The 144,179-nt window shown below is 43.4% G+C and overlaps 2 protein-coding genes and 1 pseudogene across 10 annotated transcripts; all 3 read right to left on the bottom strand.

Moving 5' to 3' along the window:
* Positions 1 to 2,505: 2,505 nt before the first annotated feature.
* On the bottom strand, positions 2,506 to 26,506 carry SORBS3 (sorbin and SH3 domain containing 3). Of its 6 annotated transcripts, none has more exons than XM_030816956.1 (21): positions 25,976 to 26,506; positions 23,333 to 23,489; positions 22,961 to 23,078; positions 21,038 to 21,231; positions 19,771 to 19,834; positions 16,617 to 16,655; positions 16,062 to 16,128; positions 13,923 to 14,013; positions 13,631 to 13,717; positions 13,479 to 13,532; positions 12,643 to 12,729; positions 12,110 to 12,171; positions 11,499 to 11,638; positions 11,259 to 11,311; positions 11,104 to 11,150; positions 10,797 to 10,911; positions 8,729 to 8,854; positions 6,780 to 7,091; positions 6,181 to 6,284; positions 5,556 to 5,662; positions 2,506 to 3,334 (listed from the first exon to the last, which is right to left on the bottom strand). In XM_030816956.1, exons 2-21 carry the CDS (start codon positions 23,432 to 23,434, stop codon positions 3,273 to 3,275), a joined length of 2,031 nt encoding a protein of 676 aa, XP_030672816.1. In that variant the 5' UTR covers positions 23,435 to 23,489; positions 25,976 to 26,506; the 3' UTR covers positions 2,506 to 3,272. The 6 variants fall into 6 exon arrangements, with proteins under 6 accessions (XP_030672816.1, XP_030672817.1, XP_030672818.1 ...); XM_030816957.1 differs by having other exon boundaries at positions 22,961 to 23,033; XM_030816958.1 differs by lacking the exon at positions 25,976 to 26,506 and having other exon boundaries at positions 21,093 to 21,231.
* An 8,259-nt stretch (positions 26,507 to 34,765) lies between these two features.
* On the bottom strand, positions 34,766 to 143,069 carry PPP3CC (protein phosphatase 3 catalytic subunit gamma). Of its 3 annotated transcripts, none has more exons than XM_030816952.1 (14): positions 142,579 to 143,069; positions 107,400 to 107,597; positions 106,926 to 107,050; positions 81,783 to 81,894; positions 68,904 to 69,049; positions 64,897 to 65,036; positions 55,646 to 55,723; positions 55,465 to 55,559; positions 50,696 to 50,821; positions 49,644 to 49,715; positions 45,608 to 45,689; positions 44,889 to 44,986; positions 38,462 to 38,491; positions 34,766 to 37,345 (listed from the first exon to the last, which is right to left on the bottom strand). In XM_030816952.1, exons 1-14 carry the CDS (start codon positions 142,625 to 142,627, stop codon positions 37,161 to 37,163), a joined length of 1,536 nt encoding a protein of 511 aa, XP_030672812.1. In that variant the 5' UTR covers positions 142,628 to 143,069; the 3' UTR covers positions 34,766 to 37,160. The 3 variants fall into 3 exon arrangements, with proteins under 3 accessions (XP_030672812.1, XP_030672813.1, XP_030672814.1); XM_030816954.1 differs by lacking the exon at positions 142,579 to 143,069 and adding an exon at positions 113,485 to 113,994 and having other exon boundaries at positions 37,161 to 37,345; XM_030816953.1 differs by lacking the exon at positions 38,462 to 38,491.
* On the bottom strand, positions 85,823 to 86,929 carry LOC100598837 (annotated as a pseudogene). Its single transcript, XR_178604.3, has one exon. The product of XR_178604.3 is annotated as a transcription factor BTF3 pseudogene (transcript).
* Positions 143,070 to 144,179: the final 1,110 nt, after the last annotated feature.

The raw sequence follows: 144,179 nt of genomic DNA, 5'->3' as shown, positions 1-144,179 counted from the left end.
GGTCTCCGGCCTCCTGGCATGACCACCTGGCCTGATGCACCTGCTCTGCCTCCCTAACTAGACTGGAAGCCCCGTGAGGGGAGAGGCAACTACAGACAGGGTGAGCACAGCCCCGGGGGCACACAGACCTAGCCCCAAGTGCACAGCTGCATCTCACCGGCTGTGTGACCTTCAGCAACTTCCTCGGCTCCTCCGGGCCTCAGTTTCCCCATGTGGAAAATGGGGAAAATGTGCCACTTACCCTCTTGTTGTAAAAATTGCTTGGCCACAGGCAAAAGCCAAGGATGGCACAGAGGTGTCAAACAGAGTCCCTGCCTCAAATGGGGTGGGGACTCCTGGGAAGGGACCCAAAGGAAGGGAAGTTCATCCATTCAATTCTTCCACGCAATCATTCCAACAACATTCATTCAGTGAATACTGAGCGCCAGGCACTGTGCTTGCCTCTGGGAATGGAGAGTGAATCAAACAAAAGCCCATCATTTCCTCAGAGAGCCCCTCCTGCATGCCTTGGACAGACTATACAGATAGCCCCAGGTTCATCTGGCAGGGCTTTCTGATGGGTGGGTTGTGAATTCACAAAACCCACCACAAAGACAAGTCAGTGGACCCAGGCAGGGCACGACTCTATGGCATAGAAGGGGACATGTCCTGCTCATAGCCTCTCTGTGGCCCTAGGTAAGCCACGTCACTGCCCTCCCCTCCCTCATGGGTGAGCCATCCCCAGCAGCCTCTGATCCTCCCTTCACCTCCCCACTCAGGCCAGGTCGAGGCACAGAAGCATCTTTCAGGCAGGACCGTGGTGCAGGCAGCCCAGGGTCAGAGGGTTTGTTAGCTGCGGGAAGTGCCAGCGCTCCATCAAAGAGAGGGCGTGGAGTTGGTCTCTGTCCCAGGGAGGGGAGGCCTCAGCCCTGATATGTTTTATGAGGGAATCAGGGAGTTCATGAAAAAAGAGCTGGGATGAGGGAATGGCAACCAGGCCAGTGGGTTCTGAGGAACGGTCGTTTCCAGGCCAGGATGGGCTGGACCTGCCCATTTAGAACCAGACCAGGGTGAGGATGGAGGTGGATGGAGGACTCGTTCTTCCAGCTGCTGTTTAACCCCTGCTGGGTCAGGCCACACCCAGGTTCAAGAAACCAGCCAGGGCTAGGCCACTGCCCTGTCAACCACGAGCCCCTCCCCTCTGTCCTGACAGAACTGGGCACCACCACCTTTCACTCCAGCCACCAGCTCTTCACACCTGTCTTAGGTGACAGGCCTAGAAGACAGGATTGCCAGGAAGAACATAAAAGCAGCCCAACCTGGGCCGCCCTAGAAAAGTCCCTGACCTCACACATGACCTTCCTTCTCCAAGGGCCCCTGGACCAGGGCTGCCTGGGCATTTGGTAGATTTCAGGAAGTGAGGTGGACCTGACTTCAACATTTAATAATGATGTGACCTAGACAACTTAATTTCTCAGAGCCTGAGTCTCTCCCTCTGTAAAATGGAATCATAACCTGCTATCGTGAGGCTCACGTTAGGTAACACACGGAGAGGCCCTGGTGCCCTGCTCACCTCTCAGCAGCAGCCAAGAAACGGAGCTTCTTTTCTTGGCAGAGTGGCCATGCCTGGACTGTGCCACCACTGCCACCCCACAGGGACCTGCAAGCTCCAGGACTATAAAACCTTGTTCAAGGTTGGGCGCGGTGGCTCACGCTTATAATCCCAGCACTTTGGGAGGCCGAGGTGGGTGGAACACCTGAGGTCAGGAGTTCGAGACCAGCCTGGCCAACATGGCGAAACCCTGTCTCTACTAAAAATACAAAAATTAGCTGGGCATGGTGCCGCAACCCTGTAATCCTAGCTACTCAGGAGGCTGAGGTGGGAAAATTGCTTGAAGCCGGGAGGCAGAGACTGCAGTGAGCCGAGATCGGGCCACTGCACTCCAACCTGGGTGAAAGAATGAGACCCCATCTCACAAAAAAAAACAACAACAAACAAAAAAAAAAAAACCACCCATTGTTCAAGAGGAGTTTTGGCTGGCTATGCCTCACCACTCCCAGTTTCCCGTAAAGGATTGCTCAAAAGCCTGAGCCCAAAGAGGAGAATAAACATACACACACAAGGGCTTTGGTGTGGAAACAGAGCACACAGAAGGAAAACAGCAGAATAGTTAGAAATGTCATCTAGCCCAGCAACCCCACGGTGGCAGCTCCACAATCAAAACAGTCTGCAAACAAGGCCACATTCAGTCCCCCATCTCTGGTGTCTCCCTGCTACCAGGGCCTGGCACTGTTCATTCTCCCAGCACTTCTTGCCACACAGCTGCCCAATTGTGGGGGCTGCCCCAGCCTGCCTGACACCCAAGGGCAGAGATCTTTGGAGGTAATAATGGTGTTTTTCCATCCTCCTCTTATGCACACACCTGTCCCACCTGTCTCCCAGCACAGCCCTCCACAGAAGGAATTCCCATCTCCTAGACAGGAGGAGGCATCCCCTACCCCAAGGAAAAGGCCGCAGAGACAAGGTCCCTTGTGTCCAGGTTTATTTTACATTCTCTTCCAGAGGGGACGTGGGGCTGGGGGAGAGCCAGCAGGCAGGTGGGCAGCACACAGCAGTCTCCCTGGGGAATATCTGAGCCAGGCTAGTGATGCCCGGCCCCACAGTACAGGGTGATATGCCAGGGCCAGGCCCAGGACTCGGCAGCCCCTGGGAAGAGGTGGCCTTGGGTCCAGAGCTCTTGCCAGGCCTAGATTGCTAAGAAGGTGCTGCGTCTGTCCCCCGCCTTGCTCCGCTCCCCCACACCCAGCTGGAGGCCAGAAGGCAAAGAGGGCAGCCGGCAAGCTTGGGTGGTGGGAGGAACCCCAGCAGGCGGGGGCAGCCTTTGGTCTCTACAAGGCTAGGAAGCTGGTTCTGGTTAGAGGAACCCCGTGGGGGCAAAGCGGAGAGCTGGTCCCTGTTAGAGGAAACGCTGGAGCAGGATGGGGGTGGGGGACTTGGGGTCTGGTCTCAATAAGGCCTGGAAATGGTCTCCACTTCAAAGCAGACCTCTGTATTTGGGGAGTGGGGTGGGGAGGAAATGAAAGGGCTGTGGGAGGAATGCCTGTGAGTCGTGGGTGGGAATCAGTCCAGGGGGCTTCGAGGGGGTTCCGAGGGAAAGGCTGCCGGGGTCGTCTGCAGATGCTGGGAGCTCAGGTCCTGGGGAAGGAGAATGTGGGCGGGGGTCCTCTCCCTCCCACGAGTGCCACCGCTCCTCACCCCATCCTGGCTGGCTTCAAGTTGCCATGGAGACCACTCACACCGGGGCAACGTAATTTCCAGGGAACGTTCCGAATTTCTGGGTCCTCCGGGAGACACCTGAAAGAGGAAAGGCAGGAAGAGCGTTCCCCACTCCCTTCTTTAACAGGGATGCAGGGGTGAGGGCCTGCCCCCTGCCGGCAGTGCCCAGAACTGTAGGGGAGTTCTGTAGGGGAGCCCAGGGAGGGAATTGGATTTGCTCTCCTCCTTCCTGCCCCCTAGCGGCAGAAGCTTAGATGGGCAAAGCTACACTTCCCACACTCAACCACCAAAGAATCTGAGCAAGCAACAAATGTGCATCACACTGTACACAGCACGGAGTCACTCCCCCCTTCCTCCGCAAAGTGGGGACGCAGGAGGAGGAATCACAGAACTGAAATCGGGAGAAACGTCCCTGGTCTAATAGGGCACCCTCACTTAGAGATGGGTGGGAAGGCCTAAGGGAAGGCTGAATGCATTGCCCGAGAGCACCCCAACGCTTAGGAGTAAGCTTGGGACTCCGATCCAGGCCTGTCAGCCCCACAGAAACTCGTGTCTTGAAGAGGAGGAGGGGGAACCCCAGCGGGCAAAGCATCTGGGCGGCCTGGCACCCGATGCTTCCCCAAAGCCAGCACTTCTGTTGGCTGCTTTCCCTCGTGCCCTGAAGAGAATGACGCCCTAGAGGAAACTGGCACCAGCCCAGGGTTACTGATGGAGTCACTGGGGACCCAGACCAGGGTTGCCGACATTCAGAGCCCTGCCCCTTTCCCCTGCACACCCCTGCCTCTGGAGCAGCCCTTGGGGAGAGCTCCTGGTGGAAAGGACCAGGTTCACACCTGTGTATCCCCACACCCCCCAGCTGGTTCCTCCAGCCTGGGAGGAAGAGGAAATGGAGAAATATAGAAATACAGAAATGTCACAAATAGTATTATATTCCTATATATAGAAAAATAGGAATATAAACTGAAATGAACATCACTCCTGACCTTGGGTGAATGGATGATCCTGGGCCTCCCCTTCCAGGCTGGCACCCTGACTTCCTTGGGGGCAGCCCGTGCTCATCCCACCCCCATCCTCGTCCTCTGCCCCGAGTACCTCCCTTTCCTCTTGGCCTCCCCAAATCCTTCCTCTGCCCTTCTAGGCCCAGCTCCCTCATTTCCTCCAGGAAGCCTTCCCTGACCTGCACTAACTAAAATGGTCACCACTCGCCACATGTGGCTGTTGGGCACTTGAGATGTGCCTGTGCAACTGAGGAACTGGATTTTTAATTTATTTCATTTGAGCTACATTTCAACAGCTGAATGCAGCTGGTGGCTGCCATACTGGAGAGGGCACAGGTCTCGCCCATTCCTCTTAAAGCACTTGTGGCTCCTAACACAAAAGTGGTACTTTTTCTTCTTGTCTGCATAGGTTTGCAAAACTTTATTAGTAGTTGTAAAAAAATTCCAAAGCAAAAGTGTATCCAGTACATTTGAATGCATCTCCAAGCACTGCCTCCCTCCCTCCCCCACCAGAAGGTAGGGGCCATTCACAGGCTAGTGCTTAATGGTCCTGGGTGGGTCAGGAGATTGGCTGGCAGCTGTACTGGGATCAGATCAGGAAGGGTGGGCTGCCAGGTCAAGGGGCTGCCCAAACAGCCCCCCAACTCCTCAGGCTTCAAAGCCTGCTTGGGGTGGGGCAGGGGCTTCTGGCCACTCTCTTCTCTCTGAAGACGGCCCATCCTTTGAAGATGAGACCTGCACAGGGCCCGCCCACTCTGGGGAAAGAGGCCATGTGAAGCCTGGTAGGTTAGTCACCTTGATTCAGGCTGAGGCCAGCCTGAGGCTTCCTGCATTTGTCCTTGGTCAGAGCTGCCCTTGGGCCAGCCCTGAGGGGCTGGGACCTTTCTCCATCCCCTCCTCCTCCCAGGCTGGAGGAGTCAGCTAGGTCAAGTGTGAGCCCGGTCCTTTCCACCAGGAGCTCTCCCCGAGGGCTGCTCCAGAGGCAGGGGAGTGCAGGAGGAAAAGGCAGAGCTCTGGAGGTCGGGAACCCTGGCCTGGGTCCCCAGTGACTCCATCAGTGACCCTGGACTGGTTCCAGTTTCCTCCTGGGCATTGGCCTCTTCAGGGAATGAAGGAAGGCAGCCAACAGAAGTGCTGGCTTTGGGGAAGCATCGGGTGCCAGGCCCCTCCAGTAGCCCCGTCGGAAGCTGGGTGGGGGGTGGTCGACCATGAATCTTTGCTGAAGCAGCACTGGCAGGCAGCAGCACCCCACCCACATCCCCTGGGGCCCTGGGATGCCCCCTCCCGGCCTGCCCACATACCCACGAACCAGCCATCGTCACACTGCTGCATGACGTCCACCCTGTCCCCCTCGCGCAGCTCCAGCTCGTCTTCGTTCTGGGGCCTGTACTGGTACATCGCCCGGTACCTGCGAGAAGCGTCGTCATGGCAACCAGAGAATGGGCCCAGAGGCTCTAACCCAAGTGTTGCCACTTCCTGTGAATGCCCCAGGGTCCCTTCATGCTCTCACTAGCCCCTGATCCAGCTCCTCAGAGCAACTCTGCCTGTGCTCAGTGCGGTCTTTCCCAGGCCTGCCTCCTACCCTCTGGGCCCTAAGCACTGAACCCTCGCCTCCTCTGAGCACCTGGTGCCTTCCTGTCCATTCTACCAGTTCCACACTTCAATTATACATGCACCGACCTCAGGGCTAGAAACCCAATGAAGAGACCAAGGCCACAAGGCCACGTAGCAGCCAGGAGGGATTGGGAACATCACAGACCAGTGCCTCCTCCCTGCCCCCAATCACCATAAGCTCTTCGAGGACAACAGCTACCTGGTAAAAGTTTCCCAAATCCACAGGTGGGGACTTGGGGGAGGGTAGAATATGGGGCATTGCCTGCCAGTGACCCCCCCATGTCTGATCAAGCACCCTCAGATGGTACTCACGGGGTCCAGTGTATCTGAGAGGTGTTAGGAGAGGAGGTCCCCAGGTCCAAGGGATGGCTGGGACCTCGAGGGTGGGATAGAGCTGGACCAGCGGTGCCAAGATTCTGGAGATTGACAGGAAGAAAGGGATGTCAGAGGGAGGAAGATGATGGGTACATGTAAGCCTGAGGGAGGAGGCCCAAAATGGGCATTCCCAGTCCACCTGCCAGGGCGCCTTACACACAGCTTCATCTTAGTCTCCAAACCCCCAGGGCACAGGGACACCTGCTGTGACTGTTTCATTTCACAGGGGCCAGAAAACTGAGGCCCAAGTAAGGTGAGTGCCTGGGTTTCTGGATGCCAGCATGGATGAACCAAGAACACCCAGGGTCAGGAGCCTGGGCCGGCTTTGGGATTCCATGTAGAGCTCCCGGGGCTAGAGCTCGGTAGGTTGAGGTCCCCCAGGCCAGGGTGGGGCTGCCATACTAGCTTCTGCCCTGTCACCCCACTCCTCTGTCCCAGGGCTGTCTGGGAAGGATTCCCAAGTGTGGACAAGTCACGGGGGTGGGGGATGGGGGTGGGGAGGAGGTCGGCTCTCTGGTGGAGGCAGGCTACCTCACCTGGGTCTGGGGTCTAGACTCCTGGGTGGGGAAGGAGAAGCCAGTGCGATGGAGGGAGGTCTGCCCCCCCCAGTCGGTGGGGTCAGCTGGGCTGCGCGGGGCTGAGGGGGAGCTGGGGTGATGGGCTGAATGGGTGGCAGCAGTCAGGCGGGGAGACATGGGGAGCTGGGGGCTGTCGTCACAGAGCCGGAGCCGGGGTTCACGAGACACCTGCACGTAGCTGGCAGGGAATATGCCTTGGCGCCCCGTGCCCGTGATACGCCCCTCGTACCAGTTCTCGTTCACCTTGCGGATCAGGCAGATGTGCTCTCCCTGAGGGGGGAAAAGTCAGTGTCTGTGGGGCCTTCCTGGTGCCGTGGACCCACGGCTGCCTCATCTGGGCTGTCTCATTCAACCCTAACGCCTTGGACACACGAGGGATTGGAATCGCAGGGGGCCAGCAGGTTACCCGAGTCACACAGTAAGAGCATGAGCCAGGAGCCAAGCCCAGGCTTCCCGGGTGAGGCTGAGGCTGATACTGGGTCCTGCCTCTTGGGAAGCTCAACAGGGGTGCATCCCCCCTCAGTGTTCATAGCAGGGTCCCTCCCCAGAGTTCCGATCACAGGTGAGCCCGTGGCTAATAATGCAGATCCAAACCCAGCTCCACCAGGCCAAGCTGTGTGGCCTCAGGCAGGCTGCTCTGTCTCCCTGAGCCTTGTTTTCTCCTATGTTAAGAGAATAACCATACTGTCACTATGAGGTGTGAACGAGATCAACAGTCCACTCCTTAGACACGCTGGACAGGCGCTACCACTACTGCCCTGCCTGGGTCCTGTTCCTGCCTCGCACTGGGGGACCCTGTCATGAGTGTGTCAAAAACACACTCCCCAGGACAGGCAGGGAGTCCTCAAGGCCACAGGCTGGCTGACATTAGGTAGAACCACCCCCTGGGAGGGTGGCCTCCAGCCCTTGCCTTCCCCTGCCCTCTCCTGCCCCCATCTCTCTCCAACCAGCCACCTTCTTCCCCCTCTGTCCCTGGCAGAGAGGCATTCACTATGGTCTGTCTTTGGCTGATTTTGGGAGCATGATCACTGCTCCCAAAATCAACCAGAGGCAGACCACTTCCCTGCTTTCTAGAACAGCATTTTTCAAACTTGTTTCACCACAATCTACAGTTAAAAATGTTTTAATAACAGCCCAGAATACATATATATGTGCGTACACAGAACTGCCTGCAGTATGATAAAGCACTTTCTGTCCGCAACGCATGCTAACATTTCTGTCTATACCTTTAAAAATGCTGAGTATGATCCCCTGCAACCTGCAGTTGAAAAAATATATATATAACTCTAGAAGTTTATGATGATCTTTTAAAAATGGACCAAAATTACTTGGGAGGCTGGGGCAGGGACAGGGGGATCTCTTGAGCCCAGGAGTTCAAGGCCAGCCCGGGCAACATAGTGAGATGCTGTCTCAAAAAAAAGCAAAAAAAAAAAAAAAAGACTACACTAAAGGAAGCATAATGAAAGAGACTGGGGAAAACTTTGAAATCCTGGGTGAAGCTAGGTACATCGGACTCTTTTTTAAAGAAGTGTTTTTAGGCCGGGCGCGGTGGCTCACGCCTGTAATCCCAACACTTTAGGAGGCCGAGGCGGGTGGATTATGAGGTCAAGAAATTGAGACCATCCTGGCCAACACCATGAAACCCCGTCTCTACTAAAAATACAAAAATTAGCTGGGTGTGGTGGCGCACGCCTGTAGTCCCAGCTACTCGGGAAGCTGAGGCGGGAGAATTGCTTGAACCCGGGAGGCAGAGGTTGCAGTGAGCCGAGATGGCACCACTGCACTACAGCCTGGCGATAGAGTGAGACTCTGTCTCAAAAAAAAAAAAAAAAAAGTGTTTTTAGTGCACATATTTACCTACATCTTTGCCTGCCCCCACCCACCCCTCCATCTCCTGCCTGGCCCACCTTGCGGAAGGACAGCTCCACCTCCAGGTCACCCTTGAAGGTGTACTGGGCCACAGCCTCTCCATACTCCAGCACCTGGTAGGTGGGGGGCTTGATAGGCTTAGGGATCTCATCTGCAGGCAGCACCTGGGTGAAGAAAGGTCATGAGAAAGATTTGGTCTGCGCATCAACATAGCACAGACTGGGAGTTCCTGTGAGACCGCAAAGAGAAGGTGGGCCTGCCCTTAGGCAGAGAAAAGATATAAACCCCAGACACAAGGCCTGGGCACAGCCAGGCATGAGCACAGCCAAGGGGAGCTGGAGGATAGGGAGGAGTCTGGGAAGGCTCCCTGGAAGAAGAATTTTCCATAGGGGTATGTGGAGCGGGCATTACTGAAATGAAAAACTCCAAGAGAAAAGATGGAAGCCAGTCTGATTGGAGAGTTTAAGTTGGACCACAAAAGAAAATGAGGCATTCCAAGCAGCAAGGGGAACTTGGGGAACTGTTCCAAAACTGAGGATTCACCCTTTTCTCACTGCCGAGAACTGGGTGTCCCTGGGTTCCAGTGTCTTGGTTCCTCCTCCCCATCTACCCCAGCTGGAGCCCAGAATCCTCATGTTCTCTTTGCTTCACTCTGCCCATAAAAATCAAGCAGCCAATAAACTATTTCACACAAAGATAGAAACGACTGGCGGAGTGAAATACTGTATATACTTTGTGAAATTTCAGGACCAAGTGGATCATCGTGCAAGCAAGGGAGGCCTAATGATACCTATCAAATCAAGAGCCTGAATTAAACAACAACCCAACCCATGGGTCAAGGAGGAAGTCACAAAGGAGATGAGAAAACAGAGTTGATGAAAAATCAAAATGTGTGAGATGCAGCTAAAGCAGCATTCCAGGGAAAAAGAAGTTTCAAATGAATAGTCTAAACTTTCACCCTAAGAAACTTAGAAAAATAACAAATTAAACCTAAAGCAAACAGCAACAAGGAAATAATAAAGCAGAAATCAATGAAATCAAAAACAAAAACGAGAGAAAAATATCAATAAAATCCAAAGATCAAGTAAATTAATAAAGCTCTAGCCAGAATAAGAGAAGACACAAATTGCCAACATCAGGAATGAAAGAGAACATATCAGCCGGGCGCGATGGCTCACGCCTGTAATCCCAGCACTTTGGGAGGCTGAGGCAGGTGGATCACCTGAGGTCAGGAGTTCGAGACCAGCCTGGCTAACATGTAGTGAAACCTCGTCTCTACTAAAAAATTACAAAAATTATCTGGGCGTGGTGGCGCACGCCTGTAGTCCCAGCTACTTAGGAAGCTGAGGCAGGAGAATCGCTTGAATCCGGGAGGTGGAGGTTGCAGTGCTCCAGCCTGGGTGACAGAGCAAGACTCTGTCTCTCAAAAAAATAAAGAGAGAGAAGACATCACTACATATTTTACTGACATCAAAAGGATAGTAAGAGACTATAATGAACACCTTTATGCCAGTAATTTGGATAACTTGACATATCTTAACAGTCACAAACAGCAAAGATAACCTATTGCCCTTTATCTGTCAAGCCCAGAACCTGTCTCTGGAATCAAAAGACCTGGATTCAGATTCTGGATCTTTTACTTAATAACTTTTCACTGAACCTTGGCATCCCCATGTGTAAAACAGAGATAATCTATCACTCTCTGGGCAGTGAGAGGAACCAGGGCGGTAATACACCTGAAAGAGGTTATGTGTGTATATGTGATTTATAAACTGTTGCACTTCCCACTCTCGCTAGTTGCCATTAGGATGATTCCCAAAGACAGCTTTAGAAAGATGGATCTGAATGGTGAAAGTCTGGGACACGAATGGTTGAGGAGCTGGCTGCTGGATCCTCCCCTGGGCTGGGCTCCACCCTCTTTAGCAAACATTTCCTGGGGTCATGCACAGCATTGGGCCAGGCCCTGTGGGGGCCAAGGACAATTCTGAGACACGCCCCAGCCCCTCACAGTTTTTTGCCTTAGGAAACCCAAGGTTTGCACTAAGTCTCTCCCAATCCCTGCGCCCTCCCAGCCTAGCCCCACCTGCTCTTGTCTCTCCTGCTCACCTCCACATAATTAGCAGGGAAGATGCCCAGGCGGCCGTGGTGCTCTCCCTCCAGCCAGTTCTTGTCCACCTCCTTGTGGATGTAAACAATGTCACCCTTCTGCAGAGTCAGCTCCCTGCAGGCGAGGAAGAGGACCGCAGGGTAAGCTGAAGCCTTCCCAAGCCTCCTTCCCTTCAGACCCTGCCCAATACACCCCAGTCCTCTCACCCCTTGGGGATGCCCACTGCAGCCCAGTCCCCCTCCCCATCCCCCTCTGGGATGGCAGAGATTGCCTTGGATGGAAGGGGAGGGGGAGGAGGGTGCTTACTTGGGGGACTGTGCCTGGAAGTCAAACTTGAGCCTGGCGGCCTTCCTCTAGGCAGGAGAAAGGACAGAGTGGGCTATCTCAGTTGGGTGGGTGGCAGATCCAGGATGGCAGCCTTGGGACCACTCCAGGTCCCCGACACCTGGTCCCTTCCTTACCTTCTTCTCTTCCCTCCTGGCTGGGCTGCGCCCTCCGTTAGAGGCACTAGGGTCTGTGGAGAAGCACAACCTCAGCTTGGGGAGGCCATACCTGGGGGATGGGGTTGGGATGAGGTTGCACCCCCACCTAGGGCAGGCACTGGCAGAAGCAAGGGGCTCTGTGACCTGCCACCCCTGGGGCACCAGCATGCCTGGTGGGTGGGCATCTCCGTGAGAAAGAGAGCAGGGCTGGGTCCTTACCTCGGGTTGAGGAAGGGTAGACAAAGTCCCTCCGACCTAGGAAGGGGCTTCCTCCATCAGCCATTCTGTGGGGGCTCAGGGACCGGGCGGAACCCAGGTAAGGTGCATGCGGGGAGCTGGAGCTCCAGGCTGAGGCCGGGCTGCACAGGGCACAGAGACTGAGCCTCCAGCCTAGGGCTCCGCGCCCCACCCTGGTCACCCCTAGACCGCTCTGACCCCCATCGCCCCCATCCCTGCCACCTCCTCCCAGGGCGTCTCCCGGGTCCTGGGCTCTCCACAGGATGTCCTACTTCCCAAGTCGCTGCGCCGGGAAGGGTGAGGCCCGGCAGGGCCCAGCGGGAGTGCCTGGGCCGTGGCGGGGCCGCCCTAACCGCGCTGCGCCCCCGGCGGCCGCGACCCCCGTCCTCTGCTCGGAGTTAGCTGCCCTCGGTGGCGCGGGAACGGCGCCCCGCAGAGTGGCGCTGCGGTCCCTCCCGGACACTGGGCTCTGCGGTTCCCTCCTTCCCCGGCTGGGCCCCGCGATCGCCCCCGTCCGCCCCGCCCGGCCGCGCCACGTTCCCTCCCGCCCGGCCTGGGACAGCCCCCTTCCTCCTCCCGCGTCTCCCACTCACCCGGCCGGGGGCCGCTGCTCCGGGGCCCCTCGCTCCGGGGCCCGTCGGGGCGCCAGCGAGCTCTGCGCGGGGAAACGGCGCAATCAGGGCCCGCGACCCCGGGACCCAGCGGCAGCGGAGGCCGCCGCCTCCGGAAAAGTTCGCGGCTCGGGAGGGGAGGAGAGCGGGCGGGACGCGGGGTCCTAGAGGCGCCCGCGCGGCCGATCCCGGGAGCGGGGCGGGAACTAGGGGAAGGGGCGGGGGTCCCCGAGGCTGCGGCCCGGGGGCGGGACGGGGCGGGCGCCCGGGCGTCGGGCTGACGTGTAGTCCGCTTAGGAAGGCTCCTCGGGGTCACTTGCGAAAGTCGACGCCCTGTATTTTATTTATGGAGGAGCGAGCCCGCCAGCGCCCGGGAGGGCCTGAGGCCGGTGCGCGCCGCTGGAGGCCGGACCACGGCTGCCTGTCCTCCGCCCAGCCCAGCCGCCGAGGCTCCCAGCTCGCCCCGACCCTGCGGTCGCCGGCGTGCCCCGCGGGTGAACCCTGGGAGCTGGTACCTTGGGGGACGGCAGTCGGGTCTCAATTGCCCGCAGGTCCTTGTCCAGCTCGGCGCTCAGCTTGGCCAGCTCTCTCTCCAGCAGCACCTGGGGGGCGGGGAGAGGCTGGGCAGTGAGGGGCAGCGCACGGTGGGGGTGGGAGGCAGCGGTCAAAGATCAACTGTGAAAAGCAAGGCCAGCGCACCGGGCCGGCTTAAGGGCAGGCCTCAGCGCACGGGCCGGGCTCCTGCCAGGAGGTGTGGCCCAGGGTGCCAAGAGGGCATCCCCGCCACGGCCTCTCAACTGCCCTGCACGCCCCGGGAGTGCCTACACGCTTCCTGATCCCGCGATTCCGCAGTCCTACCAGTTTCTGCCAAGTTATGTCTCTGTTCCAGCACCAATGGGGCTCCCCATTTCCTCTCCCATCTTCTCCCGCCCTCCAAGGCCTGGCTTCACTGTGTCCATCCAGGTCCCCCCGCCACCCCAGGGACCGGAGCCCCCACCCCCACGCTGCTTCCTGCCAGCCTCTGCTATGGGTCTCCGCCGGATCAGGCCCTCGGAGCTTCTCAAGGGTCCAGCTCCACCTCCAAGAATATTTCCTGATAAGCCCAGTGCACACTGTGACCACTCCCTTCTCTGCTCCTGCTTTGGCCAACACATATTTATTTAACACATGTTTACTGAGCGCCTCCTGTATGCCAGGCACTGTCCTGAGTGCTGGCATTACAGAAATAAACCATGCGGGACTGGAGAGAGACCTCTTAGTTCGTGGCCTATGCCCATGGTCACTGGGCCCCCCCAAACCCTAATATCCCTGGTTTATCAGGCTGCTGTCCCCAGCACCCTGCAGCACTCACCTCAATGGGCTGGGAGGGCTTCTCACCAGGGTCGTCCACCAGTGGTTTCTTGGGCTGAAGGATAGGAAGGGTGTGTCAGAGCGGTTGAACTCACTTTCCAAAATACATCAGCTGAGGGTGCATGCACACCCTGAGAGCCAGCCAGCACTCACCCTCTGCCCAGTCTCTAGTTCCTGCAGAAACTGGTTCCAGGACTCTTCCGTCCAGACATTGTCTACTTTTTCTCGGCGTCTGAGCACCTGCGTGGAGGTGGGTGGGTGTCAGCTTGTGAAGAGGGCTACTGGGACACTGGCCAGGCTCAAAATACAGGCTTGCAGGCCCCTGCCCTTCCCCTGGGCCCACGGTGTCCTCCAAGGGATTCAAGCTGAAAGGACATCGTGGCACAGGGTCTTGGCCATACAGCAGACAGCTGGGGCTGACCAGGGAATATGCTGGGTGGGCTACCTGATTTGGTGGCTGCAGCACAGTGGAGAATGCTCCAGGTCTGTAGCTGAAGGTGCTTCTAGGTAACCCTTCAGAGTGGTCCCAGCTTCTTCTGAAGAAAGGGAAGGACATCTCTTCAGCTTCCTTTTAGGGAGACTGAGGCAGAAGCCAGCACACAGCCCTCTCGCCCTGCCCTTGTCCCTGCTGTGGGGTCTACTCCGCCTCTGACTGCCCTGCCCTTACTCTGGAAGCAAGGTTAAACTGTGGAAGTGTGTGAACTCCAAGCTTAAATTCGAGCTCCACTGTTTAGTGGATGTGTGACCTTTGAACAAGTTACTGATCCCTCAGAGCCCCAGGCTCAGAACCTGTAATATAGAAATGATTTGGTGAGAGAACACATGTGAGGTGCCCGGGAGAAGGCCTCACACATATATTTGCTCCAGGTGTGGCCCAACCCTCTCCTGCGGGCCTTTTTGCTAAAGTGTCCTATATGTGTGTTTGGTCTGGCCCCATGACTGTGGCTATGTGCGTCTGTGCAGCTTTGAAGAAGCTGGTCTTTCTGGGTGCTGTGGCTGAGTGATCATACACCCATGGGCGAGGAAAGCCAGAGGCAGCCCTGCCCTGCAGCTCTGGCCAAGTTATTTCTGCTCCCTGGGCCTAGTTCCATGAGGGTGCTGGATTCAGTGACTCCATCTGTGGGACCACCCCAACCACTGCAGTACAGCATGGTCACATCTGCCTTAGCTCCCCTCCAGGGCCCCTTCCTGGCTGGCTTACATGGAATGTTCCAGCCTCTCTTTGAAAGTTTCCACCGAGAGGAACCGCTGCATTGGGCTTATCAAATAATACAATGTCTGACCAAGGGTTGGGATTTGTTGGCTGTAATAATGACTCCATTCTGATTTTGGTAATAATAAAAGTGACTGTGAGAATGGAATATGTCATTCCTAACCTAAAGGAGTTTTTTTTTTTTTTTTGAGACAGAGTCTTGCTCTGTTGCCCAGGCTGGAGTGCAGCGGCGCGATCTCAGCTCACTGCAAGCTCCGCCTCCTGGGTTCACGCCATTCTCCTGCCTCAGCCTCCCGAGCAGCTGGGACTACAGGCACCCGCCACCACGTCCGGCTAATTTTTTGTATTGTTTTTAGTAGAGACGGGGTTTCACCATATTAGCCAGGATGGTCTCGATCTCCTGACCTCGTGATCTGCCCGCCTCGGCCTCCCAAAGTGCTGGGATTACAGGCGTGAGCCACCACGCCCGGCCTTGTAATCATAATTAAGCCTGTATATTACTAATGTTTGTGCAGGCTTGCTATGTGCAAAACATGATGCATGATACACACATGATCACACTGAACCCTCTGGGCATCACCACTTAAAAGATGGGGACACAGAGGCTCAGACTGGGTGAGGTACCCACGGTCACATGGCCAGAGGCAGTGCACAGGCTTAAACCGAGAACTCAGCGTCCAAATCTTGAGCCCTTTGCCTCTGAACCTTATCGGTGATGCCCAGAGCTACGGGCCAGTTTCAGCCATGCTAATGAGACAAGTCCTTCCCTGCAAGGGAATAAGAAACTCAAGGATTTAACTCTGAGAGCAAAGATCCTGATTCCCACGGTGGTGCTGACCCCGCCAGGGCCCCAGCAGCCGGGCGGGGCCTGTGGTTTGCACAGAGGAAAGGAATGTCATCCTTATCCCTCCAAGGGGCTCCTCTCTCCGTGCTATCAGGCGGGAACTTGGGTTCTTCCATATCCCTTGTTTTCTCTCAGGTTTCAAAGTAGACAGTGCCAGGTCCAAGTTCCCCTCAACAGTTCTGTCCACGGCTGTCTGGCCGCCCCACTCCCGGTCTCACAAGACCGGTGGGATCTTTGGGGCAGAGTTCCTGCTGCTGACCACAAACGCATCACAGGCGTTACTGGCCAGGAGCGGGTGCCAGGTCCACTCCTGCCCACCCTTCCCCTTTGACCCTGTAGGGAAGAGAGTCTATGGGGGTGGTGGAGACCCAGAGATGGGACAGAGCCCAGAGGGACAGGGAAGTCAGACCCCACTCCTGGCTGGGCTCCGAGGCTGTGCCGGCTGTGGTCACGAGGGGGCGCCCGTCCCATGGTGTCTCGCGGGCCGCGCCCCTCCGCAGCCCTCGGCCCCGCCCCACTGTGCTCACCCGCTGGAAGATGCTGCCGGGCCGGGCCTGTGGGCAGGTCTTTGCTGGGCTCCTAGATGCCTGGGATCTGCAGAAGAGGTACACGAGGAAACCATTGAAGGTGGGAGGAGACAGGCCGTGACTGGGGCTAAGGGTGCCTGGGTGATTTAGAGTTTCAGCACCACCCCTTGCTCCTGGGTGGATGGTGGGGACAGGGTGGTTGGTGCTCAGGGACACTGAACGTGGGCATTGCCCCCAGAGCTTTACGACGTTTACTAAATCTTCAAAACAACTCCGAGTAGGTGATGATCTCATCTTATAGATGAGGAAAGGGAGGCCCAGAGAAATCCCGGCCAGGGAGTGGCAGAGCGCGCATTCCCCGTGCAAGCTGAGGCTGTTAATTACCACCTACCAGAGGATTTGAAGTGCTCTGGAAATGAGCTATAAAAACCTCTCAGGTTGAACTGAGCCAACTGGAGAGCCCCAAAGCCAGGCGGGGCTGCAGGTGCCAGCCCCAGGGAGGGACGGACGCAGGTGCAGGGCTATGGCAGGCAGGTGGGCCCGCATCCCCCTCACCTCTGGGTGGCTCCTCGAAGGTCCAGTCCAGCTGCAGGTCTGCAGGAGCAGAAGGGACCAGGTCATGGGATGGGGCAGAAAGCAAGGGCAGGGTGCCCCGGGAGGCAACCTCAGCCGCTCCTAACATCCCTAGAGCAGGGGGCCGAGGGCTGAGTCAGGGCCTGAAGAATGTCCCAAGGGAGGGAAGGAATTAGGAGGGCAGCTCTCTGGAGGGCTTGAAATGCCTCTGGCAGGCTTGGGGCCTAAACGAGCCAAGCGGGCAGCCGCCTTGCCCAAGCCCTCCTGCTCCTCCCTCCCCGTTCCCACACACACCCTCTCCTGACCTTCGTGGACTTGCCCTCACCACTCAGGCTGGGGAAACTCGACTTGCACCCTCTTCCAAACGCTTTCCTTCCCGATTTGCCCAGACCCACTCCTAGCTCCTCAAGGTGCCTGGGAATTTCTGGGACTTCCTGGGAAGAGCTACTGACCCACTGCTCCCCACGGCGCACGCACACACACACACACACACACACGCATGCGCTACAATGGCACCTGCCTAAACGCCAGCCACATCAGCCCTCACTGGACCCCACACCCTCCTCCAACTCCTGGATTTGTCTGCTTTCCCCCATAGTAAACTGTAACCAGTAACCATAAAGACCTCACCATCTCCAATCCGCCTCCTCCCCGTCTCCCTAAACAGGCTTTTGCTCACCACTGCCCATCCACTCACTCTTATCAAGGATGCTGGTGACCTCCACGTTGCCAAATCTGACTGTCAATTCTAAGTCTTCATCTTAACCCATCAGCTGCATTTGTCACTGCTGGTCACATTCTTTTTTTGGAATTCCCTTTCCACTTGGCCCCAGGGAGATCTCTCCGTTTTCCTCCTACCTCCCTGGCTCTACCTTCTCAGTTGCCTTTTTGATTCCATCTCATCTCTCAAACTTCTAAGCATCCAGGTGCATGGGGGTTCAGTCCTGGGGTCTGTTTGTCTCACTATCTCCCTAGGTGATCTTGTCTAGTCTTACGGATTGTTGTTTTTCAGAGACGGGATCATGCTATGTTGCCCAAGCTGGACTTGAATTCCTGGGCTCCCAGGAATTGAATTGAACTCCTCAGCCTCCCAAATAGCTGAGACTGCAGGTGTGTGCCACCACACCCAGCTAGTCTTAAGTCTTTTAAAACACCATCTATTCCCATGATTCACAATCTTGGCTGCTAGTTAAAAGTTTAAAGTTTCCCCACTAGAATTACTGGGGAAACTTTAAATCAAAATCTCTCTCTCTCTTTTTTTTTTTTTTTTTTGAGACTGAGTCGCCCAGGCTGGAGTGCAGTGGAGTGATCTCAGCTCACTGCAACCTCTGCCTCCCAGGTTCAAGCAATTCTCCTGCCTCAGCCTCCAGAGTAGCTAGGATTACAGGTGCCCACCGTCACGCCCAGCTAATTTTGGTATTTTTGATAGAGACAGGGTTTCGCCATGTTGGCCAGGCTGGTCCCCAAATCTCTTTTGAATGAGTCCCAGGTATTTCCATCTGCAGTTTTAGACCTTGTCCGGTGAACTACAGACTTGGATATTCATCTGCTTACTCAACCTCTTCACTCAGAGGGAACATGTGTCTAAAACTGAACATCTCTTTTCTTTTTCTTTCTTTTTTAGGAGACAGAGTCTTGCTCTTGTTGCCCAGGCTGGAGTGCAGTGGCATGGTCTCAGCTCACTGCAACCTCTGCCTCCCAGGTTCAAGCAATTCTCCTGCCTCAGCTTCCTGAGTAGCTGGGATTACAGGTGCACGCCACCACACCCAGCTAATTTTTTTGTATTTTTTAGTAGAGATGGGGTTTCACCATGTTGCCCAGGCTGGTCTCGAACTCCTGAGCTCAGGCAATCCACCCACCTCGGCCTCCCAAAGTGCTAGGATTACAGGCGTGACCCACTGCACCCGGCCTGTGAATGCTACTCCTACAGTCTTTTCCGTTTTGACAAATGGCAACTCCAATCTTCAACTTGCTGAGGTTTAAAACCATCCTTGACTCTCTCTTCCAAGCCACGTCCAATCCATCAGCAAATTCCAATGACTGCAATGTATTCAGAGTCTCACCCTGTCCCACCAGGGCCACTGCTACCGCCCTGGTCTAACACACGATTATCTCTCCCCTGGATTGAAGCAAAGCTGTAAAGGTGGCCTTTTCTCCCTAGCCCTTACCAGGCAAGGGAACTGGTTCCACCATTCCTTCCCCACCCCGCAGCCAGGCACAATCTTTTCAGCCATTACTTGTCAGAGCATGGCACTCTTCCTCTCAGTGGCTCCTCCTTATTTGCACCGTAAAAGCTGAGGTCCTTATAATGGCCCACAAGGCCCCACATGCCCTGACACCACCACCTCTCTGACTCCATCTCCCACCACATGCTCCTCACTCCAGGCCAGGCTCTCCTTGCCCGTCCAGAACATGCTTCTACCTCTGGGTCTTCGGAGCTCCCTTTGCTGGAATGCTTCCTCCAGCTCTGCCAGGCCGACTCCTTCACTCCCTCCACGGTCTGATCAAATGCCGCTTACAAATGACCTTCCTGGCCCCTCCTGGGTGAAGTAGCAGCCTCCCTGCATGGGGCACTCTTCTAGTCTGGCTTTTTTTTTCCCTAGCCCTTTCCACCATCTGCCATGTCAAAGGTGTCTCTGTTTATTGTGTGACTTCCTTTGATCTTTGGCACCTAGGATAGTGCTCAGCACGTGGTACATGCTCAATAGATGGTCAAGGACTCACTGAATGGATGGGTGACCTCGGAGCCAGCTCATAGGCAGCCCCAGGGTTGGCTGCATTTTGAGTTGTGGAAGAAAGCAATGCCTCCAGTAAGGGAATGACCGCTAACAGTGGCATTCCAGCCTGGCAGGGAAATCAGAGAGGGACTTCAGGAAAGGAATGGCTTCTTAGTCCCCTCAGAGGACACTGGGGGACAGTGGCTGGTCAGTGTCCTTCTTGGGAATGCTCTAGAGACCGCTGCTGGCCCCGAGTACAGGGAGGGGATAGCCTGTTTTCAGGACTACTCATTAGAGCCGGGGAGGAGGTGGAGAAGAACGCCTTGAGCAGCTAAGTCCCCTTTTCTTTCCCTGTCTCTCCAAGCCCCAGGGGCCAGAATCCACTTTGGCAGGGAGAGGGCCCTGGAAGGGTATCTTACCTGGCATTTTCCGGTGAATCTGCTGGAACATTCTCCGGTACCAGTCTCTGGGTCTGTCAACACTCTGGGATCAGCAAATGCAAAGTCAGTCCTCCCTGCTTATTCACCTTCCCAATATCAAGCCACAAAAATTTTTCCCTAGTGAGTCCTTTCTCTGGCCATCCCTGAACCCCCCATAGGTGGGCTGGGGAATGCTTCTCTTGTGATCTCTTTAATAACAATAGCTTCATGTAACACGTCCTATATAAATAAGATATATGGCAAGATCTCCATCGAAGTGTATGCAATAATGTTATGAGATTTGGGGCAATTTACATTTTTTCTCTTTGCTTTTCTTTATGTCTAGTGTTTCTACAAAGAACATTTTTCTTTTTGGGGGAGACAGGGTCTCACTGTGTCACACAGGCTGGAGTGCAGTGGCATGATCATAGCTCACTGCAGCCTCCAATTCCTGGGCTCAAGCAATCGTCCTGCCTCAGCCTTCTGAGTAGCTGGAACTACAGGCGAGCACCACCTTGCCTAGCTAATTTTATTTTATTTTTTTTACAGGGTCTCACTATGTTGCCCAGGCTGGTCTGGAACTCTTGGTTTCAAGTGATCCTCCTGCCTTGATCTCCCAAAGTGCTGGGATTACAGGCATGAATCACTGCACCTGGGCCAAAAATGACAGCAACAATGTAGGAGTGAGATGCATGTTTCACATCACCTGCTTCATCCAAGCCTCAAAACAGCCCTGGGAGGCAGGAAGGGTATGTTACCAGCTCCAATTTCCAGAAGAGAAAATGGAGCTGGCTCAAGACACGAAGGTGGATGGAAAAGGGCAAGGTATCCCCAGTCCTAACTGGACCCCCGGATCCTTCCACGCTTGCCACAGTGAGAGACCTTCTCACACAAGACTCACTCACTCATTCGGCCATTCATTCAGCAACCATTTCGTGAGCGTGGTGACAGGCCCTGGGGGTATGAAACTGAGAGAGAGTCCCCTGCAGGCTCAGCCCTTACAGCAGCGGTTCTCTACCTTTGAGACACTGATGGGAGTTCTAGATCTGTACCCCGCACAAACCACTTGAGCAACTCAGGCACACAAGGGTGTCTGCAGCTTTATGAGGTTTACGGCCCCTGAACCCCACCACGGTTGAACCCCTGCTTAATCTGGGATGGTTTGGGCGTGGCCTTTATTATCCCACCCCCACTTTAATGCACAGAAGTGGAGCTCCCTGTAGATCTCTGGGCCCCATCTCTCCGTGGCCCCCAGCCCTGGACTCACAGATCGGGGGGCAATGGGCATGCCGCTCTCATCCACGGGCCCGATTCCCTCGTACTTGACCCAGCGCTTGTCCCGACGCTTGCTGTCCTTGGTCCATGTGGCTGACCAGTTCTGGGTGTGCTGGGAGGCAGGGATCTTTGTGCTTGCAGAGGGCTTGCTCCCGGGGCCTGGCCAGGTCTGATACCACTCAGGGTCTGTCGGGTGCGTGCAGGAGAGCATTAGTGAAAGGCAGGGGTCTCCACCTGAACCTGTGTGTCCCTTAGCTCCTCAGAGCATGGATCTCTGTGGGTTCAAAGTTTCAACATCGCCTTGTTTGTTTGAGTGGATGACTCAGAGCACCACGGGCCTCTGTTTGTTTAAGTGAATTTAAATGGATTTGATCTTGAGAATGCTGTGCCTGGCCCTACCCCCATCCTTCTTTCCTGGGACTATCCTAAGTGCTTTCAGAATAAGGTCTGGAAATCATTACTTGTAGAGAATGCAGGGGACATCCCAGCTGGGGTGTGGCAGTAAAGATGCTGGGCTTGGAGGGGACAGACTTGAATTCAGACCCCAGCTCTACCACCTATTGGCTGCCATGGCCTGGGTTACATCAGTCACCCTCTCAGTGTCTCAGTTTCCACTTCTGTAAAACAAGGGTCATTGTGACAAGGATTCAGTGACATCTAGTGTGTGTGACTGTACCCAGCACAGTGCCTGAGTCGAGAGGCTCTCAATTAAGGTCAGAGACCCATTCCCCAGATATGGTTGTGACTGAGTCCTCAACTTACCCATAACTGTTAGCCTCTAAGTAGCTAGGGCAGCAGAATAAGGGCTTTGAGGCCAGATGGACAAGGGTGTGAATTGCAGCTCAGCCTCTGTGGCTGAACATCTCTGCAAATGGGGCTCCTTATTGGGAAGCTGTCAGTCATCATCACCCCTACTTTGTCAGGATATCGAGGGGTTAAATGAGGTGAGCCTCATAAAGTGTTTTTACAGTGTCCAGCATGCTCTGGGTGTTCCATAATTGTGTGGGTGGTTTTTTGGTTTTGTTTTGTTTTTGTTTTTGTTTTGGGACAGAGTTTTGCTCTTGTTGCCCAGGCTGGAGTACAGTGGCACGATCTCAGCTCACTGCAACCTCCACCTCCCAGGTGCAAGTGATTCTCCCGCCTCAACCTCCCAAGTAGCTGGGATTTCAGGCACCCGCCACCACGTCCAGCTAATTTTTGTATTTTTATTAGAGACGGGGTTTCACCATGTTGGCCAGGCTGGTCTTGAACTCCTGACCTCAGGTGATCCACCCACCTCGGCCTCTCGGTGTGTGTGTGTTTTAAGTGACAGAGTCTTGCTGTGTCATCCAGGCTGATAGAGACAGGGTCTTGCTATGTTGCCCAGGCTGGATAATTGTTAAATGAATAAATTCCCTTACATGGCACCTGTCTTAGGGGAATGCTCGATAAAGGATGTCACTTTAGGAGAGACATATTCAGGGCTGGCCTGCACCCAGGAGTTCCCAGGACCTCTGGACTGGGATCTAGAACTGCCTCTCTAACCTCCTGCTGGGCAGCCTATTGGGCCTGAATGGGACAGTCTCCACTCCTTCCCAAGCCAACAGATACCCACATCACCTCCACCCTTCCATCCCCAGTCCCTGCAGGAGGTCCTCCTGTGCCCAGGGCTCCTGCACGCTTCCTTTCCCTGGCACCAGGCTGGAGGGCAGGGGAAGGGATGCATCAGCCTGCTCTCCCCAAGCGGGTGTCTCTTGCAGAGTCAGCAGGCTCCGCAGGGAGGGGCTCGTAGTGAGCCCAGAGGCCCCTGAGGAACCTCCTCATGGCCTTGAGAACCCCATCTCCAGCTGCTGCCCCTCCCGCTTGACACAGGGCAGTGCCAGATGGCAGGGCCCTGACCCTCCATCTCTGGCATGAGGCTCCTGAGCAGACCTACCCGGGTGCCAGGAAGCATCTCGTCTTGGTGTGTAGCCCCCATTGCACACAGTCCTGGGCGCTGGGTCGTGGAACTGGAAATTAAGGGTGTTGGAGCCACCATTCCGGATCACAGGCACCTGCGGGGAGGGGCCAGGAGCGGCAGCTCAGGGCCCAGCAGGGCGGGAGGGAGGGATGGCTACTAGGCACAGCCCACACCCCTCGGTGACGGTCCCAGTCCCACCTGACGATTTTGTGGGAAACCAGCGAGGCCCCCCAGAGCTCTCTTCAGCCCTCCCTCCATCCCTTTCATCCTCTTGCCCCCACCTGACCTGCTAGAGTCCCAACCAACTCCGGGCCCACGGGACACTCTCCTCCCTACTGACCCACTCACCCGTGTCCCCCGGGAGGAAGACCCTATGTGGGACTGGAGGTGGCCAGGGATGAAGTCGTCCAGGCTGAGCCCAGTGGGGAGGCTGCGGGGTGGGCCCTGCATGCTTGGGTCAGGGTCGGAGGACTCCAGGCAAGCCAGCTGCTCCTCTGCGTGTCCTCTGTGGGGAAGGAGGAAGGAAGGGAAAGCCCTGCTAGGCTGGGCTGCCCATGCCCTCTTGGCTCGACCCTGGGGTAGGGGAGGAGGGGCCGGCTGTGGGAGGGGGTCAGGACCAGCTGGGTACGAGCTCAAGGACCCAGGAAACAGGTCACGCCAGGCACCCGCCTGCAGGCTGCCCGTGCCTGCCGGCTCCCAGGGGCACAATGGGCCACTTGTTAGGCCCAGGGCAAGAGCTCCGGGTGGGAGTGGGGGAGGGGGAGCTTGGGTGAGGAGGAGGGGAGGGGCTGGCCAGGAGCCGATGGGGCGATGGGGCTCTCCGTGCACGGTGCAGCCGGCTTCCCCACTCCCCCGGAAGGAAGGTGCAGGGGAAGTGGGGCAGCTGGCAGAGAGGGGGCCTGGGCACACAGGACTTTGTTTTAGTTCCCTCTGCCTCTTCCCTCTGGCTGCTTCCATCTCTGCAAGAGATGCCCAGGCCGTGTGGGCATCTCTTGCCTGCGGGCACAAGGGATTACTCAGCCACCCGCCCACTGCCCTCCAGGAAGCAGCCAGCAGGGCCTTAAGCCCAGTAGGGCCAAGGGGAGCGTCGGGGGCATTTCCAGGCAGCAAGACCCACTCTTGCACGCTCACAGGGAGCATTGGGCCCTTCTTTGGCCTCCTTCACAGAATGAGGACTCAGAGGGCTCCGGGTGTGTGGAGACAGAATCGGTGGGTGAGGGCAAAGCTGAAGCTGCTCATGCCCATGGAGAGGTGGTGCTGGGTGCCCTGGGGTGTTCTGCATGTGGGCAAGTGTGCACGCACATACACGCGCACCCTGGCTCCACTTTCTCCCGCCCCTCCTGGCTGTTTTGTGAGTGGAGGGTCTTCCCTGGCAGCACCATGCCTGCCCGCAGCCAGCTGCTTCTGCCTCATCCCAAGGCTGGGGAAGGGGAAGGGAGCCCTAGGCACCCAGGGAGTGGAGGAGCAAGAGGGGAGCCCGGGGGGGTGGTGCAAGAGGACAAAAAGGGTCGGACAGTTTGGGGTGTCCAAGGTGGCTTTTTGGCCCAGAACACTGTGCTATGGCATCCATCCCTCTGCGTCTTGGCTGCTGGACTGGACCAGAAACAGCCAAGCTCTGCCACTGCCCAGGACTGGATGGAGTCAGGTTTGCCTGTGCCTGTGGGGTCCTTGGGGGCTCTCAGGGAGGGCTGCAAATGCATCGGGAGGAGCTGTGTATGTGTGTGTGGAATCTGGGTGCAGAGCTGTGAATATGACTTCTGGGGGGGTCACCGGGGGGACCACATGAGCTGCACGGGGGTTGTGGGTACAGAAGGGTGTCAGCTGAACAGTGGTGGGAGGTGCAGTCATATGAGCAGTGGAAGAGTGGGGGGCCGGGAGGGGATGAAGGTAGAATAAGGCTGGGATGACTCAGCCCCTGGACCCAGCTCCTGCCCAGGGCTGGCAAGGGTGCAGCCAAGGCTGGGGGCAGCTCCCTGTCTCTGGTTTGAGTCTGTGGGGACTCCTGACATTTGAGTTGCTGCGACACAGCTCTTCTGTGCCCATGCCTGACTGGGGGGAGTGGAGGGCTGAGGCTGGAGGAGGGACAGATCCCCAGCTGGGTCCAATTAGGACTCCCACCAAAGCAAAACAGGCAGACACACCCCAGTCCCCACACTCCACCTCCCCTTTCGGGGGGAAGTTGAGGCAGGGTGGGGTGGAAGATCAGGAGGCCTGGAGCAGGCCGGCTCCTCGCAGCGCCCCTCCCTGCCCAGCTGACTGCTTCCGGCCAAGGGGCCAAGTTGCCGCTCAGCAGCTGCCGCCTGGGCCATCAGCTGACAGCACCTTCCTTCCCTGACCTCCCCGCCCACCTCGTGCTCAGTGAGATCTGCTCTCTTGGAGGATGGGCAGGGCAGGAGGTCCCCCACGACCTGTAGTCAGAGGTTGCTGACCCTTGGTGCCCCCATCTGCCCCTTTTCAACCCTGCTCCCTGCGACGCCCCCCCAGGAACCTCCAGGGAAGGGTGGTCCGAGTTCTTCTCTTGGCAGCCAGGTCAGGAGACTTAGGGAGGACTTCCAAGGAAGAGGGCAGCATCTGGGGACTGGTCCCCCATGTAAAAGAGAGCGGAGGGGTCCTCCCAGAATTCAGGCCGCCCCTCCAGGCAGGCAGCCAGCCCCGGGAGCGGGAGCGGGGAGAGGTCCCGGGGGCGGGAGAGGGGAGGCGGCTCTGCTGGGGTGGGCACCGGCCTTCCTGCTCTGAACACTGCCCTGGCCTTGGGGGCCCGGCCCTAAGCGCTTTCCCAGGTATTTCTCAGCGACAAGGCCATGTGGACAAGGACAGCTTTTCTTGAATTTCGCTTTTTCTGGTATGAGGGCTGGTGGGTGGTACTTCCCACCTCTTCCCAGAGTTTGGGACCCGGACCCCGGGGAGGGGCTTGGTGCGGTCCCCTGGGGTTGGGCACGGATCCCTCCCGCCGTCCTCGCCTACTCCCCGCCCCTCCTTCCCCGGACCTACCTTCCCTGGCGAGCAGGTGGCTGGGCCCGAGGCCGCCCGGGAGCGCAGGAGCATCCCTGCCCGGCTGCTGCCTGGCGCGGGCGCTCGAGGAGGAAGGGCAAGGAGAAGCGCGGGCCGTCGCGGCCCTCGTGACCGGGTCAGGACGGGCCGGGCAGGGCCGGGCGCCCGAGGAGGAAGAGGGAGGCCGAAGGGGCGCGCGCCGGAGGCCGGACCGTGAGAGTCGCGCGGCGGGGCAGGCGGAGTTTGGGTCTCGGATCTGGACGGCGGGCCGGGGCTGGGCCGGAGAGGAGGGGCGTGCGAGTGCTCTCCGTCCGTCGGGGCGCGCGCGGGGACACTGGTGGCCCCCTGCCGAGGAGGCCGGGCCGGCGGGGAGGCGGCGCCGGGAGGGGCCGCGGAGGGTCCCCGGGGAGCCCTCTCTGGTTTCCCAGCTGCCATCCCGGCCCCTACCGCAGGGCTGGCGTCGGGGAGGGGTCGGGCGGCGCGACGCGGGCCACTCAGAGTTTCCAGCGACATTTCCAGAGTGTGGGAAGCGAGCGGCCTCGCAGCGGAGCCAGGACAGGGGCAGGAGTGGTGAACCGGGCGGAGCCAGGACAAGGGGGCAGGAGTGGTGAACTGGGCAAGCCGGGAGAGGCGGACAGGCCGGGAGCGAGATGAGGGCGCACCGCAGGTAGAGTGGCGGAGCGGACCAGGGGAAGGCCCCGCCGCCCCTCGGCGCTGGGGGAGAGGGTGTGCCTGCGGCGGCGCGCGGCCGGGCGTGTGCAAACAAACACGCGCGCGTGCACTGCAAACGTGGGGACGCTCACACACGTGCAAGCACAGGGAGGAAATCAGCCCAAGGGAGCGGCCCCCCTGGGCGTGCCGCGCCCCTGAAGAGGATAAGGGTGGGGTCCCTTTGGCGGGGATGGGATTAGGAGGGTCTTGGTGTTCCCAGACACTGTGTTTGCTTTGATCTGCCTGCTTTTCCGCTGTTCTCGCTGCTCTGAGCTAGGTCCCCAGAGCCCCTGCCCTCTGGCTCCCCATCCATTCTGGCCATCCCCTCTCCCTGTCTCTGCCCCAAGCCTCTGTATGGCACTTTAGAAAGTGGGAATGCTTAAGGAACATTGAAGGGCCGTGGAAACACTCTGGAATCCTTTCTAGCCCTTGAGTTGGCTCAGGGATCCCCAAGCCCCAAACCAACCAACCAACCAATAGTTACTGATCAACTTTAGATATGAGCTGGGAGTGATCAATGCTAAATTATGAAAACTAATGTCATCTCCTGCATTCCTACTGGGTGTCAGACTGGTGCCAGAGGCCACGAGGAGCTTTGGAGTGTTTTCCAAGCTCAACACTCAACTCAAAGTTTGGAGAGAAAGTGGAGAAAAGACTAAGTGATTTTCACCTACCACCATTACTGCTTTAGTCTTATCTTCTTCCGCATTCTGGTAAAGGAGCTCTCCCCATTGCCTTGAAACATTACATGTGAAAGCTGGAGGAGATATTTGGGTTGAGAAGCTTCAGATAGGCCTGCTGGCCTCTAGGGCCTGCGGGGCTGCCATGTGGACACAGACAGCTGCACCAGCAGCAGTGGGACCACTGGGGGACACATCATAGGGAAGCAGGTCCAAGGCTTCCCAGGAAAAACTTTTACATGATTCCAGGGGTTCTGAGTCTGCCAATCGTGGGGCATCTATGTAAAGGCAACTGTTGCACTGAGCGGGAAGCTGAACAAGATGACCTTGAAGACTCCTTCCAAGAACCTCTGACTCTCCAGGAAGGCGGAGAGATGGGGATGGCAGGGGCACTGCTGTGGAGGACAGCTGAGCAGTGGAGGAAACCTGGGACACTTCTTGAGGGAGGCAGCAGTGCACTGCCCCTCCCCTGAAGCTTAGAAACCTGCTTACCCACCCCAGGTAGCCTCTTCCCTCCCTCAGGGATAAAATAGGTGCCCATTTTCTTAGACACACATTTTTCCCACCTGTCAGGGTCCTTGGGACTAAGAAGGACCACATCGCTTTCACTTTCTTCCTTCTTCTCCCAAGATGGTGAAGCTGAAGCTCTTCCAAGGACTCCAGGAATCCTGGCCATACCCCCTCACCAGCAGCAAGCTTCTCTTATTCTCTAGGGCACTGACCTGGACTCCAAGATAAATATTTAGTGTAGAGGGTGCAGCTGAGCTGACAAAGTTCCCCACTTCCTGTTTCTCACAAAGGGAGGTGGCAGCCATGGGCAAGGAGCTGGGGACTGGCTACCAGTTTCATCTCTATGGGAATCAGGCATTGAGTAAACAGCTTTGTAGGAGGAGGCGGGGTAGGTCTACGGGAGACCTGAGCTTTCTTCCTGAGCCGCTTTGACTTCTGCCTGTCTACTTTGGCCTGGGCTCTGCCGGGTTTATCACCTCTCTCAGGTCAGAATCCACTGTGTTCCGTGGTGCCCATCTGGCCTCACAGCCGAGAAGATGGGAGACAGTGGGCCACAGGGCAGGGAAAACATAAGGAAATTTGACTGATTCCTCCCTTTCTGCCCTTATCTAAAGAGAAGAATTCCTTCTCTTTGAAAAGTAGATTAAGGGGGGAAAAGTAGCAGGGTTTGGAGACTGAGCCAGGAACCAGGTGTCTGATTTCCCGACGCCTCCCTCTAGCATCAGCTCCCCTTGCTGCCTCCACAGCTGGCACGGTTAGGGAGAGGCTGAGGCTGGGAAGATTGTCCTAGATAAGGCGGCTGGCCGGCTGGCTGTCAACAACAGAACAGATTCCTTTCCAAATCCCACTGCACTCTCTCCTTTGCACACACGATTCCCCTGTCTAAGAGGGGCTTCCTTCCCTGCAAGTCGCTGCTTCCCCACCTCTGGCACTGCCCTTTGTAAGGGGCTGCCTCTGCCTTCTTAGAGCCACCTGAGCCACAGTAAACACAGTTACATAACTGCCCTGTTTTCCCAGCTACCTGATCCCAGGCACCAGTATCCCCCGCTCAAGCCCTTGAGGCTGCACCTTTTGTTCTGTGGGTAGTCCCCAACATCACCATCAACAGGGGTCTGTCCACAACCCCTGCCCCCACCACAGGGGAGGATTAGCCACGGGACTACCAGTAAATGTGGCTCTTCACAGGGTGGGGGAGAAGGCGGTGGAATGCGGGTCACTCTGAAAAGCAACCTCTGTCACCAAGGATGACAAACGAGGGGAAAGAGCACTGAAGTGAAGGTGGGGTGAGTGGGGTGGGCAGAGCACCCAGTTTTGGTTCTCAAGTGGGAAAAGGGAAGCCAGGGGTCCCAGAAGACATGAACCCGGACTCAGTTCTTGAGGAGCGCCTTGCTCTGGTGCTGGGAATCGGCAATTCAGATGAGTCACCCTCTGAGATCTACCCTGGGCAGCTAGGGGGCCCTAGCTCTGTGCCTCAGTACCCCCATGGAGATACAGGGCATCTGCTCTTCCTTTCTTCTCCTCCCCAGGGATGAACTTCAGGTGCTTTGAGTAGATTTTTCGGGGGGTTTTGCTCTCAGAATTCTGAGTGTTTTCTTCCTTCCTCTAAGCTGAGCAGTCAGACCAGAAGGGGTTAGCGCAGAAAGCACTGCCCGTTTCCAGCAGTTTGGACTTCTCTAGAAGGCCACAGTGACACAATAGTGAGGAACTGAAACCAAGTCACATGGACATACCAGCAAGAATCTGGACTATGTTCCATCCCCTGGGCTCCATCCCTTCCTCCTGGGTCCTCTCTTGATTCCTGCTCCTACAAATGTTGCCAGCCAAATTCTACTGATGGCCCTTTCCATGCCAACCACTCATGGGAACAGGAGCAGGCAGAAGGGAGTGCAAATGACCCATTTTGGGGCTTAAAGGGCCTCCTATGCTGACAATGGCATGACGTGGCTCATCTGGAATTCAAGATTTCTGGTAGAGTCACTGTAGAGTGAGGGATCTGAGTGAAAAAATACCCAGTACAGGTCAAGTATGGTGGGTATTGGGGCCTGGCAGCCAGGATGGGTGCATGGAACCCCATAGGAATAGAGAATGAGGCTCTCAGGCTTGCCTGGCACAGACCTTTCCCACAGCACACGCATGATGTAATGGGCATCTATTCTGGGTTCTCAGGGCCAATCTCCCAAAGGCTGCGGGAGAACTCAGCCATTTGCCCAATTTATCCCGCCTGTCCTCAAGGAAGTTCTGATACTGACATCACATCCACAGCTGTTCTCTCTTCCTCTTTTCATGGATGAGCAAACAAGCACAATGCACAGATGGGGTGTCTTTGAGAAGAACTGAGCTGGGTGAACCTCTCTTAGTTCTCAGGAAAGATGAAACAAATAAGTGGCTGTCAGCTCTAGAAAGTAGATTTTATAAGGGAAGGATAAATAAGTGATGACCTCAGAGGGAAAACCAAGCCAAGTCAACTCAGCCACAAAGGAGGGCACGGACCCAGGAGCTGAGAAATTAGGTCTGCATCAGCCTTCTTTCCCAGCTCAGGTAGACTGCGATGGGTAGGATAAGAGGGCTGATCTGTTGGCCCAGTGGATAGCATAAGGTACGGCTCTGGCCTCCAAACAAAGGAGAACCTTGTCTTCTCATCTCCTTGAATTCTCTGATGAACCTTCTCCTTAATAGCATCAACATTAAAAAATCTGCTTCATTTACCATTAAATTATTCATCTACTGTATCAAAATTATATTTTCTTTCTAAAGCCTGAAAGTTGTGATAAAAAAGAAAAAAAAGCAAGACCATGCAATTACATGCAGCAGGCAACAAAGTGAGGAGCAGATCTAGATGGAACAACAGGTTAATATGAATTTGCATTGAAGTCCTTCATTTCCAGGCTATTAAAAATCCTTCCACAATTCCAGAAATATGCGCAAATCTTACCAAATTTTACTGAAGGTTTAGCTAAGGTGTAGGGACATTGCTACATCAGGATGCCACTGGGATAACAAAGAACCCAGTGCTACTCAGCTTATTGGAAATTAGAAACCTGGGCCCGTTTTCTGGCCTGTAAACTGCACTGTGGCCCTTAATGTGATTGTATTTAGTGTAAAAGTCACCTCACTTGGACCTGGCAGTGCTGGATTTAGCTTTTCTACCTCTACTGCCATAACCTGTAGAGTCCCCTCACTGACACACTTTCCTCTCCAGGGCCCCGGCTCTTTCCCTATCCCCAATTCCCCACTTGCCCAGGGGAGCTTGTTTTTCCTTGTGAATCCACAGCACCTCATGATATTTCTACTTTTCAGAGGCATGAAAAGGCTAGTCTGACACTTCCTGTTCTTGGTAGGCCAACTCCACATTCAAATCCTCTTTGGCTGCCTTGACTTCTCCAAGATGGAATTCATCGTTTCTATTATTAGGATCACATGCACAGTCATTAAATTACAAGAATACAAAATTATTTTTATCCTTGGTAAAGAATGTATGTTTTCTGGGATATCTTTCTTCCTTTTCTTCAAGTAGTGGCCTCTACTGGAGAAGCCGCAGAGGGGGCTGGGACTTGAGTAAGAAGGAGGCCAGGGTTGGGGAGTGGATTCTGAGTTGGGAGAAACAGAAACACATTGCGGCCACCATAGCTGCTTTAAAACGAAAGGGCTGGAGAGACGAAAGAAAGAGGTCCTTTTTATTGTGATGGGATTCCCTCCCTTGGGAGGGGAGTTCCTTGGTATCATCAGAGACCAGACCAGACATCCAAAGCCAGGCTTTCTCCTGGGCTCTGGAATTATTAAATGAGTAAAAGCCAAATATAAGTACCTCCACCAGGAAATACAGGAAATAAAGACACAGGGAGCCAATAAAGTTATCATTTAGGGGTGTTTTCTTTTTTTAAATCTTAAGATGACCTCTAATTTACAGTACAAAAGTCCTAAAAAATTAATTTCTTGTTCACAAAAAAGACATTAGATGATTTCGGCCAATAAGTAACATTTCCCTCACTTTCTTTAACATAACTGAAAGCAAGACAAAGTAGGCAATCTCTAAGCACAAGCAAATAATCCATCATTCAGAAGAACCTTGAAAAAATATCACACCACCAACTGGTCTGACGTCTTGACCACCTCGCCATTTAGGAAGGAATACTGGGACTCCTTCTTGGAAAATGCCTGCTGACAGACCTATCGGGAAAAACAGCTATTGGGGTCACCATGCACTGAGAAAAGAAAAGTTAGGGATTTACAATGTCATCCTCAAAAAGTTCTGTGACAAAAGCACATCTTTATTGCCCCAAATCGAGATCTATGATAGGCCTGCTCCTCATTACATGCATTTCATGTTAAGAGTATTTGGAGACATCTAGGTCAAGGGAGTGAAGGAATGTGGGCAAGAACTTACTGGAAGGCAGTGTGCTTGGCCCTACTTTAGAGCTGCTCAGAGGGACAGTCCGCCTCCATGTCCTCACTTCTTGATCTTAAGCCACCTAGACTTGTCATGAGGGCATAGAAGAGGAGATGATGCATAACCCTGTCTCAGACAAAGGTGTTATTTAGCAGGTCTTGCCAAGGTGGCAGAGGCATGAGGCCAAGGCCTCCCGGGAGGGAATATACTCTCCAGTATCATCTTTGCCTTTGTGACTGCATAGATGAAGGCAGCTAACACTGACCCCATTCATTCTCGCTGGCTAGATATAGGCAGATCAGGTCCCAAGCCCCAATGTAATATAGGCTCCCTCTTTCACACTCTGTCAATGGCACAAAGCCCTATTGTTAATACAGTTCTCTGCTCACACTCAAGATAAGAGTAAACAACACTGTCCTTCGACTACACAACTTTCTTCCTCTACACACATCTGCTCTTTCTGACAGCTTTCCTCCAGGCGTCTCATCACAGCAATACCGAAAGGGACTGTGGCAAGCCAGTTTTGGGACCCGTCCTCCAGGTAACCCGACCCTCCTCAATCCACTGCTGGGCCTTCCTAGGCTGTCCTTTACTCACCTTCTAGCAGATCTCAGAAAAGATGTGGACCCGGTGCCAGACAAGGTGGAAGCCATGGTTATAACCACAAACAATTTAGGAAATTGGAGCCTATACCCACAGATGGGCCCTGGGTTCACCCTCCCTCTGCCATCTTTTCTGCCTGGGCAAGGAAAGCTGGGTAATGCTTTAGGAGAAACTTGGGTTCCACTGTTACTATAACAACTAGAATAAATATTGGGGATTCTAGAATGATACCTCAACAAATCTTTATGGTTTAGGAAATAATTTTCAATGCAGAGATCAGAGAGAAAAACCCGATAATTAATAAAAAGAAAAATTATGAATCAACCAATCTAGGGCAAGCTCTTCCTAAACCAATTTAACTGATTGGTCACCCAGATTGGTCAGGATGAAAATTCTTTTTTTTGAGACGGAGTCTTGCTCTGTCTTCCAGGATGGAGTGTAATGGCACAATCTCAGCTCACTGCAACCTCCAACTCCCTTGTTCAAGCGATTCTCCTGCCTCAGCCTCCCCAGTAGCTGGGATTACACACATGCGCCACCACACCCAGCTAATTTTTGTATTTTTAGTAGAGATGGGGTTTCACCATGTTGGCCAGGATGGTCTCGATCTCCTGACGTCATGATCTGCCAGCTTCAGCCTCCCAAAGTGCTGGGATTATAGGCGTGAGCCACCGTGCCCAGCTTGGATGAACATTCTTAAGAGGTTAAACTTTATAGATATGGTACAGTCGAAAATTTTGGAGATCAGCTACCATATTTACATAAAATAGGGCAGGGTAGAGGGAACAGATTTTAGCCTTACTCATTCTGAGGCTGGAGAGACTCTTGAGTAATGACCATGAACAGCAAAGCCCAGCTGTGTCTCATGCAGGCATGGCTTATAATATTTTTCCTATAGAGATCAGCTGTGCCTCAAACCGTGTGTTTTTAAAGCACTCGGAGAGAAGAAGATCTAAGGGACAATGCCAAAAAGGCTAAAAAGGCCCCGAAGTTATCCAATTTTTAAAAATCTTACCCTTGCTCCTTAATGACATTCAATAATAGTCTATTGACAAAACAAATAAGGGTTTCTCTCTTCCTATTTTGAACAATGTCAGTCAGGAAGTCATCCCTAAGTTATCAGGATGGCAAAGAAAGCTAATCTTAAGAAGGCAAATCTTTGCTATTGAGAGAAACTTGCTTCATTGAATTGTTCATGGAAGAACCAAAAAAGGCAATGAAAGATGTGAAAAATACTGATGTTCCTGGAGAGGCTGAGTCTTTTACTCCTAGGCAAGGAGCAGTATCAAGCTCATCAGAGTATGATAAGCAATTCCTACCTTGCCAGTCAATATCCAGTCAAAAAACACCAGCAAATCAGCAATGTCTCTACTTGTAACCAAAGTGTCACCTTGAGAGTTTAAGGAAAACGGAGGCTATTTTTATCATTCTATTAAAGACACACACACACACACACACACAACACATACACACACACACACCTTTGGCTTGTTGTTTTGCTTTTGCTCTAAACATTCAGAACACAGAAATAAAAAAGGGATATATGTTTTGAACTTATATGAGTTTTCAAATTTTTAAAAGAAATAATCATCTGATCGATTTAAATGTCCTGTGATATGTATGTCACCAAAAGTGAGAAAGCTGGTCCATGTGAAGCATCATTTTCAAAATGGCATTTCAGAAAAGTTTACAAAGGAGTCCTGACATGCCTGGGGAATTGTTTTGTTTTTGTTTTCCTAAATGGGAGAAGTTGCAGAAAAAGAAGGTCCCAGTGGGCCTTCCACAAGGAAGGTCCTGTGAAGGAGAACACAATAAAACTGTTTCCAGTATCTTTAGCACACACAGGGGGAAACATTCAATAAAACAGAAGAGACTTTGAAAACACCAAAACTGCAGAACTTTGACAGCAATTAAAATGTCTGTTTAATCATGGCCCTAGACAGGAAAAGCAGTCTTTGAGCAAACCCAGGGCAGGGATCCAGCCACCTTGGAAGCTGCTGTTTACATTAAAACAGCTACAGAACAGAAGGGATAACTTTATCTTTAGAATTCAACCGAATTTTCAAACCTAACCTCTTCTAAGAGTTAGTGCTGCTCTAAAACTTACTCAGGTTTTCTTGAACCAGGACCACTTACCTCTCTACTCTAGCTGATTCCTCGACAGCTCAGAGGGAACCAGTGAAATACTGTATATAATTTTGTGATGCTTCTGTCAAGGAAGCTTGCTTTATCATTCTGCTTTTTGAGACAATAGTGAAGCCATTCCTAAATAATCATCCCTAACAAAATATTATTTTTTGCTTATAAGGATTTACAGTAACTATTTCTACTACTGCCTGCTTATGGAGGCCCCGTAAGAGTGGTTTCTACCTGTGGATTGTATATGTGTAACAGCCTTAATGAAAAGGAGAAAGGGATAAGGTACTAGCAGCTCTGCAGTCTGTCACGTGGAATGACTTTCATCAGTGAAATTTCCAAAGACAGGATCTTTTCTAATCCTGGGATTGGAAGAGAAAGGAGCATAAGGATATCTAGGTGCTTAATACCTGATTTAAGTTCAATGACAATCAGGAAAAGACAGTTACTAGAGACTTTTTCCTCTTTCTTTCACAGGTTTTACTCACAACCCATTCAGAGATCCTTTATCTCCTTCCTATCTTTTTATTAACAGAGCAATCTATGCAGGCAGATTCCAGTCCCTAAGAGTGCCTTGATTTCTGCCATAAACAAATCAGGAACTGTTAGAAAAAAAGGTATAGGAAAACAGAGATAGATGGGCTGAGTCTTCATTCTTCTAAAGAGAAGTATGGTTTTTTGGGAAAAAACAAAACAAAACAAAACACCACCAAAATTATGTTGTTCTTTGTTTTTCTGGTTTCCTGGAAACTCCCAATACGAAATATTACTGTCTGAAATACTTGCTTTAGTGCTAGACTGCCGCATCACAAATGACACTAAGGAATGCCATAAATGTGCACGTTCCATGCTCTGATGTAATGTTCCCAGGCATGTACATTCACTGCAGAGCTGACCAATGACTATTATGACACGGCTCCTGCGATGAGGCTGGTCAAAATGGGAGCCCCAAAATTTCCTTCACTAGTTGGTTGTGACTTGAAAATCAAACTAAGGGAAGATAATTCACATACTACATCTGAACACTTGTTTTTTGCATTCCAAAATATGCTAATGGAGGCTGAAATACCATTCAACCTAAAGAGTAACTGATACAGAAGACAGGAAATCCTCAATTATCCAATGTTCTTTAGCAAGACCTTCAATTCGCAAGGGGACCATTGAACTCTTGTCAGTTTCTACTACCCCAGCTGGTTTCAGTAATACTGACAGAGAACAACAGAAGGATGATGGGAAGGCAGATGCGAGAGCTGATGCCAACAGCCTAGAAGGGCATATATACATCTTGCTGTAGAAGGTGCTGCTGAGGGCATTTATCAAATATTTAGAAAGTGACTTCCTTTACAGAAGTCACCTGGGGTTCAAAAATGAAAGTAAAATAATCTGGCAATTGTGAAAGCTTTCTGAAAATCTTTCTCCTCCAAAGTCCTAAGGAAATTTAAACCAATCATGCCCATGGTCAGATGAACAGATTTTAAGTAACTCTAAGAACATCCCTTATTATTTTTTATTTTATTTACTAGAACATATTTAAAGGAACTGAGAGTCCAGAGAAAGTAGGTTATTATGGAAAACATTTCCCTTCGCCCTTAAAATCACTGGATTTGGGTTATTCACTTTGAAGTTCTACCATGATCCAGTTTCCCATCAGAAGAGAAGCACTTTTAGCCACTGAAATCTAAGAGGACTTTCTTCAATGACACCCAGCAGAAAGGAAAAAAATGAAAAGGAAAAAAATCTTCTTGCATTTGAAAAGTTATTAGTCTTACATGAAAGACATTACCTTCCAAAAAACAATAATGAAGACTGACTAGTTCAAGTTAGAAACCCAGGTTTGCGGTTTCCAAGGCCCTTTTATTAGGGGAAGTTCCCCTTTATAGCACAAGACTTCACAAATGTGTTGCCAACAATCAGATTCATTTCTTAAAATTACGGAGAAAAAAGGGAAAAACAAAACAGATGCACTTTTTATATATATTGAACATAAATTAAAAGAATTTATAAAACTGTCACCTTTTTACAGAGTAAATGCAGATTGAATTATAAATGCACCTCCAGGTTGAAGTTGTTTGAGTTGCTTTTCATTTTCCAATAATAAATAAATAAAATTTGTTCTTGAGTTTTAGATCCACCTGAGCCACGGCATGACTCTAAGTCATTACTGGGCTTTCTTCCCTTGGTTGCTCCTGTGTGCAGCATGTGAGTGTGCTGAGGTTACGGATTTCGTTGGCCCATCAGCGTGTATGCTATCCTTTCGGGGTGGCATTCGCTCATTAATTCGGTCCAGACCTCGCGCTTCTTCAAAACTCCGGATCTTGTGCTGAAGCGAGAACCCTCTGATGGCTACAGAAAAACAGGAAGCAGGTGGAGAAAGCTCAATTAGGCAGCAAAGCAACAGGCTTAAAAAAAGTTTCTTAGCACACAGCAATCTCCTAGAGAAACACACAGAAAGGTGGCTATGGTGCACATGTCTAGTGAAAGTCATGGGCAATGTTTGACTGAATCAGTCTTGTCTGCAGCTACTGCTTCCTTAAAGCCCAAAGGGCAGCTGAAATTGTGAAAGTAATTTTCATAAAAGCTCTATATGCATAATCATGGTAGACATATATCTAACAAAAAGCTAACAAGTACTTACTGGGCCCCAATACCTTTAAGAAAGAGTGTCTTATGCACCAGAAACATACTCAATGCTAGAACAATGGCAACACTAGAATAATTGAACAAGTTAAACCCAGGGTAGTTGCTTTTAGCACAAAGACCACATAGACCACAAAAAAAAGTAACAAAAGAGCTAATCTTTTCGTTTAGGACAGCTTTTTATCTTGCACAACCAGGACCTGTACATAAGTTAAAAACTTAAAAATAGCTTCTAGATATTTTCCTTCTGATTCAACTTTTGTAACACCAAGGAAAGGCATTCCCATTTTGAACCATCTTACCTAATAAAATAATTACAAGTATAATACAAGTTTATCAATTCCAATGGTTTTCATAGAAACAAAGTTAATTTAACTTGCCTACCTTAGGGCAACCTCAGAAATGAATTGAACTAAATTCCAGTCTACTTCTGCCTCTGCTCTTGAAATCTTTTAGAATCGCTGAAAAGGCTGACCTATTTGGCTCTCTTTAGAATCAAATGGATGTCTCTTGTACATGGAAGGGATACAGAAGTAAACCACTTGACCTCTCATGACCAGTTGCTTAAGCTTCTGCCATTGCATTAAGGCTGATAGAGCCCAGAAAAAAAACTGTAGCTGTGGTGAAGGTTATTTAAAATTAATGCAAAGATAGGACACAAAGGAAACACCTGCTTCGTTAACATGCCTAGAAACAACTATTCCTTTTCTCACTGTTATAGTTCTGGTGATGCAATAATAAAATATTTGAAATGTTGATAAAGCTTCGAAAAACCAGTACACAGACACATGGATCACATCTATCAGAGTAATATGGCCATACCTTCCCGGGCCTCTACCGCTTCTACTGTGGCTGTAAGAGGGCAGGAGCAGTAGCATGCAAAAATGAAGACAGAAAAAGAGTGAGTAAACCAACAGCACTGATGGCAGCACAGCCATCCCAGGGGCCCATTTTTTAGCCTATCCCCATCCATAATGAAAGTCAACTAGTTAGAGAAGCAAGAAGATTATTGCGAGAGACTCAATTGGGGTGGGAGGAATATGGGGTGGGGAGAGTTTCCAATATTTTTAACATTTCGGGTGCCAGGGAACATTGCTCTTTTCATTTTAAGTAGCCAACTGCTACTTTATATCTTGATATCCACGTATCAAAACAACATGTAGAATCAAATAGTTTGACATTACAATAATCCTTAGTTTGTAAAATATCTCAGGTGATATTAAATGAGCTACTGCTGGGTCCTATTCAAAAAGCTTATTTACAACTACATCTTATTGCTCTCAAGTGACTTATTTGGAGTCCAACTGTCCTATTAATTACTTCATTAAAAAAAAAAGAGTGGCCTTTGAACAGTAGACTGGCATTTGGAAGGAGAGAAAAATAGGTTCCATGTGAAGGGTTATTTCTTGTCCAGGAGTGGAGTACAAAGCTAACAAAAGCATAGAACTACTGAATTCCTAATGTAAATGTGTGTACCCATCTGGGCTTAAAAATATAGCAGAGGCTGATGTTTCCAATCCATATGGCTTCCATACAGTGTTCAAGAGAGTAGACCAATAACTAAGAAAGCCCTCTTCTTTCTTAGCAATGGAAAAGGAAGCGACTTAAAAATTAGTACCAACAGGTAAACTTCCTTGCATCTCCTTTCTCAGACAGTAAAAACGCTAATATATGAAAAGGTACAGGGTGCCACAAGAAAGATCCTATTAGGAGAACCCTGTCAGTTACTCCAGTACCAATTTGCCAAAAGAAGGCAGTGAATAGTTTGAGCAGTAATAGTTTGCTGCTATTCCCAAGGCTTTATATATCAATATGAGAAGAGAAACTGAAAGAACTACAACATTAACTACCTAATGCAATGTGAAAAATGGATAATTGGAATCTACTTATGAAGTGCTTTCATTTGTCAACCATAGGCAGGCATGTATTAAATCACTGTCACACCCTCTCTAATCTCCTTAAGTAGAACAAATAACCTTGACAAGAAAGCTACAGTGCCTTCTAACAGCACATCACTGATGTAACTGTTAGGAAGTGGGAGAACAAAGCATTGCTGAAACTGTATACTGAGTGTTGGTCTAATTAGAGCTTAAAAGCTACATGGTAAAATGTGTATGATATTACCTTGTTTGGGGGCCCTCCCTGAATTGCTATTCGCATTGGGTATAAAGATAGCAGCCTGCAGTAAGGGCCATTATAAGAAACAGTCATATCAAACTACCTGAACTTTTGTTTTCCTTTTTAACATCTTAACTGAAATAGAATTCATATACCACAAAATTCACTTGTTTAAAGTATACAAGTCAATGGTTTTAATATAGTAGAGTTGTGCAACCATCACCACAATCTGTGCTTAGAATATTTTCATCACCCCAATGAGAAATCCCCCACTTATTAGCAGTCACTTCCCATTTCCTTCCCTCACCTCTTCCCCTTAATCCTAGCTGAACACGAATCTACTTTCTCTATAGATTGGTCTGTTCTGGACATTTCAAATGAGTGGCATCATATAATATGTGGTCTGTAGTGACTGACTTCTTTCACTTAGCATAATGTTTTCAAGGTTCAGTCATGTTGACATGTATACCTGCATTTCATTCCTTTTTATGGCTGAATAGTATTCCATTGTGTTTACCACCTTTTGTTTATCCAGTTTATGGACAATTGCTTTTTTCCACTTTTTGGCTATTATGTTGAATGCCATTTATGAACATTTGTGTACAAGGTTTTGCAAGGACATATTTTCATTTCTTTGTGGGGTATGTAGCTATGACTGGAATTGCTGAGTAATAAGTCAACTCTATGTTTAATCATTTGAAGAACTCTCAGAATGTTTTCCAAAGCAGCTGTACCATTTCACATTCCCACCAGCAGTGTTAAGAAGGTCCCAATTTCTCCACATTCTCATCAACACTTCTTATTAACTGCTGTCTTTTCACAGCCATCCTACTGACTGTGAAGTGGTATCCCATTGTGGTTTTGATTAGCATTTTCTGAATGTCTAATGATGTCAAACATCATTTCATGTGCCATTTGTATGTCTTCATGGGAAAAATGTCAATTCAATTCTTTACCCATTTTTAACTGCGTTGTCTTATTATTCAGTTGTAAGAGTATATTTTTTAGATACCAATCTCTTAGGAGATATATGATTTGAAAACATTTTCAACCATTCTGTGGGTTGTCTTGTCGTTTTCTTGATAGTACCATTTGCAGTACAAGAGTTTTTAATTTTGATGTAGTCCAATTTATAACTGATCTGTTTTAATCTGATGGTCTTTGTGAATCTTGTCCTGTCCTTGGCTTTCCCCACTATTTTGGCTACTGGGATGCTTAGAGTCAAATTTGTGGCTATTGGCTTTATTTTTGTTTACCTTTGTGCTTCAATTTCCAAGCATATTTATTTTACTCCACTGTGTTTCATGTATACTGTAACTCATGCCAATCCCTCTTAGATCAAGGTGAGACATACATGAATGTATGTTACATGGCCATATGGGATACTGTTGGTTGAAAGCTCTCCAAGTTAAGTTATATGAACAATAAAAGGTCTTTTTTAGTTAATGCTCCAGTTTGCCGATGAGCTGGTGGAACTGAGACTCCAATGCAAAAATAACAAAATAAACTCACTTCCCGTGAATCAGTAAGAAACTCTAAAAAGTTGGCTCCAACTTTACCTTTGTTCTCACACATTACTGAAGATTTCTATCAATTTTGGAAGTATCAATAAATGGTCCTATCTTGATTGAAACACTCATATTCAACTCATACATTAGGGTTGAGCTCAAAAGGTGACCAAGAATTAGAAACAAATTTCCAAATAACATAGCTATATAATTCTGTTGCTCAGCCCTGATTTGCAGATTTGCTTTCTCAAGGTTTAGACAAAGTTGGTTTCAATTAAAACAATTTTGTGGATCAAGAAATTTTCATAATGTTCACATAAGGATGCTATAGGACATTCCTTTTTTTCTCTTAACTCATGTTACTGCCTATTACTCTATCTTTGTTGTCAGAGTTGCTCTCGGAATATCTCAGATGACTAATTACCAAGCAAAGCAATGGTGGGAACATACTCTGCTCACAAAAAACTGCACATTTATTTGAGAAAAATATTCAATCGGAAATAGTTTACTGATACTTTCTGTGAAACTAAAGGAACTAGGAAAATAAACTATACTTCCAAAGAGAAAATGTTCAGACTTCCTTTTAAATAGCTGAACTCTAATATCTCAGTATTCTATTCGAAAGAGAAGGAGGAATACAATCTTATAAAAAGAAAAAAAGGGCTGGGCACGGTGGCTCATGCCTGTAATCCTAGCACTTTGGGAGGCTGAGGCGGGCGGACTGCCTGACCTCAGGAGTTCGAGACCAGCCTGGGCAACATGGTGAAACCCCGTCTCTACTAAAATACAAAAAATTGGCCAGGCGCAGTGGCTCATGCCTGTAATCCCAGCACTTTCGGAGGCCGAGGCGGGCAGATCACGAGGTCAGGAGATCGAGACCATCCTGGCTAACACTGTGAAACCCTGTCTCTACTAAAAAAAATACAAAAAATTAGCCGGGCATGGTGGTGGGCGCCTGTAGTCCCAGCTACTCGGGAGGCTGAGGCAGGAGAATGGTGTGAACCTGGGAGGTAGAGATTGCAGTGAGCCGAGATTGGCCACTGCACTCCAGCCTGGGTGACAGAGCAAGACTCTGTCTCAAAATAAATAAATAAATAAATAAAAATAAAATACAAAAAATTATCCGGGCGTGGCGGTGTGCGCCTGTAGTTCCAACTACTTGGGAGGCTGAGGCAAGAGAATTGCTTGAACCTGGGAGGCGGAGGTTGCAGTGGGGCGAGATTGTGCCACTGCACTCCAGCCTGGGCAACAGACCAAGATCCTGTCTCCAAGAAAAGAAAAAAAATGGGTTTGTCCCTCTTAGTCAATAGCAATGAAATTTCTACAAAAGAAAAAGGTCTCCTATAAATGGCAGGATGGTCAGGCACAGTGGCACATGACTGTAGTCCCAGCCACTGGAGTAGCTGAGGTAGGGGGATTGCTTGAGCCCTGCCGTGAGCTATGACAGTACCTGTAAATAGCCATTACATTCTAGCCTGGGCAACTCTGTCTCTTGGAAAAAAAAAAAAAAGAAAAAAGGCCAGATGAAGGATGAGGTGGGAAAAAAACTAAGTAGAAACAATTCAACAAAACAAGGGGAGCAAAAAAAGCAGTGAAACTTTAGTTTAAGATATTAATGCTTCAATACCAATTTTCATACCTAGTGTTAGTCACCCAGTAATACGATCTCCTGTCTCTTCCCCTTGTATGTTTATTCTCACAAACATCAATCTTTTCATTCCAGGATTCCAGAAAGCCCTTTCCTAAGAAGTCAGCTCCCAGGTAAATTTCAGAATTGGTACTCTGATTGAAGAGGTGATTTTGGCACTGGAATAGAATATGGCTGCAGGGAAAGAGGCAAACTCCCTCTCTGAATGAGAAACTGCAACCCCCTCAAACTGTTTTTCTTTAAGGTACAAAATATACACAAGGCACAGCAGGTGCACAAATCTGAAGTGTACAGCCCAATACATTCTTACATATGTATACACGTCTAACTACCACCATGATAATGATACAGAACATTCCTACTACTCTAGATGTTCCCTATGCCCTTCTGGGACAATATTCTCCCACCAGAGGAAGTGACATTCTGACTTTATTATCACTGGTTAGTCCAACGATTCTTAAATGTTATATAAATCAGACAGTCTGTGCTCTTTTTTGTCTGGCTTTTGAAGTTTACCATAACGTCTATGAGATTCAACCATGTTGTAGCATGTGTCCATAATGTGTTATTTTTTATTGCTGAATATTAGTCCATTGTATAAATAGAATACAGTTTATTTATTTATATTTTGGAATACAATTTATTTATGTAGTCTACTATTGATGGACATTTGGGTTGTTTCCAGCTTTGAGCTATTATGAATAAAGCTACAGTGAACATTCCCATGCATAACCTTTGGTGAACACATCTAGTTTCTCTTGGATATATACCAGGTGTGGAAATGCTGGGTTACAGGGTAGACATATGTTTACCTTTACTGCCCAATAGTTTTCTAAAGTGCTTGAATCAATTTACAAGCCCTTCAGCAACATACCTAGTTCTAGTTCTCCACAAACACACCAATACTTGGTATTGTCAGACTTTTTTTTTTTTTTGGAAACAAGGTCTCGCCCTGTTGCCCAGACTGGAGTGCAGTGGCACAATCATAGCTTACTACAGCCTTGAACTCCTGGCCTCAAGTGATCCTCCCACCTCAGCCTCCCAAAGTGCTGGGATAACAAGTGTGAGTCACCACGCCCAGGCCCAAACTTTTAATTTTTAGCCATTCTAGTGGGTATGTAATGGTACCTCATTGTGGTTTTTTTTTTGTTTTGTTTTTTGTTTTTTGAAACAGAGTCTCGGTCTGTGACCCAGGATGGAGTGCAGTGGCGTGATCTTGGCTCGCTGCAACCTCCACCTCCCGGGTTCCTCTGATTCTAGTGCCTCAGCCACCTGAGTAGCTAGGATTACAGGAGTATGCCACCACGCTCAGCTAATTTTTGTATTTTTAGTAGAGGTAGGGTTTTGCTGTATTGGCCAGGCTGTTCTTGAACTCCTGGCCTCAAGAGATCTGCCTGCCTCAGCCTCCCAAAGTGCTGGGATTACAGGCGTGAGCCACTGTGCCAGGCCTATTGGCCACTTTGATATCCTCTTTTGTGAAGTGTCTGTTTAAATCTTTTGACTATTTTTGAAATTTGTTTTTTTCCTATTGATTTATAGTTCTTTATATATTCTGGATACAAGGGCTTTGTGAGACATGTGTATTGCAAAAATTTTCTTCCATTTTGTGTCTTGACTTTTTCCTCTCTTAATCATGTATTTTTAAGAAGTTCTTTATTTTAATGAAATTCAACTGGCTTTTTGTTTTAAGGTTAGTACTTTTTGTGTCCTACTTAAGGACTCTGCCTACCCCAGTGTCTACTCTCCATACTTTCTTCTTGTTCTACTGTTTTGCTTTTTATATTGAAATTATAATAAGCCATTCTGATTTAGGTTTTCTGTATGGAGGGAAGTAGGGGTGAAGACTCATTTCCCCGCTTGTGGTATAACCAACTGCTCTCGTGGCATTTTCTGAGGAAAGCCCCCATTTGTAAGTGTGTGCTGACTGTTAGGTAATGGGAGCACACCTTCCATGGAGGAGCACTCTCATACTCACCTGTCTCGATAGTCTGCTTGCCTCCTGAGAGGACGCCCAGAGGGAGCGTGCCTGTGGGAGTCAGGCCCTTGAGAGTCAGCACACTCTCACTTTCTTGCCTGCAAAGGAAGACCAAAGCCCTGGGTTAATGCCAGGGAACCCTCTGTTCAGCAACTCAAAGATATTGAAAGAAGTGAAGAAAGAGAACAGAGATGGAAGATAGGTTCTCCTACCTCCTACGCCTTCCCTGACTCAAAGAAAGGGATGTTTTCTACAAATATTTTCATTTTAAACAATCAGCCAGTTCTTGTTTTTCAATTAGAAGCGCTTAACAGCCAGGCACTGTTCTAACATTTCCCATATTTTATCCCATTTAATACACCTAACAACCTGTGCGCTAGGGCCTATTATTATTTCTACTTTACAGGCAAGGAAACTAAGGCACAGAGATGACACCCAAGATCACACAGGTAAGAAGAGGTAGAGCCAGAATCTGAACACAGGCAATCAGGTTGGAAAGTCCACACTAAACCACTACATTCACTACATCTAAGCTACTAACAAATCAATGTTTGCTGGAACATTTTTAGTCCCTTTAACATGTTCACTGAATCTGCACTCAACCTAAAGACCTGCAGTTTCAATACTAAATTCCAATTCTAAAAAAACTGTTCTGAATTCGACATTTAATTTACTCTCAAAATGCCTTTAATCCACACTGTAATGACAGACATCCTTACCGAAGAATTGAAAAGACCCGTGCCATCTTCCCAATGGCTCTGATCTTATTCCTGATGATCTCCTTACGAACTGTAGTGCTTCCTTAGAAAATACAAAGAATAAGTAAGTTAAAGGGATGTGTTAATAGGCTGCCTTTAAAAAATTCAGGATGAAGTGTCTTAAGTTAAAGAAACAATTGTTTTTAAAAAAACAGAAATGAAGGCTTAAGTTTGTTTAAACAAACAAAAAAATCAGGAAGTTCTAAGGAGCAAGAGAAAAAATGACCCAGAAGATAAAAAGATGGAAGTAAAAAATGAGAGGCCACAAAAAAGACAGACTGGGTGGATCTATGAGAGGTAGGATCTTATTTGTGGTTGTGAAACGTAGAACACAGCAAAGAATAAAACACACACATACATAAACAAACCTCACAAAGAAAGCTGCTACAGCAAAGATGTCTTTTGATAATGCTGTGGGCCACCTTAGGGTGCAGGGTTTGGCCTGCCAAATGGCAAGTGATCATTCCAGTAGCTGTCTTCTGTATGTAAACACAATACCCAGCTAGCTCTCCTGAACTTAGGGCTGCTTTCATTCTATAATCTTCACTTACATTAGTCAGTTATTGCCTCACAATACTACCTACAACTGTGCACTATTTTAAAAAGCAACAACAGAAAAAGTTAATGCAAGACTTTATGGGTTTTTCTTATCTAAGATTCTGAAAATAGCCCACACATGAGAAGCCAAGGTCCGGCATGCACCAGGTGACTACAGTCAAAAGTCAGAAAAAGAAACATGGCCTCTCCTTCCTCACATCCAACCCTCAACACCCTGCCGGATCATGCAACAGGTCCAGAGAAAACATATACATTAAAACCGAAGGGGAGGATGGAGAGCCTTTCTGAAATTATTTAACTACCAATTTTAAAAGTCTAACCAATAGACTATGGTGGGACAGAGAGTAAGCATTAAGCTCTTAGCACGGTTTAGTCGGATACCTTTCTGATAGCTTGGAATGTAGTGATCTTCAGGGAGAAGAAACACCAAGAAACAAGGAGATGAAGACAGAAATATGAGAAGAGAAATTTATGTTTACATGGAAAAGAGAAAAAAAAATCAAAGTGAAATGCAATAGGAGAAACAGGCTATTATCTTTACCAGCTCATAAGAGATATCCTTGGAATCATGATACAACATTAAATTACACATTTATTTTGTCAGTAGTTTCTTCCATTTCTTAAAAGTTTATGGTTTTACATTAATTCACATCTATGAGCATCCAATATTTTCTACTCCCACAGATCATGAAAATAACACTAAACAAAGATATTATTTGCAGAATAAATGATGCCAAAAACAAAGAACAAAAACGGAGGACAGAACAGTTTACAAATCTCTTCATAGGAATAGTATGTTTTTTTGTTTAATGGATTCTATAGCTTCTCTTTCAGGGGATATAATCGTTCTTCCTTTTTTTTTTTTTTTGAGATGGATTCTTGCTCTGTCGCCAGCTGGAGTGCAGTAGTGTGATCTTGGCTCACTGCAACCTCCGCCTCTCAGGTTCAAGCAATTCTCCTGCCTCAGCCTCCCGAGTAGCTGGGACTACAGGTGCGCGCCACCACGCCCCAGCTAATTTTTGTATTTTTAGTAGAGATGGGGTTTCACCATGTTGGCCAGGATGGTCTCGATCTCCTGACCTCATGATCCGCCCGCCTTGGGCTCCCAAAGTGCTAGGATTACAGGCGTGAGCCACTGTGCCCGGCCCATTCTTCCTTTTTAAGTATTTATTTATTTTTATGTTTGTGGTGGGAAATAATAGGAAATATATGTGTTTTTGTTTGTTTGTTTGTCTGAGACAGGGTCTCCCTCTGTTGGCCAGGCTAGAGTGTAGTGGCAAGATCTCTGCTCACTGCAACCTCCACCTCCCAGGTTCAAGTAATCCTCCCACCTCAGGCCCCCAAGTAGCTGGGACCAGAGGCACTCGCCACCACATCTGGTTGATTTCTGCATTTTTAGTAGAGATGGGGTTTCGCCATGTTGCCCAGGGGGATATTCGGTTTTTCTTTTGTTTTTCACTTGGCTGCATTATTTCCTCAAGAAGAACTGGTTCCTTCTAGTGATCTCCTATACCATAAATAAAAACACTCACAAGCTATCTTTCATATGCTGTTGATCTTCAGTGCGGAACTTGAAGCATGAGAGTGTATGGTAATTTCCTCTAGATTCCCAAAGGGAGTTGCGTTTTCTCCACGATGGAGATGGTTTATCCTCACAGTTAAGGGGACCACCTTAGCACAGAGCCTGGATAGGATGAGGCTGGTTTGTGCTTGGGTGACCACCACTTTTCCAGAATCTCTTGCATTGTCAGACAAGTCAGGACCTACTTGTATAATCAAACCTCCCACAGCACACTAGGAAAAAAAATACTTGGCTACATATATAATAAAATGTTACTGTATAAAAAGACCCCTCACACACCAATAACAAAAAAACCAAAATGGGGCTGGGCGTGGTGGCTCATGCTTGTAATCCCAGCACTTTGGGAGACCGAGGCAGGCAGACCACTTTGAGCTCAGGAGTTCGAGACTAGCCTGGGCAACATGGCGAAACCCCATCTATACTAAAAATACAAAAATTAGCTGGTCATGGTGGCACACGCCTATAATCCCAGCTACTCGCAAGGCTAAGGCAGGAGAATCGCTTGAACCCGGGAGGTGAAGGTTGCAGTGAGCAGAGATCGCGCCACCGCACTCCAGCCTGGGTGACAGAACAACACTCTGTCTCAAAAAAAAAAGGATAGGAGATATGAATTGACAAGTCACAAAAGTGAGATAAACATGGCCAACAAACACAAGAAAAAATTGTCCATTAGTCTCATAAAAATATAAACTAAAAATTTAATTAAAAACTTAATAACACCAGACTATAACAAGTATCATAAACAGTATTGGAGACAGCACTGTGACTATGCATCCTGCAAAATGTAAACTGGTACAGCCTTTCTAGAGGCTGTATCAGAAATTTCTATCTGTATCAGAATTGAAATTTTAAGTACTAATTGACACAGATTTTCAATTTCTAGAAATTCATCCTATGGAAATAATCAAGAAGTGTTATTCTTGATTTTCTAATATTGCTTTACTTCCTTTCATCTGACATATTTATTTACTGTTTTTCCTCCCTACACTAGCAAATAAGCTTATTGAGAGCAAGGACCTAAACAATACAGTACTTGGTATATATCAAGCATGTAATAAACATTGGTTAAGAGAATGTGCACATTTTTATCTAAACAAATGCTCAAAACTATATGGGTTTTGTCAGCAAAAACTTGGGAAAAACTCCAATTTCCAACACCACCAGGATTAGTTAAAACACTGATCAACATGGACAACTACAGATCCATTAGAAACTAGTCGGCCGGGCGCGGTGGCTCATGCCTGTAATCCCAGCACTTTGGGAGGCCAAGGTGGGCAGATCACAAGGTCGGGAGATCGAGACCATCCTGGCTAACATGGTGAAACCCCGTCTCTACTAAAAAATACAAAAAATTAGCCGGGCGTCGTGGCAGGTGCCTGCGGTCCCAGCTACTCCGGAGGCTGAGGCAGGAGAATGGCGTGAGCCTGGGAGGCGGAGCTTGCAGTGAGCCGAGATCGTGCCACTGCACTCCAACATGGGCAACAGAGCGAGACTCCGTCTCAAAAAAAAAAAAAAAAAAAAGAAACTAGTCTACAAAGAAACTCCACAAAAATAGTGTACTAGATCTTATTACATGACCTCATTCTCATTAAAAAGAAAAAAAACAGAGGAAAGCTATGTGCAAAGATAAAAGACAATTAACACAGTATACATTAAGATGTTAACTGTGGATATCTATAAGATGATGGAATTATGGGTGACTTTTTTTCCTTATTTATGGTTTCTCGTATTTTTCAAATTTTATTTTTCTACAATGAACTAACTTTATTTTTAATAAGACAAAGAAAATCATTCTAAATAAACTAAAACCGAAACCAAACCTCTTCCTAGTTTTAGTTCAAAGGAGGAAAAGTTTACCTTCTGCTTCATCATCAGAAATCAGTTCGTCATCAGAGCATATGTTGAGCACATTTACCAGCATCTCTGTGACTAAGATAAAATAATCCAAAATTTACGCAATTAATGAGGTACTTTCTCTAAAATAATGTGGATATCTAAATAAACACATGTTAAGTAAGCATAAACAAAAATTATTTATCATTATGTTAGTAAGAATAGCTATAAAAAGTAGCATAAATGTAAACTTTCAGGTTTAAAAAGAATTTGGGTAGATTACTTGCTCCTGCAAAAGTCTGGAGTCTTTGAACATCTATTGCATAATTACTTGATTTTACTGGATTGCTGTTCAGAGCTTCTTCCCACACTGATACACACGTGAGAAAATTTTTTTCCCATTTTACAAAGTTAAGCCAACAGGCCTATGTCCAACAGGCTTAGCTAATTTGAGTAGTTGTACAAATACAATTGTAAGGACAATAAATTCTGTTTAAATCTCTTCAGTACTGAAGAAATCTGAGGGAATGACAAGTAACTGTTACTTTAACATCTTGATCATAGTAGGTCAGCTACTTTAAATTGATATTTACAATAAGAAAACCATAATATATTAAAATTTAAGAACCAATTACATGCCATTTACAAATCTATGTAGAGGCTGGGCACTGTGGCTCACACCTGTAATCCCAGCACTTTGGGAGGCTGAGGAGGGCGGATCACTTGAGGTCAGGAGTTTGAGACCAGCCTGGCCAATATGGTGAAACCCTGTCTCTACTAAAATACAAAAATTAGCCAGGTGCAGTGGCACGTGCCTATAATCTCAGCTCCTCAGAAGGCTGAGGCAGGAGAATTGCTTGAATCTGGGAGGTGGAGGTTGTAGTTAGCCGAGATCATGCCACTGCACTCCAGGCTGGGTGACAGAGCAAGACTCCATCTCAGAAAAAAAAAAAAAAAATCTATTTAGAGAACAAACAAAATTAGAAAACATTTCTGAACCATGGAGGGGCTCATGCAAATATAAGGGGTGCTCAGTCACCAAACAACTGATGAGACATGTGCTTTAATTCTCTTACCTTTTTCCCCAACAAAAGGCAAAGACCATGTGAAAACATCCATAAAGTTTGGAAGCCAGTAGGGATGTGGAGAACAGTTAAACTGCCTGATATTCATGACATTGTTTTCGTATTTCAACACAGCAGCTAAAAAGGAAAAAAGCAAGAAAATCTGGCACAGAGGAACATGGCATGGCAAGTGGTATGCTTTGTACAGCTGTGTACCTGCTATGCAGAATTCGAGAACTTTCCATTTGTAAAGTCAGGACTTGACTAGGTAAAGGGCAGACGGAAAATTTTAAAGCCTTTTATTTAGTTCATTCTCTTAAGAGTTATTCCAAGGAACAAAGTTACCTGAACAGCTCATATAATAAAACTACAAAAGAAACTGAAACTTTGGAGTCACTGCACAGTAACTATCTCTATAAACCTCAAGATCCACATGAGGAAAATTTCCCCATAATTTCCCTTTATAGGCCAAATGGTTATAATTACAACTCTCCTTTGAAGGCAAATATCACTCATTAAATGGACACAGCCTGTTTCGCTAGTCATTAGCCAGAGTCAAAGATTGTATACACTCTCTGGGAGTTTATATATTGCAGTTATCAACTCATACTGGAAGATACAAATGGCAAACTTGGAGCAATTTAGAATTACATGTTCAAAATTAGATTAAATCATCTCTGTATTCAATATAGTGGATTTTAAAATTGCCGATTTCTCCAATACACAGCAGTATATTGCCAGCATGCTATAAATGTTTAATATTAACCGTTCAGATACTCGCACACATACTTTGATGCCAAACTGATTTTCTTTATATTTTGAAAGTCTTAAAATCCAATTCGTTAGCCTTTATCACCAGCAATGTTGTTTGCACTATTCTCTTAATTATTCTGTGGTCATACAATAAAACAGGGTGTAACAGTTCTCTAGAAATGATAGATATAGGTCACGTCCTCATTCCTGTTTCTTTGCTATAGGATAATCTAGTGTTCTTAAAATTTAAGTTATTGAATGTCTAAAATGTACACCATACATTATTAAGAAAATAAATTATAGTTTCTAGCTCTTAAAAAGCCTAACACTGGCTATGATGTACATGTTCCATTATTTTCACGTGTATGTATTTTATTTAGTTTAGGTAAAATATGTCATATACCATTATTCAACAACTCCCTTAATTTCTACCCAGGAAAAAGAAGTGGGAGGTGAGTCTCAATAGTGAATGACTGGAAACAAGAGCTTATAAAACTGCTTTTGGGTGTGTTCCCAGTGGACAGAAGAAAACAAGAATAAGAATCTTTAAAAATCATGATTAAAGGTCTTTCATGTAACCAGTGGAACTAAGAAATACCTGTAGATACCAATAAGTCTAAAGAATATGAAAGAGCACTCCTAGCACTTTGGGAGGCCGAGGCGGGCGGATTGCCTGAGCTCAGGAGATCGAAACCAGCCTGGGCAACATGGTAAAACCCCGTCTCTACTAAAATACAAAAAATTAGCCAGGCGTGGCGATGTGCACCTGTAGTCCCAGCTACTCAGGAGGCTGAGGCGGGAGAATTGCTTGAACCCGGGAGGCAGAGGTTGTAGTGAGCCAAGACCGCACCACTGCACTCCAGCCTGGGCAACACAGTGAGACTCTGTCTCGGAAAAAAGAAAAAATATATGAAAGAGGCCAGGTGTGGTGGCACACACTTGTAATACCAGCACTTTGGGAGGCCAAGGCAGGAGGATTGCTTAAGCTCAGGAGTTTGAGACCAGCCTGGGCAACATAACGAGACCCTATCTCTATAAAAAATATTTTAAAATTAGCCAGGTGTGGTGGCATGCACCTGTGGTCCCAGCTAGTTGGGAGGCTGAGGTGGGAGGATCACTTGAGCCCAGAAGTCGAGGCTGCAGTGAATCAAGTTCGTGCCACTGCGCTCCAACCTAAGTGACAGAGACAAGAGAAAGAGAGAGAGAGAGAAAGAAAGAGAGAGAGAGAGGGAGGGAGGGAGGGAAAGAAAAGAAAGAGAGAGAGAGAGAGAGAAAGAAAGAGAGAGAGAAGGAGAAAGAAAGAAAGAAGGAAAGAAAGAGAAGGACAGAGAAAGAAAAAGAAAAGAAAAAAGAAAAAAGAAAAGAGAGAAAGAGAAGAGCAACAGTAGAAGGAAGAAGAAAAAGAATAATAGAGTTCCCTTTTTCAGAAAAGAAGGCACTTGTATGGGGAGTAATTGAGTACCCCCAGGGACTGTTTCAAATGCCACATTTTCTGCCTTTTTCCTTCTAAAATGCTTAAGAAACAACCAATGAAAATAAGACTGTTTTGAGATAAAAGTTACTAATTATGTCAAAGCTGACAGAAAACTCAGGTAGAATGAACTGTGGCTTTTACTTTTTTTTTTATTTTTTAGAGACAGGGTCTTGCTCTGTTGCTCAGCTGGAATGCAGTGGTGTGATCACAGCTCACTGCAGCCTTGAACTACTGGACTCAAAGGATCCTACTACCTCAGCCTCCTGAGTAGCTAGGACTATAGGCATGCTCCACCTTGCCTGGCTAACTTTTAAATTTTTCTTTGTAAAGATGGGGTCACATTTTGTTGCCCAGGCTGGTCTTGAATTCTAGGCCTCAAGTGATCCTGCCCTTGGCATCCCAAAGTGCTGAGATTACAGGCATGAGCCACTGTGCCTGGCCAGGACTGTGACGTTAAAAGTTTGCTAAAGAAATAATCAAGAACAAAACTAGGTTAGATTGACACAAAAAACAAGCTAGCAGTGAGTGAGCTGTATAGTGCCTGCTGACTTAGGTGGCATGTTTCAGCTTGGCACACTGATAAATCCATTGAGCAATCAATAGATACTCTTTTTGATGAAGTTAAAAAAGAAAGTGAGAAAGGAACACCTTCATTACAAATAGGAGATCTAGGGCCATAAGAGTCCTTGAAGACGTTTAACAACACCAACAGTCCACACCATTGATAAGAGAATAAATAAGAATAAAACCTAAATTGCTAATATACTGGAAATATCAGGAAAAAGGAAATAACAAATGAACTTAGGGAGAAGCAGAGCACTGTAGGACAGATAAGGCTCAGAGAAGAATGTTAAGTTAAATGAAAACATAAGACTAGGACAGAACTTAAGTCAAAGACATGCTTTTTAAAATAAACAAGTCACTGGAGGACAAACTAAAATGACTGACCCAAATCCGATTTAAATGAGATGTGCCATTCCATAGTTTACTTTTAAATAGAGTAAATATGAATTATATTTGGCCATCTTTGAAACTTATCTCCCCAACTGCATATACAAGGTATAACTATAAAGTAATGAGACTTAAGAAACCACCAGCTACAAACACACCAGACCTTTGCATCAGATGAGTGTGGTCCTTTGATATTATCACATCAGGTACAATAACAGTAAAATCTGTATTATTATAGTAATTTATATTTTGTACAACACTTTAATATCCATTTTCCTTATTCCAACTTATCTTCAACAACCCTATATAACAGATATTTTAAAGATGAGGCTCAGAGAAGTATCTTGTTAAATGTGACACACTTAAAAGTGAAGCAGGACTAGACTGACTCCTTGCTTTGTGTTCTTTTCAGCACAACTTGTTGCCTTACCATATAATTAATCCAGAGATGCTGCCATTACTCAAAACGTTTTTGGAACTCCTCTTTTGGAAGTGCCTCCAGAGCCATTGTATCAGCAACACGAGAAAAACCAGTCTCATTACCTTATAATCATACCTTGTTTCTGACCCCAAATGGTATCATCTAGCTTGATCACTCACCTTATTTATCAGTCTTGACTCCGAATGACTTTTGGCTGTCCAAAAATCAAATCCACCCTCAAAGGACGAAGATTTCCAATCATTGAGGATAATCAAAAGAATGTGTCGCAGACTCTGAAGGCAATGCCAAAAGAGGAGTTCCAAAAATGTTTTTGAACAAGGACAGCATTGTTGGAATAGGTGTGTAGCCTCCCAAGGTAACTACTTTGAAGGGACAATACTCATTTGGATATGTTTGTTCTGGCATGTTTATTTTCAAAGTCCTATTAATTTATAGTCATACTTTATAAACAACAAAATAGTTACAGAAATAAGAAGTTTTTAGTAGGACCACTGCCTTGATAGAAAACATAAACTATTAATCATAAAAGTTTTAAATTTAAAAAAAGACTTTAACAGGATAAAGTCTTAGAAGTAAAATTTCTGGAACAAAAGGCATGTATATACCCATTCTCCTTTTTTCATATGGGAAACTGAAGATTAGAAAGATAATGTGACTCACCCAAAGTCACAGTATTCGTTTCTGGCAGGGCTTAAACTAAAAATGAAGTTGTTTTTTTTTTTGTACACTAGGTCACTCTACCTAGACCATATCTCAAGAAAAACAAAAATAGTTTAATAATTCACAAAGATTAAAATACCAATGGTGACTTTGAGATACTGTTATAAACACATTAAATTCACCAAAACCAATAATTTATGCTAACTATTCTGACATGAGCCTGAAGCAATTTATTCTTCTTATACTTTGATTCTGTAGTATCAATCTGACCTATTATGATCATTATTTATACTCACAAAGAAGCCAGTAATACTTAGGAGATAAAGACCAAGCAGCAGCATAAATTCTGAATTTCTTGGCCTTTGTTTCAACTAAGACCTCTTTTTTTCTTATTTAAAATTTATATTTTAAAATGACACAAACACACATACATACATACAATTAAACCAGAGCTCACGTTTACTCATAAATTCAAACTCAAATATTGCTGGACTCCTTTACCTTTATTGTTATAGACATCTAGGTAATTGGGGGCAGAGAAAATTGTAATAAGTGATGGAAAGCCTGTTGCTTGACTCTTCCTGTACATTCGATATCTGAAAAAGAGATGAAAGTCCATCTGTCTTCATATTAAATGCAAAGGCTCTGCAGTGATATTTGGTACAATTTTAATGTAACTTACCCAGCATCTTGGGCTTCATGGGCTCTGATAATTGATAGTAAATTATTGTTCTGCAAAAATTCACAAACTGCAGGGTAACTGGAAAAGAAAATTAGAAAACATAAATCCAGAATTAAAACAATTTTTTTTAACAGGAAGATGGGGAAAAGTCAACATGATATTAGCTGATTTTGTTTCAAAATTACAAGTATTACACACTACTGAAATTTTATGAATAGCTTAGTACTCATCATTCTGTTTCTCTATTTCACTAATATACCTCACTACAGATCAAACATGAAAACAATAGATAATCCTACAATAGAAAGAGCTCCTCCATCCCATCTTTAATTTTTTTGTCTTAATCCATAATACAACACCAAAACTTTTATCAGTGTCTTGATATTACAAAGTACAACAGTAGTGTGTGTGTGTGTGTGTGTGTGTGTATATAGTAGGTGCTAAAAATTCAACACATACTTTTCTTCAATTGTCAAATTGTTGGAGAAATAAAAGAATATCCTTACAGCTTCACAGGTAATATCAACACCAAGATAATATTATGCAGGAATATATATATATGTGTGTATATATATATATATATATATACACACACACACACACATATATATATATATATATACACACATATATATATTTTTTTTTGAGACAGAGTCTTGCTCTGTCGCCCAGGCTGGAGTGCAGTGGCGCAATATCGGCTCACTGCAAGCTTATGCAGGAATATTTTAGGAGTAGATGTAAATATTTTAGCCAACCATATTCTAAAAAAAGATATAATATTCTCATATACTCCTAAAATATTCTTTTCATACTATTACCTCTCTGAATGACAAATACCTGATAGGAAGAACTGGAGTATACAAAATTAACCTGGAATTACTTAGACATTAATTATTTAGTTTATTTTTAAAATCTTTGTTTCTCATTATGCTCATTAGAAAAAATTTACTTTTAAAGTAGGTTGTAGGTGACGTCGGCAAGATAGCAAAAGAGAACGTCTCCAGCCCTGGTCCTCCTACAGAAACAATAGTTTGGAAGCCATCCATGGCCATAAGTGCCATTGTGAGAACCTTCAGATTGAGGTAGGTGGTTATGAAACCTTGGTGGAGCCCAAGACTAGGAAGGGCTGCTTTGAGAAGGTAGGCCCACTGACCTTTCAGCTACAGACCCAGAATCAGCCCGTCCCTTGTAAACCTGGCTCCAGTCCCACCTGTCTGCAGTCCTACCACCAGCCTCATCTATCCTGGGAAGGAACCATGTCTGTTGATGTCCCTAGTAACAGATCCACCAACCAGACCCAACTGCAGACTCAAAGCAGCACTCTGACCTGGCTCCAGCCCTGCTCTAATGTGGCCAAGAGGAAGTCCTGCCTTAACAGGGACCTTGTGGAAATCATGCCTGTCCATTCCTCTGGTAAAAGGGCTGCTGATTGGACCCAAACATAAACCCAAACCAGCCTGTGACCCGGCTTGGGTCCCACCCTATTGAGTTCCACAGACAGCTCTCCCCATCCATGGGACATACTTGTCCATGCCCCTAGTGGTAGGTCCACTGACTGTGAACCCTAGTGTAGCTCCATAATCTAGCTTCAGCCCTGCTTAATCACAATACCACAGGCAATCTCATCAACCCACGGACTCAACAGGAGAAGGTATTTACTTGACGAACTAGTCCATACTGGAAGGCCCCTGCTCCTTCAAATGCACAGACTCCATTGCAAGGCTATAAGAATTATAAAGAACCAGGTAAAAATGACACCACCAAAGGAAACTAATAAAGCTCTAGTAACTGGCCCTAAATAAATAGAGATGTATGAATTGCATGACAAAGAATCCAAAATAATCATCTTAAAGAAGCTCAATGAACTACAACTAAACAAAATCAGGAAAGCAATAAATGAATAAAGAGAGATGTTTAATAAAGAAACAGAAACCATAAAAAAGAAGCAAATAGAAATCCTGGAGCTGAAGAATACAATGACTCAACTGAAAAACTCAAGAGACAGCTTCAACAGCAGACTCAGGCAGAAGAAAAGAACTGGCAAACTTAAAAGATAGGTCATTTGAAATGATACCATTAGAGGGACAAAAAGAAAAAAGAATAAAAAAGAATGTGGAAAGTATACAGGACTTATGGGACAACATCAAGTGAAAATAATACAGGCATATGGGAGTTAAGGAGAAGAAAAAGGGGCAGAAAGCTTATTTTTAAAAACTAAAGGCTAACAGTTTAACAAATCTGGGGAGGAAAATCGACATTTCAATTCATGAAGCCCAAAGGTCTCCAAATAAGTTAAACACCGAGACGCATTATAATTAAGTTGTTAAAACTCAAAAAGAAAAAATCTGAAAGCAGCAAGAGAAAATCTGCTTGTCACGTAACATACAAGGAAGCTTCTATAAGACTATCAGTGAATTTCTCAGCTGAAACCTTGCAGGCCAGGAAAGCGGGAGATAATATATTCAAAGATGCACCGGGCCGCGGTGGCTCGTGCCTGTAATCCCAGCACCTGGGAGGCTGAGGAAGGCAGATCACTTGATGCCAGGAGTTAGAGACCAGCCTGGCCAACATGGTGAAACCCCATCTCTACTAAAAATATAAAAAATTAGCCAGGTGTGGTGGTGTGTGCCTGTAATCCCAGCTAGTCAGGAGGCTGAGGTAGGAGAATCACTTGAACCCGGGAGGCAGAGGCTGCAGTGAGCCAAGATCACACCACTGCACTCCAGCCTAGGTGACAGGGCAAGACCCTGTCTCAAAAATAGAGTAAAACCTGAGATTAATTACATTAGATGCGTGAACGGGGAGTAAAGTGTAGAGTTTGTATAAGTCATTGAAGGTAATTTCTTCTGAGCGTAAGACAGACTGCTATAACTATAAAATGTTTGATGCAAACCCTATGAATAAAAAAGCACAATAGATACACAAAAGATAAAAAGAACCGAAATACCCCACTACAAAAATAAAAATCAAATCACAAAGAGAAAAAGAGAGGAATAGTAGAACCATAAAACAGAAAGCAACCAACAAAATGGTAATAGTAAGTCCTTACCTATCAATCATTACTTTAACTCCCAAATCAAAAGATATAGTACGAGTGAATGGATGAAAACAAGACCCAACTACATGCTGTCTACAAAAGACTCACTTTAGATTTAAAGACACACATAAGCTGAAAGTAAAAGGGTAGAGAAAGGTATTCCATGCAAATAGTAACCAAAAGAGAACATGAGTGGCTAAACTTTTATCAGACAAAATAGACTTTAAGTCAGAAATCATCACAAGAGGGAACAAAAGTCATTATATAATGATAAAAGGGTCAATACAACAGAAAGATATAACAATTATAAATATATATGTACCCAACATCAAAGCACCTAAATATATAAAGCAACAACAGATCTGAAGGCAAACATTGACAGTAATAAAATAATAGCAAGTAGGACGGGCACGGTGGCTCACACCTGTAATCCCAGCACTTTGGGAGGCCGAGGTGGGTGGATCACCTGAGGTCAGGAGTTCAAGACCAGCCTGGCCAACATGGTGAAACTCTGTCTCTACCAAAAACACAAAAATTAGCTGGGCATGATGGTGCATGCCTGTAATCCCAGCTACTTGGGAGGCTGAGGCAGGAGAATTGCTTGAACCCAGGAAGCGGAGGTTGCAGTGAGCCGAGGTCACACCACTATACTCCAGCCTGGGCAACAGAGCGAGACTCTGTCTCAAAATAATAATAATAATAGCAAGTAACTTCAATACATCATTCTCTGTAATGGATAAATCATCCAGTCAGAAATCAATAAGCAAAAAACAGAACTGAAAAACACTATGGACCCAATGGACCTAATACGCATATACAAAACCTTTTGCCAAATAACAGAAGAATAGAATTCTTCCCAAGTGTAGACAGAATATTTTTTAGGCTATATGATCACAAAGAAGTATCAACAAACTTAAGAAGATGTAAATTGTCCTGAGTATCTTTTCCCACCACAATGGAATGAAACTAGAAATCAGTAACTTAAGAAAACAGGAAAATTCACAAATACGTAGAAACTACACACCACACTTTTGAACAACTATTGTGTCAAAGAGGAAATCAAAAAGGAATTTTAAAATTATCTCTAGATAGATCAGGATTTCGAGACCAGCCTAAGCAACACCACAAGACCTCGTCTCCTCTAAAAATTTTAAAAACAATTAGCTGGGCATGGTGGTACATCCTGTAGTCCCAGCTACTCAGGAGGCTGAGGCAGGAGGATTGCTTGAGCCCAGGAGTTCAAGGTTGCACTGAGGTATCATTGTGCCACTGCATTGAGCCTGGGTGACAGAGCAAAACATCCTATCTAAAAAAAAAAAAAAAAAAACCTCAAGATAAATGAAAACAAAAATATACATATCAAAATATATGGGATGCAGCAAAAGCAGTACTTACAGGAAAGTTTATAGTAATAAATGCCGATTTAAAAAATGAAAAAGATCTGAATTAAACAACCTTATTTTACACTTCAAGAAACTAGAAAAAGGAGAATCAAATAAGCCCAAAGTTAGCAGAAGAAAGGAAAGTTTAGGGCAGAAATGAATCAAACAGAGAATAGAAAAACAACAGAAAAAAGTCAACAAAACTAAGAGTTGGTTTTTGAAAAACTAAACAAAATTGACAGGCTGGGCGCGGTGGCTCACGCTTGTAATCCCAGCACTTTGGGAGGCCGAGGCGGGCGGATCACGAGGTCAGGAGATCGAGACCACTGTGAAACCCCGTCTCTATTAAAAATACAAAAAATTAGCCGGGCGTGGTGGCGGGCGCCTGTAGTCCCAGCTACTTGGAGAGGCTGAGGCAGGAGAATGGCGTGAACCCGGGAGGCGGAGCTTGCAGTGAGCCGAGATTGCGCCACTGCACTCCAGCCTGGGCGACACAGCAAGACTCCGTCTCAAAAAAAAAAAAATTGACAAACCCTTAGCAAGACTAAGAAAAAAAGAGATACTCAAATAAATAAAACAAAAAATGAAAGAGGAGACATTACAATAGATGCCTCAGAAATAAAAGGGATCATAAGGGACTATTACAAATAATCACACACCAAAACACTGGAAAACCTAGAAGAAATGGATAGAGTCCTGGAAATATACAACCTGCCAAAACTGAATCAAGAAGAAACAGAAAGCCCAAACAGATCAATAGCGAATATGGAGATTGAATCAGTAACCAAACAGTTCTCAACAAAGAAAAGCACAGGACCAGATGGTTTCATGGGTGAATTATATTAATCATTAAAAAAAGAATTAATACCAATCTTTCTTAAACCTTCCAAAAAATAGAAGAATTCTTCCAAACTCACATTATGAGGCCAGCATCACTCTGATACCAAAGCCAAAGACACCAGAAGAAAGAAAAGTACAGGTGAGTATCTCTGATGAACATAGATTTTTAAATCCTCAATAAAACACTAGAAAGCCAAACTCAACAACACACTAAAAGAATTATATACTGTGGCTAAATGGGATTTATCCCTGGGATAAAAGAAGGCAGAGTATCACTTTGTTCAGCCTCAGCTGGGAACATCTGTCCTGGGTGAGTCAAATTTTTAATCTCATTATTCCCAGTAGCTACATTCTATAATGTTGCTGCAAAAACAGAATTAGCAAATAATGAAACACTACTGCTAAGGGAAATACAGGGTAAAGTTCCTGTGAGCCTCCAGTCATAACATTTTCACCCACCAATTAATATATAACCTTGTTTCAGATGTGTTTCTGTGTAACAATACTTTAGGTCATTTACACTGTTGATTCATTAACATTGAACTCATGGCCAAAACCACCATAACTTATGCCTAAACAAAGCTTATATCTAACACTCGCATATTTTCTCTGTAAGACACACCACAGCCTTCTTGTGCTTAGGGACCCTAGACAGCAGCACTTCAGCACTATACTTGGTGGCCATTCTAAACAGTGAAATCACTCATGAAAAGCACAAAAACATAAAACATGTTTCACTAAATAGAACTCAAAAGAATGCCTGTTTACAATATGAGGGCTGCAAAAAGAAGGTAGGGCGTCATTTTGTTCAACCTCAGCTAGGAACATGTGAGTGAGGTGGCTCAAACTTTTTGTTGCACTGCACACTGCATTCCCATGAATGATTATGAAACCTCTGTAAGTACTGATTTGGGTGTTACAAATATATCTTAGTAAGTGGGGGAATTCACAAATATGAAATCCACAAGTAATGAGAATCAACTATATATCCACAGGATTAAGTTTTAGAAGTAGAATTTCTGGATCAAAGGCCATGTACAAATGCCTTTGAGAGATATTGCCAAGTTGATGTCCACAGAAATTATACCAATTTCTATTCTGACAACAATGAGTATGTATTATGCTCTTTATTTTAAGCAATGTAAAAAGAAATAAAAGTTAAATGATTTCATCACATTAGTCACTGGAAAAGTTGGCATGGAGGAATGAAAAATGGTTGTTGGCTGGGTGGGGCCTGTAATCCCAGCACTTTGGGAGGCCAAGTAGGGAGGGTCACTTGAGTCTAGGACTTCAAGACCAGCCTGGGCAAAACAGCCAAGACCTTGTCTCTACAGAAAATAAAAAAAGCAGCTGGGCATGGTGGCACATGCCCATAGTTCCAGCTACTCAGGAGGCTGAGGCAAGAGGACTGCTTGAGTCCAGAAGGTTGAGGCTGTAGTGAGCTGTGATGGTGCCACTGCACTCCAGCCCGGGTAACAGAGAGAGACCTTGTCTCAAAAAAAAAAATTAAAAAAAAAAAGAAGAAAGAAAAAAAGACTCTTTACTATCCATCTGACAAGGGATTAATAACCAGAATATGTAAGGAGCTCAAACAATTCAATAGGAAAAATCCAATAACCCAATTTAAAAATGAGCAAAATATCTGAATAGACATTTCTTAAAAGGAGACATAAAATGGCAAACAGGTATATGAAAAGGTATTCAATATCACTGATCATCAGAGAAATGCAAATCAAAACTACAATGAGATATCATCTCACCCAGTTAAAATGACTTTTATCCAAAAGACAGGAAATGATAAATGCTGGTGAGGATGTAGAGAAAAGGGAACCCTCATACCCTATTGGTGGGAATGTTTAGTACACTACTATGGAGTACAGTTTGGAGGTTCCTCAAAAAACTAAAAACAGAAGTACCATGTAATTCAGCAATCACACTACTATGTATGTATATAAAAGAAAGGAAATCAGTATATCGAAGAGACTTCTGCACTTCCATGCTTATTGCAGCACTGTTCACAATAGCCAAGATTTGGAAGCAACCTGAGTGTCTATTAACAGATGAAAGGACAAAGAAAATGTGGTACATATACACAATAGAATATTATTCAGTCATAGAAAAGAATGAGATCCTGTCATTTGCAACAACATGAATGGAACTGGAGGTCATTATGTTAAGTGAAATAGGCCAGGCACAGGAAGACAAACTTTACATGTTCTCACTTATTTGTAGGAGCTAAAAATTAAAACAACTGAACTCATGGAGATGAGAGTAGAATGATGGTTACCAGAGGCTGGGAAGGGTAGTAAGAGGGGAAATGGAATAGTTAATAGGTAGAAAAAAACAGTCAGAAAGAATGAATAGGACCTAGTATTTGATACTGTGAGATTTAAACGACGGGGTGACTATAGTGAATAATAATTTAATTGTACATTTTAAAATAACTAGAAGAGGCTGGCCACAGTGGCTCACGCCTGTAATCCCAGCACTTTGGGAGGCTGATGTGGGTGGATCACTTGAGGTTAGGAGTTCCAAACTAGCCTGGCCAACATGGTGAAACCCCATCTCTAAAAAACACAAAAATTAGCCAGGCATGGTGGTGGGTGCCTGTAATCCCAGTACTCGGGAGGCTGAGGCAGGAGAACTGCTTGAACCTGGGAAGTGGAGGATGTGGTGAGCTGAGATCACACCAGCCTGGGCGATCAAGCAAGACTCCATCTCAAAAAAGAAAAAAAAAAAAGGTGGAAAAAAAAACAACAAAAAATAAAATAACTAAGAGAGTATATAACCGGATTGTTTGTAACACAAAGGATAAATGCTTGAGGTGATGGATATCTCATTTACCTTGATGTGATTATTATACGTTGTATGACTGTATCAAAATATCTCATATAACCCATAAATATATATACCTACTATGCACCCACAAAAATTTAAAAAAATATTTTTTTAAAGAAAAAAGGTTGTTTAGAAGAATGTTAAAAGTAATGGCAAAATCAAAGTTTCATGTGTGTGTGCATGTGTGTATTCTAATGAACACATTATCTTAGCCAATTAACAGAGATTTTTAGTGAAATAAATACATGTATTATTTGCCACAATAAAACACTGGGATTAAAAATAATTTAGATTTCCAACTTCTCTATGTCTTCCTTTTTTTTTTTTTTTTTTTTTTTTGAGACAGAGTCTTGCTCTGTTGCACAGGCTGGAGTGTAGTGGCACAATCTTGGCTCACCGCAACCTACACCTCCCAGGTTCAAGTGATTCTCTTGCCTCAGTCTCCCAATTAGCTGGGATTACAGGCGTGTTGCCACCACATCTGGCTCATTTTTGTATTTTTAGTAGAGATGGGGTTTTGACATGTTGGCCGGGCTGGTCTCGAACTCCTGGCCTCAAGTGATCTGCCCGCCTAGGCACCCCAAAGAGCTGGGATTATAGGCGTGAGCCACCACGCCCTGCCTGTCTTCCTATTTTTGAGTGTCTAATCATAATGAAAGCTCCTGTGAAATTTAAAACAACAGCCAACTTCCAGGAAATGTACTGGGCTTAGTTCACAATGTCCTGTTCTTTTTATATCTTAGTCTATACTAGTGGTTACAAAAGTTGGAGAGCTTTTGAAAATACAATAGGATTCCTCTCAGACCTAGTATATCAGAATCTCTGGGGAAAGAGCCAAGAAAGCTTTAATTTTTTTAAAAAAGTGTATAGATAATGTTTAGGAACAAATAGTCTAGATCACTTAGAGTCAGACAAAAATATCAGAGCACTGCAGGATGTCCAATCTTGTTTGGTGTATTACACTTCTTAAGTCATAATACCTAAGAAAATATAAAAAGCCAAACAAACAAACAAGTTTCTTGCCTCCTATTAATCGAAAAATTAAACAGGAGTGCTTATACTACACAGATCTGAAATATAAAATGCTGAAAAATACTCTGATGAAATGAATTACAGTTTCCTTTCATAATTTTCGACCTCAAGGACTAGCTTACCTGTAGAAATAAGAGCACCCTCGGACAGTGTTGTGGGTATAGTGCTCCAAGGTCTTCTCATTGCCATAATCCTCTGAGGGATCAGACCAAAGCAGGTCACACACAGGTCCAAAGGCGGGAGGTTCCATAAACCTGTCTAACTAGAAGACACACAAAAGCCAAAAGAAAAAAATCAGGAGGAGAGCAAAAGGCTTCTTGGAAACTAGTATGTGTCAAAGAAAAACCCCTTTCACCCACAAGAATGTATTAGGAGAGAAGCCAGTGTGCCCCTAAAGGATTTTCCTGCAAGAAAAGGAACACTTAACAATTTTAGACACACAATTTTTATTATTTTTCTGCAATAAATTTTTTTTTTTTTTGAGACGGAGTTTCGCTCTTATTGCCCAGGCTGGAGTGCAATGGCACGATCTCGGCTCACTGCAAACTCTGCCTCCCAGGTTCAAGCGATTCTCCTGCCTCACTCTCCCTAGTACCTGGGATTACAGGCATGTGCCACTACACCTGGCTAATTTTGTATTTTTAGTAGAGACGGGGTTTCTCCATGTTGGTCAGGCTGGTCTCCAACTCCTGACCTCAGGTGATCCGCCCTCCTCAGCCTCCCAAAGTGCTGGGATTACAGGCACGGGCCACCACGCCAGGCCTGCAATAAATTTTTATAAACATCCCTGTCATCTAACCATACTGTAGTAAAGGACCCTCTTACATCCTAATCGTAAAGCAGCACTAATTTAATTCAAATGTGAAATCAACCACTATAGAGATATACTATTTTAGAAAGACTATGACTGTATAAAATTAATTTTAATTGTCTAGGTGAGCCAATGTTACCATGAGAGCAGAAATGTTTCACAATGGTTCTGTTCATTGCAAACCTCATTCCAGTGGAGATTTCTTTATTTTAAAGAATGCTAATTTTGTAAGGGTGTTTATCCTTTCCAGTCTATGCAGTTGAGGTATTTCAATATGAGTTATTAACTTAAGCCTTTAGTCACTGCTGCTTTAGTTCAAAGCATAAAAACCCAAGAGAAAACAAGTAATAGAATAGCTGAATGCCAAGAAGAGAATTTCTACTGCGTGAAAGAGCTTTTTATTGATACAATTGATTCAGAATTATAAAATTCATATTTTACTATGTAAAAGAGAAATGCTGGTTATTTAAAAGACAGTAAGGCAAGAGAAAAGCCAGTACGTATAGCTACACCCTCTTACCCTGAGGAGACTTTCTTCAGAGAAAATAGTTTCATAAACAGAAAAATCTTTAGTCTCAGTACCTATAAGAGAGGATGAGTATCCACCACTTTGATTAAAAAAGAGAGAGACAGGCAGAAGAATTCAAAGGTAGAGAAGATAAGAGGACCATGTACAATTAAAAATTGGTCATCTTTTTCCATAATGAAGATACAGAATCTTGGAAATAATAATCACCAAGGAAGGCAAGGAAAACAATGAAACTGTATCATCTAAAATGTCAAAGCCAATGCATTTCGGAGCTGGCAGTGTCCTCAGACCATCCCTTCCAACTTCCTCATTTCATAGAGAAGAAATGTGACTAAGAGGTTCAATAACTTGGTCAAGGTTACACAATTAATGGCAGGACTGTGATTAGAACCCTGGTTTCCTTCCTTCTGCACTGTGATATAATTCAAAGTTTCAGGACTATACTGTAAGAATGTTAGCTTTCTCGTTGGTAAAAACATAGAGCTCATTAAAAATTTTAATTCCTTCCTTCCTTCCTTCCTTCTTTCCTTCTTTTTCCTTCCTTCCTTCCTTCCTTCCTTCCTTCCTTCCTTCCTTCCTTCCTTCCCTTTCTTTCTTTCTCTCTCTCTCTCTCTCTCTCTTTCTTTCTTTTTCTTTCTTCTTTTCTTCCCTCTGTGCCCCACGCTGGAGTACACTCGGCTCGCTGCAGACTCCCTGCGTCCGACTTCCGTGATTCTCCTGCCCTGGCCTAAGGGCTACCTGGGATTGCTGGCGCGCGCCACCACCCCTCCCTGGTTTTTCTCCTTTGGCTGGAGGCGCAGTTTCGCCATGTCCGCCAGGCTGGTCTCCAGCTCCTGACCTCCGGTGGTCTGCCCGCCTCGGCCTCTAGAGGTGCTGGGACTGCAGACGGAGGCCCGCTCACTCGGTGCTCGGTGTTGCCCGGGCTGCAGTGCGGTGGCGTGGTCTTGGCTCGCTGCAGCCTCCGCCTCCCAGCCGCCTGCCTTGGCCTCTCAGGGTGCTGGGATTGCAACCTCTGCCCGGCCGCCCCCACGTCTGGGAGGTGGGGAGCGTCTCTGCCCGGCCGCCCATCGTCTGGGTTATGAGGAGCTCCTCTGCCCGGCCGCCCCGTCTGGGAGGTGAGGTGCGCCTCTGCCCAGCCGCCACCCCGTCTAGGAAGTGAGGAACGTCTCTGCCTGGCCGCCCATCGTGTGGGATGTGAGGAGCGCCTCTGCCCGGCCGCCCATCGTGTGGGATATGAGGAGCGCCTCTGCCCGGCCGCCCATCGTCTGGGATGTGAGGAGCGCCTCTGCCCGGCCGCCCCGTCTGGGAAGTGAGGAGCGCCTTTGCCCGGCCACCCTTCTGGGATGTGAGGGGCGCCTCTGCCCGGCCGCCCCGTCTGGGAAGTGAGGAGCGCCTCTGCCCAGCCACCCATCGTCTGGGATGTGACGAGCGCCTCTGCCCGACCACCCTGTCTGGGAAGTGAGGAGCGCCTCTGCCCGGCCGCCCCATCCGGGAAGTGAGGAGCCCCTCTGCCCGGCCGCCACCCCATCCGGGAAGTGAGGAGCGTCTCTGCCCGGCCGCTCCGTCTGGGAAGAAGTGAGGAGCGCCTCTGCCCGGCCGCCACCCCATCCGGGAAGTGAGGAGCGTCTCTGCCCGGCCGCCCCGTCTGGGAAGTGAGGAGCACCTCTGCCTGGCCACCCCATCTGGGATGTGCGGAGCGCCTCTGCCTGGCTGCCCCGTCTGGGAGGTCTACCACAGAGGCCAGAAGCAATGTGGGGGCTGGACGTGGTGGCTCACGCCTGTAGTCCCAGTACTCTGGGAGGCCGAGGTGGGTTGATCACTTGAGGCTAGGAGTTCGAGACCAGCCTGGCCAACATGGTGAAACATATGAAAAATACAACTGACAAACCAACCAACCAACCAAGCGACAACAAAACAGGTCTACCCTGGAGTCATACTCTAATTTTTTCCATTTTCCTCCCTTTCTGATCCTTTGTCCCACTTTCTTTTTCTTCCTCTTCCTTCTCCTTCTTCTTTGTCAAATAGAGGATTGAGTTACTCATTGATCCATACAAAGTCCCTCTCTCATTTATTTTCTTTAATTCCCACCCCCCATTTCTATTCCCCGTCTTCCCATGTGCAACCTTCCTAATATGTTTGATATGCATCTTTTTGTTTGTATGTACTTTTAGAAAATGTTTATTGTTTTGTGTGCAAAAAAATAAAAAAAAAGAAGTATCATATGACTGTAAAATTCTACTCCTAGCTATCTATTCCAAGAGAAATAAAAACATATCTATGCAAAAAGCAAAAAAAAAAAAATTATAATTTGTGGTAGATACATATCAAAATGTTAACAGTAGTTATAGTGATGAAATCAGAGGTAACTTCCATTTTCTTACTTTTCATTATCTATATTTGAAAGATTTCAGCTAAAAATATATTGGTTGACTGCAATAAGAAACAAATTTTAGGCCGGGCACGGTGGCTCATACCTGTAATCTCAGCACTTTGGGAGGCCAAAGTGGGCAGATAGTTGAGGTCAGGAGTTCAAGACCAGCCTGGCCAACAGGGTGAAACCCCGTCTCTACTAAAAATACAAAAATTAGCCAAGTGTGGTGGTGCGCACCTGTATCTAGCTACTCAGGAAGCTGAACCAGGGAGGCGGAGGTTGCAGTGAGCTGAGATAGCACCACTGTACTTCAGTCTGGGTGAAAGAGAGGGACTCCATCTCAAAGCAAACAACAACAACAACAAAACCCAACACATTTTAAAAATATACCCTATGAGAATAATAAAAGATTACTTACTTTCCTAATGTCATCTAAAGAAGTAATTTCAGGTGACATTCCTCCATGTACACAGAGAAACTGCTGGTTTAAGAGGGCAGCAAGAGGAAGACAGTCAAATGTCTCCATACAGGCATCATATACCTGTTCCGAATATTTGATTCGACCTAACAAAAAAGGAAAACCAGTCAATGGAAGAACTACAATGTATCACATTTGAAAAAGGATATAGGCCAGGAGAATATGAAGCTACTTTAGAGCCATTTATTTTATATAATTTGAAAGCACAATTATCTTTGTAAAGATACTTTTGAAAAGTTGTGGATAATAGGTTAACAATACTTCTTTCCTCTTAAAGACAAGTGTGACCTTGGATTAACTTTCCAGCTCTGTTGCTTGGAAACGTGATAAGGTGACTGTCCACTGTTATTAGGCAACTGGCTTGTGGTAAAAATTACCCAGTTACCGGGTGGGAAGCTATAGCTTTGGGCTCCTCTGAAGATAGTTTTACAACACACATTGACACTTTTGATGCACGAGGCTTCTATACCAGGATGGCTCCCTAATCTTCCCACTGTGGATATTTCCTTGTACCTGAGATGGTGAGAAGATGGGATGGGGCAAGAGAGATGGAAAGCTGCTGGACTGCAGTATGCACTCCTGTGAGGACCACTCCACTGAAAAGGAACGCCCAGTGCTGCCCTTCCTGACCTATATCCTTCTAAGTATATGGATGACAACTAGGGTCCATGGTAGTCTTGTGAGTCTGAATATTTTATTGGGTCTTAAAGATCTCTTAGGGTGTTGAAGATATATAAGTGGAAACTGGAGTCTTAAGAGACATCAATAAAATGTCAATAATGTTTTTGCTCATGATTTTTAAGGTCTGTAAACAAATATCTTGATTCTATTTTCTCTAAAAACATTTGGCTTAAGCTGGTGTGGTGGCTCATGCCTGTAATCCCAATGTTTTGGAAGGCTGAGGTGGGGGGATCGTTTGAGGTCAGGAGTTTGAGACCAGCCTGGGCAACACAGTGATGCCTCATTTTTTTTTTTTTTTTTTTTTTTTTTTTGAGACGGAGTCTCGTTCTGTCCCCCAGGCTGGAGTGCAGTAGCGGGATCTTAGCTCACTGCACCTCCGCCTCCCGGGTTCTTGCGATTCTTCTGCCTCAGCCTCCCGAGTAGCTGGGACTGCAGGCACAAGCCACCATGCCCGGCTAATTTTTGTATTTTTAGTAGAGACGGGGTTTCACCATGTTGGCCAGGCTGGTCTTGAACTCCTGACCTCGTGATCCACCTGCCTTGGCCTCCCAAAGTGCTGGGATTACAGGCACTGCGCCCGGCCAAGGCCTCGTTTTTACAGAAAATTAAAAAACAAAATTAGCTGGCTGTGGTGGCACACACCTGCTGTCCAAGCTACTTGGGAGGCTGAGGTGGGAGGATAGATTGAGCCCAGGAGTTTGAGGCTGCAGTGAGCTAAGATAGTGCCACTGCACTCCAGCCTGAGCAACAGAGTGATACTCTGTCTCTAAACAATAAAAAATAAATGTTTGGCTTAATAAATTATATTTTGATGTGGTTGTCAACTTGGGGCTGCAGAATAAGGAAATACATCAGTGGGTGGAAGGAGGAGTCTCTACAAATCTCTGGAAAGGAAAAGTCATGAAATAATAGGTCGGAAACTGGAAAATGGGTATTTAAAGAGAAAAAGGAACATTTTCTTCTTCCTTGGCCTTGGTTTCAAAAAGTCAAGCTGTGCTCAGGGATGTGTGTGGGTAGAGAAGACCAGAAGTATAGTCAGGCAGCCCTGCAGAACCGTGAGCTCCTTCTCTTCTAGGATTCTGGAAGATGAGGTGGCCTACAGGACCCAGAAAACAAAGCTGTATCGAGTGAGTCAGACTATCTAGTTGGTAATTATTTCTGTGTTTATTTCCTTTTTGTGATCTCTAAGCCTTTAGAAAGACATATTTAAGGATCAGAGCCTGGTCCTGGCAAGGCTTTGGGGAATAAAGTGAAGAATGATGGGTCCAGATTTGGGCCAGACTGCAGTACTATATGGGTGGCAGGAATGATTGAGAGATCCCTAAGGAAGGTGTAAATGAGCAGACCACGCTTGAGGTTGTAAGGCCTTCCATCCCTAAGTGTGAAGATTTCTCTTTAACGCCAATACTGGGTGATCAGGGTTTGAGTTCATTAAGGGAGCCTGTGGGTTTCTTTGAGGTTTTCAGAACATTTTGTATTGCTGTTACAGCAGTCAGCATAATCTATTCCACAACATATGCTAACTTTATTAGGAGCTCAAAGTTAATAAGAACCATGTGTTATGCATCATTGCCTCTCCTTACAGTTATGTCCTTATACTCTGCTTTGTTTTAAATTTTGCTCATTTCAAAGTAGATCCAGCATTGGCCACAAAGTCTGTTGGAAGTAAAAAACAAACAGAAAACTCTTTAATTTATGGTCAGTGATTGACTTTTTCTCCTGAAAATCCTAGGAACCAGAGTTCCCTCTGTTGCCAGTGTCAGTAAGGAACTCCTCCATGGGAGTTCTACACTTGAATATAGGTAGGAATTTCAATTACTTATTAATTTATGCTCCATAACATCTTACATTGATAAATGCCTTTCAATCCCAAAAATGACTCAAAATAATTCCTTAGCCTACTTCCAAAAAAGAATGCCAAGTCTGGGCAAGTAATGAAGTGTATTGTCATTTTGTAAATTAATACAGGAGGTCAAAAATTAAGCAAAAAGAAGTTCATGTTATATTAATATGTGAATAAAATAGGCTATGAAAGGTTACCATCTTTATTTTTTCAAAGTATATGAATTGCATATATAATTACCAATATTTAATTTTCTGAGGGGTTAGATTGACAATGGTATCTATATTTTTCTTAGTTTAGCTGTTCTTTCCTTTTTATGATGAATATGTAATCTTTATATAATAACATTTATTATCATACTACCTTTTAAAAAAATTTTTTTAGAGACAGGATCTTACTGTTGCCTAGGCTGGAGTGCAGTAGTACAATTGTAGCTCACTGTAACCTCAAGCTCCTAGGTTCAAGTGGTCCTCCTGCCTAATCTTCTAAGTAGCTGGGACTACAGGCGCACATCACCACATCCAGCTAATTTTTAAAAATTACTTGTAGAGACAGGGTCTCGATATGCTGCCCAGGTTGGTCTTCAATTCCTGGCCTCAAGCAATCCTCCTGCCTCGGCCTCCCAAAGTGCTGGGATTACAGGCATGAGGTACTGCACCTGCACCTGGCCTATATTACCTTTATTATTTAAATGTATTGAAGGCTCATGATGTGTCTGTCAGTGAGTTAAGCATTTAGCATGGCATGGTGGTGAAGAGAATGGAGTCTGGAACTTGTTGCCTGATTTGAAGAACCTCAGCCCCCTCCACGTACTAGCTATGGGACCTTGGATAAAAATTTTAACTCTCTGTGCCTTGGTTTCCTCATCTATGGCCATAATAATAATAACACCCTAAATTGTAGATTCAGGGTTGCCGTGAGGATTAAATGAATTTATTTATGTAAAACATGCAGAATAATGCTGGCACTTAGTACATACTATGTTAAGTGTTAACTGATGAAAGTATTTAATACTCACAGAAACCCTAGGAAGTAGGTATTATTACTGTCTTCATTTAAAAACTGAGGAAATTAGGCTTACCTGCCCAAAGCTGCAAGCTAGTAACTGGCAGAACTGGGACTTAAACCTGTTCATGCTCTTAATGACCCTCTAATATTCCTCCTAATCATTATTTTTAAATAAGATTTTGAATAAGAGAATCTAAATAGCCAAATACATAATTCCCAGAGGTTAAATTAGCTGATTCAAGTGCTTTACTTTCAAGACAAATTTTAAGATATATCCCATAAAACAGTTATTTCTATAGTGAAGGGAAAATGCACTACAGCCATAGGATGACACTGATACAAGTTCTAACTAGTATCAATAATACAACATTAACAAAACAAAATTTTCAACAAAGTTATTTGAAAGCAATTTTGAGAGTCAGCACTACTTACAAAAAATCACAATCTGGTCTAGTCACTGATGATATATTTGTTTCAATTTTTATTTGCTTTATTTATTTATTATTATTATTGTTTGAGACACGATCTCATTCTTTCACCCAGGCTGGAATGCAGTGGCATTATCATAGCTTACTACAACCTAGAACTCCTGGCCTCAAGAGATCCTCCCACCTCAGCCTCCCAACGTGCTGGGATTACAGGCGTGAGATATAGCTCAAATTTTTTATTTTTTATTTATTTATTTATTTATTTATTTATTTATTTATTTATTTATTTATTTTGAGAGACTGGAGTGCAGTGGCACAATCTCAGCTCACTGCAAGCTCCGCCTCCTGGGTTCACACCATCCTCCCGCCTCAGCCTCCCGAGTAGCTGGGACTACAGGCACCCACCACCACGCCCGGCTAATTTTTTGTATTTTTAGTAGAGACAGGGTTTCACCATGTTAGCCAGGATGGTCTCAATCTCCTGGCCTGGTGATCTGCCCACCTCGGCCTCCCAAAGTGCTGGGATTACAGGCGTGAGCCACCATGCCTGGCCCCAACATAGCTCAAATTTTAAAAGCCACAAAAGTGTATAATGTGCCTCCTGCTCTCTCTCTGCAGGTAACCAATATTACCAGTTTCCTGGGTGTCTTTACAAAGATGTTCTATGCAAACACATGCAGATATATATGTTTCTTCTCTTTCCAAAACATCCTTTTGGTTTTTACATAAATGATAGCATATATGTCCTGTTCTTTACTTGCTTTTTGTACGTAAGAACATATTTTGGCTATCATGCCACATCTTCAGATGAAGAATGGAGTTAAGAATATGCCACCCCAAAATACACCACTCTGGCACACTGACAACTTCGAGTTAAAGGCACATGAAAAACCACAGGTACAAGAAGATCACTCTGGCCTTCATGCTGTTTCTTCTTCTTTTTTTTTGAAACGGGGTCTTGTTACATGCCCAGGATGGTCTCAAACTCCTGGGCTCAAGCGATCTTCCCACTTTAGCCTCCAAAGTAGCTGTGATTACAGGCACATGCTATAGTGCCCGGCTCATGCTGCTTTTTAAAAGCAGGAGATGAAATTCCCATTTGAAAGATGCCCTCCCAGAACAACAGACACTGAGACTTACTTAAAAATGGAGGGTAGGAGGAGGGAGAGGATCAGAAAAAATAACTACTGGGTACTAGGCTTAGTGCCTGGGTGACAAAATAATCTGTATAGCAAACCCCTATGACACAAGTTTGCCTATATAACAAACCTGCACATGTACCCCTGAACCTAAAATAAAAGTTAAAAAAAAAAAGAAAAGAAAGATGCCCTCCCTGTACTAGAAGGAAAATAACATTGTTATCACCAAGGATTAATAGTTGAGACTGAATTCAAATAACTCTTATCTTCTAGCCTCCTCACATCATTTAGTTACTTTTTCACAACTTACTACTTTTTGTCCGATTCAGCATATAAGTGTTCAGCTCTGAGTCTCTGGATCTTCATTTTCTTATAGCGGCTCCTATGTCATGTAGAACTTATATTAAATAAATTTATATGTTCTCTTATTAATTTATGTCAATTTAATTCTCAGGCCCAGCTAAAAAACCCTGAGAGTGAAGGTAAAATTTTGCCTCCCCTACAGAAGAGCTTTGTAATTTTTTAACATCTACCTAGTATTTCGCTTTATGGATATACCACAATCTAATTAGATCCATCTTTTGCTACTCTAAAAAATGCTGCAATGAGCAATGACAAACAATATTTGTTTATTTTTTTAAAAAATCCAGTTGTCATAACAATACTGCTTTCATTAGTAAAATTACAGGAGTTTCTGGAACTTGTCAGTAAGCTATTTAACTATACATTTTAAAAAACGGTTCGTGGAAGGGCCGGGCACGGTGACTTACGGTGTAATCCTAGCACTTTGGGAGGCCGAGGCAGGTGGATCACGAGGTTAGGCGTTCGAGACTAGCCTGACCAACATAGTGAAACTGTCTCTACTAAAAATATAAAAATTAGCCAGGCGTGGTGGTGAGCGCCTGTAATCCCAGCTACTCAGGAGGCTGAGGCAGGAGAATCGCTTGAACTTGGGAGGCGGAGGTTGCAGTGAGCCGAGATTGTGCCACTGCACTCCAGCCTGGGTGACAGAGTGAGACTCTGTGTCAAAAAAAAAAAAAAAAGGTTCGTGGACATAAGAAATTCATTCACTTTAGAATCTCTGACCCAGAGCTATGAGCTTGGACCCAGAGTATTTATGGAATAATATAAACATGAGGTTCCTTCAAAGAAAATAAATAAATAAATACATAAAAACATAAAAATAGGCTGGGCATGAAAGCTCGTGCCTGTAGTCCCAGCTACTCAAGAGGCTGAGGTGTAGGGACCACTTGAGCCTGGGAGGTTGAGGCTGTAGTAAGCTATGATTTTACCAGTGTGTTCCAACCTGGAGAACAGAGCAAGACAGGAAGGAGGGAGGGAGGGAAGGAAGGAAGGAAGGAAGGAAGGAAGGAAGGAAGGAAGGAGGGAGGAGGAGGGAGGAGGGAAGGGAGGGAGTCCCAGCTATATAGTCCCAGCTATATAGGAAGGAAGGGAGGGAGGGAGGGAAGGAAGACAGGCAGGCAGGCAGGCAAGCACCATGTTTCTTGCTTTCTAAGTACGTAACAATGAAGAAATATTTTTGCAAAAACAAATGATATGTCAAAAATTAACTGTTAGGGGCTATACATGGCAGCTCACACCTGTAATCTCAGCACTCTAGGAGGCTACGGCGGGAGGATCGTTTGGGGAGTTCAAGATCAGCCTTGGCAACGTAAGTGAGACTCAGTCTCTACAAAAAGTTTAAAAATTAGCCAGGCATGGTGGTACACACCTACAGTCCCAGCTACTCGGGAGGCTGAGGCAAGAGAATCACTTAAGCCCAGGAGTTCAAAGTTGCAGCGAGCTATGATTACACAATTGCACTCAAGCCTGGACAACAGAATGAAACCCTGTCTCTTAAAAAAATAAATTTTGTTTAACTGTTAGACAAAGAAAAAATAAATGTTTGAGGCAATGGATACTGCAGTTACCCTGACTTGATAATAATTATACATTGTATACATATAGTAAAAATATCACATGTACCTCAAAAATACGTACAACTATTATACATCAATTTTTTTAAAAAGGAAAAAAAAATATACTTTTCCATAAAGAAAGGAATATTTTTTTAAAAATCTCTGCATTATAAAGCAATTTAAGATTGATACAAGAAAAGCCTTCACCCACCTCCCTCTTGAAAACATGAACAAGATTACAGCTGCACAATCTGGAACTAAGCCTCCCTTACTAATGATAAGATGCTAATTCTAGAAGCCACAGTGGCCACTGAAGAGAGATCAGCTTATCAGTAAAAACACCCATGCAGAGCCACACACATGCTCTCTTCTTATACAGGAATAAAATTTTAAACTTATACGTGAATTTGTGTGCTTGTTCCAAGATTTATTTACATTTCAGATGCAGCATTATAATAAAAAAGAAGGACTATCTTGGTAGATAGGAGAAAAAGAAAGCCATCAAGTTTAACTACAGTTAAATCATGTGAAAAGCAAATAAAAACCTGAGGTAAGAAATTCTGGGCAAAAGGAGATACTTAAAATGTTTCCAGGACCTATTGTTCCATCTTCTAAAAATAGTCTGTCAAAAAAATCCCTGATGTTATTATTACACGTTGCATTCCTGTATCAAAATATCTCAAGTATCCCATAAATACATACACCTACTATATACCCATAGAAATCAAAAATTAAAAAAATTCTGATAAGACAGAAGAATAATTAAGAAAAATGTCACCTAAAAAAACCTCTGAAACTTAATTCAAAACAAAGGCAGCCATAGGCAGCTTTCTTCACTACGTATCTACTCCTAATTCATAAAATTAGCTTTTATTGAGTATTACATTCCAGGGCATTTGTTAACCGATACACATTATTTAATTTTCCCAGGTAAGAAATGAAGGTGTTAAGGAATACCCCAAAGTTTGGTTTAGAAAAATAATATAAAATATTTCCAATTTTTGTATTTGGTGAAGTGGTTCCCAAACGACAGATGGTAGAAGCTTCCTAAAGACTCCGGAGCCGTCATTCTTAACCAGCAGCACACAGCTGAACTACCCTGGGTGTTTACAAAGCTTTTCAAATGCTTGGGCCCCAACTGGGTAATTTTTAAATTACCAATTTGAAAAATAATAATAATTACAAAAGTAGTACATAGTGGTGGTAAAAAATAATTCAAACAATACTAGAGAGTATATAAAATTAAAAGTAAGCCATACGCGATGGCATGCACTTATAGTCCCAGCTATTTAGGAGGCTAAGGCTGGAGGATTGCATGAGTTTGAGACTAGCCTGGGCAACATGCCAACACCGCATCTAAAAAAAAAAACAAAAAAAAAACAAAAAAACAAAAAACTCTTAAGTCCTCCTAACCCAACCTCCCACTATTAATGATTTCTTCTGTACATTATATATTTTTAATTTACAAAGGAGATGACCATTTACATGCTCTGCAAATGGCTTATAAAATATCTTAGCATCTCTCCATATCAGTGCATATTATGGGTCTACCTTGGTCTGTCTGTCTTTTGTTTTTGGAGACAGAGTCTTGCTCTGTCACCCAGGCTGGAGTGTGGTGATCATAGCTGACTGCAGCGTTGAATTCCTGGGCTCATGCAATCCTCCTGCCTCAGCCTCCCAAGTAGCTGCAACTATAGGCACATGCCACCACACTCAGCTAATTTTTAAAATTTTTTGTAGAGAAAGAGTCTTACTGTGTTGCCCAAGTTAGTCTTGAACTCCTGGGCTCAAGCAATGCCCCCATCTTGGCCTCCCAAAGTGCAGGATTATGGGCATGAGCCACTGCACCTGGCCACCTTGGTCTTTCAATAGCTGCCTAGCATTCCATTGTTCAAAAGCATATTATCACTTATTTCATCACTGTCTTGTTGACATTTTGATTACCTTTTTGTTGTTGTTGTTATAATTAACACTGCAGTGAACATCCTTAAGCATCCATATTTTACTATCTTTTTGTGAGTATATCTGTGTGGTAGACGAATTCTAAAACGACCCGCACTGACCTACATCTTTGTATAATCCACTCTTCTTTCAGTGGATGAAAACTGTAAGTATGATGAGACTCCCATTATTTTGTCCCATTATATGGCAAAAGAAAGATTATCTTGGGAGGGCCTGATCTAATCAGGTGAACATTTATTTACTTATTTATTTATTTTTAGGGACAGGGTCTCACTCTGTCACCCAGGCTAGAGTGCAGTGGCACAATCATAGCCCACTGTAATCGCAAACACCCGGGCTCAATCTATCCTTCAGTCTCAGCTTCTTAAGTGGCCGGGACTACAGGCTTGTGCCACCATGCAGGCTGACTGAATTCTAATTTTTTAATTTTCTTTTTGGTAGAGAGGAGGTCTCACTATGTTGCCCAGGCTGGTCTTGAACTCCTGGCCTCAAGTGATCCTCTCCCCTTTGGCATCCAAAGTGCTGAAATTATAGGCATGAGCCACCATGCCTGACCTAAGGTGAGCCTTTCAAAAACTGATGAGGGTTTTTTTTCCAGCTAGCTGATCACAGAAGAGAAGGTCAGAGAGATGCATTCAGGCAGGCCTGGAAAAAAGCAAACATTCATATTGGGAACTACCACTGGAGGCGACATGTTGCCAAACTGCAAGCAGTATCCAGAAGCTAAGAGTCATCCCTGGTCAACAACTAACAGGACAACAGGGACCTTAATCCTACAGTTACAAGGACTGCCAACAAGTGACCTTGGATAAAGACCCTAAGCCCCAGATGAGAACTGAAACCCTGGCAACACCTTGATTTCAGTGAGATCCTATACAGAGAATCTAGCCACACTGTGGCCTGGACTTCTGACCTACAATAACTATGAGATAATAAATGTGTTCTTTTAAGCCACTAAATTTGTGATAATTTTTTATGCAGCATTTAAAAAGTAATACAATCTGCATAATAAATTCCTACAAATGAAATTGCTAGATCAAGGGGATATGCATTTAAAATTTATAAATATATTACAAAATTGCTCTTCAAATACCTCACATCTTTGTTGTTGTTGAGAACAGGGTCTCACTCTGTCTCCCAGGCTGGAGTGTAGTGGTGATCACAGCTCACTATAGCCGTAAACTCCTGAGCTCAGGTGATCCTCCCACCTCAATCAGCCTCCCGAGTAGCTGGGACTATAGGTAAGTGCCTCTATCCACAGCTAATTTTTTGTGTTTTTTTTTGTAGAGATGGGATTTCAACATGTTGACCAGGCTGGTCTTGAACTCTTGGGCTCAAGTGATCCACTCACCTCAGCCTCCAGAAGTACTGGGATTACAGGCATGAGCCACCATGCTCAACCTACACCAATTTAAACATCCACCAACAGTAGATTTAAAACTTCCTGGTAATTAGCTGCTGATTTAAAGTGTTTACTCCAGTAAGTCACCAAGGGCTGGAAGGATTTGTGTCTTGCCCTCTTGTAGCTGACTTTTGACAGAGGGACTTTTTAAGAAGTGATTATCCTCTAAAATTTCTTTTCATAACAAAGACCTTTTCTTTGAGGCTCTACTAGGAGGGAGGTTGTCATTACGACTACCATCTCCAATGTAAGAAGATACTGGTAGCAAGAATTCACATGAGCATATGAAACACTATAAATAGCAATCTACCTATCAGTAAAGGGATCTGTGGCAGATTAATAAACTTTGAGTCTCTGAAAACAAATGTAAAAGTTTTTTTAACTTTGAAAATTATTTTTGGAATAAAAGTTTAAATATTTTATAATATATTCTTCTAAGATAATAATCTGCAGAAAAATCTGAATAAGATACAAAATGAAATCCATGATCAAAATATCAACCATATGAACACTAAAGTATATTTATATATTCAGGTTTCGTTAAAAGGGGTAGATTTTAGAGCCAGATGGGACCCAAGATACTTAGTTTAGCTTCCTTATTTTATAGAGAATATGCTAACATTTTAGAAGTCAAAACAGGTAAAATTTTGCTTTTATTTCAGTACTTTCATCATAAAAATAAAAAATTTTTTTGGCATATAACCCAATATACATATTTTCTGGAAGACTACTTTAGAGTATGCCAAAAGTCTTTAAAATGTGCGTGCCCTCTAACCCAGAAATTCTTTTTCGAGAGTTTGTTCTAAAGATACAAATCACAGATGCTCATTCATTGAAATGAACTCAACCAGTATTTAATAAGCAACTTCTATGAGCAATTAATACTGTTGTGGGTGTTGGGGAAAACAACAGTGAACAAAACATACCCCTGCTAGCATGGAGCTTACATTCTGGTGGCAGAGAAAGACAGTCAACAAATAAATATACATAAATCTCAGGTGTTGATAAACACTATGAAAAGAAACAGGGTATGAGGGTAAAATGATGAGATTATGATTTAGAAAAGCAACCAGAGGAGAAAATCTCGGAATAAATGACATGAATGAAATAGAATGTATGTCTTATAAGCAGATAGAGATCTGGGAAAAGAACTAAAAAGGCAAATGCCCTGGGGCAGGATCTCCCAAACATCCCCAACATAGTCAGCATCATACTGTTTGTTAGTGAGCAGCCAATTATGAGTACTAGATGCTAGTCAAGGAAATCTATGAGTTTTTTTTTTTTTGAGATGGAGTCTCGCTGTATTGCCAAGGCTGGTGTAGAACTCCTGGGCTGAAGGGATCGTCTAGCCTCAGCCTCCCACTGTTATCTGTTTTTTTAAATCAGCTAGTAATGTTTTGACTTTCAAAATAATTCTATTTTTTTTTTCTGAGTCGGAGTCTCACTCTGTTGCCCAGGCTGGAGTACAGTGGCAGGATCTCACCACAACCTCTGTCTTCTGGGTTCAAGCCATTCTCCTGCCTCAGCCTCTTGAGTAGCTGGGATTACAGGCACGCATGACCACACCCGGCTAATTTTTGTATTTTGAGTAGAGACAGGGGTTTTACCATGTTGGCCAGGCTGGTCTTGAACTCCTGACCTTGTGATCCACCTGCCTCGGCCTCCCAAAGTGCTGGGATTACAGGCGTGAGCCACTGCGCCCGGCCAATAATTCTACTTTTATATTAAACTTATTTTTACTATTACAGTAGTAGTTACAGTTAGAAACAACCTAAATATCCTATGATTGTTACTAAATTAGCTACATATATAATTGTGTGTTCGTAAGATGGAATACTTTTAAAAAATTAAAATAACGCTTACAGACCATGTTGTCAAAAATACTTAATGATATGGAAAAAATGCTACTATAGTAGGTGAAACAGAAATGTATTAAACAGTACGTATGAGCCCAATTTTATTTTTAAAATATATACAGATATATATATACCTGAACTATTTCATAATAATAAAAAAGAATGGAAGACCACATTTCAAATAGTGTGATAACAGTGATTACCTCTAAGTGGCATGATTATGGACACTTTCATTTTATTTTATTTTTTGAGACGGAATCTTGCTTTGACGCCCAGGCTGGAGTAGAGTGGTGTGATCTCAGCTCACTGCAACCTGATTATGGACATTTTTATCTTCTTTAGACTTCTCTATGCTTTCCAAATATCCCAAATTATTTATTTTATACACAAGGGGGAACCCAAAAGTTATATTCAAAATAAATGTCTTAGAAGATAGAATCTTAGTTCTTTGCAGGTGAAAAAAAATAACAACAGGACAGGAAGCATTTGAATTCCATTAGTTTCTTTTTTCTTTATGTTTGATTTACTTAGGACAGGTTAAAGGGTAACTAAAAAGGTTCTAGAGGAGTGATTATACTTACATTCCTGTTTGAAGGTGAAATAGTCTGTAAGATGCCTGCATTCATGATTTCCCCGAAGCAGAAACAATGTTTTGGGATGATTAATCTTTAAACTCCATAAATACAGCACACACTACAAGACAAATTCAAGCATAAAATTTTCTTTGTGACCATTATAATGCATAAACACAATTTATATAATTCAAATGACTTGCTGTAATGGCATATCTCATTGTTATCCCAAATTGAAAAATGAAACCTTCTGAACGTGATATACTTACTGTCCTAGAATTTGACAGAGTATAGAGTAGCCTTCATAGAAATCTCCTCGAATCTCTGTTCTCATGTTCTATCTAAATATCTAGAACTCTCTCAGAAAGCCACTCACACATATATATTAGTCCTAAAACCTGTATTTTATTTAATTCCAAAACACTAAAGGCATTTTCACTAAGACCAGGAACAAGGCAAGAATATTTACTATCTCTGCTACCGTTCAAAACTGGTGTAAGGGTATTAGCCAATGGGATTATACCTCAATTAGAGGGTTAAGAATGGGTTAAGAAAAAATAAAACTATCTCTATTTGCAGATATAACCCCCCCAAAATCAATGATAAAATTAACTCAAATAATAAAATAATTCAGTAAACTAGCAGGATATAAAATTAATATACAAAATCAATAGCCCTGTGGCACAGTGGCACACATATGGTTCCAGCTACTCAGGAGGCTAAGGCAGGGGGGCTCACTTGAGCCCAGGAGTTCAAGGCCAACCTGAGTAACAATAGGGGGACTCCATCTTTAAAAAAAAAAAAAAAAAAAAAAAAGGGCCAGGTGCAGTGGCTCATACCTGTAATCTCAGCACTTTGGGAGGCCGAGGCAGGCAGATCACCGGAGGTCGGGAGTTCGAGACTACCCTGACCAACATGGAGAAACCCCGTCTCTACTAAAAATACAAAATCAGCTGGGCGTGGTGGCACATGCCTGTAACCCCAGCTACTCAGGAGGCTGAGGCATGAGAATCGCTTGAACCCGGGAAGCGGAGGTTGCCATAGCCGAGATCACGCCACTGCACTCCAGTCTGGGCAACAAGAGCAAAACTCTGTCTCAAAACAAACAAAAAAAATAGACCTTTTATACAGAAACAATCAACAGAACATCATGGTGGAGAAATCCCCATTTGTAACAGCAACAAAGAGGCCTAAAGACATAGGAATAAATTTAACAAGAAATGTGCGAAAGTACCTATAAAAATTTGGTAAATAATAAAGGTGGCATCTCAAATCACAGTAATAATGATGAACTTTTAAATAAATGGCTCTGGGACAAGTGGTTGCCATTTAAAAAAAAAAAAAAGATAAAGTTAGATCCACATCTCACACAAGGTACAATAAGCAACAAAAGGATGAGCAATCTAAATGTAAAAAGGAAGAACCACACAAGTTCTAGAAGAAAACATGAGTGAGTTCTTCTTAAGCCTGGTGTATAGGTCAAAATTGGTGTAGGTAAGAACTGTGTAAATAATGACTAAAAATCCAGAGGCAATAAAATAAAAGATGGGTAAATCTGACCACACAAAAATGAAAATAGGCCAGGCACAGTGGCTCACGCTTGCAATCCCAGCACTTTGGGAGGCCGAGGCAGGCAGATCACCTGAAGTCAGGAGCTTGGGACCAGCCTGGCCAACATGGTAAAACCTCTTCTCTATTAAAAATACAAACATTTGCTAGGCGTGGTGGCAGGTGCCTGGAATCCCAGCTACTCGGGAGGCTGAGGCAGGAGACTCGCTTTAACCTGGGAGGTAGAGGTTGCAGTAAGCCGAGATCACGCCACTGCACTCCAGTGGTTCGCTGGGTGACAGCGAAACTCATCCCAAAAATAATAACAATAATAATAATAATAATAATAATATAATTTGCATAGTAAAAAAAATTTGGCCAAACTGACGAAACTACACATTCATTTAACTTTTGACCCACTTCTAGGAATCTACCCTGAAGATACACTTCCAACAATATGAAAATAAATATGCACAAGGCTGTAGCACGTGTGTAATAGTAAAATATTAGGAACAACCTAAATGACCATACACAGGAGAGAGGCTAAGCTATGATGTGCTCATACAATAAAGCACAAGGATGAGAAAGATCTCTATAAACTGATTTAGAGTTATTTCCAGGATATATTTTTAGATGAAAAAAGCAAAGTATGGCTGGGCACAATGGCTCACAAATGCAATCCCGGTGCTTTAGGAGGCTAAGGCAGGAGGATCGCTTGAGACCAGGAGTAAGAACAACCTGTGCAATACAGCAAGACCCCATCTCTACAAAACATTTAAAAATTAGCCAGATATGGTGGTAGCCTGTAGTCCCAGCTATTCAGGAGGCTGAGGCAGGAGGATCCCTTGAGGCGAGGAGTTTGAGGCTGTAGTGAGCTATGATCATGATGGTGCCACTGCACTCCAACTTTGGTGACAGAGTGAGACTCTGTCTCTTAAAAAAAATAAAAAGTGCAAGAGTAGCTGTAGTATGCCACCCTCTATATAATAAAGAAGAAGATATATGAAATTCATATGTATGTATCTACTTTGTACATAAAAAATGCAGGAAAGATAAACCAGAAACTAAAGAGATTGGTTACCTACAGCAGGCATTCAGGCACCAAATAGACTATGAAAAGAATACTTGTTTAAAACAAGAAGGGAGAGTGTGGCCTTATTTGGTCTGAGGTGGCAACATGTGTGTTGGGAGACTCAAAAGTAGTAGATCACTCTCCACATGTCTACTAGTGACCACAAAAGCACTGTATTGATTTTGAGGTTACAAATCAATTTTAGCAAGGAGACATAGGCATATCCGTAAATACAGAACCCATGAATGATGATAATCAATTGTATCACCAATTACGAAATATTCTGTATATATTTCATGGCCTCAAAACACAAGCAAAAATTAAGAAGCTGATATGGTTTGGCAGTTTCCCCAGCCAAATCTCAAATTGAATTGTAGCTACCAGAATTCCCACACCCAGGGGACAGTAACTGAATCATGGGGGCTGGTCTTTCCTGTGCTATTCTTGTAACAGTGAAAAAGTCTCATGAGATCTGATGGGTTTATCAGGGGTTTCCCCTTCTGCTTCTTCCTCATTCTTGCCACCACCATGTAAGAAGTACCTTTTGCCTTTTGTCTCCCGCCATGATTCTGAGGCCTCCCCAGCCATGCGGATCTGTTAAGTCCAATTAAACCTCTTTTTGTTCCCAATTTTGGGTATGTCTTTATCAGCAGCATGAAAAAGAACTAATACAGAGGCCTATGTTGAGAAACAGATAAATCAATATAGTCATGCACCATGTAATGCTGTTATAGTCAACAGCACACCACATACAGGACAATGGTCCCATAAAATTAAAATGGAACTGAAAAATTCCTACATCCTAGTGATGTAGCCATCATAACGTCTACATGCAGGCATTACTTACATGTTTGTGGTGATACTGATGTAAAAAACCTACTGCACTGCCAGTCGTATAAAAGTATAGCACATACAATTAGGTACAGTACATAATACCTGATCATAATAAATGGTACTGGTTTGTGTATTTACTATACTATGCTTTTAATAATTATTTTCAAGTTTGTTCCTTCTATTTACAAAAGAAAAAGGCTCATTGTAAAACGTCCTCAGGCAGGTCCTTCAGGAGGGATTCTAGCAGAAGGCACTGTTATACGACATGACAGCTCCATGACTGTTACTGCCCCGAAGGCCTTCCAGTGGGACAAGATGTGGAGGTGAAAGACAGCGATATTGATGATCCTGACCCTCTGTAGGCCTAGATGCGTGCGCATGCGCATGTGTGTGTGTGTCTTCATTCTTACCAAAAAATTTTAAAAGTAAAAAAAGTTTTAATAAAGCTTATAGAATAAGAATATAAGGAAAAAATATTTTTGTACAGCTGCATAAGTCTTAGGCCTTCACATTCACTCATAATACCACTTGTAAGCTAAGTGGTATTACAAGAGTCAAAAAGTTAAAAAAATTAAAAATCTTTCTTTTTTTTTTGTATACTAGGCAAAGAACTTTATTAACCTTTGTTTCAAACTTGATTCCCAGGATTCTTCAGCTTAATTAGCTGCAAAGAATGAATTGTGTATAAGCAAAAACTGAAAAGAGCTGCAGTGTCCAAGGAGCTTGGGCTTAAAAATATTACAGATCTAGATTTTATCAGATCCATAAACAAAAATTTCTTAAAAAGCAGTCATAATATAAAATAGCAGCTCCCAGTAACTTCTTCAAGTTTTATCTTCAGAAGTTGACTCAATTCAGTTTGCCTCATTCTTGGAAGCCTCATCAAAATTCTCCACAAGATCTGGAACTTCATCGTCATCCTCTCCAGTAGCAAGTGGTGCTTTTCTATTCACAGACTGTTTGGACAGAGCTTCAGCCAGTCTCCTTAAACTAGTCAGTCTGCACCAAGCTGGTTTAAGATGCTGGGTAGCATTTCCATCAGCTGCTTTGTCTCAGCATGGCCTGTAATGGTGAAAGTGTTTGCTGCCATCTCTGTTGTTAAAGTGGATCACTGTTCCCTGGTTTGTAAACATATTCACCTCTTCAATACCAGGGATATTGTTTACCTCTAACTTCTTTAAGGAGAACTGAAGTTTTTTTATCATCTGCTGTGGCTGTTCTATGAACCACCTTCTTCTTTCTGTGAGCCATTCCTTTCCCACCAATGCACACTTGTGCCTGCAGTTTGGCAAGTTTTTCCTGGCTCATAATTGTTTGTTTCATCTTCTCGGAGCGGACAAGGGGCCACGTGGGGGGCTAGGGTTGGTGCTCGGGGGTCTTGGGTGGACCACCAGCTGAGATTAGGTGGACACACATGGGGATGCAAGATGGCAGCTCAAAATTAAAAGTCTTATAAAGTAAAAAGTTACAGTAAGCTAAGGTTAATTTATTATTGAAGAAGGAAAAATACTTTTTAATAAATTTAGTATAGCACAAGTGTACAGTGTTTATAAAGTATCTGGTAGTATACAGCAATGTCTTAGGCCTTCACATTCACTCATCATTCGCTGATTCACCCACAGCAACTTCCAGTCTTATACAATCCATTCATGATAAGTACTTTATACCGGTATTCCATTTTTTATCTTTTTTTTTTTTACTGTATCTTTTCTACGTCTAGATATGTTTAGATACACAATACTTACCCTTGTGTTACAATTGCCTACAGTATTCAGCACAATAACATGCTGTACAGGTTTGTAGCCTGGGAGCAACAGGCTATACCATATAGCCTAGGTGTGTAGCAGGCTATACCATCTAGGTTTATGTAAGTATACTTTATGATGATTTCACAACAGCAAAATCGGCACTCATTTCTCAGAACGTACCCTCCTTATTAAATGATGCATGACACTGTAATGGTAGTTGGAAATTTTGACACACTGCTGAAAGTAACTGATAGTTTAAGGAGACAAAAATAGTCAAAGTTATAAAGAACAGCTCAACAAGTAGAGAATACACATTCTTTCTAAGTATATATGGGAAAATCACAAAAATCTACTCTGTACTATACCACAAGGAGTCTCAATAAATTTCAAAGAATGAGTATTATTCCAATAATTTTATTTAATCAAATTACATTAAATCAATAATAACAAAATACTAGCTCTAAAAAAATCCCATACGACTGGAAAGAAAAAACATACTACTTCATTATTTTAGGGCTAAAGAGAATTCTTTTTTTTTTTGAGACAGAGTCTCACTCTGTTGCCCAGGCTGGAGTGCAGTGGCGTGATCTCGGCTCACTGCAAGCTCCGCCTCCCGGGTTTACACCATTCTCCTGCCTCAGCTTCCCGAGTAGCTGGGACTACAGGCGCCCGCCACCACGCCCAGCTAATTTTTTGTTTTTTAGTACAGACGGGGTTTCACCATGTTAGCCAGGATGGTCTCGATCTCCTGACCTTGTGATCCACCCGCCTCGGCCTCCCAAAGTGCTGGGATTACAGGCGTGAGCCACCGCGCCCAGCCAAGAATTCTTAAAATATAAAATACTGAATGATAATGAAAGCAACACATGTCCAAATCTGTGGGACTCAGATAAAGCAGCACTTAAAGGGCAATGTATAGTGACAATTACACTATTTTTTCATTAGATTTGCAAATATGATTGTATATGTTTAACTTATCTCTGAAAGGTCATATAAGAAACTCCTAAGAGTGAGTGCAAGAGCTGAATGGCTGGCATATGAGATGCTTAATTTCATTAGTAATTACAGAAACATTAATTAAAACAGTAGAATACTACTTTATACCCATTATATTGGCAAGTATTATAATATGAGATAAAATCATATTCTGGAAAGAGGGATGTGAGGAAATAGGAATTCTTCAGTGCTGCTGGTAGGAATAGAGACTTGCACAGCCATTCTGAAGAGCCATCTGGCAATCAATGCTCAGTTCAAGTATGAATGCATACACCCTTTCTCCTGGCAATCCCATTTTGTTCATAAACCCTAGAGACATTAAATCATGGTAGATTTATATGAGGGTGTTCATCATAGCAGTGTTCATTTTAGAAAGAAATTGGAGGTAAACTAGGTGTCCACCAAGCAGAAGGGAGAACTAAAGTGTCATAGATAAATACTGTGAAATTCTATACAGCAGGCAGAAAGCAATCAACTAGAGGCACGTATAGTAGTAACCTGGATACATCTCATCCCATTAATATACCCAAAGGATTATAAGTCATGCTGCTATAAAGACACATGCACATGTATGTTTATGGTGGCACTATTCACAATAGCAAAGACTTGGAACCAACCCAAATGTCCACCAATGATAGACTGGATTAAGAAAATGTGGCACATATACACCATGGAATAATACGTAGCCATAAAAAATGATGAGTTCATGTCCTTTGTAGGGACATGAATGAAGCTGGAAACCATCATTCTCAGCAAACTATCGCAAGGACAAAAAGACCAGCCACCGCATGTTCTCACTCATAGGTGGGAACTGAACAATGAGAACACTTGGACACAGTTAGGGGAACATCACACACCGGGACCTGTTGTGGGGTGGAGGGAGGCAGGAGGGATAGCATTAGGAGATATACCTAATGTAAATGATGAGTTAATGGGTGCAGCACACCAACATGGCACATGTATACATATGTAACAAACCTGCATGTTGTGCACATGTACCCTAGAACTTAAAGTATAATAAAAAAAAATATATATATATATAAAAAAACAGTGGTAAGTGAAAAAAGTCAACAGTATAAATAGCACTACAACAGTGGTTCTCAAAGTATAGTCACATTCATCTCAAAGTGTGGTAAACAGCATCACCTGGGAACCCGACAGAATATAGATTGCCAGGTTCCACCCCACGCCTGATGAGTCAGAAACAGGGTCAGGGCCCTGCAACCTGTGTTTGCACAAGCTTTCCAGGTAATAATGATGTATGCTAACATTTCAGGACCACTGGACAGCACCATATCATTTATGCAAAACTAAAATATTTTATCCATAAAAGCTCTATATATTAAAAAATTAATATATTAGATGTATTGGCTCGGCATGGCAGCTCACGCCTGTAATCCCAGCACTTCGGGAGGCTGAGGTGGGTGGATCACGAGGTCAGGAGATCCAGACCCTGGCTAACGTGGTGAAACCCCGTCTCTACTAAAAATACAAAAAAAAATTGCTGGGCGTGGTAGCATGCGCCTGTAATCCCAGTTACTAGGGAGGCTGAGGCAGGAGAATTGCTTGAACCTGGGAGGCGGAGGTTGCAGTGAGCCGAGATCGTGCCACTGCACTCCAGCCTGGGAGACAGAGCAAGCCTCCATCTCAAATTAGTGAATATATATATTTATTTATTCATTATATATATAATATATAATATATACTTATTATATATAATATATAACATATACTTATTATATATTATATATACTTATATATAATATATAATATATACTTATTATATATAATATATACTTATTATATATAATATATACTATATATAATATATACTTATATAATATATAATATATACATATATATAATATATACTTATTATATATAATATATACTATATTATATATAATATATACTATATATAATATATAATATATACATATTATATATAATATATAATACATACTTATTATATATAATATATAATACATACTTATTATATATAATATATACTATATACTTATTATATAATATATACTATATACTTATTATATATAATATATACTATATACTTATTATATATAATATATACTATATACTTATTATATATAATATATACTATATACTTATATATAATATATACTATATACTTATTATATGTAATATATACTATATACTTATTATCTGTAATATATACTATATACTTATTATATGTAATATATACTATATACTTATTATACATATAATATATACTATATACTTATTTTATATATATATATGCTGTCCCTCTCACTAGAAAATACAGTAAAGGACTTTGCTTGTGCATCTCCATGTTAGATCCCCAGAATCTAACACAGGCACTGTTGACAATCTGAGAATCATTCATTCATATATATTAGATGTATTCTGAATCATATATTAAATACAGTAGAAGCATGTGTATACTGGGGAGAGGGAGTAAGGAACTCAGAGATCACAGATAAGGACAAAAAGAATAAAACAAAAAAGAGGGACTTTGCAAAGACTGGTGAGAAATGTGCCATGACCTGAGGAGCTCGCAATTCAACTGAGACTTTCCCACCTCCTCAAAAATGAAAGACTTCAAAATCCTGAATCCAAATGTTTCTCAGTATGCCTAATCTAATTACTGACATCTCTTACCTATGTTACTAGATTAAAACCTCACTGGTCTCCCTGCACCTGCTTTTGGGCTCCAAAAGTCAATTGACCTTCTAACAGTCAAAGTAATTGTTTTAAAACATAAATGTGAATACGTCACTCCCCTGCTCAAAAAAAAAAAATTCCTCCAATAACTTCCTAGCACATTCAGAATAAAACCCAAATGCACTGACATGGTTTACTAGGCCTGACGTCATCTACCTGCCCCACTCTCTGCACCTCTTCCATCTCTCCCTTACTCATTATTCTGTCTAGCCTCGATAGCCTCATTACTATACATGGACTGCCCTAGACTTGCTTCTGCCTGTAAGCTTTTACACTGGTTGTACCTCTGCCTGGAATGTAGTTCCCCTGATCTATGCACAGCTTGTTCCTGCCGGTCATTCTGTTCAACAATTGCCTCTTCAAAAGAACCTGCCCTGATCACTCCATCTAAGTTAGCTGCTTCTGTCCCGCTTTAGCTCCTTCCTCTGATTTGGTTCTCATGGATGGTAAACAAATATATGATGCTGTCCCTCTCACTAGAAAATACAGTAAAGGACTTTGCTTGTGCATCTCCATGTTAGATCCCCAGAATCTAACACAGGCATTGTTGACAATCTGAGAATCATTCATTCTTCGTTGTTTAGGAGTCTCCTACACATTGCAGGGTATTTGGTATCCCTGAAGCCTGTTTATCAAATGCCAAAAGAAACTTTCAGTCATTGTGACAAACAATTCAAACACCATTGTACGTAATTATGAGTGCATCTAAAGCATAGGTTCTGAAAAATAGAATTGTTGCATTAAAGCATATCCACATTTTGAAACAGACATTGCAAAATAATCATAAAGCTTAAACATGTAGACACATATAAATAAATAATCTTATGTGGCTTTAGTCTTTTGAGGGGTTAAATTTCATTACCAAGATACCAATTTTCACAAAATATTCCAAGGAAAAATTACATTAAATCAATATATAAATTTAGAATGCACTTCTCTTTTCTATACCTACCTTTCCCAACCAAGAACACAATATATCTTTTGATTTATCTGGGTATACATTTGTGCCTTCTAACTCACCTTTTTGAGGTAATGAGATATATAAAGGCACAATCCACCCATAGTACAATGTCACTTGGTGATGTGCTTCTTGGCCTCCAATTTCAAGTTTTATTTCCTTATTTTATATATCAGGATGCAACTGTACAATTGTCTTGTATAATTCAATTGCAAGGTCATGATTATCAAGAGATCTGTTCAACCACTCAATTACTTTTTCCTTCTATGTGAACAGAAATTTTACTCTGCCTCCAGAATCATTTCTATGTGTCAATACCTGTTCATCAATTGGTCATCTAATAACATTTATATCACCTGCTCATCTGATAACATTTTTCTCTTTGGCGGCTTCTGTGCATTTAATACAGTATATCTTTGCTGAAAATGTTCCCGTTAATCTTTTCTTTTCTCACAAAATCAATTAAAGAAAACTAAAATTTAGCTTCCTCTCTCACAGAGGAAGAGGAAGCACTTTGTTTTTATTTTTATTCTCTTTAGACGGAGTCTCACTCAGTCACCTAGGCCAGAATGCAGTGGCATGATCTAGGCTCACTGCAATCTCTGCCACCAGGGTTCACGCGATTCTCCTGCCTCAGCCTCCTGAGTAGCTGGGACTACAGGCACATGCCACCAAGCCTGGTTAATTTGTTGTATTTTTAGTAGAGACAGGGTTTCACCATGTCGTCCAGGCTGGTCTCAAACTCCTGACCTCAGGTGACCCTCCCTCCTTGGCCTCCCAAAGTGCTAGGATTACTGGCGTGAGCCACGGCGCCCAGCCAGCACTTTGTAATAGGTACAAATAAAGAGGGAACATCAAAAGGCTCAAAGAAAAATAAAACTTTACTATTCTGTTTTATCAGCGGCAGAAGTCTTAAAAATGTTCTACTCTTTGATTAGTTATTTCATGTGTGAGAATCTGATCTAAGTATCTGAAATGCCATCACGGATATATTCAAAAAGATGTTAACTTTAGCAATGTGCAGAATGGAAATAATTGGAAAACAATCTTGTACCATTTTATTTTTATTATTATTATTTTTTTAATTTAGTATTAAATGAGTTTTATTGGTGGTCTGAAGAAACTCCCCAGGCCTCCACAAACAAGTTTATTGCAGGTCTGAAGGAACTCCCCAAACCTCTGTGATTTAGCAGGAGACAAGAAAAGGGCCCCCAGCACCTAGACCCCTTTAGATTGAGTGAATTTACTGAGGTTCCAGAGGAAGGTCTTCAGGACTCAGACTTAGTTATAGATTAAAAGAAGTTAATCACTTATGTATTTAGATGAAAGCACACTTCCACATACACATACAGCTTAGAAGGTACATAAGCTCAGGAAAACTTTGTAATTTTGAGTTGATCTGGTGATAATTTCCAGGCCATTTCCCTGTAACCAGTTGCAGAAGTAAAAAATCTCTTCCTCCCGAGTTCATCTGCGTCTTGTTACTGAGCCACGAGAAATAGCAGCCCGCCCCTCAGTTTGGTCTGGAAACACACATACAGATTATTGTGCAGACATAGTCTGTAAATTCCTAGGAATGGAATGACTGTCTATCTGATTTGTGTATGTTTAACCTTTAAGAAACTGTTAGATTTTCAAAGAAGCCATACCATTTTCCATTCCTACAGGTATAAGACTTCCAAGTGCTTTATATCCTCACCAACATGTGCTATTTTCAGCCTTTTTAATTTTAGCCATTCTCATGGATATGTACTGGTATCTCATTGTTGCACTGATCTCCCTGATGACCAAACAGTGGAGCATCTTTTCCTATGCTAATTGACCATTCATGTATCTTCTTTTCTGAAGTATCTATTCAAGTCTTTTGAGAAATTGTTTCATTGTGCTGTTTATCTTATCAGACTGCAATATATATATATATATATATATATATATGCCCTATTTGGAGATGACAATCTTCAAAATGGTGAATATATATATATATACACGTATATACACACACACATACATGTATGTGTTTGTATGTGTGTGTGTGGGTGTGTATACATATATATATGTCCTAAGAATCATTAGACATATATGTGAGTATCTATTTCTGGATTCTGTCTTCTCTTCCACCGATATATATTCTATTTTTTTTTTCACCAAAACACATGATCTTGATTTTCATAGCTGTAGAGTAATTCTGGAAATAGGTAGTGAATTCATTCACCATTATTCTTTTATAATATTGCTCTTTGATTATTCTTGGTCATTGACATTACCATATAAATGGTAGAATCAGCTTGTAAATTTCTACCAAAATGCCGGTTGGAATTTTTATTAGAATTGCATTGGATCTGGAGATCAATTTACGAAGAACTGACTTTTTAAACATAAAAACTCTTCTGATCCATGACAAGGTTTATCTCCCCACTAATTTAGTTCTTTCATAATTTCTCAAAGCAATTTTTTGTAGTTTTTGGTGTACTGGCCTTACATAAATTTTGTTGATTTTCCTTTTTTTTTTTTTGAGACAGAGTCTTGCTCGGTTACCCAAGCTGGAGTGCAGTGATGCGATCTCAGCTCACTGTAACCTCTGCCTCCCAGGTTCAAGTGATCCTCCTGCCTCAGCCTCCCAGGTACCTGGGACTACAGGCACATGCCACCACACCCAGCTAATTTTTTTGTATTTTTAGTAGAGATGGGGTTTCACTGTGTTAGGCATGATGGTCTCAATCTCCTGACCTCATGATCTGCCCACCTTGGCCTCCCAAAGTGCTGAGATTACAGGTGTGAGCCATGGTGCCCAGTCTGTTGAATTTATTTATAAGCACAACATGTATTTAGATGTTACTTTAAATGAACTTATATTCTTATTTCATTTTCCAAATGCTCATTGCTAATATACAGAAATACAAAAGACCACTTATGTTGAGAGCTTACATTCTGCAACACTACCACTCACTGATTAGTTCTGGTAGATTTTTGTAGATTTCTAGGATTGTTACCATACACAGTCATTATCTGTGAATAAAGACAGCTTCAATTCTTTCTTTTCAATCTTTTCAATACTTTATTTTTCTTACTTTCTTGCATTGATTTAGAGCTGAATTAAAAGAGTAACAACAGGTATTCTACTTTTTTCTCTGATTTAATAGAAAAGCATTCAATCTTATGCCATTTAATATAATGTCACCTGTGGGTTTTTCAAATCTGCCCTTAAGGGGTTGGAAGTGTTGCCTTCTGTTCTTATCATGCTGAACGTTTTCTGGGGTTTGTACCATTTAAATACAAGTGATATCGAACCCAATTTGCTGTTGTGTAAGATATTTAAATACCTCGTAAAGCACAAAGTCTGGGCCGGGCACGGTGGCTCATGCCTGTAATCTCAGAATTTTGGGTGGCTGAGGCAGGCAGATCTCCTGAGGTCAGGAGTTTGAGACTAGCCTGGCCAAAACGGTGAAACCCAGTCTCTACTAAAAATACAAAAATTAGCCAGGCATGGTGATGCCTGTAATTCCAGCTACTCGGGAGGCTGAGGTAGGAGGATCACCTGAACCTGGGAGGTGGAGGTTGCAGTGAGCCGAGATGGTGCCACTGTACTCCAGCCTGGGCAACAGAGTGAGACTCCCGTCTCCAAAAAAAAAAAACAAAACACATCAAGTCTGGAGATGAGATGTCCAGGTTTGGTGTACTAGCTCAACATCTTCACCAAGAAACCAAGCCCTCCGTAACTCCGTGATCTGCGATTCACAGGTCTGCTTTTCCTCCTTAGTCATGTCATCTCTTCATAGTCACAGTATGGCTGCTACAGTACACACATCCACATATGAAGTGAAATGGTAGAATGGGGGTCCAAAAGCTTCAACCTTGCAATAGTCTTTTCATCAAGAAAGTGTGTTTCCAAAAGCAAACAAACAAAAACCCAGCAGAGTTCCCTTTATATATTACTGGTTAAAAGAAAATCCAGTGTTTACCTCTAGACCAATCATTAGTGACAGGAAATTGACCGTCTTGACTAGTTCAGACCACTCAGAATTCATTCCCTGGGGCTGGGATAAGGGCCTTCCTTCCCTGAGATCAAAGCTTCTCCCTGCAACCCCAATCCCATCTATCTGAATAAAATAGAGATTTTTTTGTAAAGAAGACAGAGGGAAAATGTACACAGTAGCATGACCTGCTATAAACCTACTTTTCCAACAGTAGAGGAATGGTGAAATAAATTAAGGTATTTATATCATTAACTACTGTGAAAGTTGATCATATGAACTGGGTTATTCCTGTCATACCCAACTAAAACAGAGTCAAGAGGGCGGGGGGGAAGCACTCAGGACATATAACATTGCCCCAAAAATGTAATTCTCTGCAAGCACGTCTGCCAAAACTGCCTGCTATTACTGGAAACCAGTTTTATCTAATGGCTACTGAAATGATCTGCTGAAATTCTAAGGCTAATTTTACCCACTGCCATCACTCACCAGTGAAAACTGGCAAGCTCTCCAGAACCTTACTAGTGCCAATGAACTTTCTCAAAGAGCAACACGTAACATTTCTCTTTTTCATAAAACCTCTAACCTTCTCTTTGTTCTTCGGACATACCATTCTGTCTGCATGCATGCTCTAAATTGCAATTCTTTCTTCACAAATAAAACATCTTAAATTTCAGAGATTCATCTCCATGTTTCATTTGACTTTGACATACTTGGTCAAGTACGAGTCTAAGGCTGACTCATCTCAGAGAAGATCAGCAGCCACTGGAACTACAGTATGAGGTAGCCACACTGGGGACCTCTGAAAGCCACCCCCTCCCCTACCAGCTTCTGCAAGTTGCCTCTTTTTCCTTAGTGAGTCATTCTTGGTCTGAACTCCCGATTTTGGTTGAGTTCTGTTTTATTTGGGATTTGGATGGGACGGTGTCTTTCCCCTTCCCATCTGATCTGGCTGAGAGATCTCCTATTAACGAAGACTCTTTTCCTCCTTGTAGATCCTGGCTGTGGGGTCTCAGGGAAGGGATTTTTCACTTTGGGTTGAGGCCTTAGGATCTCTTTTCTTTCAGTTGGAGAAGGCTTCTTATTGTTCTTCTTGGTAAGTGGGTACTTTATTTTCCCATCTGTGCTTGCGTTTATTTGGCCTTTGCAAATTCAGTGCTTACATTTAATTGGTTTTTGTGTATTTGGGATTAAACCAGAGCACCCACAATAAAATGGGCTCTCAAAATTCAAAGACATGCCAAGATATTTTCTGGGATTCCAGCCGGTAACATGTTCAAACATCGTAAGGATCATTCAAACAGTCTGTTGTTCTTTAGACTAAAAGACCACAGTTATAAAATAATATACTCCAAATAAGATATGCATATCTCATTGATATTTTGAGGCTAAAAAAAAGGATTCAGGACTCAAAGAATGACTCACTACAAAATATTGCCTCAAAGCTAGCTGAAACACTTTCCTCTCTCGAGCTTTCCCCTCCCCCTCTGCCTCCTCTTATCTTTTTCTAAACTAAACTCTCTTTTTTCAAAACTCTTCAGCTATTCTGGCATACTGACCATTTAAGTAAAACACTTAAAACCAGCAGATATTAAAGAAAATCATTTTGATCTCCATGCTGTTTCCTTTGCAAAAATGAAATTCCCATGTAAAGATAGCCTGCCCATAGTAAAAGGAATGGCAACACTTTTAGCTTCAAGGATAAAGAATTGAGACCAATAAAATACTGAACAGACCTTGTTAGAAGATAATTCAGTCATATTTCCACAATTAACTATTCTGTGTCGAATCCAGTTTATTGGTAACTGACTCAAACTACTTTACTCAAAATTTAGTTCACAACCCTTATAATACTGCCTGTTTTAAAACAGAACATTAAGTTTGGCCTTATTCCATTTTGTCAGAAAGATAATCTGGATCCAAGTGTTTTTTATAAATTGGTGAGTGTTTTACTATCTCATGACCAAAACTCTAAAACAAAAGCCATAAGAATTTATTTATATGTATATCTGTGTAGATATGCTTATATTATATATATATATACTACGTTGTATGCTGTGTCTACATAATCAAATGTCATGTAGTCAGCCAGAAATCCCTAAAAAAAATTATTCTGATTGGTTTAAGTAAATGAGTGCTCATATAAAATATGTAGTAATTAACCCAAATGATTTTTCAGTTCTTGTGACTTAAGTAAATCTTTGATAAATTAATTGCTTTTAAAATTGTTGATAAAAGCTGGCTGTGGTAGCACATGCCTGTAATCCTAGCACTTTGGGAGGCTGAGGTTGGAGGGTATCCTGAGGCCAGAAGTTCGAGGCCAGCCTGAACAACACAGTGAGACCCATCTCTAAAAAAATAAAAAAAAATAAAAAATTACCCAAGTGTGGTAGCACACACCTGTAGTCCTAGCTAATTGGAGTGGCTGAGGCAGGAGGATTGCTTGAGCCCAGGAGTTCAGGGTTATAGTGAGCTATGATTGCACCACTGCACTCCAGTCTGGGTGACAGAGCAAGACCCTATCTCTTAAAATTTTTTTTTAATTATAAGATAGGCATAAAAATGTGTTCTTTATTGAGAAATAGAATAATTTTGTATGACAAAGAATCTTATGTGGCAAATTTTCATCCTAAAATAAAATGGCTATTTAAGAAAGGAGATACAGGACAAAGCAGAAAGTCCAAGCATGTCATTAATGGTCTGAGTGAAATTGTAATAGGGTTTCTGAAAATGGAATTTATAAATGGAATTTTGTATGTGATCAAGCTGGCTATAATTAAAATAAAATGACATATGGGGCTGGACGCAGTGGCTCACGCCTGTAATCCCAGCACTTTGGGAGGCCGAGGCAAGCAGATCACAAGGTCAGGAGATCGAGACCATCCTGGCTAACACTGCGAAACCTTGTCTCTACTAAAAATACAAAAAATTAGCCAGGCGTGGTGGCACATGCCTGTAGTCCCAGCTACTCAGGAGGCTGAGGCAGGAGAATGGCGTGAACCCTGGAGGCGGAGACTGCAGTGAGTCGAGATTGCGCCACTGCACTCTAGCCTGGGCAACACAGCGAGACTCCGTCTCAAAATAAATACATAAATAAAAATAAAAAAATAAAAAATAAAATGACATATGGTCTTGATAAAGATTGAGCTTTGATAGTAAAAAGACACTAATAAAAAACTAAAAAATTTGGTCTCCTATGGTAGAACAGGGGTTTTCTTAAAGTATTGAATTTCTCTTAGTAAAACTGCAAGAGGTTTTGATACTTAATTCTGAAATCTGTTTCTTTTCGAAACTTTTCAGATGTATACCTCAGAAGTTCAAATTCTGCTGTCCTTTACTGCACATGATTGCAAGTCATATATTATTGCCTTCTGTTCTTTCTCCACTTGAAAAAGTATATTTTTTTGCTTGGCTAGAAGGTGACTCTCTCCAACTTTTTCATCTGCTCCTATAACTTTTTTTCTCCTATTCTAACTCTACTGTTATGATCTGACACTAAGAGGTTTATCTTAAAAGCCTAAAAAAGCAATGTTTTCCTCTAATGTATCTTGGCTTTTCTTGATGTAGCTGAACTGCAACACTCATAATCTTGGGCACATTCTTCCTCTGTCTGATTAATTCAAGTACTCTTTTGATCAGGTTTGATTTCCAGGTTATGTAAGTGAACATCACATAAGAAGAAACGACCATACTACAGAAGGTTTTTCTTCACCTTTTTGGTAGCTTGTTTAAGAAACAAAACTTTTATATGCTTCATTCAGGACATAGGCATGGGCAAAGACTTCAAGACTAAAACACCAAAAGCAATGGCAACAAAAGCCAATATTGACAAATGGAATCTAATTAAGCTAAAGAGCTTCTGCACTGCAAAAGAAACTATCATCAGAGTGAACAGGTAACCTACAGAATGTGAGAAAATTTTTGCAATCTATCCATCTGACAAAGGGCTAATATCCAGAATCTATAAGGAACTTAACCAAATTTACAAGAAAAAACAAACCCCATCAAAAAGTGGGCAAAGGATATAAACAGACACTTCTCAAAAGAAGACATTTATGTGGCCAACAAATATATGAAAAAAAGCTCATCATCACTGCTCATTAGAGAAATGCAAATCAAAACCACAATGAGATACCATCTCATGCCAGTTAGAATGGCGATCATTAAAAAGTCAGGAAACAACAGATGCTGGAGATGATGTGGAGAAATAGGAATGCTTTTACACTGTTGGTGGGAGTGTAAATTAGTTCAACCACTGTGGAAGACAGTGGGGCGATTCCTCAAGGATTAGAACCAGAAATACCATTCGACCCAGCAATCCCATTACCGGGTATATACCCAAAGGATTATAAATCATTCTACTATGAAGACACATGCACACGTATGTCTATTGCAGCACTATTCACAATAGTAAAGACTTGGAACCAGCCCAAATGTCCATCAATGATAGACTGGAAAGTGTGGCATATATACACCATGGAATACTATGCAGCCATAAAAAAGGATGAGTTCATGTCTTTACAGGGACATGGATGAAGCTGGAAACCATCATTCTCAACAAACTAACACAGGAACAGAAAACCAAACACCACATGTTCTCACTCATAAATGGGAGTTGAACAATGAGAACACAGGGAGGGGAACATCATACACTGGGGCCTGTCGGCAGGTGGGGGGCTAGGGGAGCGATAGCATTAGGAGAAGTACCTCATGTACATGACAGGTTGATGGATGCAGCAAACCACCATGGCACATGTATACCTATGTAACAAACCTGCATGTTCTGTACATGTATACCAGAATTTATTTTTTTAAAAAAAAGGAAACAAAACTTTCACATTTCATCAAGATAATTTCTGTGTTGCCCTTATTAGGTATTTTATTACTTAGGAAAACTAAGCTTTAAGGAAGCTAACGTTTTCACATCCATGTAACTTTCTGTATTACTTTGGAAATCTTTTATCACTGGCTGAATGAATATTATTATTATTATTATTATTTATTTTTCTTGAGACAGAGTTTGGCTCTTGTCGCCCAGGCTGCAGTGCAGTGGCATGATCTTGGCTCACTGCAACCTCTGCCTCCCAGGTTCAAGTGATTCTCCTGCCTCAGCCTCCCGAGTAGCTGGAATTACAGGCACCCGCCACCACGCCCGGCTAATTTTTTGTATTTTTAGTACAGACGGGGTTTCACCATGTTGGCCAAGCTGGACTCAAACACCTGACCTCAGGTGATCCACCTGCCTCGGCCTCCCCAAGTGTGGGATTATAGGCATGAGCCCACTGCGCACAGCCAAATGACCATTATTTTATAGTGACCTGTGTGATTCTGTTTCGATCAGATGTTCTGAGCCCTTTGACATCTTTGACAAACGTCCCCAAAATCAAATCCTCAATTAAGTCTTTTTTTGTTTTTTATTTTTATAGAAACAAGGTCTTGCTCAGGCTGGTCTTGAACTCCTGGACACAGGTGAGCCTCCCATCTAGGCCTCCCAAAGCAGTGGGATTACAGGCTTAAGCCACTGTGACCAGCCTCAATTAAGTACTTTTGACCTAAAATTAACTTTGGGGCTGGCTGCAGTGGCTCACACTTGTAATCCTGGCACTTTGGGAGGGGAGGCAGGTGGATCACCTGAGATCAGGAGTTCGAGACCAGCCTGGCCAATATGGTGAAACTCCATCTCTATTAAAAATACAAATATTAGCTGGGCATGGTGGTGGGGGGCTGTAATCCCAGCTACTTGGGAGGCTGAGGCAGGAGAATCACTTGAACCTGGAATGCGGAGGATGCAGTGAGCTGAGATTGCACTACTGCACTCCAGCCTGGGTGACAGAGTGAGACTCCGTCTCAAAAAAATTAAATTAAATTAAATTAACTTTGGGATTTTCCAGTTCAGCCCCTGGAAAGCCTCAAAAGATCTGTATCTCTCATCTTACAGAGATATGAAATGATCAGGCTCGTTTAGTAAATTATATAAGAAACTGTTAAATGGTGATACTAGATCTTCTTTCAGTTGCATTTATGGGTATGTTGTTAATATAAATGTTTCAAAAATTGTATAACTCATAAAAATCTAATATGTTTTCAGTCTTAATTCTGATTATTGTATCCTAAAATGCTATCTATAATAGAAACAACAAAATTCCTTATCAATCATAAACTTTCATCAGATTTTTAACCATGGCTGTTCTAAGCTTTTGTCATCCACAGTTACTGTTTTGTCTCTAAAAACATGCACAATCAGATTCATGGAAAAGACTTCAACAAGTACTCTTAAATATAGGTTGCTGATAACATTAAGTGCAATAGGCTAAATAAAAATTTCCACAACTCTAATAAAGAAACTGATGGACTCATGAAACTACTAATGGAGATCAAGCAGAATATAAATTGATTACATGAGATTAAGTAAAACTTGTTAGCTCTCCAGAACCTTACTAGTGTCAATGAACTTTCTCAAACAGCAATACATAACATTTTTCTTTCTCATAAAATGTAACCTTCTCTTTTCTTCAGACATACCAAAGACCGCTCAGTCTGTGTGTATGCCCCAAACTGCATTTTTTTCTTTTTCTTTTCTTTTTTTTTTTGAGACAGAGTCTCGCTCAGTCACCCAGGCTGGAGTGCAGTGGGGCGATCTGGGCTCACTGCAACCTCCACCTCCCAGGCTCAAGCCATTCTCCCGCCTCAGCCTCCCAAGTAGCTGGGATTACAGGCGCCCACCACCACACCTGGCTAATTTTTGTATTTTTAGTAGAGACGAGGTTTCACCATGTTGGCCAGGCTGGTCTTTTTTCTTCCCAGATAAAATGTTTTAATTTCAGAGATTTGTCTCTATTTTATTTGACTTTGACACTACACTTCTGGAGAAAACAATACAGAAAAATGCTTTCCATACAATCTTGAGTGGAAAAAGAAGATCAGACAAGGAGCATACAAAATGCTCTCAATTTTCTTATAAACAAAATATATACAAATGTAAAAGAAGAAAAAAGGCTAAAGGCTGCAAGAAAGTAAAATAAAGCATTAACAGTGATTATCTCTGATGTGTAGAAAGTTTTTTGTTTTCTAGATTCTGCATTTCCCAATTTTTCTATTAAAAAATAAATTATTTATAACAAAACATTTTAATAAGAATTCCATGACCTTATTTTCATCTATTAAACAAAAACATCACACTCATGGCTATCAAGAATATTTATTAAAAAATTATTTTTCAAGTGTATACTTGCAACATGTTAGAGTAAGCTATAGCCTATAGAGGTTTATAATCTTAGTGGTTTATAAATAAGTGACTTCCAATGAACACTCGATAGATCTCATACTTCAGTTTTAACACTGGTATAAAATGTCATTGTCACCTTAAAGTTTTGATTCATTTATCTCTGAAGTTATTGCAGAAAAAACCCTTTAAGTTAGCAAACATCTAATTAACAGGATAAAGCTAAATACAAACTATGATTTATTAACATTCATTCATTCAACATATATTAACTGTGTGCCTACTATGTGTTAGGCACTGTGCTAAGTCCTAATATGAAAAACACTGTTAATTCAAGAAGCACATTTTATATTATACCAAAAGTCTATTCATAAGTGTATTTTTTTCTATTAGACTGGAAGCTCTTACAGAGCATAAATTTTATTCTTTATTTTATTCTCATAGCCTGCCATAAAGTTGGCACTCAGGAAACTTTATTGATGAGTGAGGAAAAAAATGCATAACACAAAATATTCTGAACATGATGTACGTGCACAAAATCATTGTTGATATTTTCTATGTGCTTTATTGAATGTATTAATGAATTAAAACTATTTTAAAGCTATTTTAAGTTATATGAGTTAATCAGAAGATAATTTGGCACAATAATTTATCATTAAAAAGTTGTTTGGTGGCTCATGCCTGTAATCCCAACACTTTGGAAGGCCAAGGTGGGTGGATCACGAGTTCAGGAGTTCAAGACCAGCCTGGCCAAGATGGTGAAACCCCATCTCTACTAAAAATACAAAAAAATTAGCCAGGTGTGGTGGCAAGCACCTGTAATCCCAGCTACTCGGGAGGCAGAGGCAGAGGATTGCTTAAAACCCAGGAGACAGAGGTTGCAGTGAGCCGAGATTGCACCACTGCACTCTAGCCGGGGCAACAGAGCAAGACTCCATCTCAAAAAAAAAAGTTGTTTTATTGCCAGGCGCAGTGGCTCACACCTGTAATCCTAGCACTCTGGGAGGCCAAGGTGGGTGGACCACGAGGTCAGCAGTTCAAGACCAGCCTGGCCAAGATGGTGAAACCCCATTTCTACTAAAAATACAAAAAATTAGCCGGATGTGGTGGCAGGCGCCTGTAATCCCAACTACTTGGGAGGCTGAGGCAGGAGAATCACTTGAACCTGGGAGGTGGAGGTTGCGGTGAGCCAAGATCGTGCCATTGTACTCTAGCCTGGGCAACAAGAGCGAAACTCTGTCTCAAAAAAAAAAATAAATAAATAAATAAATAAATTTTTAAAAAGCTGTTTTATTAAATACAATGACTAGCCAGGCACAGTGGTGTGCATCTATAGTTCCAGATACTCAGGAAGCTGAGGCAGGAGGATGGCTTGAATCCAGGAGTTGAAGGCTGAGGTACGAAATGATCGCACCTGTGTATAGCCACTGCACTCCAGCCTAGGCAACATGGCAAGACCCCATCTCTAAAAAAATAAAATAAGACAAAATGGCTAATTAGAAATTCAGTAAGTTTTATATTCTTCTAATCTTTACTGTCTAAAACCTTCTCATGCTAGCAAAAACAGAAAGAAATAAACTGAACTCAATGTGTCTTTCTAACATCCATACTTTCTTTTTTTTTTTTTTGAGACAGCGTCTTGCCCTGTCACCCAGGCTGGAGTGCAGTGGCACAATAGTCCACTCCAACCTCTGCCTCCCAGGTTCAAGCAATTATCCTGCCTCAGCCCCCCAAGTAGCTGGGATTACAGGCGCCCACCACCATGCCTGGCAAATTTTTGTATTTTTAGTAGAGATGGGGTTTCACCATGTTGGCCAGGCTGGTCTCAAACTCCTGACCTCAGGTGATCCACCCACCTCGGCCTGCCAAAGTGCTGGGATTACAGGCATGAGCCATTGCGCACGGCCCCACATCCATACATTTGACTTACTGTCTACTGAAACATGCATGATATGAGTGGTAACAGGGAAGCTCTTCAATGATGCAGTCCGCAAGGATGATCTCCACCTATTCCCCGTACCTATTTAGAGACCTTGGACATTTACTGAGCAGCAGGAAAAATGGGCTTTACCATTTTCTCAGTTTATACCTTTAACTTTTGTCCTCAGATTTGACACTAAATGAATTTTGTGCACTGGCAACTAACATTGAATTTTTTTTTTTTTTTCAAGACACAGTTTCGCTCTGTCACCCAGGCTGCAGTGCAGTGGCGCGATCTCGGCTCACTGCAAGCTCCGTCTCCCAGGTTCATGCCATTCTCCTGCCTCAGCCTCTCAAGTAGCTGGGACTACAGGTGCCTGCCAACACGCCCGGCTAATTTTTTGTATTTTTAGTAGAGACGGGGTTTCACCGTGTTACCAAGGATGATCTCGATCTCCTGACTTCGTAATCTGCCTGCCTCGGCCTCCCAAGGTGCTGGGATTACAGGCGTGAGCCACCACACCCGGCCAACATTGAACTTTTCTGATTGATGAATTTAGATTGCCTATCTAACTGAAAACTAAAAATCCATTTTGTTGCTTATTTTTTCTATAGCAATAGAGCAACTGCTGCTCCTTTGCTTGGGCATCAGGTGAGAGAGCTGACTTGCATTTAGGAATCAGGCTGCATAACAACAAACCTTTAACCACCAGAAACACACTTAGTAGAGTGAGATTCTCACACAATGAGGGCAGGCAGGACTATAGACAGCAAAGACAGAAAGCAGACTCAGTTTCTCAGCTCATGCTTATTCTTGGTCACATTACAAATCCTATTACCCACACTATTTCAAAAGTTTTTTTCTCTTTTATTTGCCAGCATGTAGAGTTGAATCAATAAACATTAAGTACGAATGTGCTGTGGTTCCACTGCACTCAAGTCCTTGCGTAAAGTTCTAAAGTAGTTTTATCTTTTACACATAAAAGCTTCTATTTAATTCTAACCATGTTCCTATCTTGCCATTTTCAAAATATATAAAAGGAAAGTATAAGTTTTCATTAACTACATCTCATTTTTCCCCTTCGGTAAACATTTATTAAGTGCTCACTATGTGTACCAGTACCAGACATTATTCCTACAAAAAGCTTAGTGCTTATTTAGCACTGGCAGTTAATCTAAGTGTTAACTGTAGCTCAGGAGCTTATGGTCTTATAATTAAGGTCAGCTAATCTAAACCCCATTTAGGGTGAACAGCAATTTATGTCATTTTTATACAATCCTGTATACTATCTTCAAGAGGAAAAGCTAGTGAATATTTAACTATTTGTAAAATTGGGTTAATATTAATATATAGCCTATTTGTCAGATTTTCTACTGGTTTTAAAAAAGGAATAACTGGGCCGGGCGCGGTGGCTCACGCTTGTAATCCCAGCACTTTGGGAGGCCGAGGCAGGCGGATCACGAGGTCAGGAGATCGAGACCACGGTGAAACCCCGTCTCTACTAAAAATACAAAAAAAATTAGCCAGGCGTGGTGGCGGGCGCCTGTAGTCCCAGCTACTCGGAGAGGCTGAGGCAGGAGAATGCCATGAACCCAGGAGGCGGAGCTTGCAGTGAGCCGAGATTGCGCCACTGCACTCCAGCCTGGGCGACAGAGCGAGACTCTGTCTCAAAAAAAAAAAAAAGGAATAACTGTTCTATCAATGAAAACATTTTTACTACTTTAATTTTGAAAGTAACAAAGTTTATAGATTCTGCCAGAGTTCTCATTTTAATTTCTTCTACTGAAGAATGGAAATCATCTTTTTTTTTTCTTTCTTTTTATTATTGTACTTTAAGTTTTAGGGTACATGTGCACAATGTGCAGGTTTGTTACATATGTATCCATGTGCCACGTTGGTGTGCTGCACCCATTAACTCGTCATTTAGCATTAGGTGTATCTCCTACTGCTATCCCTCTCCCCTCCCCCCACCCCACAACAGTCCCCGGAGTGTGATGTTCCCCTTCCTGTGTCCATGTGTTCTCATTGTTCAATTCCCACCTATGAGTGAGAACATGCGGTGTTGGTTTTTTGACCTTGCGATAGTTTACTGAGAATGATGGGAAATCATCTTTTTTAAAAGACAATATAATAGTCCCAACATATCCAGTTTAATTTTTACCTCTATACTGAAATAGCCTCTGTCCACATAGTCACCCAGAAAGAGGTAGCGTGTGTTACTAGGTGATCCTCCAACTTCAAATAACTTCATTAGGTCAAAGAATTGTCCGTGAATATCACCACATACTAGGAAAAAAAAGGTATAAAGTGAGGTGAGAAATTATATCTTAGAAGACAAAGGGCATTACACCAAAAGGGATCACAGTTTAACTTCTAACTTAAATCACTCTAGCTTTTGACAGGACTGCTGTATAACTGTAGTCAATCTATTCATACTGAATAGTTCTACTGGAAATATGAGACAGTTAAAATTGTATTTCTTCAATTAACAACAAATATCCTAACCAATCCTGACTGTCTCATAATTTCTAGAAAAACTATCACACCACTTTTTAGCTGGTTATTTGTAATTATTTCTCAAAACTGCTCATGCAAATCTATACCGTAAAAAGTATCATGCAAAGACTTTTTATACCTGTGATTGGAGCATCTACTTCTATCATAGTCTTCTCTTGCCTCAGGATGGCAGCCCCATCATTGATTATCTTTAAGGCTACTTCCTCTTCCAGTCGTCCTTCCTTTACCAAATGGTTTTTTAAAACATCAACTTTAGGTTTCCCATTCTCAAATACTTCCTTAAAAGTAAGCCGTTGGGTTGGAGGAAAGGGGACAGCTACAAAAAAATAATAATAATAATTTAAAATATTTAAATGTATAGAGAACAAACAGAACACAATTCTTTTACGTGACAAATTAAACCTAATAAATCACCATGATTTCACATCCACGGCACCAGTACGTTGTAAAAAAATTCTAAGATACTATGTATCATAAATGATCAATTCTAAGTATAAAAAGGTCACAGTCATTTTAAATATTTGTGTGTGCATAAATTATAATGGTTTTTGTTGTTTTTTTTTTTTGAGATGGAGGCTTGCTCTGTCAACCCAGGCTGGAATGCAGTGACACGATCTCGGCTCACTGCAACCTCCGCCTCCTGGGTTCAAGCAATTCTTCTGTCTCAGCCTCCTGAGAAGCTGGGATTACAGGCGCATGTCACCACACCTGGCTAATTTTTGCATTTTTAGCAGACACAGGGTTTTACCATGTTGGCCAGGCTGCTCTCGAACTCCTGACCTCAGGTGATCCACCTGCCTCGGCCTCCCAAAGTGCTGGGATTACAGGTGTGAGCCACTGAGCCCAGCCCTATGTTTTACACATAAACATGAAAGACTTGAAGCTGGTTCAGGGAACAAGTTATAAATGAGACAAGACACTAGATGATATGAGTATCTTTGTTTTTCCATCTATACAAAAGGTGTTAAAAATGAAACTATGGTTAAAGTAGTCACAATACTAAAATGGCATTTATTTCTCCTATAGAACTGACCTAATGACACCTACATTTTAGAAGTCTTGGCCGGGCACCATGGCTCACGCCTGTAATCCCAGCACTTTGGGAGGCTGAGGCGAATAAATCACCTGAGGTCAGGAGTTGAAGACCAGCCTGGCCAACATGGGTGAAACCCCGTCTCTACTAAAAATACAAAAATTAGCTGGGTGTGGTGGCGCACACCTGTAATCCCAGCTACTCAGGAGGCTGAGACAGGAGACTCACTTGAACCCGGGAGGTAGAGACTGCAGTGAACCGAGATCACGCCACTGCACTTCAGCCTGGGCGACGAGCGAAACTCCATCTCCAAAAAAAGTAAAAAACAAATAAAATAAAATAAAATAAAATAAAATAAAATAAAATAAAATAAAATAGAAGTCTCACTGTAGTTCCTCATCAGGAGAATTGTGTATATATACTTTATTCTTAAAAGGCAGTAGCTTAGGCTGGGCACAGTGGCTCACGCCTGTAATCCCAGCACTTTGGGAGGCTGAGGCAGGCAGATCACTTCAGGTCAGGAGTTCAAGACCAGACTGGGCAACATGGCAAAATTCCATCTCTACTAAAAATACAAAAATTAGCCAGGTGTAGTGACAAGTGCCCATAATCCCAGCTACTCGGGAAGCTGAGGCAGAAGAATCACCTGAACGTGGGAGGCAGAGGTTGCAGTGAGCTGAGATCGTGCCACTGAACTCCAGCCTGGGCAAAAGAGCAAGACACCGTCTCAAAACAGAATAAAACAAAAGGCAGTAGCTTAATGTACTTTGTTACTGATAATAACAAGAACACTACTACCAAGATGGAGCTATGTCTGAGAATAATTCGCTGTAGTAACAAAGCATAAAAGAATGGATAAGGGGCCGAGTGCGGTGTGGCTCATGCTTGTAATCCCAGCACCTTGGGAGGCCGAGGCAGGTGGATAACCTGAGGTCAGGAGTTCAAAACCAGCCTGGCCAACATGGTGAAACCTTGTCTTTACTAAAAATACAAAAATTAGCTGGGTGTGATGGCACACACCTGTAATCCCAGCTACTTGGGAGGCTGAGGCAGAAGAATTGCTTGAATCTGGGAGATGGAGGTTGCAGTGAGCTGAGATTGTGACACTGCACTTCAGCCTAGGCGACAGAGCAAGACTCCATTTCAAAAAAAAAAAAAAAAAAAGCGGATAAGGGAAGTCCAGTTATGTTTTCTAATCTGGAAATGCTAATAACTACCTTCAGTTTACATTAGGTACAAAGTTTATATATATAATATCATGGAGAATTAGCAACTTCATTTAATATTTTTAAATTGGTTGTTGTCTTGTTATGTGCCTACTTTATAAGTCTACTTTAGATACCCTGGGATCTAACAGCCACAAGTCTCTTAACCATAAATTTAAAAGGAGGCATTCAATTGAATTTCTGATATATGTCCAATGGTTCCACTTCCAGCTTTATGGAACCAAGTTTAAGAACCAAGTTGAAATCTATGGGTATTTTTAAGACTTAATCTAGCCATACCATATTGTATCATTTACAAGCAAAGAAAGTCCTATTGTAAGTTTCGTCATGCTTTCAGCTACTACTTGACTCATTTTAACTACTTAAATTTCACTGAAAAAACGGTAGCAGCTACCCAACCAGTAAAATAACTAAATACAGTTGTGTGCCACAAAATGATGTTTTGGTCAACAATGGACTGTAGTTAAATGGAGCTGAAAAACTCCTGTCATCTAGTAACGTTATAGCCACAATAACATCGCAGGAATTGACTAATGAGTTGGAACTGGAATAGGAATGCACAGCTGAAGCAGCAGCAAGAGAGAAGGAAGTTTGCTGGAGAAAGAAAAAGAACCCCCAACAAAATTCACAGTGAAGGGTTTGGGAGAAGCTTTTGCAGACCTCAACAAACTCCTTAAGAAGTGTGAAAACATGAACCCCAAAACAGAAAGGTTTTCATTAATACACAGGAATGTTCATGCTGCATTAACTGCTTACAAACAAATCTACAATGAAAAATAGAAATAAACCAAGCAAAATACCATGGGCAAATTTCTGAAAATAGTGACATCTCCTCAAGAAGAGCCTCAGGCAGGTCCTTCAGGAGGACTTTCAGAAGAAGGTATTGTTATCCTAGGAGATGACAGCTCCATGCCTGTTACTGCTCCTGAAGGTGTTCCAGTGGATCAAGATGCAGAGGGGCAAGCCAGGGATATTCATGATCCTGACCCTGTGTAGACCTAGGCTCAGTGTGTGTGTGTGTGTGTGTGTTCATTTTTACCAAAATATTCTAAAAGTTAAAAAAATTTTAAACTTTTTAAATAGAAAAAGCCTATAAAGATATAAAGAAAAATTATTTTCTATAGCTATACAGTGTACTTGTGTTTTAAGCTAGGTGTTATTACAAAAAAGTCCAAAAGTTTTTAAAAATTGAAACATTTATAAAGTAAAAACTTAACAGTAAGCTAAGTTTAATTTATTATTGAAGAAAGAAAATTTGTTTGTTTTTGAGATAGGATCTCGCTCTATTGCCTAGGCGGGAGTGCAATGGCACTACCATGGCTCACTGCACCTTCAACCTCCTGGCTCAAATGATCCTCTCACCTCAGCCTCCCAGTCCTCAGCTGGGACTACAGGTGTGCGCCACCATACCTGGCTAATTTTTGTATTTTTTGTAGAGATGGGGTTTTGCCATGCTCCCCAGGCTGGTCTGGAACTCCTGGACTCAAGTGATCTGCCGACCTCAGCCTCCCAAAGTGCTGGGATTACAGGTGTGAGCCACCATGCCAAGAAAAATTTTTTTTAAATTTAGTGTAGCCTAAGTGTTCGGTGTTCATAAAGTTTACAAAGTCTCCAGTAGTGTACAATAATGTCCTAGGCCCTCACATTCACTCATCACTCACCTCCGACTCACCCAGAGCAACTTCCGGTCCTGTAAGCCCCATTCATGGTTAAGTGCCCTGTACAGGTGTACCAGTTTTTACCTTTTATACTGTGTTTTTATTGTACCTTCTCTATGTTTAGATATGTTTAGATACTCAAATACTTAGCACTGTGTTATAACTGCCTACAGTACTCAGTACAGTAACCTGCTGTACAGGTTTGTGGCCTAGAAGTAACAGGCTATATCATATAGGCTATGTATAGTAGTAGTTATACCATCTAGGTGTATAGTAGTTACACCACCTAGGTTTTTTAAGTACACTCCATGGTGTTCTCACAATGACAAAGTCATCTCATGACACATTTCTCGGATGCATGACTGTATTACCTTAGAATAGGGGACCATATATACATCTATCACTCCAGCCTAGGTGACAGAGACTCAGTCTCAAAAAAAAAAGAATGATCAAGGAGTAAGGGAATATTTGGAGCTGGATGTAGATAAAAGTTAGCATTTTAATAATTTGTGCTTTGGGCCATCTGTGCAACAAGCTCTTTCTTTCAGTCTTCCGAAACCAAACTGATGTAAAGAGAAAGGTTTTAAGAAATTTGAAACCATAGTTTTAAAGTTAAAAAATTGGGGGGTGATATCCCCTAAATAAATTTTCATTAACAACACATATTAAACTAAACACAGGTAGCTAGATGCTAAGCACTACTGCGTTAATAAAGGTAAGGGCAGCACAATGTATGACTAGAGCAGCTTTCCAATTTGAGCCACTATGAATACAGTTGCTATGAATATAATTCTATGTGTGCTTTGGTGGACATAAGCACTCTTTTCTCTTAGGTATATACCCAGGAACGGGACTGAAAGTTTATGGGGTCAACACTGGTTTTACCCAACAGTTCACAAAGTGATACCATTTTACCCTCACACCATCGAGGTATAAGGGTTCCAGTTACTTCATATCCTTGTCAACACTCGACATTGCTCATCTGCTAAATTTTATTCCATTACAGTGAACGTCTAATCTCTCTTTTCTACTTTGCATTTCCCTGATGAGTAGTGATGTTGAGGACCTTTCTACTTGCTTAATGGCCATTTCAATATCTTCTCTGGGGACATGCTTGTTCAATTCTTTTGTTCATTTAAAACATTTAGTATCTTTTCTTATTGACTGACGAAAGTTCTTGTATGTTCTGGGCACATGTCCTTTATCAGATGTAAAGCCTTTTTTGTTCTTAATCATCTTTATTTATGTAAATATATAATTCAATTAGGTTTATCATTATAACATAATTGACTATATACCAATTCTTTAAACTTTGTTTTTGAATATAGAAAATGTAGAAATTTAACTTAGGAAAATAGTGTGCTTATGTTAATTTTTTTTTTTTTTTTTTTGAGACGGTGTCTAGCTCTTTTGCCCAGGCTGGACTGCAGGGGCGCTATCTCCGCTCACTGTAAGCTCCGCCTCCTGGGTTCACGCCATTCTCCTGCCTCAGCCTCCTGAGTAGCTGGGATTACAGGCGCCTGCCACCGCGCCTGGCTAATTTTTTGTATTTTTAGTAGAGACGGGGTTTCACCGTGTTAGCCAAGATGGTCTCGATCTCCTGACCTTGTGATGTGCCCTCCTCGGCCTCCCAAAGTGCTGGGATTACAGGCGTGAGCCACCACACCCGGCCTCTTATGATAATTTATTTAAACATTTTCTTATTGTTGGATAGCTAGACTATTTCAAAAAATTGTAAATTATACTGCAGGGCCAGGCATCGTAGCTCACACCTGTAATCCCAGTGCTTTGGGAGGCTGAGTCAGGAGGATGGCTTGAGCCCAGGAGTTCAAGGCGGCAGTGACCTATGACTGAGCCACTGTACTCCAGCCTGGGTGACAGAGTGAGACTCTGTCTCTAAAAAAAAGAAAACATAAATAAATGATACAGCAGAGAACATCTACACACATATATATATGCGTATATATCTATATCACCCATATTTTATATATATCACCCATATCATATATGGATATACATGGATCATTTATATATCATTTATATATATATATGTCTTTGAGCAAATCTTTATTTCCCTATAAGTTTCTAGAAATTATATGTATTAATTATCTACTGCCATGTAACAAATTACCCCAAAACTTAGTGGCCTAAGGCAATAATCATTTATTATCTATCACAGGTTCTGTGGACCATAAATTCAGACAGGGCATAGCGGGGCTGGCTCGTCTCTGCTCCGCAACTTCTGGGGCCTCAGCAGGACACTCGACAGCCTGGGGCTGGAATTACCTGAAAGCTTTATCACTCATACCGTGGTTAATACTGGCTGTTGGCTGCAGCTTAGCTCAGGTTTTTGAAGAGAATATCCATATGTGTCCTCTTCGAATGACTTAGTTCCAATGACAAGCATCTCAAGACAAAGAGAGAGCCAGGAAGAAGCTGTATCTTTTTTTTTCCCTTTTTTATTTGTGCAAATTTACAGATTACATGAGGAATTATGTTACATGTATATTAAGCATAGTATCAAGCCAGGGTCTTCAGGATGTTCATCACCGGGTACAATACATTTTTGTTAGGTATAGTCATCCTGCTCTGCTATCAAACATTGAATCTACTCCTATCTTAATGTATGTTTGTACCCTTTAACTCACTTCTCTTCATCCTTCCCCTTTCCCCCACTCACCCTTCCCAGTCTCTATTATCTATTTTCCATTCTCTACCTCCATGTGTTCAAATTTTTAGCTCCCACATATAAGTGAGAATATATGATATTTGTCTTTTTGTGCCTAGCTTATTTAACTTAAGATAATGACCTCCAGTTCCACCCATGTTGCTGCAGGTGACATTATTTCGGTTTTTTTTTTTTTATGGCTGAACAATATTCTATTGTGTATATATACCATATTTTCTTTATCCATTCATCCACTAATAGATACTCAACGCTGATTCCGTATCTTTGCTGTTGTAAATAGTACTGCAATAAACATGTTGATTTATTTTCCTTTGGGTAGATACTCAGTAGTGCAATTGCTGGATCAGTTGTATACTATTTATATCATGGCCTCAGAAATCACATCACATTATTTCCACCATATTCAATTGGTTGAACAGTCACAAGCCTGCCCAGGTTCAAGAAGAGTGGAAATAGATTCCACCTACTGGTGGGGAGTGACAAAATTCTGTGCGAGCATATAAGACTAAAAATATTGCTATGGCTGTTTCTTGAAAATAGATTCTGTCATACTTTCTCTATTTAAAAGGAAAAATGGCCGGTCACCAATGCCTTCAACAGTACCTTTAAATCGGAGTCCATTTTAAATGGGCCACTTTGTATTTTCCAAGTTATTACCAAATGAGAATATCTATTCAATTATTACAAGCAAAACATTACAGAAGATATATTCCCAAATGTTTCAAAATAATTTGAGATGCCTATCAGAAGCTGTATACATATTTTCTCTAATTTGCCAGCTGTTTAAAAAAAAAAAACTCATGAATCTTCTTTCCTAAATGAAAGGGATAAAAACGTAAAAATAAACTATTTATGAAAAGCAGACATTTTTTAAATGCTTGATTCAAAATATTACGTCAAGCTTCCAGTTTAGAATGACTAGCAACTTCTGGCCAGGCACAGTGGCTCACGCCTGTAATCCCGTAATCCCAGCACTTTGGGAGGCCAAGGTGGGCAGATCACCTGAGGTCAGGAGTTTGAGACCAGCCTGGCCAACATGGTGACACTCTTCCTCTACCAAAAATACAAAAGTTAGCAGGGCGTGGTAGCGGGTGCCTGTAATCCCAGTTACTCGGGAGGCTGAGACAGGGGAATCACTTGAACCCGGGAGGCAGAGGTTGCAGTAAGCCGAGATCGTCCCACTGCACTCCAGCCTGGGCGACAGAGCAAGACTCTGCCTCAAAAAAACAAAAAAAAGAATGACTAGAAACTTCTGATTCAACGTTTCTTAACAGCTGCTATGATTTGAATGTTCCAAAAATTCATAGGTATAACCTAATCTCCAACATGGTGGTATTAAGAAGTGGAGTATCTGGGAAATTATTAGGTCATACGGACTCTGCCCTCATGAATGGGATTTGTGCCATTAAAAGAGGTCCAAAGGAGCTTGTTTGTCCCTTCTGCCACGTGATGACACATAGAAGGTGCCACCTATAAGGAACAGGCCCTCACCAGACACAGAATCTGCTGGCAACCTGACTCTTAGACTTCCAAGCCTCTAGGACTGTAAGAAATAAATTTCTGTTGTTCACAAATTACCCAGTCTAAGGCATTTTGTTATAACATCTTGAACAGGCCGGGGGCGGTGGCTCCCACCTGTAATCCCAGAATATTGGGAGGCCGAGGCAGGTGGATCATAAGGTCGAATTCAAAACCAGCCTGACCAACATGGTGAAACCTGAAACCCTATCTCTACTAAAAATACAAAAATTAGCCGGGCGTGGTGGCGTGTGCTTGCCTCAGGAGGCTGAGGCAGGGGAATCACTTGAACCCAAGAAGTGGAGGTTGCAGTGAGCTGAGATCACACCACTGAACTCCAACCTGGGTGACTGAGCAATGCTCTGTCTCGAAACAAACAAACAAACAAACAAAAAAATACATGTTGAATAGACTAAGCGAACATCTAACTAAAATACACATAAAAATAAGACAGAACAAAATAAAAACTCTCACCATAAAAACTATGAATGATCAAAAAGTATCCTCAATTAATTCATTCAAATAATTTTACTGAATTGCTACTATGTGTTAGGTACTTATATGCACTAGTAAAAAATTTTGATGACAAATATCTCAATGCATAAGTACATAAATAAATACCTTAAAATACCATAAAATATTTTTTTATTTTCTCCTAGGTAGATATAATTTACTTACATCATAATGTATTAATATTTAGCCAATCTGCAATTTTTAGAAATCTCAGTTATTGTTAAATATTTTGCCCTTACCATGTCTGTAGCACATTTTATTTTCCAAAAATGGCTGCAACCAGCCAGGCATGGTGACTCACTCCTATAATCCCAGCACTTTGGGAATCCAAGTTGGGGAGATTGCTTGAAGCCAAGAGTTCGAAACCAGCCTGGGCAGCATGGTGAGACACCATCCTTACAAAATTTTTTTTTTTTTAATTAGCCAGGTGTGGTGGCATCTGCCTGTAGTCCCAGCTACTCAGGAGGCTGACACAGAAGGATCTCTGGAACCCAGTAGGTTGAGGCTGCAGTCAACTACAATCGTCAGCCTGGACAACAGAGTGAGACGCCATCTCAAAAAGCAAAAACAGAGAAAATTTTTGCAATCTACCCATCTGACAAAGGGCTAATATCCAGAATCTACAAAGAACTCAAACAAATTTACAAGAAAAAAACAACCCCATCAAAAAGTGGGCAAAGGATACGAACAGACACTTCTCAAAAGAAGACATTTATGCAGCCAACAGACACATGAAAAAATGCTCATTATCACTGGTCATCAGAGAAATGCAAATCAAAACCACAATGAGATACCATCTCATGCCAGTTAGAATGGCAATCATTAAAAAGTCAGGAAACAACAGATGCTGGAGAGGATATGGAGAAATAGGAACGCTTTTACACTGTTGGTGGGTTTGTAAATTAGCTCAACCATTGTGGAAGACAGTGTGGCGATTCCTCAAGGATCTAGAACCAGAAATACCATATGACCCAGCAATCCCATTACTGGGTATATACTCAAAGGATTATAAATCATTCTACTGTAAAGACACATGTGCACGTATGTTTATTGTGGCACTGTTCACAATAGCAAAGACTTGGAACCAACCCAAATGTTCATCAGTGATAGACTGGATAAAGAAAATGTGGCACATACACACCATGGAATACTATGTAGCCATAAAAAAGGATGAGTTCATGTCCTTTGCAGGGACATGGATGAAGCTGGAAACCATCATTCTAAGCAAATTATCACAAGGACAGAAAACCAAACACCACATGTTCTCACTCATAGGTGGGAATTGAACAATGAGATCACATGGACACAGGGTGGGGAACATCACACACTGGGGCTGGTCGGAGGATGGGGAGCTGGGGGAGGGAGAGCATTAGGAGAAATACCTAATGTAAATGATGAGTTGGTGGGTGCAGCAAACCGACATGGTACATGTATACCTATGTAACAAACCTGCACGTTGTGCACATGCACCCTAGAACTTAAAGAATAATTTTTTTAAAAAAGCAAAAACAAAAAAAATGGCTACAATAATATTTCTCACTCTATATACTCTTCTGTAATCTCACTGTCTTGGTCTGTTTTGTGTTACTATGACAAAATATCATAGACTGGATAATTTATAATGAATAGAAATTTATTCATTCATAGTTCTGGAGGCTAAGGAGTTCAAGACTGAGGGGCCAGGCATCTGGCATGGGTCTTCTTGCTGCATCATCCCACAGCGGAAGGGCAAAGAGGGATAAGAGAGAGCAAGAGATAGAACTTGCAGCCTTAAGCCCTTTTATAATCACATTAATGCATCATGAGAGGTGGCCTTCATGACCTGAACACCTCTCATTAGGCCCTACCTCCCAACACTACTGCATTTGGGATAAATTTTCTAACACATACTTATTTTATTTTTAAATTTCAGATTCAAGGGGTATATGTGTACGTTTTTTACATGGATATACTGCATAATGGTAAGGTTTGGGCTTCTAGTATACCCATCACCCAAGCAGCCAACATATGCTGTCTGGGGATCATATTTAAAGCATAGCAGTGACCTGACTCTATCCTATCAAGAAGTAGAGTCTAAGGCCAGGCCCAGTGGCTCATGCCTGTAATCCTAGCACTTTGGCAGGCTGAGGCGGGCAGACTGTTTGAGCTCAGGAGTTTGAGTCCAGCCTGGGCAACATGGTGAAACCCCGTCTCTACTAAAAATACAACAAAAATTAGCCGAATGTGGTGTCACATGCCTGTAGTCCCAGCAACTTGGGTGGCTGAGGTGGGAAGATCACTTGAGCCCAGGAAGTCGAGGCTACAGTGAGCCAAGATAGCACCACTGCATTCCAGCCTAGGTGACAAAGTGAGACCGTTTCTCAAAAAAAAAAAAAAGGGAGAGTCTAATGTCTCTCCCCTAGAATCTGAAATGGCCTTAGTGACCTGCTTTAACAAATAAATTGCAGCAGAATTGATTTTGCAGATTCTGCCTCGGTCTCTTGGCATACTCATTCTCCAGTGAAGTGGGTATATGGTCAATAATCCCAGCTGAGGCAAGCTTTGAGTGAACTCAGCCCACGCATAACTCACTTCATTCAAACTTAAGTAAAGACTACAACTATCTACATCTATGTGCTAAACACTGAAAAGGCTCTTGGAATCACCAGTCAAAAAGCAAAAAGTAGGCCAGGTATGATGGCTCACACCTATGAAAAGAATCTCATCACTCTGGGAGGCTGAGGTGGGTGGATTGCTTGAGCTCAGGAGTTCGAGACCAGCCTGCACAACATGGCGAAACTCTGTCTCTACCAAAAAAACACAAAAATTAGTTGGGTGTGGTGGCGCACACCTACAGTCCCAGCTGCTCAGGAGGCTGAGGCAGGAAAATCACTTGAGCCCAGGAGATTGGGGCTGCAGTGAGCTATGACAGAGCCACTGCACTCCAGCCTAGACAACTGAGTGAGACCCTGTCTCTAAAAAATAAGTAAATAATAAGAAATTGTTAGTATGTCTTTTACACCTACAACATCTTTGGGTTTATACTAAATGGCCATTAGGTAAAATAAAGCTTTAGTCCTTTACTTTATTAAAAATTTTTTAAAGGATTATAAAAATTATTAGCTTTGTTTGGCATACTCTGAATTCTAATTAACTCAAAACTTTTGTGAGAACTCTTTGCTTTATTAAATTTGGGTTAAAAGGAAAAAAACACCTCACAAATCCTAAGGAAAGTTAAGCCTTCCCAATTTAATCATGTATAATAAAATGTGGTAAAAATAAATATACGTCACCATTTAAGTATCTTTCAGTTTAAAGGAAATATTAGGAGGCCGAGGTGGGCAGATCACCTGAGGTCAGGAGTTCGAGACCAGCCTGACCAACATGGTGAAACTCTATCTCTACTAAAAATACAAAAAATTAGCTGGGTGTGGTGGTGGACACCTGTAATCCCAGCTACTTGGGAGGCTGAGGCAGGAGAATTGCTTGAATCCAGGAGGCGGAGGTTGCAGTGAGCCGAGATCACGCCATTGCACTCCAGCCTGGGAAACGGGAGAAACTTTGTCTCAAAAAAAAAAAAGAAAAGAAAAGAAAAGAAAACATACATTCAAGTACAAAGATTGCCACAATAGCTATCTAAAAAAGGATTTTATTTCTAGGTTTCAGTAAACTTGGATTGGTGAAACTCATAATACACTTTATAGGATAAATGAAAGAAAGTCCTAGAGACTGTCAACGTCCTCCCTGTTTGTGAGATATTCTTACTTCTAGGATAATCAGTGACTACTCATAAAATTCATTATGTACTTTCTGCAATAGAAGATTCCACTCCCTTCCATTCTGATAATGCTGGTTAATATAATAAATCAACTAAAGCCTATAGTCCCATGATCCACAGGTGGTTTCCACTTCTTCCTTACATTCATCTAAAGTTTCTGGCTATAAGCTAAAGATAGGAATTGAGCCTTGTGGAAGACTTATCAAAAGAACGTTTGTAAATGTTTGTATCATGCACCCATTACTGACACTACAGAGAATAAATTAATGATGCATACTGCTGACATTATTGCCATGGACAAACAGTGGCTGAGTCAAGATTTCCAGAACTGCTATGGTCCAGAAGCAGAAGATAAAATGAATAGACTATTTATGTCCAAGATAATCAGAACACAACCTCCCAGATGCCAGAAGCCACTGATGACTACAGACTTGCATGATTTTGTCCTTTATTCTCTTGGCATTTTCTTCTCTCTCCACTGTTGTAAGATTTTAGGCTGTTAACAGATAACTTTTCCTTACTGTTGGCACTGTCAAGACCCTTATCTTTGGCAAAATATAAACCAAATATAGGACAGTTGCAAAGGTGAATGACCCATATCCAAATTAAAGGAAAAAAAATATTTGGTTGCCCAAAGGAAAATCCAAATAGATTATGGGATATATGGGACATTATTTTAAACTTTCATCATAATTGTCTGAGTTTCAGTGTGTTGCAGATGCCAAGTGTGTGATCTTTAGAGTCTTAAATGCTGCTGTGCAGTCACTGTTACACCAGCTGATTCAACAAATTATCATCTAAGAAAAAGAACATCGAGGCCATCCTGGCTAACATAGTGAAACCCCGTCTCTACTAAAAATACAAAAAATTAGCCTGGCGTGGTGGCGGGTGCCTGTAGTCCCAGCTACTCAGGAGGCTGAGGCAGGAGAATGGTGTGAACTCAGGAGGCGGAGCTTGCAGTGAGCCGAGATCGCGCCACTGCACTCCAGCCTGGGCGACAGAGCAAGACTCCGTCTCAAAAAAAAAAAAAAAAAAAAAGAACAAAATGGCCTGGTGCCTGTAGAGGCCAAAATGTCTACCATCAAAGCTTCATAAACATTCACAACCCATCAAACAACAGTTTGAAATCTTGATTGATCACCTCCTCTAAATGGTAAATGTTCCAGTTTAGCTGACGAGTGATCAGAAACAGAGATTAAAAATCAAAACAAAACTGAAATTACACTACAAATTGCTTGCAGATGCGCAGAAAAGCACTAGTACTTGCAAAACAGATAAACTGAACCAAACCAAACCACAATGTACTGTGCATCACAGGCCATCTAAGCTCAAACCTTTTTTTTTTTCTTTTTAAGAGACAGAGTCTCCCTTTGTCACCTAGGCTGGGGTGCAGTGGCATGATCATAGCTCACTGCAGTCTCCAACTCTTGGGTCCAAGTGATCCTCCCCCTCAGCCTCCCAAGTAGCTAAGACTACAGGTATGTGTCACCACACCCAGTTAATTTTAATTAAAAAAAAATTTTTTTAAAGACTGAGGTCTCACTAAGTTAAACAGGCTAGTCTCAAACTCCTGGCCTCAAGCGATCCTCCCGTCCTAGCCTCCCAATGCACTGGGATTAGAGGTGTGAGCCACTGTGCCCAGCCTCAAACCTTTATTAATATCAGCTCACTCATACCCATATGCTCTAGTACCACAAACTGATCTAACAGTAAATCCTCAGGGACTTATGTGTCCTAGAGGCAAAACTACTGGCTGTTCCAGCAACTCACTCAAATTACATATTCTAGCCAATCCCTGCCCAGACTACTACCTTTATCCTAACATCACTCTGTGACTAACAGCTCCTAAAATCCTGTATGTCCTCTTTCCTAACTCTATCCTTTTGAGAGGTCCCACAGCTCTTCTGATGTATGTTATTCCTTCCTGCAGCAAGCTAAATCAGTGTAACTTATTTTTGACTACAGATGTTTTCTTGGTGGTCTTTGGTGGTGAGATTTAACAGTCCCATGGCAGGAAACTGGTAGCTGACAGTCAGGGATAGGAAGACTTTTTACCACATACCTTTTAAAATGTTATGCCATGTTATTGTACTATTTACTCAAAAAATACATAGAATTAGACTTTAGAGATGTATATAATACTATCATAAATTAATCGACTAACAGTAATATTACCAACATCCAGTATTGCTGGAACTCACCCAGGAATCAGTGTTTTGGATATCAGCAGACAGGAAAATTCACCACCTGCTTCTACAATTCTAGAAAACCAGCCAGCAGTTAGGGGTGATAATTAGCTTCATATCTAATGTAAACAAACTTTTATTATACTGTGTATTTATACTAAAAATCAAGTTTAAAAACCCCTTATCATTAAAAACAAACTTCATACGTGGAACTACGTTTGCTAAATATGGCTCATAAAGTGCTGTAAATAAAGTAAAGATTTTCAGCCGGGCGTGGTGGCTCACACCTGTAATCCTAGCACTTTGGGAGGCCAAGGTGGGCGGATCACAAGGTCAGGAGTTGGAGACCAGCCTGGCCAATATGGTGAAATCCTGTTTCTATTAAAAATACAAAAATTAGCCAGGCGTGGTGGTAGACGCCTGTAGTTCCAGCTACTCGGGAGGCTAAGGCAGGAGAATCACTTGAATCTGGGAGGTGGAGGTTGCAGTGAATCGAGATCACACCACTGCACTCCAGCCTGGGCAACTGAGCGAGACTCTATCTCAAAAAATAAATAAATAAAGTAAAGATTTTCTTTTTTCATTTTTAGAGACAGGGTCTCTCACTCTGTCACTCAGGATGGATGGCGTGCAGTGGCTTGATCATGCCTCATAGTAGCCTCAAACTCCTCAAGCAATCCTCTCACCTCAGCTTCCAGAGTAGCTGGGACTTCAGACATGCATGCACTGTGACACCTGACTAATTTTTAAATTTTCTGTAGACAGGTGTCATGATGTTGCCCAGACTGGTCTCAAACTCCTGGCTTCAAGCAGTTCTCCCACCTCAGCCTCCCAAAGTGCCAGGTTTACAGATGTGAGCCATTGCACCTGGACTAAAACAAAGGTTTTCATGCTATTTTTTAAAGTTTTGAAAGTTTCGGCCTGGGAATGGTGGCTCATGCTTGTAATCTCAATGCTGCAGGGGGCTAAGGTGGGAAAATCACTTGAGGCCAGGAGTTTGAGACCAGCCTGGGCAACACAGCGAGACTCCACCTCAAAACACACACTCACACACAAAAAATTCTTTGAAATTTTCAAGCACAGAATTTACAAAAATAGAATAGCAAAGTATTATCCATGTAGTATCAAGTATTGGTTGTAAACATTCTGCTAGTCTTTCAAACTATCCTATCTTTATTTAAAGATTTTTCTAAATCAAAGGTACTACATACTTGAGGCAAAACAATTTTTTAAAAGATAAAGAGCACAAAACAAAAAACAATAACCACCACAAAAACAAAACTCTTAGAATCTCACCAGCCAAAGACAACTACTGTTAAGATGTCAATATGTATCTTAATATTTTAAATATGTAAATACATTATTGTATAATCAGTTATACTATATAGACAATCTTCTAATGTTTTCTTAATTTAGTAGTAAACTCCACTAATGCAGTATAGATATTTTCTCCCATTCTGTCGCTTGCCTTTTCATTTTCTTTTTTTTTTAAATTTTATTATTATTATACTTTAAGTTTTAGGGTACATGTGCACACTGTGCAGGTTTGTCATATATGTACACATGTGCCATGTTGGTGTGCTGCACCCATTAACTCATCATTTAGCATTAGGTATATCTCCTAATGCTAGCCTTTTCAGTTTCTTAAACATCTTTAGAAGAACAAAAGATTTTGATTTTTTAAAAGTCCAATTATCAGCGTTTATGGTTCATGCCTTTTATGACCTAAGAAAATAGTCTACGCCAAAGTCACAAAGATTTTTCCTATATTTTCTTTTAGAAATTTATAAAAACTTCACCTCCCCAAGACCATATCTCCTAATACTATTACATTGGGGATTAGGATTTCAACATATAAATTCCGGGGGGTCACAAACATTCAGACAATAGCATTAAATAATCTCTTGTACTTCTTCTTAATACATATATCAAAGTAATGTGACATGAACTAGAATGAAAATAATCTCTGAGAGGTCACTAAAGTTTAAGTCCAACCAACAATGTAGGCATAACATGTGACAAATAATATTCACATGCAAGATACTCTCTCATGAAAACGAAAGGATTTTACACAATTCTAGATAAACCACCTATAAGTTTATCTCTTTAAACACACACACACGTAACAAAGTGATAATAATGAAGTGGTTATTAGTGGAAACCATGAATCCACTCTAATCTTACATACAAAATCATTCAAAAACTTCAGGACTTCAAATATTGTTAGTTACAAATTATAACACATATTTCACACATGGATTGCACTAAAGAAAAGTAAGAAATCTGCAGCTCTATATTAAAAAGAGAATAGAGATAAAAAAATAACAAATCACTAAAGGGGTCTGGGCACAGTGGCATGTGCCTGCAATTCCAGCTACTTGGGAGGTGAAGGTGGAGGCGGAAAGATCACTTGGGCCCAGGAGTTCCAGGCTGCAATGAGCTATGATTGCACCACTATACTCCAGCCTGGGCAACAGTGCTAGACTCTGTCTCAGAAAAAAAAAAAAAAAATTACAAATGTATCTTTCTGGTGTCAACTTGAATATGTAATACATATAATGCCACGTGCTACTAACTCTTCTTCATAACAATGAAACATTTTATTCATATCATTCTACTTACGGTTGCTGACTTCCTTAATTTGATTTAAAAGCAGCAAACTTTGAAGAAATTCACTGACCGCAATTAACACTCTTTTCTCAATAATAAGAGGTAGTTTCGAAAGACTGTGTATAAAATCATCAACTCCTCTGGTTTCTCCAACACCAGTAGGGGAGATTTACAATTCAAATCTAATTATCCAGTGTCATCCTTTCAAACACTGAAAGAGTGTACATTACCAACTGAAAAACAAAACATTCAGTAACTGAATATATCTAAGTTTCTATAGGTAGCCTTCCTAAAATCCTAGGTAACAGTGATATATATATATATAAATTTTATTTTTTTAATTTTTTTGAGACGGTGTCTTGCTCTGTTGCCCAGGCTGGAATGCAGTGGCATGATCTTGGCTCACTGCAACCTCTGCCTCTCGGGTTCAAGCAATTCTCCTGTCTCAGCCTCCCAAGTAGCTGAGATTACAGTTGAGAACCACCACGGCCAGCTAATTTTTGTATTCTTAGTAGAGACGGGGTTTCACCATTTTGGTCAGGCTGATCTCAAACTCCTGACCTCGGGTGATCCGCCCGCCTTGTCCTCCCAAAATGCTGGGATTACAGGCGTAAGCCACTGCGCCCGGCCGAAATATACAAGTTTAATACATTTATTCTACCTAGTTGAGTAGAATTCGCAAAGAACAAGATATAAACACAGAACAGTTAAGTAGTACATTGTATGGTTCAGACTGTAAGTACAGAAGATTTTAAAGGGGGAAATCAATAATAGTTACAGAAATCAATTAAGGGTATGAGAAAGTTGAGACTTGGGGCCGGGTGCAGTGGCTCATGCCTATAATTCCAGAACTTTGGGAGGCTGAAGCAGATGGATCGCTTGAGGCCTGGAGTTCAAGAGCAGCCTGGTCAACATAGTGAAACCCTATCTCTACTAAAAAACACAAAAATTAGTCGGGCATGGTGGTGTGCACCTGTAGTCCCAGCTACTCCAGAGGCTGAGGGAGGAGAATCACTTGAACCCAGGAGGCGCAGGTTGCAGTGAGCCGAGATCCAGCCTGGGAAAAAAAATTCTTAAAAATAAATAAATAAATAAATGAAGATGGGACTTGGGCTGGGTCTTTCAGAAGTTCCAAAGCCACTTCCACACTTTTAGGTGTTTGTTACAGCAGCACTCTATTCTTGGTACCAAAATAAATAGAAGGTATACTAAAAGGAAGAAAGGAGAAAATTTCAGATATATATGTAATATGCTGTATATTTTTTAATGAAATATTTCAATATTACAGAATATTGAGGGAGGGGAAGGGACAGAGGGGGAAGGAGGGAAGGAAGGAGGGAGGGAAGGAGGGAGGGAGGGAGGGAGGAAATAAATCACAGCTGAGAATCATTCTAAGCCTATGCATCCAAGAAGTCTTTCAGTGTTCCCAAATCTAGCTTTTTACCATGTGTCAGCTGCTTTCAGATTACCTGTATTTCATTAAAAATTATTTAACAATGCTTCCAAATTAGAAGCAAAAACCTTAATCAAACCAGGTTTCCACATGATTAAAAACAATACCCAAACTATAAAACTGAGTTTCCCGTGGAGAAGGGGGACTTGTGTAGCTATACAGGGGAAGTAACTAAATCTTGTGGTTATGGTACCGTTGAGTACCCTTACTGTGCTGGTAGTTATGCTACCTATACGTGAAATTGCGTAAAGCTAAACACACATACACAGACAGGAATGCATGTATAACTGGTGAAATGTGAACAAGCTCTATGGACTGTACCAATGTCAATTTCCTGGTTTTGGTATAGTACTGGGTGTGGTGGTGTGGGATACTGACACTGGCAAAGAGAGGGAAGGGAGTTAGGGGAGAGGTGTTTGGGACTTCCCTTTACATTTCTTTATTTACAACCTCCTGTGAATCTATAATTATCAAAATAAAAATTAAATAAATTTTGAAAAACTAAGTTCCTAAAGTACACTCAAGAAATTCTGCAGCCCTTTCAAGATCAGATTCTGTATGCTACTATAATATACAATGACTACACAAACAATATGCATTTTCAGGTAAACAAAAGTAAAATCTGATGTAGGGCCGCCCCATCTGGGAAGTGAGGAGCGCCTCTGCCCGGCCGCCCCGTCTGGGAAGAAGTGAGGAGCGCCTCTGCCCAGCCGCCCCGTCTGGGAAGTGAGGAGCGCCTCTGCCCGGCCGCCCCGTCTGGAAGTGAGGAGCGCCTCTGCCCGGCCGCCCCGTCTGGGAAGTGAGGAGCGCCTCTGCCCGGCCGCCCCGTCTGGGAAGTGAGGAGCGCCTCTGCCCGGCCGCCCCGTCTGGGAAGTGAGGAGCGCCTCTGCCCGGCCGCCCCGTCTGGGAAGTGAGGAGCGCCTCTGCCCGGCCGCCCCGTCTGGGAAGTGAGGAGCGCCTCTGCCCGGCCGCCCCGTCTGGGAAGTGAGGAGCGCCTCTGCCCGGCCGCCCCGTCTGGGAAGTGAGGAGCGCCTCTGCCCGGCGCCCCGTCTGGGAAGTGAGGAGCGCCTCTGCCCGGCCGCCCCTTCTGGGAAGTGAGGAGCGCCTCTGCCCGGCCGCCCCGTCTGGGATGTGGGGAGCGCCTCTGCCCGGCCGCCCCGTCTGGGAGGTCTACCACAGAGGCCAGAAGCAATGTGGGGGCTGGATGTGGTGGCTCACGCCTGTAGTCCCAGTACTCTGGGAGGCTGAGGCGGGTTGATCGCTTGAGGCTAGGAGCTCGAGACCAGCCTGGCCAACATGGCGAAACATATGAAAAATACAACTGTCAAACCAACCAACGAACCAAGCGACAACAAAACAGGTCTACCCTGGAGTCGTACTCTAATTTTTTCTATTTTCCTCCCTTTCTGATCCTTTATTCCACTTTCCTTTTCTTCCTCTTCCTTCTCCTTCTTCTTTATCAAATAGAGGATTGAGTTATTATCATTGATCCATACAAAGTCCCTCTCTCATTTATTTTAATTCCCACCCCCCATTTCTATTCCCCGTCTTCCCATGTGCAACCTTCCTAATATGTTTGATATGCGTCTTCTTGTTCGTATGTACTTTTAGAAAATGTTTATTGTTTTGTGTGCAAAAAAAATAAAATAAAATAAAATAAAGTAAAATCTGATGTAGATCTGCATAAATGAGAAACAGCCACATGGGTGATGACCTGAGGTAAGTATGAAACATAAACCTTAAAGATTACTGGCCTATAAGCTATTATTTTTAGATTATTGTGGTAGCCTTATCCTCATGGGACACTAGGATTTGCCAAAATAGCTATCTCTGTTCACTGCTTTCATTCCTATTTTAAGCCAGCAGTCCTGCCCTACTTTTTCAGACTCATTTCCTAATCTACTCACCTACCTTGCTAATCATGAACAAGTTAAGTACTGCTAAATAAGTTATATTAAATATTATTACCAAAAGTATTATGTGCCTTTTCAACTGTTCCTCACCAGAACAAGTGATTTTAGTTCAATGATCTGATCAGGTTCTTTGAGATTATTCCTCTGGTCTTTGATAGTCACAGAACTCACTTTCAAAGTATTAGCTCAAAACTGGCCTTCCTAGAACCAACTAAGTAATAATAGTCACAGAACTCACTTTCAAAGTATTAGCTAAAAACTGGCCCTCCTAGAACCAACTAAGTAATAACCACCACCAGTGATAGTCAACAGAAACAATAACTTCTATAGTGGCATATGTTTTCCATAAAGCAGTGCAAAGTTGTTAAAAATAACCAACCAACTTGCTTCCATGGAGAAACCCACCAACTATCTTTATTACTACAGCCATTCATTAAAATCACTCTATTTTAAACTTCCACAAAGCCTTAGGTCACAAGAAAAAAACATACATAGGCACACATAAAAAAAACACAGAAGTCTTATCTCTTCAGGCCACTAGTCACAGTCAGATTAAACATTAAAGGATTATCAGTTTATAGATCAAGGGAACAAACATTTCACACCAGGTATTGTCTACAATTTAGTCACCTGCTCCTTTTGCAGTGGGATTAGTCATAGGTCACTACATACTTCTAAATTTCTGTGACATTTTTGAGAGGCTATTATATGCTACACCACGTGAGCACTTTTCAAGCAGTATTTAACCTTCTAAGCATAACCAGAAATGTGCTCCATGTAATAGGAACTCATCAAATATTTATGAATACATCACTTCCAAAATTCTATCTATACTACAGAAAAGGAAAATTTCATCATTTTTCTTCTGAAGCATTTTAGGTTTAAATCCTTTTTTTTTTTTTGAGATGGAGTCTCGCTCTGTCGCCCAGGCTGGAGTGCAGTGGCGCAATCTTGGCTCACTGCAAGCTCCGCCTCCCGGATTCACGCCATTCTCCTGCCTCAGCCTCCCGAGTAGCTGGGACTACAGGCGTCCGCCACTGCGCCCAGCTAATTTTTCGTATTTTTAGTAGAGATGGGGTTTCACCGTGGTCTCGATCTCCTGACCTCGTGATCTACCCACCTCGGCCTCCCAAAGTGCTGGGATTACAGGCTTGAGCCACCGTGCCCGGCCTTAAATCCTTTCAATATCTAAGACTAAAGTTAAAAAATAGTCATGTGCCACATAGCAATATTTCAGTCTACAAGACTATATATATGACAGAGATCCTGTAAGATCATAATGGAGCTGAAAAATTTCTATCACCTAGTGATGTTTTCGCCTGTCTTAACATCACGGCATAAGGCACTACTACTCACATTTGTGGTACTGCTGGTGTAAACAAACCTACTGCACTGCCAGTCACATAATGATAACAAACATGTTACTGGCTTATACATTTACTATGCCACCCTTTTTATCATTACTTTAGAGTATACTCCTTCTACTTATTCAAAAAACAAAAAACAAAAACAACAACAACAAAAAAAGGTAACTGTCAAACAGCCCCAGACAGGTCCTTCAGGAGGTATTCCATGAGAAGGCATTGTTGTTATAGGAGATGACAGCTCCATGCCTGTTAATTCCCCTGAAGACCTTCCAGTGGGACAGGAGGTGGAGGTAGAAGACAGTGACATTGATCATCCTGACTCTCTGGAGGCCTCAGCTAATGTGTGTGGTTTGTGTTCATTTTTAACAAAAAAGTTTTAAAAATAAGAAATGTTTGAAATCGTAAAAGCTTATAAGGATATGTAAGAAAATATGTACAGCTATATATGTTTGTGTTTTAAGCTAAGTATGATTACAAAAGAGTTAAGTTTAAAATTTTTTAAGTTTATAAAGGAAAAGTTACAGTAAGCTAAAGCTAATTTACTATTGAAGAGAGATATTTTATAAATTTAGCATAGCCTAAGTGTGCAGTGTTTATAAAGCCTACAGTGTTGCACGGTAATGTCCTAGGCCTTCACATTCACTCACCACGCACTCCCTGACTCATCCAGAGCAATTTCCAGTCCTGCAAGCACTATTCATGTTAAGTGCCCTCTACAGGTGGACCATTTTTTATCTTTAATACTGTGTTTTTACTGTACCTTTTCTAGGTTTAGATACGTTTAGATACCCAAAGACTTACTGTTGTGTTACAGCTGCCTACAGTATTTAGTACAGTAACATGGTGCACAGGTTTGTAGCTTAGGAGAAATAGGCTATACCATACAGCCTAGGTGTGTAACATCTAGGTTTGTAGATATATATATGTAACATCTAGGTTTGTGTAAGTATGGTTAACTCAACATGGGTTTGAACCGCACTGGTTCACTTACTTGCAAATGTTTTCAGCCAAACACAGGCTGCAAAACCCAATCCTGCAAATACAGAGGGCCAACTTTTTGAATACTCAGGTTCCACAAGGCCAGCTTCTGGACTTGAGTATTCAGGGATTTTGGTATATGCAGGGGTCCTGGAACTAAGCTCTCACATATACCAAGGGATAACTGTATACTGTACGATGTTTGCATAATGATGAAATTGCCTAAGGATGCATTTGTCAGAACTCTGAATCATTAAGCAACTATGTAAGCGTGACTATATAAAATACAATACTCTTAAATCTTAATTTCGCATGTCACTTAAAGTAAAATAGATCTGCTGTCAAATCTCGTCAAGATCCAAGATTGATTTATTTTTTAAATAATAGCTAACATTTATTAACCACCCGCTATGGGCACTATGCTAAGCACTTTACATACAATATGAGATGTAATCTTTAAATTCTGAGGTAGGCACTATCTCCCATTTTACACCTGTGGCAAGGAAAATAAATAACAAAGCTCAAAGGCCACACGGCTGGTAATCAGCAGAGTCTGTACTCTTTCTTACACTGTCATCCATAAAATAAGCTTCTTATGTTTGCACATACTTAAATATTTACTAAGCACCTAAGCATGTGTTAGGCACTGCATTCAGCATTAAGGATACAGTGGTTGCCCTTAAAGAGTGCAGTTTATTGTGAAGAAAGGACAAGAAAACATTTAAAGCGATTTGCAAAGCAATGAGATTGTTTATGGGAGCTCATAGGAGACAGTAATTCTTATGATGATGATGATGATAGTGATGGCGGCAGCAGCACCTAACATAACACGTATGGAGCACTCACTATGTGCTTGCCACTGCAAGTTTCATTATCCCTCTTCTACAGATAAAGAAATGCAGGTAAAACAAGTGTAAGTGATTTATCCAAGGTCATGCATCACTAAAAGAATTTGAGCTGGGCATAGTGGCACATGCCTGTAGTCCCAGGTATGAGGATGAGGCAAGAGAATCACTTGAGCCCAGGAGTTTGAGGCTGCAGTGAGCTATGATGGTGCCACTGCACTTCAACTGGCTAACAGAGCAAGACCCCATCTCCTTGAAAAAAAAAAAAAAAAAAAAAAACAGAAATTTGAATCCAGGTATGTCTGACTGAAGCCCATGTTCTCAAACCATTACTCTCCACAGCTTCTTAGCAGAGGAGAAAAAGCTTCTCAGAAGTCCCCTTGGCTAAATCTTGAAAGACAAACAGGAGCTGGTCAAACTGAGGGACAGGATTCTACGCAGGGCCAGGCACAGTGGCTCATGCCTGTAATCCCAGCTCTCTGGGAGGTGGGACGAACACTTGAGGCCAGGAGTTTGAGGCCAGGCTGGGCAACATAGCAAGACCCTGTCACTACAAAAAAGTAATAAAAATAAAACATTTAGCCAGACATAGCAGCACACGCCTGTAGTCCCAGCTACTTGGAGGGATGAGGCAGGACGATCAATTGAGGCCAGGAGTTTGTTTGAGGCCGCAGTGAGCATTGATCGCATTACTGCACTCCAGCCTAGACAACAGAGTGAGACCTTATCTCCAAAAATGTTAAAAAAAAACTGTTACGCACAGAAGCAAAGAGCCTATTCACAGATATAAAACATTCTAGGGACGACAAGTATGACTTCTTATTCAAAGTGCTTAGGACCAGAAGCATTTCAGATTTCAGATTGTTTCAGATTTGCGAATATTTGCATATACATAATGAGACGTGTTGGGAATGGAACCCAAGTCCAAACACAAAATTCATTTATGTTTCATGTACACCTTATACACAGAATGTGAAGGTAATTTTATATTTTTAATAATTTTGTGCACAAAAGAAATTTGTGTACACTGAATTAGAAAGCAAATGTGTCACTACCCCAGCCACCTACGTGGTCAATCTGTGGTTGCCTGGACATCACCATCATGCTGTGCATGGAAAAGATATATCACAACCGAAGGGGGCTGGGAGGGTCTTTTTCCCTTGGGGACACTGAAAAAACTTTGGGTTATGTCCCCAGGTTTTGATTACAACCCATCACATGAGGCCAGGAAAGAAAGTGTCCACTTGTGGTGTCATCTGGCACTCAAAAAGCTTCAGATTTTGGAGAATTTCAGATTTTGGATTAGGAACACTCAACCTGTAGCATTAAAGTAGGCTGGGGGTCGGACACAGTGGCTCATGCCTGTAATCCCAGCACTTTGGGAGGACAAGGAGGGCAGATCACCTGAGGTCAGGAGTTTGAGACCAGCCTGGCCAACATGGTGAAACCCCATCTCTACTAAAAATACAAAAACTAGCTGGGCGTGGTGGCATGCACCTGTAATCCCAGCTACCTAGGAGGCTGGGGAAGGAGAATCACTTGAATCCAGGAGGTTGAGGTTGCAGTGAGCCAAGATGGCGCCACTGCACTCCAGCCTGGGCGACAGAGTGAGACTCTGTCTCAAAAATAAATAAATGGGCCGGGTGTGGTAGCTCACGCCTGTAATCCCAGCACTTTGGGAGGCCATGGTGGGCAGATCATGAGCTCAGGAAATCAAGACCATCCTGGCTAACACAGTGAAACCCCATCTCTATTTAAAAAAAAAAAAAATTAGCCGGGCGTGGTGGCAGGTGGCAGGTGGCAGTAGTCCCAGCTACTCAGGAGGCTGAGGCAGGAGAATGGTGTGAACCCGGAGGCGGAGCTTTCAGTGAACCGAGGTGGCGCCACTGCACTCTAGCCTGGGTGACACAGCGAGACTTCGTCTCAATAAATAAATAAATAAATAAATACATACATACATACATACATACATACATAAAATAAAGTAAGTTGGGGATGAGGATTGTGAAATGAGGAGGAAGAAATGGAAGACAAGCCTAGAGAGGTTTAGCATGCAGGGTACTGCCCATCAACAAAGTTAGAGTTTATCCCACAGGCAGGAAGTGCTCATGAAGGATTTTGAGCACAAGAATGACCCTTGACATTGTTCACAGATCACGATGACAGGTGGACAAACTACAGAGTCCCAGCAAGAGGCTCCTGCAATGGCACAAGCAAAAGGTGTGAGAATAGGATGAAGTAGAGGATATGTACAAACCAAAGGTTCACAGCATTCAGTCTGGTGGGACTGGACATGCACTAAAATGGAGAAGAGTCTGGCCTGATTCCCAGGCTGGTCATCTGAACCAGTGACTAAATGGGTGAGTGGTGCAATTAACAGGGATGAAAAATACACTTAGAAAATCCTTTTTTTCTCCTCTACTCATTAGTGTTAATATTTATTTTATCCCACTACCACCCTTTTTTTCATTGCAATCTCTTCAATAAAATAAAAAACATGGCCATTCCACTTTCCACATCATCTATCTGGGTAATATTTGGATTTTCTATGATTTCAGAATAGGTTTATAAGCCTATTTGTTTTGGGTTTTTAAAACATGGTTATCACAGCCGGGCGTGGTGGCTCACGCCTGTAATCCCAGCACTTTGGGAGGCCAAGGCAGGCAGATCACAAGGTCAGGAGTTGGAGGCCAGCCTGGCCAACATGGTGAAACCCCGTCTCTACTAAAAATACAAAAAAAAAATTAGCTGGGTGTGGTCGCGCGCACCTGTAATCCCAGCTACTCAGGAGGCTGAGGCAGGATAACTGCTTGAACCCAGGAAACAGAGGTTGCTGTGAGCCGAGATTGTGCCACTGCATTCCAGCCCAGGCGACAGTGAGACTCTGTCTCAAAAAAAAAAGAAAAAAAACCAGTCATCAAAATTGTCTTGCCGTCCCCTTAATGAAATTGATGTCAACTGCTACAGCAGTTTTCAACTATCCCTCTTCTTTTTCTTCATTTTACGTCTTTCAGTTCTCTGGCCCGTCTAGTTTGCCCATCTTCTCTCTACTTAGTTAATTAAGTACCTTTTCTTTCTCCATACTGACTTCTGTATGTTTTTCTAATGCCCATCATGTAGCTGGAACAACTACTTTTTCTGCTAAACAAGTTGCCTCCACTTCACATCCGCTATAATATTCTTTAAGGCTCATTTTCTTCTTTTCAGCTTTCCCCCATTAAGACACTACTGAATCCTCAAATATGATGACAGCCTTTCCTAAACCTTGCTGTAGCTGTTTTGAGGCATTTCTTTTTTTTTTTTTTTTTTTAGATGGGGTCTCAGTCACCCAGGCTGGAGTGTGGCACTATCTTGGCCCACTGCAACCTCCACCTCCTGGCTCAGGTGATCCTCCCACCTCAGCCTCCTGAGTAGCTGGGTCCACAGGTGCAGGCCACCACACCTGGCTAATTTTTTGTATTTTTTGTAGACACGGGGTTTCACCATGTTGCCAGGCTAGTCTCGAATTTCTGAGCTCAAGTGACCCAGCCGCCTTGGCCTCCCAAAGTACTAGGATTACAGGCATGAGCCACTGCGCCCAGCCAAGCCATTTCTTAATTGTACTTGTTTTCTCCCTTTTTTCTTTTTCAAATAGAGATGGGTGCTCGCTGTGTCACCCAAGATGGAACACAGTGGTGCAATCATAGTTCACCGAAGCCTTGGAACTCCTCGTCTCAAGCAATCCTCCCGCTTCAGCCTCCCAAGCAGCTGGAACTACAGGCGAGGGCCACCATGCCTGGCTGTCCCCAACTTTACATTTTGAAAAACTGAAATCTATTTAAAAAGTGAAAGAATCATAAAATGAACACCCATATGCTCTTACCTAGATTCACCATAGTAAATGTTTAGCCACTTTTGTTTTCTTTACAAATGATTTTTTTTGAACAATTTAAAAGCAAATTGCAGGCCGGGCGCCAGTGGCTCATGCCTATAATCCCAGCACTTTGGGAGGCCGAGGCGGGTGGATCACAAGGTCAGGAGATCAAAACCATCCTGGCTAACATGGTGAAACCCCGTCTCTACTAAATATACAAAAAATTAGCCGGGCGTACTGGCAGGCGCCTGTATTCCCAGCTACTCGGGAGACTGAGGCAGGAGAATGGTGTGAACCCGGGAGGCAGAGCTTGCAGTGAGCCCAGATCGCGCCACTGCACTCCAGCCTGGGTGACAGGGTGAGACTCCATCTCAAAAAAAATAAAAAATAAATAAAAGCAAATTGCAAACATCACGACATTTCAACATAAATACTTCATCAGGTATTGCCTAAAAATAAGATCATTTTCCTATATAACCATAATACCATATCGTCACATTCAAGATATTTAACAATGATATCGGCCAGGCACGGTGGCTCACACCTGTAATCCCAGTACTCTGGGAGGCCGAGATGGGCAGATCACCTGAGGTCGGGAGCTCGAGACCAGCCTGACCAATATGGAGAAACGTCGTCTCTACTAAAAATAAAAAATTGGCCAGGCATGGTGGTGCATGCCTGTAATCCCAGCTACTCAGGAGGCTGAGGCAGGAGAATCGCTTGAACCCGGGAAGCAGAGGTTGTGGTGAGCCAAGATCACACTATTGCATTCCAGCCTGGGCAACAACAGCGAAACTCCATCTCAAAAAAAGAGAGAGAGAGAGAGAGAGATATAATACCGTCTAATATATACACCATATTCAAATTTTCCCAGTTATCCCCAAAATGTCCTCTATGGTTTTTTGTTTTCTTAATCCAGGCTTGACGCTGTACTTGACTGTCATTTCTCTTTCAGCTTCTTTCATCTAGAACAGTTTTCCTGCCCTTTTTGTTCTGTTTTGTTTTTCATCACTTTGAAATTTTTAGAGTTCAGGATGACTGTCTTGTAGAAAGTCCCATAAACTGGATTTGTCTGATTGTCTACTATAACTAGGCTCAGCTTAAATTTAACACTTTTAGCAAGAATGTTACACAGGTAATTACTGAATGAATTCTTCAAACATTTCTCAGTGTTTGCTCATTTAGAATTTCAGTCTCTTGGGCTGACATTGTCTAGATGCTGCAAAAAAACCTTCATGAACTGTTAGCAATTAGTAAATCTAATAACGATCATCAAAGAAATACATTATCTTGTCCAGCCATCCAGTATATCTTTCTGTGCCCAATTTAAAGATCCTGGTTACCAAGTTAAACCCTCTTCTAACAACAAACAAAGACTCAAGAAACTAAAAGATTTCAGGATAATCTAAAGTGCCAACAAAACAAAATTGAATATGGGGAACTAAAAGTTCTGTCTACATTCATCTGGACAACCAGATAGAATATAAAGATAACTAAGAAAGATACCACTTAGGTTAGGTTGAAAGTTTTAGGCCTCAGTTTTGAAATTTAAAATGCTGCTGAATTTTAACATTAAAACTATAAAAGGCAGGGCGCAGTGGCTCACACCGTAATCCCAGCACTTTGGGAGACAAAGGCAAGAAGACCGCTTGAGCCCAGGAGTTCAAGACCAGCCTCAACAACATGGCGAAACTCTGTCTCTATAAAAAATACAAAAATTAGGCCAGGTGTGGTGGCTCACGTCTGTAATCCCAGCACTTTGGGAGGCCGAGATGGGCAGATCATGAGGTCAGGAGATCGAGAAACCCTGTCTCTACTAAAAATACAAAAAAAAATTAGCCGGGCATGGTGGCGGGTGTCTGTAGTTCCAGCTACTCAGGAGGCTGAGGCAGGAGAATGGCATGAACCCGGGAGGCAGAGCTTGCAGTGAGCCGAGATCACGCCACTGCACTCCAGCCTGAACGACAGAGAGAGACTCTGTCCCAAAAAAAAAAAAATTAGTTGGCCATGGTGGTGTATGCTATGCCTGTGGTTCCAACTACTCAGGAGGCTGAGGTGGATCACCTGAGCCCAGGAAGCTGAAGCTGCAGTGAGCCATGATCGTGCCACTGTACTCCAGCCTGGGCAACAGAGCAAGACCCTGTCCCTCACCAAAAAAAACTATAAAGGAGCATTATAGTCTAGTAATGATTGCACCAAAGGATAGTAATGATTCTAAGACATCCCTTTATTCCCATTAGTCATTTAGCAATTAAGTAGCAGCAAAGCTCCAAAATGACTACAAATCCCAGAATTAAATGAATAATTTTGTCTCTAATAGAGATATGTCTAAAAATCAGCTTTTTTTTTTTTTTGAGACAGAGTCTTGCTCTGTCACCCAGACTAGAGTGCAGGGGTGCAATCTCAGCTCACTGCAACTTCTGCCTCCCAGATTCAAGCGATTCTCCTGCCTCAGCCTCCTAAGTAGCTGGGACTACAGGTGTGCACCACCATGTCTAGCTAATTTTTGTATTGTTAATAGGGACTGGGTTTCACCATGTTGGCCGGACCTCAGGTGATCCACCCACCTCGGCTTCCCAAAGTGCTGGGATTATAGGCGTGAGCCACCACTCCTGGCCTAAAAATTAGCTTTTTCCAAAAGTTACCTTAATAGAAAGATATTCAATTCCTAGTATCAAACACTGTTTAGGAAAAGGTCTTTAATTAATTACTTCACTTTAAGTAATGAGTCCTTAGCATTTTTCTCTCAGAGTCCCTTGTTTTTTTCACTTTACAGTAAGATGTGATTAGTATGTTACTTTACAAATATGACATTAGAAGCCAGAATAATGGTTACAAGTGTCATATTTTCCCCACTATTGCCCATTTAGGGATGGAAAGCAGTGACTGAACGTGAACTCATGCTTGTTTTGGGGGTTTTGGTAATCTATCTATTTTAGTTGGGCGGTTACATGGGTATGTGGGTGCTAAATTTGTAAAAACTCACTAAGCTGTACATTTATAATTTGTACATTTTCCCATATATACTCCAGTAAAAGTTATGGTACACTAAAAATTACGTAAGGCAAAAAAAATTTTTAATCCCATTGTAAAATGCAATAAAAGACAGAAAGCTTAATTATCAAATGTCAGACCATAAATAAAGCTTTGATCACAACCAATAACATATAGGTAAGAAAGAATACTTTATCCTTGCTCAAAAAAAAAAAAAAAAAAAAAGTGTTTAAATTAAGATGCCCTTTCAGAGGTTCCAGATTTCTACTCAGATGTATGAATCTCAATTAGCACTGATTTTGAATGTTTCAAAAGTTTGGCAGCTTGTTAATCACAATGGTAAACGAAGCATAAATTAAACAAATACTGTTGACAAATCCAGGAGATATCAACTTTTAAACGTATTCACATTGAAAATTTATACTTGAAAATGTTTCTTCTGGGTTGGTATTGTATCAAGTGACTAATGTGTCCCCACTGAAAATATAAAGAACCAAAATATTAATATAAGCACTTTGAAACCATTTCCATGCTGACTGAAACCACTATGGAAATATTTAGGTAAAATTACAATATTTATGTTAAAATAATATGAAATATTTGCATAACAAAAGCTTTAATATGTGTGATCCATTTTCCTTTGAATTCAAAATATACCTGCAGATGGAAACACACAAAGGTATTAAAAGCAGTTATTTCTGCTGGGAAGGAATATGAAGTCTTTCTTTTCTTCCCTTTCTGATTTTCAAATTGTATAAGTAGCAGGATTAGGCTTATATTTAAGAGAAAAAATTTTAAACCCTCGGTAAATTCATTATCGATATAAAAAAGGGAGAGTGGGGGGAGAGCTGTGGAAAGAAATGAAGTATAAGTACCAGAGACTGAAATCGGGTTTAGGGTATATTTGTGGAAATAGCAATATTTGTCCACGCTAATATTAAAATATTTTAAGAAAGCCATAAGCACAATATTCCCAGTGCCACGATATTAAAGAAACAGTAGCCTCCCATGTGTGGTAAAAATGGTACAGTACTCTGTGAATACACAATATATTTGAATTCTAAGAGAACAGGAGAAATGTATCAGCACCTTACTGAAAAGAAATCTGACTTTTCTGTTAAACCCCATCTGGCCATCAAATAACAAAATAAGACAATGGATTCTCTGTATTCGTCATGTAATTGCTACTGAAATTTCCTTGTTGCTTCTGAAAAGATTCATTCCAGGGAAATAAACTACTTTTATAAAAACCACTGTCAAAGAAAAAACATGTCCTTAAACAGGAAAAGGAACTTGGAAACTAGAAAAAAAAATAAAGCAGAAAGAATATCACAATTTAATCATTTGGGTTCCTAGTTCTCTGGCTCAGATACCAGTAATGGTGCCCCAGTGCACATAAACTGCTCTAAATGCTCACAGAAATGCTACTTTTAAAGCAAAGAAGAAATGAATGAGCAACCTACTAGGGTACATTGCAGATGGCACTCAATAAACATTTAATGAATGAGTAAAATCATAAGAAGGTTTAAACATAAAATAAACACCTTCAACAGATAGTGAAGAAATCTGCTGCCTGGGAAGTACCAGACAGAACTGTGCTGATCTCTTCACATTGTTACTGATGAGATTTCACTCACATATCCACTGTGCTGTAGAACAGGTATTCTCCTGACTAGGAACAGTTTTGTAGCTTATAATTTCATATACTTTCTAATTCTGATATTTTCAAATGTTAATGATATTTCTACTAACCACTTCTGTAGTAAGCAATCGATTACCAACCTATTATGTCTCAAAGTACTACCTTAACTTGACCTTTTCACATCCTTTATGTCACTTGCATGACCCAGGCTTGACAGGGAAGGTATTATTAACCCTATTTTACAGATGAGTTTTTTTTTTTTTTTTTTTTTTGGCTTGAGACTGAGTTTCACTCTTGTCGCCCAGGCTACACTACAGTGGCACAATCTTGGCTCACTATAACCTCTGCCTCCCGGGTTCAAGAGATTCTCCTGCCTCAGCCTCCCAAGTAGCTGGCATTACAGGTGTGAGCCACCGCACCCAGCCACATCCTTCAATTTAAGAAAGCTGCTATTTAAAGGACACCTAAAATACAAACCACTCCCACATACCCACTATTCTCCAAAATTTGCTCAAACAGAACAATTAGGTACACTTTAAAGTTAACAGGAAATGACAGAAACAAAAATAACTGGGGTGTGGTATCACCTCTGAAAAAGCTTTCAAGCTGTGAATAAATGCAGACAGCTCTGACTAAACAAGATAGCATCAGACCAGGGTTTAGTACCCATTACAATGGACCTTAGCTATGCACACGTGACACTTCATTTTCTTCAACTATTTCAAACTCTGGAAAACCTTGAAAAAAGCAACATAAGTCACCATGAAGCCACAAATGCTGTGGTCAAGCTCTTACGCTACAGTTTTTATATAGGAGAGAAATCCATACATTCTAAGGACCTGAAATTATTTCTATTTCATTTATTTAAAAGTCGTCTTAAAAGTACACAATATTTGGTAATTAATTTTGGTAAAGAACAAATTTGCATCCTGCAAGATATGATGACAGTGTTTATTTAATAATAAGCATGCCTAGCAATAAACCAGCCCCTGCTTTATTTTTTATTTTTTTTAGAAAGAGTTTCACTCTGTTGCCCAGACTGGAATGCAGTGGCACCATTCTGGCTCACTGCAACCTCCGCCTCCTGGGTTCAAGCAATTCTCATGCCTCAGACTCCCAAGTAGCTGGGATTACAGGTGCCCGCCACCATGCCCAGCTAATTTTTGTATGTTTAGTAGAGATGGAGTTTCACCATGTTGGCCAGGCTGGTTTCGAACTCCTGACCTCAGTGATCTGCCTGTATGGGCCTCCCAAAGTGCTGGGGTTACAGGCATGAGCCAGCATGCCTGCCCCCAGCCCTGCATTTTAACTGTTTTATTTTATTTTATTTTACAATATTTATTACTATATTTAAGGGTCATTTAAGATTTTTAGTCTTCTTTTGATCTTATGGCATGTTATGGTGGAAATTACACGGTGCAATGGTGATTTGACTGTGAAATTCCTGAGGGCTGCACTAAGCTTCACTAAGATCCTATTTATTCTGACCTGACCCACAGTTCTGGCTTATCTGGTTTCCCTGCCTACTTCAGCTTAGACGTAGCAGATTAGAAAGCAGTAAGGGCATATTTTGACAGAAAACGGTACTGGAGAGAGAAACTAAAAGCAGACAAAACGCCGAACTGGTATAGCATTGTGGAGTCATTTTAGTACAGGACGAAACTGCTAACAACTTTATACAGCAGAATGCACCGGCCATATTAACAGCACAGTACAGAAATTAATGTACATAATGACCTTGATTCCTCAAAAAAGGTTATGTTTAGCACACTCTGAATCTTGAGAGGGTTATATACTTCTTATAGGCTATACACTAATAATATGAAGACACATTTAAATGGTCACAATAATTTAGCTGTTCAGGGGATAATGTCAGTTAGATGAACAATTCAGTTAAATCTCTAACGATAGCATACAAATGCTAAGCAGATAAATCTCAAAAATCCCATTATAATTATGTAGTATAGATAATTAACATTTATGAAGCTGATTTGGGGAGATGGGGGGAAAACCTACATTATACGCTAAAATTCTTCCCCCTCCCTGAACATGCAATAAGGCGTTTCACCTTTTAAAAATGTATTCCTGTCATTAATATTAGTTGCCTTTCTCATTCTAATACCAAAATGAAAAAGAAGAAAAGTATCTTCATAATTTTCCCCACTGTCACGCTAACCCCTGCATCCAGAGGCCACTAACACAGCTGGCCTAAGTCTATTCCCTTCTTACAAGATAGCGCTTTCAAACCGATTGTTAATCTCAGAGAGAAGGGTGGTGCCTGAGTCTTACGGCTGAATAAAAGCAGCACATAAATTAGTGGTTATGTGTAATCCATCTTCTTAGTTTAGAAGAAACAACTGTAACCTAAAACCCTACAAGATTTAGAAAGCAAGGAGCCCCTTACATTTTGTTCTTATAACAACAACAGAAATCTAACGCAGGTACACATATGAATCAGAAAACATCATTCTCCAAGTCTTTATAACCAAAGGGAAAATAAAATACCATTACCCTGTCAAGAGCTCCGTAAACTTATTTTAAACATCATATAATGGATTTATCTGACTTCCTCATACTAAGTTTATTTCAGTAATAGCAGTGACTTGCAATGATCTAGAGAAAGTGGGTCAAAAGGCCCATGGTATACGTCCTAAAAAAGGGTGGGGGGCGGATGTCAAGAAAGATCTAATCTTAAATATCTTACTTGGAAGAGTCGACTCCCTGCTCACACCACCCCTGATGGCTTCCCCCGAGTCGTTTCTTAAAGAGAAAAAAAGACGGGGATCTGGGCCCTTCGGGGGTGATAGGAGAAGAAGTCCCTACTGCACCCTGAACCCTTCGGGAGGGAACCTGGCACTGACGGCCAGGCACCTGACCAGGTGCAGCAGAAAACGCCAGGACCAGGGGCTGCTCTCGGAGGCTGCCGCCCGGCCCTGCCTACACCCCTCCGAGCCCTCTTAGGGTGGGCGCAGCCCGGCCCCAGCCTCCCTCCGCCCCGAGCCGCCGCCCAGCCGAGGGCCGTTTCCCGCCGGTCCCACAGGAAGGCCCGGCCCGCCAGGCACCTTTGATGACGCGGTCGGTGGTGGAGAGGTGGAAGCGCCTCCCGGACATGGTCCCCTCGGCCTCCTCCAGGCTCCAGGAGCCCGCCCGACGTGCGCCTACGCCGCGGCAGCCGCCTTCTCCTCTGGCAGCCTCAGCTGTCCGGAGCCGTCAGCCAGCCGTGCCCAGCCCCGGCTCCTCAGCGGTGTCCGAGCACCAGAAGGGCGCGGCCGCCGCAGCGCCGACCTCCGACGCCACTGACAGGACGCGGGCCCACCGGCCGCTCTCTTGGGAGGCGCCAGCGGCTAAGGCAGGGACCACCGCTTCGACAGCAACCGCGACCGCTGCTAAGGGTGGCGACCGGGGCGGCCGCAGCTGCTCGCGGCCCGGGCCCTCGTGCGCGCAAGCGCGCCCCCGCGCGCCGCTCTCACAACTTCCCAGCGGTCCCGCGCGCCGCCGTCGGCGCGCTGAGGCCCAACGCGCGGCTCCGCTGTCCAAGCGGACCCGGCCCGGCCTCCCGCCCCGAGCACCGCCCTCCCCACGCTTCCGCCTTCCCGGGAGGCTGTAGGGTTCGGCGCACGCGCTGTTCTCGGCTCCTTCGGCTCCAGGTCCCTGGTGCTAACCGCCCATTTTCGCTTCTTCTCAGCCATCCCTCCCCGCAGCCGGCCCTTTCTTTCCTGCTAGCCCCTACCCGGGCCCGGAACATCTGAAACCCGCCCGCGTGGCCCGCGTGGCCCGCGCGACCCGCGCGGGAGGCTGGCCCGGCCGCGGCCATCTTGCGACCCGGCCCTGCGGCCTCGCAGCCGCTCCGCGCCGCCTCCTGGGACCGCCTCGCCGAGAATCCCTGACCTGCCAGTCCTACCCCACAGGCGACCTCCCTCCTGACCTCTGGGTCTCCCACCCGCTTTGTCTCAAGGAGTGTGAACAGTCCGGCCGCGCTCCTTCAGCTTTTGTGGGTCATTCAGCAAACCCACACATTTAAACCCCCTCGCGTCATCTTTCCCGCGTGTTGAGTGCAGTTAGCACAGTGAGAACGACATTCGTGTCCATCCTAGTTCCAGTCCAGTAGTTAGGGCGGTGGGGGTTTGGGGGAGCTCCGTTTCTGAGCAAGGTCCTGCTCGCTCCTCGCTTTCCACATCGAAGAGAAGGGAGATCTCTGCTCCTAGGACCCCTGGGCCGGACTTCCTCGGCCACAGGAACTGACCTCCTCCTATGCTCTGTGTGTCACCTGCCCAGCTAGAAGCCCCCTTTTTCTTCCCCCTGACACAGTACCTGCCTCCCCGGCCCAGGCTCACTGTGGAACCCCATGGGCAAGTCCGTAGAAAGTTAACAGTCTGTTCATCTCGAGGTTAAAAACTAACCTTTATCTGTCCTTAAAACCGTAAGCCTAGAACAGAAACTGGCTCCAACTGTCCTCTCACTGAGTAACTGGCAAAGTCAAAAGGATTTTGACTTTTAGCAGTGCAAATGAAATATTGAAACTGATGTCCAATAAAACATATGCAAGTTACAGGCAAAACCGGTCTCAACAATTACCGCAGTGACCAATGAGTAGTTAGTTACATGTAGCTATGTAAATTTAAATTAACCCCGTTCCTCTAGGGGACTAGCCACATTTCAAGTA

Source organism: Nomascus leucogenys, chromosome 8 (genome assembly GCF_006542625.1).
Source record: "Nomascus leucogenys isolate Asia chromosome 8, Asia_NLE_v1, whole genome shotgun sequence".
NCBI lineage: Eukaryota > Metazoa > Chordata > Mammalia > Primates > Hylobatidae > Nomascus > Nomascus leucogenys.
This window is presented reverse-complemented; position numbering and strand designations above follow the sequence as displayed.

What these genes read in the sequence shown, in the direction of transcription:
- SORBS3 (XM_030816956.1), bottom strand. Translation starts at nt 23,434, where the DNA reads ATGCAGGGCCCACCCCGCAGCCTCCCCACTGGGCTCAGCCTGGACGAC. An exon ending in AACTAGAGACTGGGCAGAGG is followed by an intron (nt 13,533 to 13,630) that starts GTGAGTGCTGGC and finishes CCTATCCTTCAG; the next exon opens with CCCAAGAAACCACTGGTGGA. An exon ending in GAGCAGCGGCCCCCGGCCGG is followed by an intron (nt 11,639 to 12,109) that starts GTGAGTGGGAGA and finishes TGCCCTGTGCAG; the next exon opens with CCCGGCCTCAGCCTGGAGCT.
- PPP3CC (XM_030816952.1), bottom strand. Translation starts at nt 142,627, where the DNA reads ATGTCCGGGAGGCGCTTCCACCTCTCCACCACCGACCGCGTCATCAAA. An exon ending in CACCGACCGCGTCATCAAAG is followed by an intron (nt 107,598 to 142,578) that starts GTGCCTGGCGGG and finishes ATTTTTTTGTAG; the next exon opens with CTGTCCCCTTTCCTCCAACC. An exon ending in TTTCACCTTCAAACAGGAAT is followed by an intron (nt 69,050 to 81,782) that starts GTAAGTATAATC and finishes CTTTTTTGTTAG; the next exon opens with GTCGAATCAAATATTCGGAA.